The sequence below is a fragment of the Arctopsyche grandis genome, chromosome 10 (assembly GCF_051622035.1).
Source record: "Arctopsyche grandis isolate Sample6627 chromosome 10, ASM5162203v2, whole genome shotgun sequence".
Lineage (NCBI taxonomy): Eukaryota > Metazoa > Arthropoda > Insecta > Trichoptera > Hydropsychidae > Arctopsyche > Arctopsyche grandis.
This window is the reverse complement of record NC_135364.1, coordinates 11,502,876-11,632,134: the sequence shown is the minus strand read 5'-3', so window position 1 is coordinate 11,632,134 and position 129,259 is coordinate 11,502,876. Positions and strand designations below refer to the sequence as shown.

General features: G+C 33.9%; 8 protein-coding genes across 22 annotated transcripts; 4 read left to right on the top strand and 4 right to left on the bottom strand.

Moving 5' to 3' along the window:
• Window positions 1–13,050: 13,050 nt before the first annotated feature.
• LOC143918044 (mitochondrial 2-oxodicarboxylate carrier) lies at window positions 13,051–19,576 on the bottom strand. The gene is made up of 5 exons (XM_077439708.1): window positions 19,422–19,576; window positions 15,160–15,512; window positions 14,805–15,077; window positions 14,547–14,728; window positions 13,051–14,362 (listed from the first exon to the last, which is right to left on the bottom strand). The coding sequence occupies exons 2-5, from the start codon at window positions 15,496–15,498 to the stop codon at window positions 14,245–14,247; spliced, it is 912 nt and encodes a 303-aa protein (XP_077295834.1). The 5' UTR covers window positions 15,499–15,512; window positions 19,422–19,576; the 3' UTR covers window positions 13,051–14,244.
• Window positions 19,577–23,434: 3,858 nt separating this feature from the next.
• Window positions 23,435–39,839, top strand: pcx (pecanex). The gene is made up of 24 exons (XM_077440240.1): window positions 23,435–23,969; window positions 27,204–27,382; window positions 27,468–27,586; window positions 27,660–32,659; window positions 32,737–32,901; window positions 33,448–33,592; window positions 33,687–33,847; window positions 33,924–34,080; window positions 34,156–34,281; window positions 34,363–34,479; window positions 34,557–34,709; window positions 34,779–34,972; window positions 35,057–35,226; window positions 35,307–35,489; window positions 35,583–35,730; window positions 35,814–35,965; window positions 36,121–36,304; window positions 36,385–36,554; window positions 36,634–36,767; window positions 36,854–37,030; window positions 37,353–37,507; window positions 37,588–37,863; window positions 37,941–38,603; window positions 38,677–39,839. The coding sequence occupies exons 1-24, from the start codon at window positions 23,817–23,819 to the stop codon at window positions 38,815–38,817; spliced, it is 9,222 nt and encodes a 3,073-aa protein (XP_077296366.1). The 5' UTR covers window positions 23,435–23,816; the 3' UTR covers window positions 38,818–39,839.
• Window positions 39,840–41,625: 1,786 nt separating this feature from the next.
• LOC143918366 (thioredoxin, mitochondrial) lies at window positions 41,626–47,104 on the bottom strand. 2 transcript variants are annotated; one of them, XM_077440239.1, is made up of 4 exons: window positions 46,928–47,078; window positions 45,587–45,959; window positions 45,279–45,423; window positions 41,626–44,221 (listed from the first exon to the last, which is right to left on the bottom strand). In XM_077440239.1, exons 3-4 carry the CDS (start codon window positions 45,417–45,419, stop codon window positions 43,904–43,906), a joined length of 459 nt encoding a protein of 152 aa, XP_077296365.1. In that variant the 5' UTR covers window positions 45,420–45,423; window positions 45,587–45,959; window positions 46,928–47,078; the 3' UTR covers window positions 41,626–43,903. The 2 variants fall into 2 exon arrangements, with proteins under 2 accessions (XP_077296365.1, XP_077296364.1); XM_077440238.1 differs by lacking the exon at window positions 45,587–45,959 and having other exon boundaries at window positions 46,928–47,104.
• A 1,363-nt stretch (window positions 47,105–48,467) lies between these two features.
• Window positions 48,468–95,695, top strand: Klc (kinesin light chain). Of its 8 annotated transcripts, none has more exons than XR_013261120.1 (13): window positions 48,468–48,858; window positions 80,742–80,967; window positions 82,323–82,525; window positions 82,600–82,730; window positions 82,808–83,036; window positions 83,115–83,248; window positions 83,324–83,448; window positions 83,526–83,651; window positions 83,728–83,806; window positions 85,909–86,138; window positions 89,007–89,099; window positions 89,630–90,249; window positions 90,670–91,445. XR_013261120.1 is itself a non-coding variant. In XM_077440425.1 (13 exons), the coding sequence occupies exons 2-13, from the start codon at window positions 80,767–80,769 to the stop codon at window positions 89,717–89,719; spliced, it is 1,653 nt and encodes a 550-aa protein (XP_077296551.1). In that variant the 5' UTR covers window positions 48,468–48,858; window positions 80,742–80,766; the 3' UTR covers window positions 89,720–89,864. The 8 variants fall into 8 exon arrangements, 6 of the variants coding, with proteins under 6 accessions (XP_077296551.1, XP_077296554.1, XP_077296552.1 ...); XR_013261121.1 differs by having other exon boundaries at window positions 89,630–90,159; window positions 90,670–91,444; XM_077440425.1 differs by lacking the exon at window positions 90,670–91,445 and adding an exon at window positions 88,694–88,705 and having other exon boundaries at window positions 89,630–89,864.
• Window positions 95,696–106,593: 10,898 nt separating this feature from the next.
• Window positions 106,594–110,126, top strand: btn (buttonless). Its single transcript, XM_077439365.1, has 3 exons — window positions 106,594–107,216; window positions 109,525–109,667; window positions 109,856–110,126. Exons 1-3 carry the CDS (start codon window positions 106,637–106,639, stop codon window positions 109,985–109,987), a joined length of 855 nt encoding a protein of 284 aa, XP_077295491.1. The 5' UTR covers window positions 106,594–106,636; the 3' UTR covers window positions 109,988–110,126.
• On the bottom strand, window positions 110,048–112,238 carry LOC143917781 (uncharacterized). The gene is made up of 8 exons (XM_077439364.1): window positions 112,054–112,238; window positions 111,830–111,937; window positions 111,430–111,607; window positions 111,244–111,350; window positions 110,963–111,024; window positions 110,735–110,857; window positions 110,542–110,653; window positions 110,048–110,453 (listed from the first exon to the last, which is right to left on the bottom strand). Exons 1-8 carry the CDS (start codon window positions 112,135–112,137, stop codon window positions 110,169–110,171), a joined length of 1,059 nt encoding a protein of 352 aa, XP_077295490.1. The 5' UTR covers window positions 112,138–112,238; the 3' UTR covers window positions 110,048–110,168.
• A 1,823-nt stretch (window positions 112,239–114,061) lies between these two features.
• Window positions 114,062–124,809, bottom strand: east (enhanced adult sensory threshold). Of its 7 annotated transcripts, none has more exons than XM_077440256.1 (8): window positions 124,595–124,809; window positions 120,188–123,064; window positions 120,003–120,102; window positions 119,222–119,500; window positions 118,772–118,998; window positions 118,549–118,686; window positions 118,222–118,388; window positions 114,062–118,105 (listed from the first exon to the last, which is right to left on the bottom strand). In XM_077440256.1, the coding sequence occupies exons 2-8, from the start codon at window positions 123,035–123,037 to the stop codon at window positions 115,123–115,125; spliced, it is 6,744 nt and encodes a 2,247-aa protein (XP_077296382.1). In that variant the 5' UTR covers window positions 123,038–123,064; window positions 124,595–124,809; the 3' UTR covers window positions 114,062–115,122. The 7 variants fall into 7 exon arrangements, with proteins under 7 accessions (XP_077296382.1, XP_077296384.1, XP_077296383.1 ...); XM_077440258.1 differs by having other exon boundaries at window positions 119,270–119,500; XM_077440257.1 differs by having other exon boundaries at window positions 119,222–119,497.
• Window positions 122,813–124,138, top strand: mRpL49 (mitochondrial ribosomal protein L49). Its single transcript, XM_077440264.1, has 2 exons — window positions 122,813–123,366; window positions 123,631–124,138. Exons 1-2 carry the CDS (start codon window positions 123,271–123,273, stop codon window positions 124,081–124,083), a joined length of 549 nt encoding a protein of 182 aa, XP_077296390.1. The 5' UTR covers window positions 122,813–123,270; the 3' UTR covers window positions 124,084–124,138.
• Window positions 124,810–129,259: the final 4,450 nt, after the last annotated feature.

Here is a 129,259-nt window from a genome sequence, read left to right as displayed (position 1 = left end):
TTCTTAATATTTCACTCAAAAAAATTATAATTTTCAATTTGACAACCTTCTTCTCTCCCACTTTTTTATCCCTGGATATGCAGCGCGGTTGTTAGCACATAATACATAGGAAAAAATATTCTATTGTACTTTTGTAAATAAAGTATCAGTAATAAATTTATTTTCTATAAACATTTTTTTTTATTTAACAATTCATTTCTCATACCCTTTAAGCATTTATACAAATAAATCGGCTTATTCATATTCATACTTAATATGTTTTTATTATTTACGGAAAGTATTAGGCATGTAGAAAATGTGTCTTCCATCAATTGGACGATGTTGTACATACTTCCCAATGACTCTACCTACAATCATTCGTGCATATATGTATTATATTATTTATATAATACATATGTATGAATGTACATATCATATACTGATTGCAATTTCAGCACTACATAACCCCTCATTTGAAAATTTTCCCCGATTAATTTTCGTCTTATTAATTAAATATTTCCATTCAATGATGCAGCATACTATTATTCTAATTATTTTGTTAAAACATTAACAGTGCAGTGAGTGTCACCAAAAATTTGCTAAACTTTACTTCGTTTAATTGAGATTCAGCAATTACAAGAGAATTGAGAAAATTTTGAGAGACGGTGAATCAATTCTGAGTGATGAGAATATTACCAATGATTCTCTTCCCGATCTAATGGAAATCTTTCCAGAGCCAGTAAACTCACCTCATTGACATCATCGATGTCGGAAAAATGGCTATATATTGCAAATAAAAAGAAGCAAACACAAATGACACAAAAGTTATCAGTAACCACTGTCCTACAAAATTATTTAGATTCACGGCCAGCTACAGCTATAGCTACAACAATGGACCCTGGTAACCCTTAACAATCCTTTTTTAAAGCTATGGCGAATCCGTCATAGCCTTGTCTCTACATCTGCAATTGAAGCTAAAAAACTAAATTTATGCAATAGTATCAGATGCAGATAACGATAATCTAGCAAGGAACTTGACATCATCCACAGAATAAGCTGCAGCAGCAACAAATAAAACAACACCATCTGCATCTTATGATGTAAATAAACAATTGATTTAGCCCCATAATAATACAAAACCATGACCCCGGAATATTCGAGTCCAACAATTTAGCAATTTGCCTCTCATGGTTTTCAACATAAAATCGAAAATATCCCTGATATAGAAAACTTATGACGAATCTCAACGTTCTGGAGGTAAAACCTAGGACACAAACCAGATATATCATAACCTCGAATGGCTTTGTACATATGTATGTATATCCGCAGGAAATTACTCATGATCTAGAATAATCAGTATCTAATAAATAAAAATGGGTGCTAATTTACCAATCACTTTCATAATAATTTATACTCATTACTAATATATAAAAACAAATGATTAAATTTAAGTTTTCTTCAGCGATTTCAAAAGCTGTTTTAGTTTTACCTTCAATTTTAAACTCCATAATGAAAGTGTGAATATCGTGAAAATTGGATTCAATGCTAAGACAGCCCACACTTGACCCCATTTGCTAATGTTTCCAAATGAAAATGATCCATTCACAAAATGATATTGCAGTTTTCTGCTTCGTGAGTCATTTCGTAACCAATCATCGAGTGTCCACTGTTCGGGAAACTGTTAACTTTCGTGATCTGAACGACAGAGATATTGAGCAAAACCATAAAAAAAACTTTTAATGCCACTTCACAATCTCGATAACGAGAAATTAGTGTCCTAATCTCCAGCCATGCGTTTAATTTACTCATGTACATATAAATATTATACATTATACCTTAATTTTCGCTCTTTTTTCACTTGAACTTACCTTTGAGATCAAAACGGTTGTATAAAAAAAGAATTCATGTTTTTTAAATTATTTATTACAATAATAAATATAAAAATAGCAAGCGTTTTACAGCACCAAACATTTACAAGTAGCACAAATCACAGATACTTAAAAACAAAATCAACCCGTAAATAATGTGTATTGCATCCAAATCATAATTAGACCGGATAATAATAAATTATATAATACTGTTATTCAATATGATTCCAATAAATGTTTATAATATAATTAATATTAACTATTTACACTATAAAAAGAATTATAACTATGTTTTGTTTTATAATATATATCGAAATATTTTAAGAATAGCCTGCAAAATTCTCTGAAGGCCTTCGTAATGGAAGATGTTGCCTTTGTGGAAAATGATTACGATACGATTGATCGTTATAACTTCCTGAAAATTGTTGTTGTTGTTGTTGTTGTTCAGCATATCTATGTTGCTCATTTATTTCTTCGAATGGTATATTTGAATTTGGTTGGTAGTGGTATCCTTGATTATGATCATTCTGTTCGTTAAAGTTCGTGTTGTCAGTTGGTGCAAAATTAGTTTCACTCTCTGGTGCAAACTGGGGTTGTGTTGGAAAAGGTATAGTGGCGGACGTGCTCATGGGAATCCAGGGATTTGAATCATTTCCCCCAAAATCTTGAGCGCCCACTCCATTGTCATTATTTTCATCTTGGGCCACTGGAAAAACTCCAGTTTCAGAAGTTGGTATAAACGTCGGGCCACCTACTGGAAGTTCCGGTCTTGGAAAGAATTGTGGATGTTGTCCAATTGGAAATTGACCTATTCCCAAAGGTACATTTGTTGGAGAAGGTCCTACTCCAATAGGTATATCGTTAACTGGAATGTTTCCGCCTATATTCAATGGGAAATTCCCTGTTGGCACGGTAGTTGGAGGTAGAGTACCCAATGGTATATTTCCAATATTGAAAGGATTATCTAACGGAAATTGCTCTGGATTAACAGGTACGTCAGCAGTAGGTAAAACACCAACTGGTACTCTTCCTGCATCGATATGGTTGTGTGGAAAATTATCTGGAAAGTGTCCAGCACTTATCGGAAATTGTTGATGAGTATGAAAAACGTTTTGTACATGTACAGGAACATGTCCTGCTGGCTGATGAGCAAATCCAATAGGATGGTGAGCAATTCCGACTGGTTGATGAGCAAATCCAACTGAATGATGAGCAATTCCAACCGGATGATGAGCAATTCCAACCGGATTATGAGCAATTCCGACCGGATGATGAGCAATTCCAACCGGATGATGAGCAATTCCAACCTGATTATGAGCAATTCCAACTGGATGATGAGCAATTCCAACCGGATGATGAGCAATTCCAACCGGATGATGAGCAATTCCGACCGGATGATGAGCAATTCCAACCGGATGATGAGCAATTCCAACCGGATGATGAGCAATTCCAATCGGTTGATGAGCAATTTCAATAGGCTGAGCAAAGTTTATAGGAATCGAAGGCGCTAGAGAAGGGCCGTTAACGAAAGGATGCTTAGGAAAAGTGGCGAAAAATGACGTATGCACAGAATTGCCAGGTTTTATAATTGTTTGAGGTACTGCATGTACAATAGAAGGTTGTGCAATTGCGGGTGTGTGAAATACGGGTTTCACAAGAGGCTTATTTATGAATGGAAGTGGTGGTTGTGCGAGAGGTAATACTGAAGAAAACGCTGGAGCAGGTACAGAGAAGAAAGCAGGAGGAGCAGCTGGAGCAAAGTGAACCGGATTATTCTGCACCACGGGAAGAGGCGGAGCGCTCACGACCGTCTTCGCTACAGATGGAGCAGATGGACTATTATGAGCACAATTTACTGGCCATACTGATTTCACTACATTTTCGTGAACATGACTTGGTCGCTGAAGTCCATACCCAGGATAGGGTACAGGAGCATGATGTCCCACTGGAACAGGATACTTCACGTGAGCAACCGGTGGTCTCAAGGGTATTTTAACACCCAAATTGACTGATTGCACGGGATAGTCAACGATAAATGGTTTTAAAATTGAATGCTTCACTGTTGGAAAATCGATGCCTTGTGAAAAGGTCGGTATTGACCCAAAAAGACCACGTTTCTTGTGTGATTTATCTCGATGCAATCCATGACTTTTGACAGGGTCTAAACTCGTACGAGGTCTCGAGGGTCTTTTAAAGTTTTGAAAGTCCGCTTGTACCAAAGATATAGCCAGTGCTATGGTTATCTGAAAATAAGTTTAATTTAATTTACAGACAACAATATATTTTCAATAACACATATTTTAATTAAAACACAATTTTAACACCATCTATTCCGAAAAACGACACTCACAAATATTATATGCCACTTCATTTTCATATTTCACAGAAACAAAATCCGGCTCGCAGCCGAACTGTAAAACGACTAGGACTTTCAGCGTATGTGACACTCTCTAATGTTCGAGCTTTTATTTATAACAATGCAGGGCACAATTAAATTCGCAAATTTCTCCTTGGTGAAGAAGTTCCCCCCTCTACCAAAAGACGATGACTCCTGTCGCTGGACCTGATTGATATTCAATGCGTTTACGAACAAATCGAACATTCAATCGACGTGTACCAACTATGGCAATGCGTAACAAGGTGAAAGAAAGAGAAATGTACAACATTACGACTTGAGTACTAATAATAGCAATATTGCAAGACCACTTAATAATGATGGCCCTTTAATTTATTTTTTTCTCCAATTACCAAAAGAAAGTGTTTTATTGTGAATATTAAGGTTTTATGATTTACATTTGTTTCAAATAAATATTAACTATTCCAATACAATTTTTAGATTTTCTCCGTTAACATAAGTCAATTTGAATTTGATATACCAATTACAGAAGAAATTTATTTATGTGGTCATAATTAATTAAATATAGGCTAATAAAAGTGAACGTGTTTCCTTATGTAATTTTCCACATCGATTGACGTTTTAAGATTTTTTTATTCAGCGGGTGTCTTAGAAGCTTAAATTCGATGTATAACATATACAGATTACTCCAGAATGCTTAGAATGTAGATTTGTCCATTTTTATTTCGTTAATTCCGTATAAATTCTTTTGTTTATATATATATATATATATATATATATATATATATATATATATATATATATATATATATATATATATATATATATATATATATATATATATATACATAAAAAAAACAATTGATATTATTTTATTTAAATTATTAATTGTCTCAACAATATCTACATATGTATGTATGTAATAAACGATATAAAATTCATTATGGAATACAGAAATTATAATAATAATTAATATTAAAAAGTCATAAAGTTACTGCATACATCTTCATATGCATAATTCCAAAATCATAAGTCACGAGACACTATAGGTATGTTCTCAAAGATATGTATAATGTGTGTATAAATATGCAAACACGAACTATGCATAGCATCAGTTTAAAAAAATAAAAAAAACTGACCAATTTCCTATCATTTTAACCTAAAATACTTACAAACATATATGTATATAGTAAAGCCCTCTTGGTCTAACCCATGGCTATTACTACTTATTTGACTTTACAATAAGTGAATTTACTTCAGAACTGATCATCAATTGTTTTCATCGCATCCAGGAATGCTCGTTCGTGACAGTTGGCATGTTAATGAATCGTTTAACACTTGAACGTGACCACTACTGAATCACTTTCATTTCACCGGTTGACACAACGACTTGAATAATATGAAATTTATCACTTAAAAATACTGAATGAGGGCTATAAAAATTTAAGTATACAGGTGCCAAAGTAAAGAATACTAAAATATTTAATTACCTGCAACTTGTCACATAAACTACATAATAACCGTATCTTAGTTAATTAATCCCTACTTAAACACTTATTTTTATAGGTACATAAATATGTATCTTTGTAAGGTTTAATGTATGTATTTATGTATGTAAGGTTTGGGTGATAGAATCCGTAACGTTATCGATATCGATTTTGATTCCGTTTTCGATTTCGATTTCTGTTTCAGTTCCGGATCCCGATTCCTTTTTCAGCTCCGGATACGGATTCATTTTTCAATTCCTGTTCCCGATTGCTGGTTCCGTTCCGAGTCTCGATTCCTTTTTCAGTTCCGGGTCCGGATTTCTGTTTCAGTTCCGGATCCCGATTCCTTTTTCAGTTCCGGGTCCGGATTCCTGTTTCAGTTCCGATTCCCGGTTTCAATTTCAATTCCGATTATTTTATATACAAAAAACCATTCGTTTCTGATTGGCTGTCATTGAATATATTTTTTTTTTATTCAAATAAATTTAATAAAAAAACAAATGAATGTATACTATTACATAGATTAGCCATGTTTAAACAGTTTATATTACAAATACCGAGCGAAGCCGAGTAAAACCACTATTATTTAATAAAGTTCGTTTCCCATTATATAACGTTCGTTCATTGGGTAAATTTTTTTGTATTTGGATTAACTGGGAAATTTGTTTTCCGTATATATAATATCCGTTCGGGCAAATCGAAAGTGTGCCATTTCCAATGTATCAAGAGTTTTTTTTTATCATTCCGTATTAATTTTAATATATTATTTTATGTTTAATTTTTTATTATTGAAATTTAAAGTTCGCCTATAAAAGTTGTCTACTTTCTTCTAATCGATTTAACATTCTTTTTATGTCACACGCCAAAAACTTGCCACCTATACGTTGCGCAACGATCAATTTCACTTGACCACTTCCATCAACCAGAGTGACATATTGGAATTCGAAAAGTGACATCGAGAAAACAGAAAGCCTTCTTAAACGAAATGTTATTCATTCTCAGGTATAAGGGATATTATAATACATAATCCTACGCAAGTTGATATGACGTTTGTAAAAAAAAACTATCACGTCAAAATTTTAATACATACACATTTAGTAATTCTATTGAATTTCGTTTCAAATTTTTCGAAAAAAAATGCAATTTTGTTTTTTGTTTGCAAAATTTGATTATTGCATTTTTCAATCTATTGGGTGTATATTTTATGTGGTGATTTTTTTTTTCAATTTGATTTCAAATGCGAATGTTAATAAAAATGGACAATTTCGTCACGGTCATATGAAATTGGTCAATCCACGCAGAATAACCCAATTTGCTGAATAATTCATGCTACAAAGACGCAAATGTGTTTGAGCAATTCTGGTGTAACGACGCATTACGTATTAATCAACTTTCGCGTTATCTGTGCACAGTAGCAACATTAAACAAACAATACCCTTAATGACAACTTATTTTACTAATTTTAAAGAAACAACGATAACGGAACTGATAAGCGAAAAATTAAATTAAATAGTAAATATTTCATATTTTTAAATGTGTAGAAACATTTTTCACAGATATGAAGCGTCGAACGTCATAAGCCGATAGCTACATATGTACATACATATACGCTGTAAATTCTATATCTATAATATTTATTACGTCTTCCATTATTTTTACTTTATCTATGTACATACGTAGTAACAATTAATAGATGAAGTTTTTTTTTTGAGTCCACATATTGGTTTATGGAATCAGATGTATCTTCTCTAAGGAATAGATTTAAATTAAAAACTAAATAAAAATGACGATTCAACTTCACATATGTATGTATGTATATGTACATACATACATACATACATACATATGTATATTGTGACAAAAATATATGGAATCCTCATTTTAAAAGAGATGGTATACATATGTATTGAAAGGGTACAAAGGAAAATTACTAAAAATACCTTCCGAACTTAAATCACTATCTTATAACGACTGCAGGGCTCGAAAAAGACGAAAAAAAAATTCATTACAAATTACCGAAAATAATATGCCAATTTTTCCAATATTAATTGACTATGTAAAAGGCTATAAAAAAATTAATTATGTGTTTATGACTCTTTTATAATTTATAACTTGTGAATCACAATTGTTGACTGCAAGTAAAACGCCTTGCATTTCAATTCCGCCAAAAGCATCTATCTCTGGCTGAAAACTATTTAAACTATAATTGTGTTTTTAACAAGTTCGGTGCTGCAATAATGTTACTTGAAAATAAAGGATTCTAAATTCTATTCAATTTGAGGATTCATTTATTTAACTAAATTACTAAGGAACCGAAAACGAAAAAATTCAAGTATAATTCTTGTATTAATGTGATGAAAATAAACCAGAAGTGGGATTTTTTCCTCTTAGAAGGGTCAAAAATGTTGTGCCCACTACTCTGTCCACACCCCTGAACGTATCAAGCTGAAAATTTATATTTGTATTCTTTATGTACTAACTTAGAGCTAATTAGTTTTTGGTCAGAATTCGTAAGCCTTAAGTAGTATTTTTTTTTAAAACAATATTTCATTAATTTATTTTGACCTTTTAAATTATTTTATTTTCTTCATATTTAATGTGTATAATACTGATAGTAATTTTAAGTAATAAAAAAAAAATTGAAGAAAATCCGACAATCGGAAGTAGAACTGTTGGCTTGTGCAAGTTTCCATACATTTGCGCTCAATTTGTATCGAAAATGCTGTCATAGTTATTAGTATTTCATAATCTGTCTGTATGGTCAATATCAATATAAAATTTTGTTTTGTGACTTTCTTATATTCCTCAAATACATAGATAAAGTCAGGGGTTGGTCATATCCATTAGTGGCTCGTGAAAATTCATAGTGGTGGGGCTGCAGAGATAAATCAGGCTGTAGTAGCTCATTAACCAAACCGGTGATCGAATGAAAACAAAAATAGCATGCTATACTATACTGGGAGGGCTGCAGCCCGCAGCCTATGTAAACGACAAAAATAGCATGCATTTGTACTGTACTGGGGGGGGGGGCTGCAGCCCCGCAGCCCATATGGCCGAGCCGCCACTGGTCATATCCGAATTTATTAAATTCAACCATATCGAATCGTCGTCAAACTTTGATTTGTTTTTCGATTACCAACAAACCTTACATACATATGTACATACAAAGTCTCTTTCGAAATTAAACCCATATTTTACATATTATAATATAATATTTTAAAAGTACAAATCATTTATAATCCCCTATTAAATTAAGAAAAAGTCCTCCCTTAAGTATTATTGGTGTGATATCTCATTTTTCAAAATTACATAGGGGGCACAAATTTTTCCTTTTGCCCTACGTGACAAATGTGTAGTCTCGGCTTTTTTATGTATATTATAATGTATTATAATATAATAAAATAAATCAAAATCATGTTATTGAAAATTATCGAGCGCTCCCATTCGTGAAAATTTCCATTTCTAGCCCTGAATGAGAGGTTAAAAATAATGTATCTCAACACACTGTAGACGAGAAAAATAAGAGACGACTTAATCGAAGTCTAAAAATAAAATATTGAATAATCATTGCAATTGTCCTATGTCCAACATTTTTATGTTCAATGACATCACTCATCTTAGAGGTCACTCACTCAGACTTCTAAAAGAAAAAAATCAAATATATTAAAGTTTGGAATAGTCTTCCCAACAATGTAATAATTTCTGAAAACCTTAATATTTTTAAAAACAGACAAATGTCTTTCTCAACGGGTTTTTATAATTCTTTAAACTTAACGGGTTTTTATAATTCTTCTTTTCCCATATCCTCATTTCTTTCTATATTTTCGTTTTCTTTTAGTTATCATTTTACTATTTTATTTATTTATCTCTTTGTATTTTCTTTTAATCTTTTTCTTGTTTACTTTTTACTCTCTTATTTTTATTTTTATGTTAGTGTGTATAAGTCAAACCCCTTGGGTGTATTGGCTTTGCTGCCTCCCCCAAGAATATTAAATAAATAAATGTCATCTTAGGGTAATTCCGGTCGTGAGAGGAATTCTGAGCCCTGGGAAAAATAATTCCGGGCCCTATAAACAAATTTCAAAAAATATCTTATAGATGTATTTTTAATATGCGAAAAATCTATCAAAACTATTAGAAAAATACCTATTTTTTTTAATAATTTAATAAGAAAGGTAACGATTAACAGGTATGCTTTCCGACACGGGACCCCTAGAGTAGCTCGGAACTTTACCCCGGTTTCCCCCCCCCCCCTCTCGGCAGCCCTGGTGGCACATGATGTACATAATAAAATGATGTATATACATGATGTACATATGTACCAAAAATTAAATCTCGTCGTCGAGTTTTTACGTATACAAAACACATATAATATGTACATAGGTGCGATTTTCTGATGTGTTATATAATATGTACTCGTATGCCATATTAGATTGTTCAAGTCACGCTAAACAGTTGCATACGCTTTAATTTAATACATGCATACATACGTACATAAAATTCTAATAGTATTGAAATTGTGTCAAAGCGCTAAAAAAGTGCTTTGAGCTTTTCACCTTGTTATAAAAGACAACTATGATCAATGTCATAACTTTCAGCCTGTTTCAATTGACAATCACCGCGCCTACATATATAGATCAAAATCGACTGCCAATTTATAAAAATCGAATAAATTTATTATTATATACGGTGCAGTTTGTTATCGCGAATCAAGTGCGTTGCAAATTGCATTTAGCGTTCATTGACAGAGCGACTTCACAATATACCATTTATTTTTGTGGTTGCAATCGAATTTGTGGCGTGCGCTCAGATCTATAGCGAACAATATCTCTAGCCAATCTGGATTCAATCAAGCGAGAACCTTTCAGCCCAGAAACGGCAGTTTTTATATGCGAAATTATGGCATCGACTTATGCAACTACGTCTAGTTTCACGTACATTTCTTCACGCCAAATTATTTGCGAGTAAAACTCTAAAGACTTTATAGAAATTGTGTTATTTCGTTGCGAACTGTTAAGCCGTGAACATATTGCCGTTTCGAACCTGGGCAGACCAAGTCGCATACCGAATTATGTGTAGTCAATAAAGTGAAACATGAAGTTGATAATCGTTACAGTTTTTGTGATCGCCTACTTTTGTGGGCTCGCGGTCGCCCAGGAAGAAGTTAATGGGGGTGAAGTTGAATACGACGATGGGGGTGAAGTTCCCGTTGTTAGACAGAAGCGGACGTTCGGAGATCTTATTTTCAAAGGCTTGGCGGATTCGTTAGGATATCAGGTGGTGAGGAAGCCTGCAGTAGTTTTGCAATTGACTGCCACGGCTCCTGCTCCGCCACCTACTGCTCCAGTTGCTCCTGTTGCACCAGCAGCTCCTCAACCAGCAATTGCAGTAATGCCAGCACCTGCTACAATTCCGATGCTACCCCAACAACCTATGAATGGGAAAGCACCAGCGATGCCGCCTGCACCTGCTCCTGCACAGCAGCCAATACCAGCTGCACCACCTACCCTTCCTAGGGAAACTGTAGTGACAAACTTTTCGTTGAATTTCAACTGGAACAAAAACATTCCATCATCGGCAGCTCCAGCTCCAGCTCTAGCTCCAGCTCCAGCTCCAGCTCAAGCTCCAGCTCCAGCTCCAGCTCCAGCTCCTGCTCCAGCTCCTGCAAGACCTGCACCCCCAAATAAAGCACCCCCACCACCACCGCCTCCACCTCCACCACCCCCACCACCCCCACCTCCTCCACCACCCCCACCACCACCACCACCTCCTCCACCCCCGGGTAAAAATCCGTTACCAGGGAGTCGCGTATCAGCTAAAGCTCGACAGCCAAAAATCTACATAGATGCATTCTACGATCACGGTGCAGGTGTAACGCAAAGAATAGCAGCCGTAGATGCTGATGAATATTATACACCTGTAGCATCTCAACCAGATTACGATTATCAGGAAAACGGTAGAAATCGTGACGGCTACCAAAATCACCGGCCACAGCCCAGCGAACAAAATGACTATGAAGAATACGAGGAAGAAAAACCGAGAAGGCAACCGGATTACGTAAATTACGAAGACGACGAACAACCAATTGTTAGACAGAAGCATTCGTACGATTCGAAACCGGACCGTAGTAAAAACGTTGTTCTTAACGCTGAATTTGGCGATGCAATCAATAAGTTTTGGGATAACAATAAGAACCATTACAATCAAGCGCAATACACGAATTTTGTTTCGCATCCAACAGCATATGTAAACAACGGGCGAAATCCAGGCGCTCCATCGCATTTAATAGCAACCCTGAGTCCTAATCAATACTTGGAACGTTTGAATTATGCCAAACAGTCGAATATTCCATTTTCTTATTCAGAAAAAAATGATCAAAGTATACCATTACGAACATCATCCTTCCAAACTAATAAAATACCGAATACAGACAGGAGAAGATATAATGAAGCTGAAAGATTTGATTTCAATATAAGTGAATTGGGTAACCAAAAGCCGTCTGCAGAAAAAACGACCACAACTGAAGATCCAAATAAATCATTAGTTCCGAGAATCCTACCTCCAACGGAAAATAACCCGGGAAATATAGATACAATCACAGTGAGAGTTCCGCCCATTTACAGGGTAGAGAAACCTAAGAGAATACATCAAAGTTTTGAAAGTCAAAAGCAATTGAAAGCTTGGCCAGAACCGTTTGATTACGTTTACGATGAAAGCGAACGAGATGTAAAAGTTATTCCTAAGCCATACAGAGATGTTTCGTATGCAACAAAAGAACAAAACAAAAACAAACATAAAAATACTGCCAATTCGAAACCAAAACCGAGAAAAACTTACGACTACGAATTCGGTATTGCTGACGGAGACGATACTTATGACTATTTCGGCAAGAAAAATGCGAAATCTAATGAAGAAAAAGACATTTTAAGAATGACAGCACCACCACCCACTCCATATGGAGATATAGCTCGTCTTGAAAGCCCAGATGAATGGTATGATGATGATGAGATTGAAAACAGTAAAATTGCTAAGATTGTAACAAAAGAATATAAAAACAACTTTGCTACTGTACGGAGTACACAAGTCGAGGATCCTAATTATGACGGCAACAAATCAAATCAGAATTATAAGAGAAGAGTCAAATAAAATTTAAATGTGACAATTAATTTACATCAATTATTTGTATATATAACCATTTTTTTCTGTAATATTTCTAAATGAAGGATCCAGTGAAATCAATATAAATTGTTCCATGACGCCAATGTAAAATAATATTTGTTAAGTTTGTTTTTCGTGATATAATTTATTATATTTGTGTAAACTTTTTTGAATAAAATAACAATGCAAATTATTTATTTTTGAACTATACATCTTTAATAAAAAATAAAATACAGCATTTTCGTCAAAAGTCACTTCTTTGAAGTGATTTAACACTTTAACATAACAAATAAAAACATACATTAAAATTCCAGATACATATTTACATACATTTGGGTAGAAAAAAAATCTTATTTTCTTGTAATTAAATATACAAGAGTATTTTAAAATGCAAATTCGCATATTTCGATTTTCAATATATTGTATTACAATATAATATCGTTTGATACAACAAAATATCAAAATTAATGGAAAAGAAACAATTAAAAAATAAAGGTTTTATTGAAATCCTTAAAAATAAGTTATTGTCAGTAAAAACATTAAAAAATATGACAAATTTATAATTGGTCCAGTAGTAATAAAGCTGTCGCATTACTAGTTTCTTGTAAGTAAACGCTTATGATATTATTATTTAAAGATTTTATTGCGAATTTATTTTTGAAGCAAATCCTGATAAACGCAACTATTTTCGCAATCATACATATGATTAAATGATTAAACAATTTTTTTATTATTTATCATTAATTAATTTGATTGAATTTAATATTCAACATTTTAAAATATAAATTTAAAACACATATTTATTATATAATTAATACTTAAAATAGTGTTGGCTGAATCTTAAGCTTAACATACTTTAGATAGAAAAATTTCAAAACGCACTTTAAAAAAATATAAATTCATTTTCTTAATTAGCTATAAAAATATATAAAAAATATAAAATTCGAAATATGTTTTTGTTTTTTGTAAATATTTCACCAACGTATATAATTTAATGGATGTTTGACATCAAGGAATGTTCACATTTAATGGAATCGAATTTTTTGTACGTGGTTGATATGTAAAAACGTCTTATCGTTACATTTGTATCAGGCATATATGTAGTATGTATTAATTTGAAGAATTAAAGCATTTTATGACACACTGACTAAATAGCCCAAAGTGTTTGACCAGATAGAGATGCACATGTTGTACAGATTTAAAAATTGCATTTATACATTCTTACAATATCCACTCAGTATGTCACGCAAAATTTTATTATATTTATATGTAATACATATACATACATATTATTGCATTTTTATTTTTACCTCTCTTACATATTTTTCAAAATATAAATACATGTAATAAATCTTCAATCTGCTACATGCTTCGATTAGTCTGTATATCTACTCTGTTAATTAAATTTCATTACTAAAAAATTATATGCATATTCATAAACGACTAGCATAATTGCTCCACCGGGTCCCAATCTTAAGACTTTAGGTAAAAGTCCTTTATATAAAGCAGCGAATCTGTAAAAAAAAAATCATATTAGTGAAAACTTGCAAACGAGTTTCAAAAATTAAAAATAGTATACATATGTATATTTATATAATATAATATATTATTTTTGTATTGATCTAAATAAAGAATTGTATAATTATTAAGATTTTCTTCGAGAAACCAAATAATGACAATTTTAATTTAATTACTCACCCTTCTTCTTTGTATACAATGCCAATAGTTTTGAAAGTGCCACGATATTTAATTTGACCAGCCACTGGTTGAGGTCCTTGAATACGACTCTTCGCTACATCAAATGGTATATTGAAGCATGAAGCTAAAGTTCCCGATACAAATCCAATAGAAAGCTTTCGTAGAAATTCCTTAAGGCTATCCTGAACATTAAAAATACACAAATATTAGTTATATCGAATTAAATACGCAATAAAAAATAATAGAGTATAAATATACCTCATATTCAGGTAAATATCCCTTCACACTATGATAAAATCCAAAATAAATCATATTGAATGAACCATTTCTATAAATTGTTGCAGTGACTCCTTTATTCAATCCCGAAAACCCAATGCCATCCTTTCGAACTATTTCTTTTGTCACTGCCCATGTACTTGGCATTTGAGCAGCCAATGTTTTATTAGATTGAAGGGTTACTTTAACCACTTCAAAAGGATTAACCAAGATGGCTTCAGTGACACCTGCACCAAGACCAGCTAATGAAAACGTCTAAGTGTTCAATAGAAAAAGGTAAATAAAAACAGAATACATATAATATTTGTCATGACTGAATTGTATATTTGTCACATACCAATGGAGTGGGAGTAGGTGATCCAAACAAAAATATTTTTTTATATTGCTCAAAGCAGAAAAATTTCACTGCACGTTTCGGTGTTTCAGCTAAAATCGGAGGCAAAATACCTTTCCAATAAGAAAACATTCCTTCATGTTTATACATCTTTTTGAAACAATCTACTATGCCATTGTAGTAGTGAGGATCTGAGTGATTTGATACTTTATTGGTTTGTAATTGCAATCTAGTCTTGATCAAATCCAATGGATGCATGATACACACTTCTACGAATCCAGCACTTCCACCGGCTCCTATCTGCATCGCAGCCTGCTTCAATATCGACTGTGAATCGCTCATATTGATTTCGTATACTGTAATATTAAAAATTAAAATCATAAATAATAAAATGCATAAAAAAAACATAATAAGTAATAAAATGAATATGTATATTTTAAATTCTCAACTTAAATCAATTGTAATGTGTATAGAAACATACATAGTTGAAATAATATTTGGATGTGTTTTAAATCACATAATTAAGAGCTTCAGACACTTACAGAAGCACTTACAGCAAAAATATGCTTTTAAAAATTGCATATTTTAATGTCAAATATTTTTATAATAACATAAATTAAAAAAAAAAATTTTTCATTGAATAGAATTCTAGATTGCTTAAAAGTTATGAAATTTAATAAATGTGCATTTCCATCTTGTATATCTCGCTTATCTATAGGAGAGATGTGTTTACAATATTGCTATCGCAATTGACGAAAAGTTAAAATATATCAAGATAATAAAAATACGCTTGCTATCGCTGAGTAAAAACGGGCAATATTAAAAAGCAAAACTTTATTCAATGTTATTTTTTTTTATTATTATTTAGATACACAAGTTATTTAGATACACAAATATTCTTGCATTACTTACATATGTACTTAGGTTAATAGTTTCTTACAACTTATGTACATATGTAGGTATACAACAGGCTAAAAATATATTTTTTTTATATTTTCTAAAGAGACAGGTAGTATAAGTTCACTGATAATGGGGATGAGGCCTTTTCAAGGCAGAGCACACCTGGTATTCTTTTTCAAAATCTCATTCAGTCACAAAATTTCAAATCTTAATCTCAAAATTATATTATTTTTTTAAAAACTAAAGGAAAACATCGTGAACTTTAATACATAACTGTTCACATTTTGCCACAAAAAACGTTAATGTAAAAATATGTCATTTGGATCCCCCCCCCCCCCCCCCTTTTAACGGCTATGAGGATACAGTCACTTCTAATGGTGACATAATCTGGAGAAACGACATTTTTCAATTTACATAGTTTCGGGAAGGTTTGAAAATTAAGGTCAATCAAATTAAATGACTACTTTTAACTTTAGGTACTTTTAGTTATTATAACCATAATCAGCACAATAGTGCTGCTAATGGAAAAAAGTAAGAACACTCCATACATAAATTTAACTTGATACCTTCAGTTATTTCGAGAAAAATCGTGTGGAACAATATGACTTACAATATTTGACTTTTCTAAAAGGAAAAAGTTTGTATCAAAATTTAATTTCTGTTAATTAAGTTCAAAATTATGATGTACTTATGTATGTAAATTTGTGAAAACCGTAAACATTAATGCTTTAATTTAAAAATTAGGTTTAATTTGAAACTTATATTGTACATATATACATATAATTTCGATAAACGGGTTACATCCCAAATGTGAATCCCTAACAGGATAACCGCCGCTACGAAAATCGCTCGCGCGGATCTCCTGTCGCATCAAAATTCGTCGCACAGGAAAATTGCCGTACAGAATACTGCCCAAATATTGGTCAGCAAATGCTGTTTTTTACGAGATTTGGCCAATTTTGAACAGTTTTCTATACGGCAATTTTCCTATGCGACAGAAGACTCGCGCAAGCGATTTTCGTAGCGGCGATTATCCTGGTAGCGATTCACATTTGGGTTGCAATCACCGAACCGTAATCTCAGTTTGATACACCAAACGTTTTCAAAGAAAAACGTATTATTATACTAATTCCGAAACTCATTATACCCAGGGCCTCAGTGAAAATGCGAGGCTTAGGGCAACCGATATTTTTTATCCTCCCCCCCCCCCCCTTGAAAATTCAAAAAACAGGGAAGAAAAAACTTTTTAAATAATATACACAAAAATAAAAATAAAAAAGTTTTTATATTTTATTTATTATTTATTTTGTTAGAAAAATTATTTAACAGAAGTTTTTCGTGCTTTCTATTTATATATATATTTATGTATATGTATGTTACAGGTACAAGTTATGTATTTTTTCTAAGAATCTAAAAATTGAGGCCCTCAAAATTGTGAGGTCCATAGCAGCTGCCACTTCAGCCCCACCTCTGATATGGCCTGACTATACCTATTATGTATAAAGATTCAGCTCAATACATTTAGGGATTTGGGAGAAAAAAAATAAACGAATGAAGACCTACAAGAGGATGTACCACACCGATCCACCACTTAAAAATTGCGTAATGGTGCTTACGGACCAAACCAACGACGATTTTGGGCCAACTTTTTAACCAGCAGTAGCGTACAAAATATCGAAATAAAAATTAAATTTTAAAATTGAAATTAAATATCAAAATCAAGCTAAAGAGCGAGATTGAGCTAAAATTAGATCATCGTTGATGTTTTGAATTACAACAATATTTTGAATTACGACGATACGCATTTAAAACCAGAGAAATATTATAATTTCTCTGCGTACGAGCGAAAAAAAATATTGTTAAAGTCGTCACGAGATGTTACTGTATTTCCACTTGGATGATCGATAAAAAAAAAACAATTCATAAAAAAACGCGGTGTCGGATGTCGGTGATTTGTCAAAGGGTTTTTTTTCTTTCGTCGAAATAAAATTAATAATCACACATTATCCGATAAATTTTACCTCTGAAATGATTTAATTACTTGATTTATTTCGACGAGAAACAATTGAAGAATAAAAAAATCCGTTTGATGTGACCGACAACACCCCGGGTTAGCAAAAATCGTTGGATCACCCATACTAATACATGATATATTCTCAGTAACTGCGCATTGCGGGGAAGTAAAAATAATAATTCTTTGATTTTTTTTCGATCTTAGTGCGTATCTTCGTAAGTCAAAACATCTTCGACAAACAAAAGTCGAGGATTACCTGTATGTGATTGTTGATGATCTAATTTTAGGTCAATCTCGAAAATTTATTTAAATTGTGCATGTTCTGTTTTAACTTTCAATATTTAATTTTAATTTTAATATAATGATTATAATTTTATTTTGATACTTGAATTTAATTTTAATATAATAATAATAGTTTTAATTTCAATTTTAAAATTTAATTTTTATTTCGATATTTTGTACGCTACTGGTTTTTAAAGTTGGCCTGTGGGCCGTTCGTTGGCTTGGTGCGTACGCACCATAAAGCGAATGCATATCTGAATTCAAGAAACAACTCGGAAGTTTAATTTCAACTGTGCATATCTCACACACACCTATGTATGTAGATATGCGAGGTTATTTTTAAAAAATATTTTTTCAGTTTCGTGATAAAATAAAGATAAATTTTCCATCACAACGCTTTTAAATTGCGAATCTAAATAGTTCAGATATAAATGCACTCTTTCAAATTACGTTAGAATAAAAATGATAAAGATCAAATTTTCACTTTTTTCGGTTTTCTCAGATTTTTCCCGCCATGTGAAAATTTGTACATCTCTACTCAAACCAGACCATTTTTTAATTTTACCAATTGTTGAAAATCAGTTATATTGAATTTAACTTTACTTTAAAATTAATATATGTATAGGTAGATACCTAGTATGTTAAATTGAAACCCGAGTCAACACAGCAGCTTAACTGGCCTAGCCTTGACTTTCACGAATAATTGAACTTAGTTTCATCGCAAGAGACAAATGTTTGCAATTTAAAACTGACAATAACTCAATACGCATACAAAGAAACGCACGTTTCGTACACGAGGATGTTTTTCGAGAGAGCTGCTGTCAAAGGAGTAAAAGCCTCACGATTACGTAATATTTTTATTGACTACTGATTAGATATTATTTTATTCGTGCAAAATGAGTATAAAATAAAAATTGCGGGCAAGGTGTGTGTGTGTGTGTATAATGGCAATTAGAACGAGTTGAGTTGAATAGTAAATGTAGTTTTGCAACGGAAACTAGGCAAGAACGGTGTCTCGATAGTCGGTTAGTAGACGAGTGCGATAAAGAGAACAAGTTTGTTATTGTACCGGCGAGATATAGCGAGAGAGACGAGTGCGAGCGAGACAGGAAACGCGCGAACTGAAGTACATATGGCACTAGCGGTTTCCGAGCACTGAGCACTGAGTATTGGACGGGGATAGTGATAGTGCCTTTGCCCAGTACTAGTCACTAGTCACTAGTCACCAGTGCGCCGCGTCAGCTGGGCAAAACGAATCGGGAGGGGGGTGGCAGGGCAGAGGGACGTTGCGGGATGAGGGATGCGTATGTTCGTTTTCCAGCTTAATTCTGAACGAGGATGATATTCATGCTTGGCGCAGTGGCGTAGCTAGAAATTTTGGGCCCTGATGCAAATATTACGCAAGGGCCTTGATATTTTTTTTAAATACGAAATATTTTACATAATAAATATTCATATAATAGAGAAAATAATAAAATATTTTAGAAATAATCTCACCAATTTTAATTTTTCTTTCATGCTTTCATAATCACTAATTTAATTTGTAACTTCTAATTTTGCCGCTTATTTATGTTCAATGGCCAAAAATGCAAGATTATTTTATATTGATTGACCGATTTATCACTGTTGAATCTGTAAGCGGATGCTTACTCATCAGAATGACGTTTAATGATATTTTGACATTTGTTTTCAAAATCATCATTAGAGCCCCACTTCCTGCTTCTGATTTTATTTCTTCGTATTGATAATACGTAATTTACTAACATTCTCATACATATATACGATTTGACACCAAAGTGGCTTCGTCTAAAGTAAGATATCGTTTCTGCAATATTTTCGAGCTCTAGCGGCTACACGCCTCATTTGTAATTGACCATATAACTAAATGTGTCATACGCAGCTTAGCTTATATATGGCATCAAATATGATCCATATTTACTTGGCTTTTGTTGGAATACGTGGGAAAGTATTTTGTCATTTTCTGTTCTGTTCTGTTACAATATTCAATATATTTAGATAGACAATAATATTTTTTTCATATTAAGTGTTAAAAAATTTGGGCCCTTGTCGATCATGGGCCCTGATGCTTTGCATCACTCCGCGCATTGGTAGCTACGCCACTGGCTTGGCGTGGTTATTCAATTCTAGTGTGCTTTCATCGGTACTGTTATACGATACAAGATGAAGTTGAGTGTATGCAACCTATGTACATCTTGACAAATGTCATACATAAATCCTAATTCGCCATTTCTTTTCATTATTGCATAGCCAGGTAATAATGAACTAACGGAGTGAAGCTAATAAAAAGCTTGTAAAAAAAGAGAGGTTTGCCAGAATAAATAGCAATGCCTGTTGGATGGAATTGTGTATCATTGGCTACGTCCACACTACCGATATCTACACCCGATATTTTCGAATTTTCAATATCCAGTTCCCATATTGCAACCTGTGGTTGCTATTTAGGAACTGGTTATGGAAAAAATCGTAAATATCGGGTGTAGATATCGGTAGTGTGGACGTAGTCAATATAATATTGTTACGTATACTAAAATAAGAGGTTAGTAAAGAGCCGCCGGTTAAGGGCGTCTGCACACTTGCCGGATCGGCCGGTGTGGACCGGCCGCAGCGGTTAGCCTCAATACAAATGAGCGGTAGCCGCAAGTCCGTCAGTGTGGCGGCTATCACTCATTTATATGAAATCAGACGTACTGGCATACGCAACGGGCTAGCCGCAACGAACGGTCCGGCAAGTGTGCAGACGCCCTAAGTGCAATCGGACTTAGGGCGTCTAAAGCCGAGGCGCATCCCTGACACTGTGCGACTGTTATGATTGGTTTCGAGGATTATCTGCAAACTAAGTGCAAGTAAGCTAAACAATGGCGTAGTAGCGGCATTCGGTCGCATTCCCATGGAGTTCTCAGAAGTGACCGATACCTTGGTATCGTGGGAACGAATGTCGTGGGAATACATATCCGAGTACGTGACCATAACAATAGGTAAACAAATTAGACGTCGAAGATGTCCTGAGAGGCCTGTCCCTTATAAGGCGGTACTTAGGCGATATCAAGACATTCTGGACGGAGCGCTGCCAGTGCGTGTATCTCCTTAATCACCAATAAATGCTGTGAAACGACTTTGGCCTTTTACTTGGATCCTCCACCCACCTCTACGCAACAGTATCAACCTTGTAGTTATACCAACCAAAAAAGTAATACTGGCCATTCGTCAAAATAAAACTTACCATTTAACATTAATTCTCAACATTAACGTTTAAATACTGACCTTTTATTATTTATACTGACCACTTATACACTGAAAGATGGATATTGGCTGTTTAATATAAATATTGTGCCATTTCATTTAAATAATGACCTTGCATATTTAAATACTGACAAAAATGGACTTGAATAAAAGCCTAATAAAAAGAGGTTACTAAAAATTAGTCGGAGTCGGTTGATTTTTTACGACTCCAACTCCGTCTCCACAGCTTTGCTTAAAACTACCCATTGAAATATCAACGGGCACAATACTAGTAAAAAATAAAACCTATAAAATAATACAGTTTTCCTCTCGATTATCCGGGTGTGGATTATCCGGTTTGCGGATTATCCGTGCTTGAAAAATATTAATTATTTTTTTAAATTAATTCAATTTTGTAATTTGTAAACATGCGCATTTATGTGTGACATCATTTGCAAACAAATGATGTCACACATAAATTTTTTCGTTCCCTTTTTAAATGTATTTATTAACTATTGCGTCAATTCTTTCAGTCGCTTTTGATCATCGAAAAATAGACGGTCCGATGTACATATGTACATATATACCGCACGATACCGCGTATATGACATATTTTTTTGTATGTTTAAAACTATCTAAAAAATATATCCACGTACAGCATACCGCATCCCTCGCTGTGTGATCGCGCCCTTATTTATTCGTAAGGGCCCCTCTATTCTTATTACTAAAGCCCGGATCCAGAGGGTGCCGCGTAATGTTCAAATGTTGTAAATGCATTGTTAAAGGTTTGTCGAACCTTTTTTACAAAAGATTTACAACAATGGAACAGTGAGCGGCACTTTGACTATCCTACCTCTACTTATTACATCTCACTGGTTAAGCCTTCCTGGTATATTTGTGGTAAACGGACTACTAGTCACATGTGAACCAGTCACAGGACAACCGGTCGCTCTAGATCGGTCACACGTGATCACCTGTCACACTAAAACTGGTCACGAGAAAACTGGTCACACCCTAAAACTGGTCACACCTGAAAATTAGTCACAAAAAACTGGTCACACCCAAAAATTCGACCAATTTTTAATTTTTGGGTGTGACCAGTTTTTTCGTGACCAATTTTCGGGTGTGACCAGTTTTCTCGTGACGGGTGATCACGTGTGACCGATCTAGAGCAACCGGTTGTCCTGTGACCGGTTCACATTTGACTAGTAATCACTAGAGGTAGGACCGGAAGCGTGCCGTTTATTGTTCAATTGTTGTAAATCCTTTGTAAAAAAGGTTCGGCAAACCTTTAACAATGCATTTACAACATTTGAACAATATACAGCCCCTTCAGGGTCCGGGCTTTAGTAATCACTGAACCATATTTGTATATATGCGTGTAAAAATAAAATAAATATACATAGTACCCGGTGGCGTGCGCTGATATTCTCTCTCTGTTGGCTGACTGTTCCTCTTGTATCCTGTTCGTACACATTAAGTAAGGCTGTACGACAAAAAGAGAGAGAATTTCAGCGCACGCCACTGGTATGTATGTTAGCCAGCAGCATGGCTTGATGGTTGCGTTTATGCTAAGCACCGAGAAGTTTCTGGGTTCGATCCAGTGGTGGATCGTGAGAATTCATAGGGGGGGGGGGGGGCTGCAGAGATGTATCAGGCTGTAGTAGCTCGTTGACCATACCGGTGATCAAATGCAAACAAAAATAGCATGCATATCTAATATACTGGGAGGTCTGCAGCCCTACTTTCTTTCGATCTTTCGACTTATGATCTTTCGATTTTCAATCTTTGCCTTCCGATATTTGCTTTTTCGAACATTTGACTTTCGGCGCCGTGAGGTAGACCTGGACAATCCACTTGTGGGGAATAGTCCGTTCACCGTTGCGTCGGTTGTGTTGGTTCGCGTTTCATGTAGAGAACGCAATTAATGTGGGCGAATGCGCGCGCACGTCGGGCCATCGTCCAGTCGCAGTCAGCGCTGTCGAGATCGCGGTCGGACTCCAGTCAGGACAGGCGACAGGAGCGGGGAGAGCGGGGAGCGGGGAGAGCTCGGGGCGGGAACGGGGACGGGGGGAGGGTGACTTGCGGAAGTACACTGGAAGTGCGATGGTGCACTGCGAGGAGGCCAGCGGCGGACTGCGAGGACTGAGGCGAAGGTGGCTGGAGACGAAGACGAGCGCGACCGAAGCGAGTGGCGGACGCGGACGCGGACGGGGATGGTGATATGGGATCGCAGGCTCTGGAGATCCTGCGGCAGGGAGTGTGGGCGTCTGCGACCGGTGGCTGGTTCTACGACCCTCACCAGACGGCCGCCTGCAACACCGCTCACCTCTACCTCTGGCTGCTGCTTCTCTGTCTCCCCTTCACCGTCTATCTGGTAATGTCTACCCCCAACGCTCACCCCATCACTCCCCATCCCCACCCCCACCCCACCCCACCTCACTTATGTCACCTCGTTGACAGGTCTACGAATCACCTGCCGAATGGCCCATTTTCCGATTCGCTTTGTGTCTGCTGTCAAAATCAGACGACTGCTTTTGACGTCGAATCGCCCCATTCAAACACTACATAACCAAACTAGTCTAAAATCTAACGTGGACTCATTCGAATTGACAATTTATGTATATATTTATATTTTTTTGCACACTTATTTTTTAATGTAATTAATCCATGTGCTTTTTTTTTTTGACGTATGCAAATTTATGAATATTTAAAGGCAAATAACCGCAGTAAAATCTGCTGCTGTTTACTATCACAACATTTTTTTATGTTGTATAAGAATAAGACGGCTGGGGCTTTTTTCACAGGGGTGTCCTCATGTATAATGCCCTCCCTGAGTGCATCAGGCCTGCTAAAAACATGGATGCATTCCTGCAAGGTGCGAAGAGACACCTCTGTGAGGGACAGTACATATAAGTTAATTATAAATTTTAAGTATAATAATTAAGATGTATTTTTAAATTAGCTTGATAGCTAAAATATATATAAATAAAATCGTTACTTTCCCAGTATCAGGAGGTATTTAAAAAAAAAAAAAAACATAAAAAGTAGCTTATTCGCTCTACCATCTACCGAAGAAGACATACTTACAAAAGAGAGGAATCTTGGCTGCACGGATGTTGTGTCTAAAGCAGTGGCTCTTAACCTGGGTTCGATCGAACCGTAGGGGTTCGGTGAGTCAATCTCAGGGGTTCGGCGGAAATTCAGCAGAGCCAGGTTCAACAGCAACTCTTCAGAACAACAACGCTCTCAACGTTTTGGTGTCAACAAATTGTAACGTACCCTGTTATTGCTAAGAAAGCTCTGGAGATTTTCATACCGTTTGTTACAACATACTTTTCGAGGATGCTGGACATAAAAACAAGGAAAAGGAATAGACTTTGTTGCGAAAATAACATGAGAGTGGCACTTGTCAAGGTAAAGCCGCGCATTTCTGAACTGATCTCTGAAAGGCATCAGCAGAAGTCACACTGATTTGCAGTAAATATTCATTATTATGTTTTTGTGTGAAAATCATATTTTAATGGTTTTGTTCTTTGAACACAATGATGTTGATGCACGGTTCATTTTTTGCACCAGTAAAATATATACCTATGTTTTGAATTTGAAAAAAATCATATTTTATTCTTCCAATTAAGAAGGATTTGGTGAATGCGCATATGAAACTGGTGAGATTCAGTACTTCCAACAAGGTTAAGAACCACTGGTCTAAAGAAACAGCTCTATTGTCTATGAAGCTCTAATTATCGTGCCGAAGTGTCAAAAGAAAGTCAACATCCAATGTGCAAATTGGTTCGGGAACAGTCGCCTACCATTTGTGATGGCCGTTCGTTTTTTATATTTGGCCAGAAAATTGACATCGATCAAATCGTACGAGGAGGAATTAGGTACAACCAACATGAGAGAAATCTGCGTCGAAAATCTAAAAAAAAATGACCCAAACAGAAGGTATGAGGCAAATGATGAATCATCAACAGCTTCTTTACAAAGAGAGAATAAGTAAAAAATAGTACTTCCTCTACTATAGATTTTTAGGGAAGTGTGTCGAGAGTTTTACCAATGTTTTTAGTTGAAATAACTGAATAAAAACTGGATTTGACCATTGCGAAGTCAATCATCACTACAACTTGGTTGATCTGCACCCTGGTGTCCATACTCAAAGCGTTGAGCGCCAGTACGGTGATGTAATACACAATTCCAAGGAACAATCCATCATCATTCAGAGTCACTCTTGGATGCAATAAAAAATTTACATTTTGTTTTAATTTAAAACTACTCACATGAGTTCATTCAATTATTGAGACAACGGGTTAGGTTAGGTTTTGTTTTTAATTAAAAAATATATTATGTATTATGTTTGGAAAAATGCCTTCAAATAGTGGAAAACTACACAAAAATTATAAGTATATAAAATGTAAAAAAATTGCACTTGGTTATTTCAGAAGTTGATGTCAAAATTTGATCTTTCATAGAACAAGTTGTTGTTTATAATGTTAGGGTTTTGCTTCTTCCTATATCCTATACTTCCTTTTCATTCTACTGATTTTTAGCCGCTCGATGATGCTGATTTTGATTCATATATTGTTTTGAGATGTTTTTAGTTTCTCATTGTCCATTCCGAGTGTGTCGTATTCTATCTGCTACCAGGCAGCAGATTCCATTGAACAAATAACGCAGCAGACGGAATATGATACACTCGTAATGAAGGATTAAAAGTTAAAAACATACTCGGAATGAACGACTAGAAGCTAAGAAAATCTCAAAACAATATATGCATCAAATCAGCATCATCGAGGAGCTAAAATTCAAATTTGTTAAATTTTTAAATGCATAAAGACCAATGAAATAAATATCGATTGTCATTGTGCTACTTAGAATGCATATTTTTTGTAATTTGAAAATTTTCCGCTAGTTATCTTTTTTTTAAGTGAATGAAATATTCATTCCCGTTATTTAACAGCATGAATTTATATCACATCCTATAATTGTTTTCGATATCTTGTATTAACGTTTCCTTTTGAATTTCCTTAAACTTAATCATAATTTATACATTATAACATGAGGAAAAATTTTTAAGTTTATATACGGAAAAAATTTACTTATATTGAAATCGTATATTTCAAAATAAGGTTATGTCTAATGTCACCACCTCGGAAATGACTCAGCTGTTCTATCTAAAATTTAAAACGCGCAAAACCACGTGCTGCATACAATCTAGCCATTGATTACCATAAAAAATATTGACTTTTCGTTGAATATTCGTTCAATTAAAACAAACCGGCACGTCTCATTTGAAAAGAAATTATGAAAATAATGTACATAATGATCGAAACTACATAATATTCTAATGTATGTATGTATAATCTAAAGGTAGAATCTATAAAGTTACCATATCTATTTATAAAAGCTATTAATCATCAATTTATTTACTTAATTTCCCAAAGAATCTATATATCTATCTATCAGAGTATAAAAGGCGTCCGCGCTTGTTGAGTCTTTGTATACTTTTGAAATTCTCAGTGCAAACAAGTTTCTCGCACGCGAAATACGTATATGTAAACAATGTTAACAAAATGAATCAGTATTTATAAAAACCTCTGTTTCTTTTCAGTATTTTCCTCCTTCTATCAGTGGTTGGTGTGTGTACATCGTTCTCATCGCGATATTGTTCGCTGTGATAAAGGGACTCAATTTTACCTTGCATCATATGTATGATACGTCAGAATGTATCATCGTACCTTCAGACAACACTGCCCCTCCAGAAAAACGTAGAATGCAAAAGAAAAATAGGTAATGTATCGTTTTCAATATAAAACGATTAGTCCATAAATAACCTTCTGCATATAAACATACTATTATTCTTTTATTTGTTCAGGCAAGATGAAGACATTGAATTGCAAATGTTGCGCAGTCAGCATTTATCTACCAGATCTCAAAGTGATAATGAATCTGTCGTTTCACTCGAATGTCACAAGCCAAACAGCAGCACCATAGGTATCTTATATTTAAATTGAAACTGTTGCATTATTTATTAGCACATTATTCATTGGAGTTTTTCTTGTTACAGATTTAAAAGTTGATGTACACCGTAAAAACAGTTCGGAATCGAGCGCTGAAGGGGCATCTCTGAGGGCTGTTGTAGGGGCAGTAGCAGTTCAACATGCTGAACGTACCCAAATGTCGGATAATATTATGGTTATATCTGAGGCGTCGACGAGTGGCGGACATCGGCCGAGATCTCGTCCTGTACGGAAACGTTGGACCAAACAGCAGAACCGAGACAATCCTAATTCAAATGTTAAAATAGAAGAATTGAGCTCTGAAGAAGGCCTCCGAATGGAATTCTGTTCTAAAACAGAAGACGCAGTCGCTGTGAACATTGACGATGATGCTTTGGAAGATTCGTCTAAATGTATTCCATCTCTATTCAACGATTCGTACGATCAACTTTTAACCAACACAAAGCAGTATCTGTCGAAATTCGCAAGGCAATTGAGTTCAGATTCAAGGGATAATTCAGAACTGAGTATTAATGGTTTTCAAGTATCGCCCGTCAAGAAAAAAGGAAATAATTCGCAACAATGTTATTTTAATGTTTATCCAGTTGAAAGTTGTACAAAATCTGCAATTGCACTCACTCAACCTTCTCAAACGCCACAGTCTTCTGCTATGCGAAGAAATTCCAACTCTACCATGTCCACTATTCAGTTGCCTATAGTGAGTTCTGCACACATGGTGACGAGAATCAGACGTCATTCCAACGTCACCAATGCTAGTCTAGGATTTTTACCGACCGGAAGTGTTGAGCTTGGTGCTTATATGCTAGAAAAAACAAACAACGAAGGAGCCAGTAGTAAAAAGAAAACTAACACCGAAACGCGAATGCCAGGTGTCAGAAGAATAAAAAGCGCTGCTCTTGAAATCGGCTGTCCTCCACCGAGTGTGTCAAATTTATCACCGCATCCCAATAGCGTAGAAACGATTGGCGGGCAAGTTTTGAAAAATCCTAAGAGTGCTATTATACCACCTCCGAGTAAAAGTTTAATTAGAAACCCGCATTTAAATCTTTGGCCAAAAAATATAACAAATTCTGTAGAAGGAAATAGTTTACCGTATATGAATTATGGTTCTGAAATTGTGTATCCTATAGCTGAAATTTCTGATGAGATGCAAACGTCTCAATGTCAGGAGAGCGATTTGGAGTCGCTCAGTAGTCGGTGTGGATCTGATTATGAAGACGACAAGGGTATTATTATGAAGCCTCAGCTTCGAGGCTTCGATTCTGATTTCAACCAACCACTTGAAGCGAATTCTTCAGATACAGAGTATGAAAATAATGGATCTCGATCGCCTTTACTTGACCGCAACGAATGTATCCACGATATCAAAATAGTGAAATGCAAATCGGAAAAATGTGATGTAGATTCCAAAAAACAATCTAATTTAAATAGTAAGGGACTTCTTAAAAATAATTCATTTTGTGCGGACTCTAAAAGTGCTGATAAACTAAAATATGATAGAAATAAAAAACTGTTGAAAAATAATTCATTCAACACAACTATGACTGTGAGTGAAGAGAATTCAAACAATGTTCAAGTTGTGAGTGGTGATATTGGAACTCAACAACGTAGTGAGATAGTTGATAATAGTGAAATAATAAATAATGTTAAAAACTCTAAACAAAAATCCACAAAATCAAAACCTTTTGAAAATACTGATTTCTTCGATAAAACAAGTGCTAGTTCTAAAGATCTACTCTTGGAAAAATCTAGTGTTGATTCAAATGAGTGTTTAATGGAAAATTTTGAAAAACACAAAGAAAAAATGGACCACGAAAAGGAAGTTAAAAGGTTGACTGATTTAGAAATATCAAATTCAAGTGACAGTCTAGAGATGCAAGATGCTAGACAAGAAGTCGGTACTGAAACTAGTGATATTAGTGATCAAAAAACTTTATCAGATACACATTCTAAAGATGCTTCTCCACCTTTGCTTAGAGAAGATTCAGAACATAAATTACAAAGTGATGAAAATAGTATTTATGGCATGATATGGTTATTCGATGAATCAAATCATCAAAATACGGAACCAGTTGAGGAAGATAATAAAGAAGTCAGTACAGACAATTACGATATAGACAAACCATCGTGTTCGCATTCTGAGTCAACCTCAAACAACCAAAGAAATTTAGGTGCTATTCCCAAACAGTTGAAAAATATTACTAGAACACGTGCATCTTCTTTGAAAGAAAATAAAAAATTAGAGAAGTCTAAAGACAGAGAAAAAAGCTTCGAAGGTCCCACACAGGAAGAGTTGGAAACGGCTGAAGCTCACAGTGCTCTCGTTCAAGGCTTGGAATGTTTATTCGCTGCATCCAAAACAAATACAGTTGTAATGCCACCACTCAACAGAGATGATAGACCTCGATGTTATCGCCATCAACTAGAACATCGTAGAGACAATCATAAGCCTAGAAAAAAGTCTATAGAGGAAATGGCTCAAACCTCCACCAATACGATTCTTCCCACATCAATGCCACTTTTAGCTGCCTTTTTAAATTCTAGAGTCGAATACCCACACGTTCCTATATATTTGCCGGGTGAAGCAGACCCTGGTCCTTCGTGTTCCGATACCAGAACAGTCCCTGAAGGAACATACTACGAACTGCAACGTGCTAGACCTTTGGTCGATAGAAATCATCGATTTAGACAAAGAAAAGTGAAAAGGAACACTAGAAATCGTGGCAACGAGCAATATCAACCGGCTGAGAAGATTCCAAAGGAAACCAATAAAAGTTTAAGTAACAACACGCTCGGAGCTTCATCAAGTAATGTTCACTTTGCGACATCTTTCGAAGATACGTCAGATGGTGCTATTCATTGTTTTATGGATGAATGTGGAAAGTGGATGTCATACACGTTCGACAAAAATAGTTCTGGTCATGCGAAAGAAACTGATAAAACTAATCAATTGAAATCTAACGAAAATAACGAGTGTCAAGCTGAATCGCCAGGTTTGGCTGGAAGTTGTGTTTCTATAGATTCTCGCGATTTGGAAATTTCAAATAAATCAAAAAATAGCGACAGTCTCGATCACACTGGAACCAATGAGAGTAATTGTAACTCGCCATCCAATGAAGGCAGCAACAATCCACTACTTTCCAGTAATAACAATTCAACGTCAACAATACCTTCCATTCCAATCAAGAGCAATTCGAAAAATCCCACAATGCCAACTGTTATCAATAAGGGTAGCTTGAGAGGTAAAGCAAATGATAATAGTATATTACTTTCCAATTGCAGTTTGGTATTGACGGCACCTACTGTTACGCAAAAATGCAATTTGCGAATTAGTTCAAACGATGCTGGCTGTAGTTCATTAATTGTCACTAATGATCTAACTTCCAACGTACCACCTCTTCCACCCAAGAGTAATTCAAGAAATAAATCATTGTATGTAGTGGCACCAGATGTACCATCGAGGCTAAATAGACCTCCCCTATATAGTGATTCACTCCTAGTAGATAGGGTAGAGCTACACCAAATGGTCTCGACTAATGTCCAAATAAATTTTTTGAATCCAAATCCTGCCGCTTGTTTAGTAAACGATGCAAACAATTCAACAATGTTGCACTTATCCAACGCAATACCCATCTCCAGCTCTATTGCCGACAGTTTAGATCTAAGCCAAGGAAGGAACAAATCGAGATTACCGGACTCTTTAGAAAACACAAATGAAAATCAGCCCATGACGTATTATAAATTTAAAATACTCAACTGTTGGCAAATTAAAGTCACGATGGACAGACTTAAACTCATGGCGCTGTTTGATAGGAATCTCACATTGAAGGAAACCTACTTATCAATCACATTGGGAACGTTGGTTTCAGTTCTAGGTGCTCTAGTGTTGCATATGGGATTTTACAAAGATATATGGGCATTTTGGTTCTGCTTCGTAATTGCTGGTAGTCAGTATTCGCTTTTGAAAAGCGTTCAACCAGATTCAGCATCACCGATTCACGGATTCAACAGAATGGTTGCATTTTCAAGACCTGTTTACTTCTGTTTGTACAGCGCGCTGCTATGTACTATTCATCATAATTTGGGGCATCAGCATACGAATGGATCTTTAGACAGCACTTCAGTTCTAAGCAATGACGATTTTTTCTTTTATGGAATGAAAGTAAAATTCATGGAAGTATTAACGATTATGGAAAATGTGATTTCGGTGTTTTTGCTATTTTTCCCACTGGCATTCAGCTTCGGCTTGTTTCCTCAAGTTAATACATTTGCCATGTATTTATTTGAGCAAATTGATATTCACATCTTTGGAGGAAATGCAACGGCTAGTCTGAGTGCTTCCATATATTGCTTGTCCCGATCGACTTTGGCTATTGCTGTTCTTTACGGCTTTGCATATGGAGGTCTCACTGAGTCGAAAGGTTCACAGCACATACTCTTTTCAATGTTCTGTGGACTCATCGTACCTATATCGTATCATTTGAGTAGGTGTGCCAGCGATTATACGATGATTTGGAATCTACTAAAGAGTCATCTCATTCCTTCCGACTTGTACGCAGTTCAAAATGGAAGCAACAATTCTAATTTAGAACTCGAAAAGCGAAGTATGGATGTCCAGAGTGATAAAAACTCCAAAATGAAAACTAATTCCGAAGGCAATATTTCAAAGCAACCGTCAATCGGTAGTTCTACGTCGAAGATGAATTTGAGTTCTGATACTAATATTTCGAAAGCTCAAAAGAGGTCACAGACTAGTGTAAATTCGAGTGTGAATTCTCTGAGAATGGATTCAAAAACTGGTGTCAATTTGCACTCGAGCAGTTCCATTAAATTGGACACACCGGCAGATGAGAAAACCGAGAGTAAAGTCAAAACGCCAAATGATGATAACGAAGATGAGATGGAAGATCCTCTACCCAAAAAGTTGCAAGAAACTGTCAATTCTAGATTCAAAAATGACATCATTATATGCAGTTTCATGGCTTTGTTCATATTTGGAATACATTGTACAACTGTGTTTTCGACATTACAGCCAGAGCTCAATCCAGTATGATATGATATCAATTTTGCATATAATGCATCTTCAATGTGATATTCAATAATCCTGTGATTTTTATTTTTTAGATTATACGATCCATTTCTGGGTTTTGGGGTTGGACATTGCATTATTTAATTCCCCAATTTCGTAAACAACTTCCATGGTTGTGGCTTTCAGCGCCTGCACTCAAAGCCCACGAACACGCCGAATTTGAAGTTAGAGAACCTGCTAAAATCATGTGGTTTGAAAAGGTATAAAGTTTCAATATATTTATATTATTACAAATGATCGGTTCTTACTGGTTATACGGGAGCATCGAGTATACACACTTCCATTAACACGTAGAAATACACGGCAGTTACATGAATGGCCTCTAGGTGTCGCAAACAGTTCTAGTAAAGTGACAGTACTCAACCAGTGATTGACGTTACACCAAACAATATCGATAAAAATCGGAAACGCATTTCCCAATTAATCTTATACATATATACCTGTATATTATATGTCTATGAATTTCACATATGTCCTGGTGGAGATCAGTATTGTCTTATTGCAGAGAGAATCTCTTCAAATGGATCTTGTAGGTATGTATAGTAAAATTATTTTCGATATTGTTCGATGTAACGTCAATCACTGATTGTGTATTATCAGTTTACTTCAACTGTTTTCGACACCTAGAGGCCATTCATGTAACCGTAAATAAGTGTGTATACTCGATCGTATAACCAATAAGTACCCAATGATCATTCTACTTTAAGTAAATTAAAGAAAAAATACAACGAAATTGACATTTTCAGGTATACGTATTTTTATGCTTCATAGAAAAGAATATTTTATACCCAGTGGTATTCATTTCTGCTGTGACTCAAGATTCACCTCAAATAATTGTGAAATTTGGACCAGGCGTTGGTGCATTGATTATATGCGTTTGTGCAGTAAAATGTAAGACACATTCATTTTTTTTTTATTATATTTGATGCATACATATGTTTGTATGTATGTTGGTATAGATTAAAAATTTTATTATATTCTTCAGGTTTAAGAAACTCATACTCGGATCCGGATAATCAATACCTAATATTGCTATTTGCTGAATTGCTCTTCAAATATGATTATTGGTTCGCCACTGAAACTTTTCTGATTGATTACTTTTTAATGGGAATAATCTTCAATAAAACCTACGAGTTTCTTCTTAAAGTATGTAAAATTTAAATGTGTTCGTTTTTTGTGTGTTTTATGCTATTTTATTTAATTTTTTTATAATTATTTTTAGATACAATTTGTAGTGACATATATTGCACCTTGGCAAATCACTTGGGGTAGTGCATTTCATGCTTTCGCTCAACCATTCAGCGTGCCTCATTCAGCCATGTTGTTCTTACAAGCTGGTATTTCTGCCATCTTATCGACACCGCTCAATCCCATTTTAGGTAAATTTGAAGAATTAAGTATGACATACATGTTTACGGACATCCTTAAATAAAATGTTTGATGTTTCATTTTAGGTAGTGCAATTTTCATTAGTTCGTATGTGAGACCTGTAAAATTTTGGGAACGAGACTATAATACCAAAAGAGTTGATCAAAGCAACACCAGATTATCTTCTCAATTAGAACGAAATCTAGGATCAGGTATTCATCAAATAAAAAGCGTCAATATCTGCTTGCATATTACTTAATCTGCAGAAATTACAATGATTGAAATGATTTCAGATGATAACAATTTAAATTCTATATTTTACGAACATCTGACGAGGTCTCTTCAGCATTATCTATGTGGTGATTTGATGCTTGGCAGGTGGGGGCAAGTACAGCAAGGAGATTGTTTTGGTTAGTATATTATTTTGTAATTAGTCTTTGTATATCCATTTTATAAAAATAAATATAATTTTTGTAATTTTTACCAGTTTTAACATCCGATTCCTTGAATTGCTTGGTCCACATCGTGGAAATGGGTAATGGATTAGTATCATTTCAATTAAGAGGTCTAGAGTTTCGAGGAACTTATTGTCAGCAACGAGAAGTTGAGGCTATAACCGAAGGGCCTGAAGAGAATGACGGTATTTATTGCTCTTTTTATTATTTTACATTAATGTTCCTAATAAAATGTAATATATTCTTGTGCTTAGGCTGTTGTTGCTGTGCTGTTGGGCATCTTCCCGGTATGCTGTCGGTAAATGCCATGTTTTCTTTACGATGGTTAGCATGGCAACTCACCACTGCTCGATACGTCCTCGAAGGGTATTCAATATCCGACAATAGTGCAGTCTCTATGCTGCAAGTATATGATTTTAGAAAAGTTTTGATAACCTATTACGTAAAGGTATAATTTGTTAAATTGTTTAAAGCAGTCGTTTGTGATAATGATAATAAATAGTATATTTTATCAACTTTATTATAATTACAGAGCATAATATTTTACACTATACAATCGCCAAAGTTAGAGGAGTGGCTATCTTCTCCGAGCATTCTCGAAGCTTTAAAGCCTACACTAGATCGCAATTTTATAGATCTCGATCCGATATTCACTTTAAATCTGGATGAAGACTATGATTATCGAGCATCGGGAATCACTCGGTACAATTTTCGATTCATTTAAAATTTTAGCATTAGCTTAATTTATTGATTACGTAATTTTTTGTATTTTTATTTTATAGAGCCTCCTTCTGTTCCATTTATCATTCTTGGGTTTCTCACTGTGGATTGAAAAGGGATGATTTGTACAAGCAAAAAGGAGATAAACTCTTTGCCCGTGATTCAGCACTTGTCTCCTTGTGTTTCGGGTTGAGTCTTGTTGGCAGACGTACATTAGGAACAGCTAGTCATAATTCTGTTTCTAAGTACGAATAATTTATTATTATATAAATAGTACTTTTAATTTATTTTTAAATTACATATGTATATGTTGACTAATTTTTTCTATTTTATTTTAGTGTTGAATTTTTTCTATTTGGTCTCCATGCTTTGTTTAAAGGCGATTTTAGAATTACTTGCGTACGTGACGAATGGGTGTTTTCAGATATGTCACTTTTACATTCTGTACTAGCTCCTGCTGTCAAAATGGCTCTAAAACTTCACCAAGTATATATGGCTTTTATTTAATTTTTAATTCAGGTAATATTATATATGAATATTACAATTATAAATGTTTATTTCTTTTATAGGATCACTTCATGTCGCCTGAGGAATACTGCAGTAGTCAAGCACTGTATGCCGCCATCAACTGTCATACTGAATGTCTTGTAATATGTCACGAAGCATCACCCACGTGGCGAAATAACGTTCTTAGAGGAGCACCTCATTTATTAGCTTTACGGTATAAATACTTGCCAAATTTATTCATTTAATTCAATAGGAATTTTAGTTAATTTAAAGTTATATAATTTTATTTGCACAAAGAACTCATTTTGATGTTTGATAATTCACTTTGCTTGAATGTATTAAATATGTATATAAATGACAATCTTTCAGACATGTAATGGATGACGGTACGGATGAATATAAGATAATAATGCTCAACAAGCGGTATTTGAGTTTTCGTGTCATCAAATTGAATAGAGAATGTGTTCGCGGTCTGTGGGCAGGTCAACAACAAGAGCTTATATATTTAAGAAATAGAAATCCAGAAAGAGGAAGCATACAAAATGCAAAACAAGTATGTCGAGTAAAAAATGATAATGATTGCATCGTGAATTTTATCATTTGCAGTGAATAAAAATTTGATTTAAATTTTAGGCTTTACGTAATATTATAAATTCATCATGTGATCAACCTATTGGTTACCCGATTTATGTGTCTCCACTAACTACATCATATGCCGAGACAAACCCACAGTTAACCACCCTGATTGGGGGCTCTTTGACTCTTGGCATAATAAAACGGCACGCTATTGACTTCTGGACAAAGTATGCTTTTTTTAATATTTTCATTTGTTAAAAGTTTTTTAGTACGATATCCTAATGCATGTTTATATCTATCATTCAGAGTGCGGAGACGTTGCGGAGAAGGTTGTTCAAGTGGAAGCGCTAGTAACACCATAGAAAGTGGTAATAATCCTAACACTGCACAATTAAGTCAAATTACTCATCGCGCTTTAGACGTATCAAGAACATCTTTAGGTATAATCGAATAACTTTTTTTTTAATTAGAAATTGTGCATTTTATTTATTATATAATATACATGTAATGTTAAAATTTCTTTTAGTGGGTACTCGTGGTAGTTTGGCCAGTGTGGGGAAACCTGGTAGCTCTACTCTCGCTTCTTTAGCCGGACTATTAGGATCACGTGAACAACCTCTGGCGCCTACGAATTTCCAAGTTCCGTCAGATCTGCAATTATGTGGACAGCGTCTCCTTTTTGATCGACAGGATCCCGATTCAGGTATTTTTAACTAAAAATTAACGTTGCTTTTTCACGGGCCTTACACTTAACGACTTACACTCACTCACGCGACAAATCGCTCACGGAAATTACACCCACAGATAAATCGCAGTTTTGGAATAATTCTTGTGTAAAAAAAATATCGTTTTTGTGCGTCATTTTAATAATTCCGGAAGCGTAATGTTGCGTGAGTGATTTGTCCTGTGAGCGATTTATCTGTTATTATAATGTCCGTGAGTGATTTATCTGTGCGCGATTTGTGGTGGAACCTTGCTTTTCTACTAGAATATGAGAACTCTGTTTGAGTTTTGTATTTTTTCAGTGTACACAACAATAAGAGAAAGTACGGATAAAGTGATCAGCAACAATGAAAGGGAACCATCACAGCATGATAGTTTAAGAAATTCCAATCCCAATAACAGAGGATCTTGGAGACACTCGTCGAATGCTTCTCATTACTCGCGAGATTCACGACAGGTTTGGTGTTGAAAATCTTCTTTTTTTTTTTATAAATATAAATTATTTAAATTAATTTTGAATTTACATATTATTTCTAGAATATTTCCACCCGTGATAGAGCATGGGACATTGCAAGACGTTCTAAAGAAAGACGGGATAGAGAGAGAATAAGACCTTCAAGTTTTCGTTTCGTAAATACTCCTGTAAGAGAAGGTGCTATTAAATCTTCACATCTCACTAATGAAGGTTATGAAATGAATTCATTAAAGTCTGACAAAAATAAAGAAAAAGCTGGTCATTCTCGAGAAAGAGATGGAAAAGTATCAGGATCTAAAGAAGGGAGAAAAGATCAGAAGAGCGGTGGCCCAAAATCAGTAAGATTATTATCATTTTATATTGATTACATTATGAATTTTAATTTTAATTGTATGTTTTTATTATTTTGTTTTAGATCGCGTCAGGTACTAGTTTTCCAAGTCCTGAAAGCTCAATGGAAGATCTTTCCTGTAATGTGGGAGGTGACAATTGTCAAATTATATTTAATCGCAATGCTAACTCTAAACATTCCAATTCATTTGATCAACCGAAAGAATCTCATATACGGAGAAGTAGTGATTTTGCCTGTTCGAGCGGTCGAGAATTCTCAACAAAACACCACAATTCTGAAAAAAACATTGATAACATAGCCTCCAAAGACTTGCCGCTAAAAAACATGGAGTCTTGTTCTGAACACAGTGTTTTTAAACGATCAGGCGAAAGCCCGAGAGAACTCACCAAAACAACGAAAGATCTCCGACTCGACAGAGAAAACTATAAAGAATTGGCCGGCAAGTACAGCGAGCTCTCCATAAAAGAAACTAATCTAAAAATTGCTAGTGATACCAAAGATACCGGAAGAAAACCTATAGTGCGGAGGTCCGAATCTCTGAAATCAGAGTTGAAAAATCATATTAGTGTCGGTTGTAAAGTTGTCATAGTGGATCCTTCCGGGGTGTACGATTGTATAAATTTGGGTAGAAGGATTGATGTTAAATGGCCATCGCCTTTTCAGCGGCAAAGAGGTGGAAGGAATCACTGGGGAACTTGGGTTCCCCAACAGGGAATGGACGGTCAGGTAAATACAACTCGAATATTTATTGTGAAGTAGTAATTAGAGAGAAGTATTTATAGAAATATGGATTTTACAGGTCGTACATAGATGGACACCCAATCACAGAGATCCCGATCTCCGGTCACACGTCGACAAAACCATATTACTTGTTCAAATAGACGATAAATTTGTACCGATTGCGGAAAATTGCGTTCAAGATTTGGGTGACGAAGTTTGAAATATATGTATTTGTAATCCACTGTCGAGTGAATCGTTAGATGTCTTTTTTTTTTTTATTATTTTACTATAAAATTTTCCTTTCTGTTTCAATTGTAAATATACCATTAGGCTATACTTGTATGCCTAATATCTTTTCACCTAATATTTTAATTGTGTATTGAAAATATATTTATTATAAAGTGTTTTTAATGATATTTGCAATTCACAGGATATGCCAAAAATATCCTTTGGCTATAATCTTCACCTTTAATGATATTTTAGTGAATGTTTCAATTTGTAACAAAGCTATCCAAAATCGCTGTAGGCTATTACAATTTGTAAATATATATATATAGGAAAATTACGTTGAATTTCAATTGATATACTCCAAACTTTCAACAAAATAGTTTGTAAGCATGGTATTGTTATAAAGTGAAATGACTGTAAGTTACTGATATTATTACATATATTGCTCGTTGATCAGTTTGATGATCCCAAATAATTACATATATTTAAATATCTGATACTTTTCATTTACTTATATTCGAATCATTGTGTATTCTATAGTTTGTAAAAAAATATTGCACAAACATACTTCTCGAGTAGTCGATTTTTTTTCAATTCAATTCATTTACCTTTGCCTGTAAATATGTTCAACATTCCTATTTTTTCATATTCAGTCATACGATATAATTTTAAATATACATTGGAAATTTCGAAATGCGTATATAATTTGGACAATTACACAGTAAATGTTTCTCGTTGTAATAAATTACTAAAATAAGAGCAACTATTTGGTTAATTCGATTGTGTTAACTTTTTTTCTATCTGTATAATAGGGTATGCCTTGCCATTTTATTTATTCAACCGTGCTGCTGTTTTTCTTTTTTTTTTGTATATTAAGTTGTGGTCCATGTGATTTAATATAGTATTTTAATGATAATTAAATATTTAATGTTAAGTGGGTACAAAGTGAAACAAAAAAAATAGTCAAAAAAAACAAATTATACTGAAATTATGGTTTTTAAAACCGCTGTTGACAAAATGAACTTAGTTGTATAATTTTTATTTTTATGGTTTTATAATTTGGTGACAATTCGCTAAATGTATATTTTTCGAGTCTTAGAAAGTGTTTTATATTTTTCTATTTAATCTTTTAGTCTGGGTTAATTAATAAATAATTATTAGTTAATTTCATATTTTTACAATATATCGCATACGGTTTAATATTTTCAGTTTTCTTTTTTTATTTCAATTGTATTGAAAATGTGTATTAAGGCCCTATAATAATATTGATAACAAGACACGTAATTGACTTCAATAAGCTGGAATATTATTATGAACTAATATGTGTTTATAGATCAGCAAAGGTTTTTAAACGAAGTAATTTCTTTCTAACACCCTCTTATTACAAATGGATTTGGTGAACTTTATTATATTAATTTATCGACACATTTTAAGATGAAATTTTCGAATTGTACAATTGAGTGGTCATTTTATTCAATTTGGCTTAAAAATTACACTATGCATATACTCGATTATCCCACAGCCTAAATATATTTACATATATGCACGTGTATAGCTACTTCATGTTTAATTTATATATTACCATTCAACCTTATGAACGAACTCTCCATCTTTGACTCCCTAAATGCTCTTGATCTCATTGACTCATTACTAGTACTGTCCGGAGCAACGGTTGAAGATTTTCCTCGTCCAGCAATCATCCTATAATTGTGCTCTTGAATAATTACTCATTAGATGCAATAAACGTTATTATTAAACTGTAATAATATTCATACAAATTTGTAGTACGTGTAAATAGGCTGTTCAGGAGGTGGAGATAAACTTGTGCCAAATGATCACAATTGTATTATATCACAACTCATTTTCATTGACTACATATGTATATTTTTTTCGATTTCTTTTATTATTATTAATTTCTCGCGTTGAAAATTGCCTTTTAGACTTGCTACATGGCTTCGTCAAGTTTTGATGTATAGTTGTAATAATATATATATATATATATATATATATATATATATATATATATATATATATATATATATATATATATATATATATATATATATATATATATATAAATAGTTAATCTTCTGTATCATTTCGGCAAAAATATACCGATCCGCCGAACACAACATATGTAAAATCTCAATATTGAGTTTTAAAAACATAATTATGCTCTCAAGTTGCCTTAATACAAATTAGACTGATTTTATATTGTAATAAATCATTTAATATATATTAAAAAATATATTAAGACAGTTATTGTAATTATTAAATCTTGAAATCCAAAGAAATTGTACTTATATTCTTAATGCACTTCTCATTTGCCATTTTATCTTGTCGATGAATTCAAGCTTCGGTGTTTGCCCGCAGCAATACCACGTATAATGGTGTACATTTGCATGATCTGATATGTTTGTAAAATATGTATATATCCTTCGATTTTACATTCAATTTTTTGTTTTAAAATCTCCGTCCACGGGACACGAATCAACGTGTGCGTGTCCGAGTGCACGCGTATTTGTAAAAACACACACAACATGCAAACTCAAGATAAAATGGCACCAAAATAATTTTAAGCGAAGTCCTAATTTATATATTTGGCATCTTATCTTAGATTTATCGTTGCATCATTATAAAAATGAGATACATATTAAAATGAACAATACAATAAACATTGTTTTTATACGTGGAGTGTTTCATTTAAAACCCATTTTTGTTTGGAAATTTCTAATATGCATGTTGAAATAAGAAGATGTAGTATATGTGTATTATATTATATTCATTTTTCTTTTTTTTTACAGACAAAAATGTGAAGGGACGGTTTCCAAACAGACATTATATTTTAATACACTGAAAAAATTCAATCTACACAGAAATTTAGTTGTGGAAATGTTACAAACAGCAATTTTCAATTAAGAATTAGTTGACTAATCTGAGGTTATTTTCACTAACCATTACATTATACTTTATAAGCATTAAGGCGTAGGCGTGTGCATGAAATACACTTCTCTAAAAGTATCGAAAGGTATTTTTTCACCTGTGTGATTGTGAGTTTGTGTTATTTATAATACAAAACGTATTCAATAACAATAGCAGATTGGTAATAAATTCAATAATATCAAATTACATATATATATATACGGGATTTTTTTCCATCAACTGCTATATACAAGATTTGAAATAGACAAGTGTGAAAAGAAAATACAATTCTACATATTATGTACTAAAACTGTAGTGATAAACGATCAGGATTTTATTACTGGTTTATTTTTATTGCATGCATAAAATGATATTTTTAGCTATATGGCGTGTGAGTTTTAATTTAATACAATAACAGCTGTTAACCCTGTTAAAATTTCTATTATAACTATCATAAATCATTAAACATACGTAACACTATGCAGCTCACTTTCTATTCAAATTTGAAATCGATATGGAATTTATAAAATTAAAATAGAAAAAACGAACAAAACCTAAAACAAGAAAACCATTTTATCATACATAATTTATTACATACAAATACAATTATCTACTCTTTGGACCCTAAAAAGGAAGTGAAATATTTTCAATAAAATTTTTGATTTTTTTTTAGTCATATTCCTATATAAGGCTCAAGATGAGATAAATCAGGAACGGGACTTTTCAAATCGTCCAATTTTTACTGCAAATATTTGGAAATGAAACGTTACTCTCTAGCAATTTTAAGAATTAGGTGTCGGTATTTCAAAAATCGAACACACAAATAACAATATAATTAATAGTGTTAAATTATAAGTTGAAACTAATCACAATTAGCACATGACTAAATGGCCAGTTGGATTAATGGCAACCAGTATGTCTCAACAGTTGTTTTTCAATACTAATCAATATAAATTTAGTTTCAACTTAAATGTTAGTGACCAATTACTACTGTACACTTTCATTTAAAACATTCAAATCATTACATGTTATTTCCTACTTCCCGTCCCTGATATGAATAAAAAAAAAGTTAAAAAGAAACAAACCTTACTATATACCATGAAAATACAAACTTCAATTGAAAGTGATTTATCGTTAATAAAAATATTTTCGATTTTGAATATACATTATTATACAGTAATACACATACGAATTAATTATTAATAACAATAAAAAACAAGAAAGTTATTAATAAGCAATGAATATCTGATTAACATTTTATTACACAATTTACATAGGCCTACCGTCTTTCTCCGAAAATAAGCCCTACCATTATTATTAAGGATTTTATGAGAAATCGGTGCATGTACCTAAAGTTAAGAAGGTACACCCGAAAACAAGCCCTAGTGCAGTTTTCGAGTGTAAAATTAATATAAGACCCGGTCTTATTTTCGGAGAAAGACGGTATTTTGCAAGGAACAAATAGCTCGGAAATATTTTGTGACAAATCTTGTCAAAGACCAATTTCACCAATTATTTCTAACCTTCAAACTGAGCCATACACCAGATTTGTACTATTAGAGGGGAGTAACTATAAATAGCACATATGAATTGAAATAACCCGTCTAATGTGCTGTAAAACCACTCCTCAAATTGTTACCTTGAAAGTAATATTCAATCTCACTAATTATAATATTTACAAATTACAATAGTTTATTAATTGCATAGAAAAAAAGTGTTAATATGATTTTGTGTTAAATATTTAATATGACTGTATATCACAAACAACCACAACATTGACTATGCAGGCACATAATCTCTATCCTTTTCCAAAATTTTACATGTAATGGAATCATTTACGTATGTAGTAACTTTTGCGTGATGAAAATAAATAAATAATAACTTGACAGTGATTTATTAAAATTGGCGAATATAACAGGGTTGGGCGTGTAATACGCATTTATAAAACATGGAAATTTACAATAAAACTATTAAATAAATTGCGAAAGTAAGGCACCGATAAAATATAAAAAATAAATAAATTTCATAAGAATTCTTAGGACTAAAAAAAAAACACCATGAATGTAAATTTAGGTACATATTTACATTAAAATATGTTCAAAAATGGCCTGACTGACATCTTATACATATATACATACATAATAATAATATATATCTTATGAAGCCGTTTCCTTTTCCTTTTCTTTGTTCGGTTTGTTTCCTGACAATTTTTTGATTAAATTCTCTATCATTGTCGCGTCTACTAAGCCGATGAACTTATCAACTACGAGACCGTCTCTGATCGCTATAACGGCAGGCACCGCCTTGACTTCGAATGTGTGAACAAGCTCCGCATGATCTTCAACATCGACCACCGCAAGATCCAAGTTATCTAATGGTTCTATCAGTTCCCTTAACTTCGGTGTTAATATTTTACATGGATCACACCATTCAGCGTGGAAATTAACTATGACTGGCCGATCACTGTTCATCACCTGATAAAAACAAAACATGGAACGTTAATATGACTTAAATTAAACGTAGTAATCAAATTTGGCTTCCAAAAATTAGTTTTCTCTGCATCTGAAGTGTGATCAAAACATGTTATGATTAATGTAATTATTTACACATCACAAAATCAGAAGCTGATAATTTATTTATTTATTTAACGTTTTTTTTTTGACCATTATGGCATTACAGGAAGAACCTAATGCGCCACAATGGCCTACATAATAAAATAAAATAAGAGAGGGAGAAAAGAAAAGATAAAATAAAAAATTAATAGATACAATAAAAACCAAAAGCAAAAAATTAAAAAAAAGAAAAGTAAAAAAAAATAATACAGCATTTAACACAATCATAAAAAACTTTATAGTAATTAAAATTTAAAATAAGAAAAATACAAATAAGGGAATGTCTTGCACCTGCAGCCTGTTCCGATAAATAAGAACAAGCTACAAATAAAACATCCCTGCGAGGCCAAAATGGAAGAGAGTAGATTAAGATTCCACTCATACATCACATTCAAATTAAGAAAGTAATGATGAGCGCAGGTTACCAGACAAATATGTTAAAATAATATCCGATAATATAGAATAGATGAGATGGCTGAGGATGTAGAAACACAAACTTATTGAAAAGTTGATTAAAAGAAAACTCTCAATACAGATGGATGAATCAACTGTGAGACAGTGAGGCTGTATTGATGACTTATGACCTTAATTTATTTTTATAATTTTGTGAGCTATTTAATTATGATAGGGGGATTTTTGAGAATTTTGAGACACTTTTCTGAGGTCATTAAGATTGTTATCTTGATAGATATCCCGGATCAGGTCGCATTCAAGGAATCAATACCATGTTTAAATACATTTTTAAGTTACATATGACACCAAACATTAATATTTTTGTCCCAACTTTAGTTCAGTTGTAATTAAAATTTTCCAAATTACAGAACCAATATTATAAATGGCACGTATATATACATAACATATGCTCATTGAAATATTTTTCATCAAACCTGTAAGAAATTAAATTAAATTGTAAATATACCTTATCAACGAAATCATCGTTATTCTTAACCACAATTGTATCATTGTGTATTAAAGACGTAGAAATTTCTCTCGACTGTTGGCTTATGTTCAAAATTCGCCGGATTGGAGACCTTAAACCACGCGCCAATGAAGCAGACATGATGCTGTAAAATAATAATACACAAACTGAATGGAAGTGGTAAATATAAAATCATATTCAGTCTAGTTGCAATACTTAATAATTTCAAGGTTCAATTAATCATTAGTTAAATTTACAACAATTACTTGCAACCATACTGATCAATAAACTAATGAAATATATCATACCTATAAATACGTAATTAAGTTTTTTTATTGAAAGAAATGTTTCAGCTTTTTCGTTTGCACAGGTGACAAACAATGATATACAAAAAAATATCCAAATCCGCCCAAAAAACTAATCACCATAAACGCCAACGTGCAGTATCTCAATATGAACAGTCTATCATACACCTTCTCCGATTCGAACACATCAGCCGTGTCAGAAACACGAGGGATCAGTATTAATAGCAATGTTATTAGGGATGAGATGATGAAAGCGATGGCACCGAACAACTGACCGGTGCGGACAGAAATGATGCAAAACAGTAGCGTAATCAACCACACGGTTGACAATATGTACACTCCCAAACCGATGGCTTGACTGTCCGAAGACATAATCCTAAAAGTTAAATATGATAAACATAAGTGTTAAACACACGTTTTGCAGTAATCAGTAAATCAAACAGATAAGATATTTGGATACTTAAGTGCGGCGATATTACTGCAGAGATTCATCGCAGATTTGAATCTACGTAAAACAAACAGAACCAATGGCTGGCAAAATTTGCTTTCATAGTTATTACTTATTACATATATAAGTATATATATGTATGTACATACAGTTGAACTTGATCATGATGAAAGATGTAAATATGTTTTAAAAATCAACACGCTTGAATGGTAATTGATATGGTATGAAAATATTTATATTAATAAGCTTCGTTCATTTTTATTAAAATCTGTTAATTGAGATAGTAAATAAGACGAGGACAAAAATATACAAACAAATAATTTTTATTTGATTTTAAATGTAAAAAAATTATATGTTTTCATATTATAGTCAAGTTAATACAGAATATATGTATATGCTTCAATTTGAGTTGATTTTCTTTTGCAACTATGAATGATTAAAATCCTTGTTTTAGCTTTGATCTAAAAATTCAACAATAATTAATACCTGTTTGGTTTGAAACTCTGGTTAAAACCAATACGTAAATTAAAATTTTGAAATACATTGTTAATGAAAAATAAATAAATTAAAGGAATTGATTTCATATGAAGTAAGCTTTCAATATAAAAAAAGTTAAATATATTTTATTTAACTTTTAGTTTAATAAAAGTAGTAAAAAATATACCACATATTTAATGTATTTTTATGGGAATACATAAAAATATAAGGTTATAATTGGATTTGTGTATAGATGTGAACTTTTGGGAAATTAGTGTGTAATATTACCGCCAAATATACTGTCATTTAAATGTGAAGGATGAACGAGATGAAACGTCTAGAATGCAAGGTCAAGAATGGGATGAGATGAAATGGAAGCGGAAGCGGGACGAGGGGAATCGTTCGCAGGAAGTACTCACCTTCAACCGGATGTGGTGAACGATGACGAGTCACGCGACCAGTGCGCAGTACATCGACGATGACACGACCCTACTTCACGCCGCTCAGCTGCGACTGTCCTCGAGGCCAGTGTCGACACTCGACAGGCGACAGAACAGACGTACGTGCACTGCTGACAACTGTATCGTGCTATTTCTACGCCACTGCTACCAGTCACTCATTGCGCTAATCGGCTAATGGATTACAATTTTATTTTTAATCCTGCTAAATTCCTACTTATTATTGATTTTCATATCTTGTATTGGTTTTATAAAAATATTTATCGAATACATGTATCGGTAAACGGGTTACATCCCAAATGTGAGTCGCTACTAAAATCGCTCACGCGGTCTCCTGTTGCACGAAAATTCGTCGCACAGGAAAATTGCCGTACATAAAACTGCCCAAATATTAATCAACAAATGCTTTTTTATACGAGATTTGGGCAGTTTTTCGCGACGATTACGATCCGTGCGTGCGATTTTCGTAGCGGCGGTGGTTATCCTGGTAGCGATTCACATTTGGGATGTAATCACCTAACCAAATGTATCGTATGAATTCGACAAATTGACTGACTCCATCCGTAGTTCATTTGAGTGACATTTTAAATATGCACATAATTAATTATTGTTGTATTTGTATAAAGTTTTTGTAATTCATTGGAGTTCGGGGTAACGGGGGTGTTGTTATAATAGAGCGTGCTTGGAGCGTGTGTTGTTTATAAGATTTCTTACGGAAAATCGACTTAACCAAATATAGAATCCTAAAATTATCTACGAAAAACTGATTATCATGATACTAGACACTACTGATTATCACGATACCAACCCATTACACTATCAATACGGATCACGATAGGCGTTGATCATCCATTGGCGCCGTCCACACACACGATATCTACTACCGATATTTGCAATATTTTCCATATCCAGTTCCTAAATAGCAACCACAGGTTGCAATATGGGAATTGGATATGGAAATATCGTATGTAGATATCGTGTGTGTGGACGGCGCCATTTGAACTAAAACGATACATTAAGGCAGTGGCGTAGCGAAGGGGGGGGGGGGGGTCCGGGGGGTCTGGACCCCCCCTTGGCGGAGCGCAGTCGGCGGCAAAATATCCCACTTCTGTTGCAATTGATCGGTTGATTGCGTCATACACTTCAGTTATCAGTTAGCTTTACTTTATGTTTATATGTTGTGATTTTATATTAATTAAATATAAATTATATAAATTATCTTGCATTTTTTCCTGTCAAAACCCCCCCTTGACAAAATCCTGGCTACGCCACTGCATTGAGGGTACAAAAGGTTCTCAATAAAGCAAAGCGATCAACATTGCACACCAGCCAACGACTAAGCTATAGCGTATTCTTATTGTGGATTAACAACCTATATCGACTAATAACTATTTATCATCGATCAAAGTTTGCATACAATAAATATTGCAATCTCTTTCCGAATGATAAATTCGGAATTGTGCAGAGATACTTACTTATCTACAATATTTACAAAAGCGACATTCGAGATTGATCCGATTTCGCGTCAAAGATCGAATAACGATCTGAAAACGGCACACGGCGACGAAAAAAATGTGTCGGTAAAAGTGCGCATTGTTATTCTTTGGCCGCGTTCACGGCAGCGGAACGCGAGCGGCCACCGCTTTTCGTACGGCGAGCGAACAACTGAGCGGGGAGCATAGAAACGGTGATCAGTGGACATCGAACAACGAACACTCACCGCTCAGTGCTCAGCTTCCACGACGCGTTTGTCGTCAGTCGCACTTTTGACAATCGGTCGCGATCATATGCGAATGCGAGCCTGCGTCGCGCATTCTGACGCTTGACGGGATCGGGACGACGCCCGGCTAAGCCCGGCACTGGGACTGGCATTGACCGGAACCGGAATTCAGGTGAGGAGCACCGACCGCCCCGCCCCGCCCTGCCCCGCACCGCGCCGCACCTCACCACCCCCCGCACCACACATGGCCCAGCGGCCCCCGTAAGTTCGCATGCACCGCCCCCGCCCCCGCACCTGCCCTCGCCCCCCCTCCCCCGCCCCCGCATCCACCCCGCCCTTGTTTGACGTTTGACGTTTGCCCTCTGGCGACCTCCTGTCAAACTAGCGACACACCCCTCTCCCCCACCCCGATTGGTCATTTGGCCAAAACATATGGATTTGTTTCGACATAACCTTCAAAAATGCATCTCATCCTCACTTTCATTGCACGCTTCGATGACTGCCTCCAGTTAATGCGACATCAAATATGCTACGTTTTTACTTTTAGATTTGCTTCGGCATTCCCAACTCAATATATTTTGAATGAATCCAGTATGAATGTTTCTTATTTTGACCAGTGAAACAGGTCTATGTGAATGATTACAAGGTTTATTTTTTTCTTTATCTACGTATATACATGTATCTTAGGTAATCATTTTTTTCAAATGCAAAACCAGGACTTTTAGATTTGCTTCGGTATTCCCAACTCAATATATTTTGAATACATCCATTATGAATTATTATGTTTCTTATTTTGACCAGTGGTACAGGTCTATGTGAATGATTACAAGGTTTATTTTTTTCTTTATCTACAAATACATATGTATCTTAGGTGATCATTTTGTTCAAATGCAAAACCAGGACTTTTAGATTTGCTTCGGTATTCCCAACTCAATATATTTTGAATAAATCCAGTATGAATGATAATGTTTCTTATTTTGACCAGTGGAACAGGTTTATGTGAATGATTACAAGGTTTATTTTTTTAATTTGTCTACACATACTTATGTACATATCTAAGGTGATCATTTTGTTCAAATGCAAAACCAGGACTTTTAGATTTGCTTCAGTATTCCCAACTCAATATATTTTAAATAAATCCAGTATGAATGATAATGTTTCTTATTTTGACCAGTGGAACAGGTTTATGTGAATGATTACAAGGTTTATTTTTTTAATTTGTCTACACATACTTATGTACATATCTAAGGTGATCATTTTGTTCAAATGCAAAACCAGGACTTTTAGATTTGCTTCAGTATTCCCAACTCAATATATTTTAAATAAATCCAGTATGAATGATAATGTTTCTTATTTTGACCAGTGGAACAGGTTTATGTGAATGATTACAAGGTTTATTTTTTTACTTTGTCTACACATACTTATGTACATATCTAAGGTGATCATTTTGTTCAAATGCAAAACCAGGACTTTTAGATTTGCTTCGGTATTCCCAACTCAATATATTTTGAATTAATCCATTATGAATGATAATGTTTCTTATTTTGACCAAAGGTACAGGTCTATGTGAATGATAGCAAGGTTTATTTTTTACTTTGTCTACATACATACGTACATATGTAAGGTGACCATTTTGTTCAAATTCAAAACCAGGACAGTTTTTGTAAAAAAAAACATCTATTACTAAAAACGTTAACGAGTATTAGAGAATCGTGGATGCATATTTATGAAAATAAAAAACGATTTCAATGTTTATAAACAGGCCCATTTCAAAGATGTCGTTGTCTGCCCACTTGCAAACCAGTCTATTGCTTACCCCCCTAACATTTTTTTTATTATTTAATTTCAAGGAAATTCTTTAATAAAATTCTACACAATTTAATACTTCGTGATTAAAATATTCGATTGCGTTTTATCACTGGACCAAATATTGTTCATCAAAGAAAATAAAAAAGTCCTTCAGCAGGTGCATTTATTTGTTCCTGATAAACAAAGACAATATTCAACTAATTTGCCAATATTTTTATCGGAAACATCATTTTCGCTAAAGGCTTTGAATATTTCAATCCTTCTCTTTTTAATCATTTGTGACTTTCCTGTCTTCTGACTTCCATAATGCAGCCCATCGCGGCTCTTCAGCCCTCTCAACACCCTGCAGCTCGCAATGACTCAACTACCGTTGTTAGGGATCTTTCTCTTCCTTTGCTTCCCAGAACGACCAATTTAAAAAAAATTTCTTTATGCAATTTGCTTAAAGAACTGGAAGATACGCTTCGGACAGTCCCCAATCCTTCTATTAAGATACTATTTTTATCTCACGACTTTCCGAGACAGATACCCAAAATACTAGTAAAAATGGTCACCTTATCTATATATGATACATATGTACAATGTATCAACAGATAAAGTTTTGTGATCATGAGAAAATTCGTCCTTGCATTTATGATTGAATTGAACTCGGTATCGGATCACTGATATGTGTGTGTGTTTAGTATGTATGTGTATTTTTACAACATTTATAAATTTTGTATAAAAGTAAACTCATAAAATTCAATGATAGTAAACAGCAGTATAATATAATACATATATTATATATCATAGCTGTAGTGTATACATTTTATAGGTCTGTTTTTTTTTATATTGCACAATAAGAAATATATGTTATACAGATTGAAAAATTATTTATGTGTATTGTTAGTTCTATTAGGTAAAATTATGTGTATGTCAGTTTTTGTTTACTAAATAACGTGTAATGGAGAAACTTGCAATACATCAAGGTGTGTGAAAAATTAGACCGTACAAATGCACTCATAAATGTTGGTATAGCTCTCACTATGTTTTTTTTTTTAATATTGCAATGAATACAAGTGTTGTGTTATTAGTTATATATAATCTTAATAAATATAACTTAATTTTAGATATATAAAAATAATCTCATTAAATAAAGACCATTTTGTATGTATATATGTATACATACATATATATGGTGTAATTTTTCCAAACACTATTGTATTGTACACGTTTCTCCATTTTTATGTTGTCCGTGCGTGTGTATTTACAATAAATACTAAATATAGATAAAAAAAGTGATTTCCACAACTTCAATGACTTTCCAACATTGAAACGCATATTAATTTTTTTTTTGCAAGCACTAGTTGAACTTGTTAACCAATTCTATTGCCTTATAATTGTAAATTTCTCAGTATTTATTCCTCTCAGGACATTAGTAATCATTCATGATATTCAACTTATTCGAGTTGCCTTTATTTGTCATGACCCCTGCAACCATTTATCTCTCGCTATGCTTTTATTTGCAGCATGTTATATTATTCGTTTCGAGAGTCACAACATTTCTACATATAACATGTTACCATACTGTTCAAAAAAATGCTGTAAGCATTACAAAACTTGTATAAGTTCTGAATCGAAAATAGAAACGGAGCTCTCTGCTTCATTAGATTTTCCCGCAAAAATGTGCTCTGTCTTCATGCTTGATTCTGATTACTTTAAAATCTGTCTCACTTCTCCATACTAGGCTGTTATATCAATTCCAAACTGTCCACAGTAGTGTGATGTGTTTTAGTTCTTATGCAAAGCTTATACGAGACGGTCGTTGGAAATGTGACCTAAATAAATTGTATGTAGAAGTTTGTTTTGTAATTTTAGAAATTTTTCCCTTTCTTTATGTTATGTTTATTTTCATTATCTGATATCATGTGTGTATGGTAATTGTCTGAGTGGGATGAGATTTGAAATAGTATGATAATATTGTACAACTCTAATTAGAACTATTGCATATAAAGTTGCACGCACCAGACCGACCATTTCAAGCATTTTTAACGCTTCTCCGCAGTCTGCTTCATACATATGTTATGTACAAGTGACCTCACATTTTCACTTTCCCTCATGATGTGCATGCGTTCATCCATTTAAACTACCGCTTTGAACTTATTTAAACCCAAACTTTATATGTAAACCGAAAAAGAATATTATTTATATTGGTATTTGCATGTTAATTTACATATTCAACTACTTTATTACCATAGGTATGTGTTTGGCTACCTGAAATATTATAGTTGGGCCAATAAACTATTTAATGACATAGGAAGTTTTAATTGGACACGCCCAATGTGAAGCGGCCAGCAAAAAGTGACCTATCCTTCAATTAAAATTCTTATGTATATTATGTTGTAAAATTATTTTATATTTGGTTCTTAGTTTGCATATGCGGAATAGTGCTTTTGTAGTTGGATCAATATAGTTGATATTGCTTATATGTAGACACTATCGATATCTCAATTGTGGCTAATGTAACCACACCATATGTGACGGGATTCAATTTCCCATTTAGTCTTAATGGAACAGTTTTTATTTACACAACGATTTAGGACACTCATTTATGTATCTGTTTTATATGAGTTTGAATTTCATATTGAGAAATAATTTTCATGAAAATTTAAATAATTATTGTTTCGTAATCATGTGAATTTCATAATACACTAAGGTCTCTTTTTATGCGGTTTATATTTAGTCAAAATTCTCAAAAAACATACATACGAAATCTGGTGTTTTGTCGCAAAGCGACGTTGTTATGTGTCTGTGTTGAGAAAGGTGGAAGGTAAGCCCAACCGGCCTTGTTTTGTGCAAACTCTTGAGATTGGGCGTTCCTGAGCGATATCCTCTCTCCCCTTCCCCCCCTTTCCAAACTTTAATGACCAGGACATTGGAACGCATCCTTACTTTTTCTTAAATTATAGAATGCATTCCTACTTTTTCTACGTAAGCCAAGATTTTTTTATTTGATATCTTGTGGAACGTATTTATCGCATAAAAAGAGACCCGACAGTGCTTTTATTCCACAACGGCGTATATTATCTCGATATTTGTACTTCTAAAAGGTGCGTATTTTCTTCCCTGAAGAGATGTCATCAATGTATTCAATATATGTATGTATATAGGGTCTTAGCGTATGTTGGGGGGGGGGGGGGGGCGCAGATGACATCGGGTGCAAGATTAAGGGAATACCAAAACTCGGTTGGCAATATCGGTGAATTTTTAATACTATTGTAACGTAGAGATTAGGTGGGTGGCGCTCGTGGACCGATGGCTTACGAGCGCTAATCACCTGATCTCTCGTTCGCGCCAAAATGTCCTCGCCGAATGAATAAGCTGTATGTAACAGCCAATGGGATCGCCCCACTCATCGACCAATAGTTTACATGTGTATGTATGTATGTGTGTTGTGCCCAACGGGTATAAATATGTGGCGCTCTCGGTCTGGAAACTATTCCGATCTGGGGTGCCGACGAGAGCAGACCAATAAACCGCTACTACAACATTCCTGCATCTTTTTCTCCGATTCTGGAAGCCCCCCACTTCACGTCCACGCAACACTATTTTTAAAATGTTGATTATCATCTGAAATTTTACAATTAATGCTTATTTAAAATGCAGACGGGCGCTACGAGTGGCGCCATTCGCCTTGTCTAGGATGTTTACGAAAATGTGAATTTTCTCCTTTTAATTGAATTTATTATTTTAAATTTCAATTTATTTGTTGCTCGTACTAAATGCTATTTTAGTTAATTAACGTATTCGAAAAATGTTAATAAAAAATAGATAAATACAGATTTGTATCGAATTTTTAGTTTGTAGATGCTGGAATAATTCCGGTTTTTCGTTTCAAGATAATTATATATACCACATAAATTACCTTGGAAAAAAAAACTGGAATTATTCCAGCATCTGCACACTTAAAATTTGATATAAATTTAAAAATGGACATACAATATCTGTGCACTAAGCCATCGATATGCATAGTTGATAGTATTCTATAACGGTGAACCCTATATTTGAAGAAATTTGTCGAAATAATAAGATTAACAATAACAAGAAGATTCGCCCATCACAGTTGGAAACCAGAGGCACGTCCCGTACCGTACTTTTCATTGTGTTCTTACCATTAGCAAGGTTTTTATTAGTTTCACTTCGCCAATTGGTCTGACAAACTTTCTACATTCTTCCGATCGCCTCGAAACTTTGCCATTTTGCGAGGTTTGGCCGCCGATAGAGATTCAATTCAAGTCGATGGTGAAATATAATCGTATAAAACACGTTTAAGAATTCAAAAGTTTTGGAGAAGGTGACAGTTCACTCACTGCCAATAGCCAGTAGCCTTGTTACAATTTTTGATCATCAATTTAGTCTCATTGTATAGAATTTTTTTCCTTGTACGTTTTAAACCCGCCTAGTATTTGTAAAGTATTCCTTCATGAGTAAAAAAAGCACTACTTGCGTATTATTTCTTCAAGCATACGTTTGTAAATTGAAATACATAAGTAATCTTGTATTTTATTTTGAACGTATTTCAAAATTAATATGAACAAGTACATTTGATTATTTATGTCAGTGCAGTTCTGTGCGAGTAATATGTATCATCAACATCCTCACTTGTTAAATCGTTTCGCCAGCGAATAACGATCCCTAATGCGTTTCCGTTCCCATTGATACAGTAGCTTTGACTTTAGCATCATACATATATATAATGCTTACATTGTTGTGTATGTTACTATTTTTTATGTAACAGTTATCTGTACGTATGATACTGTACAATTCCGTAACGATTTATTATTTTGGTCTAATTAAAATTATCTCCAATTATCGATCGCAATTCTCTACGCCATCGTAATCAAATAAATTACTTTTGCGTCAGTCATGCTCATCCCGAATCGATGAATTTGCGTACGCACAGTGCACATGTATATGTACGAAATGTGTTATCTCATAGTAAATTGACATTTTAGACACGTTCGAATTGGCTATCCGAACTGAACTTTTCAAATCCTGATTTATGTTTGACGTGATGTACATTTCAGAACTATTTTCTCTAGAGATGTGTCCTAAATTCGCCGTAATATGACACATATAATTCACTGAAGACACACATATGACACATACAAGTAACTGAATTACGAGACACTGAAATCTCGAAATTAACGAGACATTTTTTTTTGTAGATTAATCATACTCAGTAGATAGAATGCAAACAGACGCTGGTGATTTAACGTTGGATGGAGAGGTGTTAGAAAGAGTCAAAAGATTCAAATACCTGGGTACCTGGTTAAACGAAGAAATGGGACCCAGATGAAGATTTAAGAATCCGCATCGAGATGGCTAGAACAGCGTTTATCAAAATGAAGGCGGCGCTTACAAACTAGCATCTCAATCTTCGTATGCGTTTGAGATTCGCGAAGAGCTACGTCTGGACAGTGTTACTACATGGATGTGAAGCCTGGACTCTGAAGGCCAGGATAATCAGCCGCATCGAAGCTTTTGAGATGTGGGTCTACAGGCGTATGTTGAAGATCCCATGGGCCAAAAAAATATCAAATGAAGCTGTCCTCTGCATGGTAGGGTGAGGCAGGGAACTTGTTTCTGTCATCAAGCGGAGAAAGATGGAGTACCTCGGACACATGATACTGGGTCCAAAATACGAATTTCTCCATTTGATAACTATGGGAAAAATAGAAGGTAGAAAATGGGTTGGCAGGAAGAAGTTGTCTTGGCTTCAAAACATGCGCATATGGACCGATATGAGCGCCGAAGACTGTTCCGAGCCGCTGAAGACCGATGCGGATATCTTCAAATAATCGACGAGGTGGTCGCCATCGTCTTGATGCGGACAGAGCATTGAGAGGAATAAGAAGAATCATACTTAAATAGTGGTGACAGTACATAGGTAGGAAGGTTTTTAGCCAATTCAATCGAGGAACCGTTTTAACAATGAAATCAGAAAAATTGGCAAACTCTGGTAGGAAACGATCGACCTGGAGTCGCAAATATCCAAGTCTGACCAGCAGCATTACAGATATACTCGGAATAAATTATTTTCAATCGAGGTAAATTCATGGGATCGAACCCGGCGACCTCTCGGCGCTGTTTTATGGCAGCCATGCTGCTGGCTTAAAATTGTATATAAAATAATAAACATTCCATACTAAATATAATTACAAAATATACGTATGTCCGTAGTAGTATTATTTTGGTACGAATGCTGATTCATACGTGTACAACTTTCACTATCGTTTATGATTTTTTACTATCATTTGCGAATCACATATTCATCTTGTAGTCGTATATACATAATTGAATGTAACTAACTACTGTTCGAGTGAATACCGATTAGAAATTCAGCTATAAGTAGAATACGTGTTGTATTTTATGCGACATGATTGATTTCCGAAAATGCATTAATCATATAATCCAATTTACATACATACATATTAAATAGCAAACGTCCTTCATGCTATGAGTCACGTACCGTTGAACAACGGAATAATTGAACAGTTAAAATAACCGAGTGCAAGACGATATTGCAGAAGTATTTTACGGAACCGTTCCGAGCTTCAGACGAATGAGTCAACGCAATGGAAGAAGATTCCGTGCAAAATTCCAAGATGACCAGTCGGTCTAATTTAGTTGGTACATATGTACAATCTTCCTGCTCCAAATTTTATCCCATTTCTAAATTTTTTTTAGCAAAATTAGTTTTTAGTATTGACAAATGAAATCTATACTTTATTTTTGGATACAATCCAATTGATGAAATTTTTGATGGATGGAGTTTGAACGCTGCCATACACGATTACCTCTATTTTTTATTTATTTATATTTTACCATGGTGCCATTGCAGTTGCCCTAAGCGACACTTGTGTTTATAGCCCTTTGAACGCCGATCGTCGTTTTGCCAACAAGCCCATCAGCCTGAAATACGCCGATAGGTGTTGTTTTTTGAGTGTGTAAAAAATAAGCAACACTTTTTACCCACTAAACCTTTCCAGGTAGCATTAAAAATGGATCGTGTAATCCATGTCAATGTTTATAAAGACTGGTTTACACCGGGATTTCTGAATTTATAACCATGGCAGAATTTCCCGTTGAAAATCCCTAACTGCTGAGTATCTTAAATTGTGGCTTAGCATTAAGATTGTGAGCATTACATTTTAACAAAAACTAAGTAGATGGAACTCGTTTTGGAAAAATACATTCATTAATAGAATTCTTTTGTTTATTTTATATTGTTGCAAGATATATTAAAAAGTCTAAACACACCTTTACAAAACTCGAAATCCTCGGCGGTAGTTATCTAGGGTTTGTTTGGATTAGCTACAATTTTTATACCTACTTTCTATTGGATTTCTATATAATTCTAGTTGGAAAAGTTGGCGAAATTTACAGCGTGGCAGGCTTTTAACAGAAAAGACGTCAGCACTTAAAGGGTTAAACTTGTATATATAAAATTAGAGATTATAAATTTTTGAAATCATATTCATATGTGGTGACTTAGTGGGAAGGATAGCTTGGCCAATTTGATGAGAAACAACGAAATGAAATCTGATAAATTGGCAAATTCTGATTGGAAACGATCGACCTGGAGTCACAAATATCCAATCAGAAATAATTCCGAATAAATTCTTTTCAATCGAGGTCAACTCAGGGCTTGTACCCGGGAACCTTTCGGTGGCTAGCATTAATTCCGGTTTCACGACAATTGGTGCAAGTACAAAAGGTTCAACGACAAAATGCTACGCACAGACCAATGCACTCTGAATATAGAGCGCTGTATGCTCGGAACAACGAGGAGAAATCGAAAAAGAAATGTGGTGAGAAGTATGACTAGGGTTAGTGGATATAGTGTAGTGAGTGAAGAGATTGAAATGGCAATAAGCGGATCATTTAGCTAGAAGAATGGACGAAAGTTGGGCAGTAGAAGTGCTAGAATGGTATCCGGGAGAATGTAAAAAGGTAAAAGGAAGATGGGTGGACGAAATTAGAATGAAAGTGGGGGAAAATAGAGACAAATGGAAGCGTGTTTGAAGAGTCCTTCATCCAGTAGTGGATGGTGAATGGCTGTAAATGAGGATGATTATTTGAAAATAAATACGATCCCATGATTTAAAACGTTTATCGACACTTAATGTGCGTAATTTTTAAGGTCACCATTTTTGTATTTATCTTATCTATTTGTCTAAATAAATATTTGAACGTAAAATGTTAGCTCATCCATTATGAGTGTAATCCTCGAATATTTTTAACACGATTATCGCCCGGCTTATTTTATTGACCGCCCGGCCAAATTTTAATCCATTTGCAGACAATTTTATTACCCATCCTAGGGGTTGCCAAGCATTCCTGTTTGAGTGAGATCGACCCGAAAAATGTTTTTAAAATTAATTTTTGTTACATTGTTTTTCAACGCTTTTCTGATTCCCTGAAAGCTTGGTCACTTCAGTATACGCTGAACATATGGTTTTACAAGGCAATTAAACCAAGAAAATATCGCATTAATTAAATACCGCAACGTAGCACATTTAATGATAGGGCACTAAACTGGCTTTTAGATTTCGGTATGGTGTAACCGTAAAATAATTTAATTTATGTCGGTAAAACTTTCGCCATCCCCAGATAGAATTTACCAATTTAAACTAATCGAGGAACTTCTACTTTACGGCGTTTCGTGATAGAAGGTTTTGATATATATTAAATGTTATTTTTTACATACATATATATACAATATACTAAGAAGGTCTAACAGGTAAACCCTAATGTGCCTTCCTGGCCAATTCCAAACAATGCAGCATTTTTATTACACGAGTCACTGAATTACGAGTCACTGAAAAACTCGAAATTAACGAGATATCTATGAATTTTGTACATATGTAATTCATACTCAAATAGTGGTGACATAGTGGGTAGGATGGGTTTTTAGCCAATTAAATGGAGGGACCGTTCCAACAATGAAATCAGCAAAATTGGCTTGGATAGGAAACGATCGACTTGAAGTCACAAATATCCAAGTCTGACCAGCACCATTACAGATAATATACTCGGAATAAATTCTTTTCAATCGAGGTCAATTCATGGGATCGAACCCGGTGACCTCTCGGCTCTAGGCAAAAGCCCAACGATCGAGCCATGCTGCTGGCTTATTATTTATATTTAATATGTGTTTATTATTAATGTAATTAACACTATATTTATATTAATTATGTGCGAAAATTATAATAAATTTACATACATATTTGTGTGTACATATGTACGTAATTGTATATGTATGTATGTAATAAAAAAAAATTGAAAATAGTATTTTTCTTTAATAATAATTCTAAATGGTTTATTAAGTAACATATGATCATTTTTACGCGGACGTCCAGGCGAGCATACGGGGATGGAGTGATGGGGAAATTGCAGGGGGTGGGTGAGAGGAAGATGTGACTTGGCCGCAATGGCTATGCATACTGAAACCGCTAGCGACAATAGCCTCGGGTGTGGTTCATGTATCCTTTTGAAACCACCCGTTGAAATTTCAACCAGCACAACGCTTGTTTATAATAATTCTTAATTTATTTTTAATTTATACCAGGAAGGCCTAACAGGTAACCCCAATGCGCCTTCCTGGCCAGAAACATTGTTCATTTCATACACGTATTATTTGTATTATACAAGTAAATACATATACATCAACATCCACAGAGACATTTATGGTCAAATCTGTAAATTTGCAGCATTTTATATAATACAGCGAAATTCGAGATTGCTGAAAACTCGAGATTTTGAGAAAATGGGTAAGGTTGCCAATTTTTTGGAACCGTTTCAATGAAAATCTATAAATTGGCAAACTCTGATAGGAACGATCGACCTGAAGTCACAAATTCAAGGTCTGGCCAGCAGAAACCAGTGGCATTTAAACCCGTGTTCAAAGCATTATATGCTAACCACTAGTCTATTATGCTGGTTATAATAATATGAATGGCTTAGCAATGCCAGTTCATCGCTTAGAATATTTGAAGTATCCTTGACACGTTGGGTCTTGTGTTGTGCCAGTTTGGATTTTTGCAATTATATTAGCTCTTTCGTTGCTTCGTCGACTGAAAAGCCATTTAGTCGAGTTATACTAACTTATTGAATTTATCTTTCGTATAGTAGATAACTATGTAGATTCAATTAAATTGCGAGCGATGCTTTAGGCTTATATCTTTCCCTATAGTCACTATAGTATAGTGTAAAGCAGGGGGTCGCCAAACTTTATAGTACGAGAGCTAAATAGGTATAATAGAAAGACCGAACTGGAGGAAATTTTGATTTTTTTCGTACATTTTAAAAATTAATGTTTTCCGTTGACATTTGCTCACAGCCCACACGAAAAAAGACCACTTTCTGGCTCGTAGGCCATAGTTTGGGGATGGACCTCTTGTATAAAGCAATCATGTAAAATATTCCAAGGCGTCATTCATTACATACATTTTATTTTATTCATTACATTTATTTTGTTTCTTTTCTGTTATATTTTTGACCATTGTGGCGCATTAGAAATTTCTGTAATGCCACAATGGTCCAAACTTTAAATAAATAAATACATACCAGGAAGGTCTTACAGGTAACTCCCCAATACGCCTTCCTGGCCAATTACAAATAATGCACCTTCCTGGCCTATTGAGGTTTACAAACATCGATTAACAATTTATAGAGTAATTTTCACAGACATCTACTATTTTTACAATTATAAATTGGCGAATTTCGAGATGCTGATGTTAATTTGATGCGAGAAATAGGTCAAGGTTGCCAATTTTTTAGAACTGTTTCAATGAAAATCAGATCATTGGCAAACTCTAATAGGAAATGATCGACCTGGAGTCACATATCCAAGGTCTGGCCAGCAGCACCGGACAGGGATTGAACCAGTAACCACTTGGTTTGAAAGCATTACATGCTAACTACTAATCTATACTGACCTTGTCCTCTCTTTTGTGTCTTCTTTTAATGGAAAAGCTCTCTACTAACAGGAAGTCATTCCCAATGGGCCACCATATAAAACGATCAAAATTCCTATAATTTTTTTGCAGACTGAAACTTAGAACTTGGATTCAAAATGGATCCGATTCGTTTGCGAAAACACCCTCCCAAGGAAACTTTATTTCATGCTAGACTAGACAAAGCTTCACGTCTATACCTACATATATTATATGGACTTTCTCGACTTTCATATATAAAGACATTATGTCTTCGCTAATAGTTACTACCATTTTTGTTGACCTACATAGTGTGTTGGCCAGATTCTAACTTTTCACAAGTAAAATTTTTATTTTATCACACCGACTTTTGCGGTCTGCTCCAATCTATCTTTTCGGATTTATTCTCGGATCCTTCAAAGATCTGTCAATCCTCAAACTTGGGTCGTGATTACCATCATAGTATATTCAGAGTTTGTTAGGCATCGCCTGGTGTGTTGCGGTTAAAACGACCTTTGTCGCGTGCCTTGCGTCAGGGGGTGGCCGCGTCCTGGGTGCTCCACCACCCCCCCACAACCCACATCCTCCCAACCCCTACCACGAGCTGCGAAGCGAGAGGGGTTGGTGGAGTCGAGGGGTGACGCAGTCGCGCCGCCTCAGTGAGTGTGTGCTTTTCGCCGTAGACCGACGTCGGATTGTGCAACCCTTCGCGTTTCGCCACCCCTCTTTCGACACCATCAACCCTCCACCCCTAAATCGATCTCGGTTGCCGTCGCGCCGTTGCACATTTGTTGCGTCGATAGTCGGTACTGCTCTCGCTAAAAAGTCTAACCGAGGAGGTTAATTTTGTGTTCTTTCATAAAATCCACCCCCTCCTCCTCCCGGTCTTTCGTCGAGGTGATCAATTATATCGCTCGTACTAGATAGCGTACGCGTCAACACGAAAGAAACAAACACGTGGCAGCAAACAAGATTCTGAATCATACAGTATAAATCGGTTTTTCGTTCGCCATTTTTGCGTGTTGCACTTTTTTTTTGTTTGTTTGAATTTGGTACGGTACGCCTACGTACTCTTTGTATTTATTTATATTTTCGATCGGACTGCATAGGCGGCGATTTAGGTTGTTCGAATGAAAATGGGATGTAAGACAACTTTTTGCGACTTTTCATTGTACATATATTTAAATAAAAGAAAGATAAAATGGAATAATTTTGAATGAAGCTAAAATGTAAAATATCGATATTGTAGAATGTACTGATAGTTCGATGACTGGTGCATTGTCCTGTTGCACTAAAGGTTCTGGGTTCGAATCCTAGCAGAAGTCGATTTTATATACATTTTATTTTTACCATAGGTGCCATAATAGGTGGCCCCAAAGTGATACCTATGGCCAAATTGTACATATAATGTAGGTATATTAAAGAATAAAAAAAAATCGGATTTGTGTCAAATTTGCGAGAAACGGAGGCGGGGGAGGATCCGTACAACAATTAAGTTAGATAAAATGGCAAACTCTGACAGGAGACGGTCGATCTGGATTTCATAACCCTCCAGGTATTTCCAGTAGCGTATATAAATCGTGTTATCACTCGATTTCGGCCGGGATTTGAACCCTCAACCTCTACTGGTACAGAGAAACTCAAATTTAAACGTGACTCAAATTTTCCATTTGTTTTTTGACTTTGTTATTATTATGCATATATAATTATATCTGTCTCCTGTCTGAATTTTTCGATTTTATATGACGGGCTGAAAACCAGACTGGTACAAGTGACATTTTTGAAAAAAGCTGGTTTAAGTTCTAAAATAATAACATTTCATATATGCTATTATTTTAGGACTTAAACCAGATTTTTTTAAAAATGTCACTTGTACCAGTCTGGTTTTCAGCCCTTCATATGACAGTTTTTAATACAATTCCGTACAATAAATCTTGTAAAAATTGACATCACTTGACCATTTCCACTTTTCATTTACATAGTCCTTTCTAGAAGGCAAAAATGGAAACCACACCAGATTTTTTTTTCTGTTTTCACAAGAATGTTATGTCAGATATTGTATAAGAATTCAGGTCACAAGTACATACATATATTGAATTTATTTAAAAAAAGTTTTCATATCGTTTTATAGAGTTAGTAAATTTTTATCCTATTTTCATTTGAACGGCCTCGTTTAGTATCTAAATTGAAAATACTCAGTATGTAAACTCAAAAATGAATTACGATATATGCAACTTTTAAGACATTATTCAAGATTTAGGCAAATTTAAACAGGTTTATATATATATTTCCCTATTCGTATGTGCTGTCGATAATTTTGCGACCAAATATTGTCTACATGTGTATTGACCGGTTTAAACGATGTAATTATTGTTTTTTAAATTTTTATATTCATATAAAATTATAAAATAAATAAAAAAATAAATTATTGCCACGATTAAATTTTTTGAAGCTTAGTTGAGCGTATTTTTTTGCGTTGTAACAGCCATAGTAAAAACTTGATTTGGTTAGTTCCTGAAGTGATATACAGAGAATGTATGGACAGCGTCGAGCGATTTCATCGTCTTCATTTTGAAAGTGTATTATAATGTCAAAAACTCTCAACGCCTATAGAATGTAAGTAATTTTCGAATTTTATTTATATTTATTTTTTTATATTCGTATGGGTGTATTGATTTAAGATTTATTAAAGGTGTATTTATTTAATTTTTAATTGACTTCTGTCGCAATTTGCGTTGAATTATAAAGGGATCAACTCTCAAAGAAAATCTGGTTTTCAGTTGAAAACAACTTGAAGTTCGGCTGAAAACTTTTATCTCGATAAAAACACATACAATTATTCCCCCAGAGGATACTCTCTAGTCTGCGTATCTCGCAGTTTTCCTAAGATGTACAAGCTATATAAATATATGTACATACATATATAATCCTCTGATAAAAGCTTTGTTCTGTTCCACGTCAAGATATTTTACCGTACTTGCGTACATATATGGTATAATATTGTTTTTGAAGCTTTGGGATATTCTAGCCTCGTCGTCCTTGTATTATAATTCGCTATAATAATAGCATACATACATACATATATGCACAATGTATCTAAATAATTTACTTTTCTCAATATTGATACTCTGTGTTTACAATTTTGGACAAGTTTTTGCGATATTTACGACTTTGTATATTTTTTATTTGGATTCTTAAAGCGAAACTGGTTTTTATTATTGATGATATTTAAAAGATATTTGATTCATTTTTTTGATATAATAACTATGTATATAAATGAAATATTCAGTTATGAATGATTAAAATTCAGAACAGAAAACCTTGTTTTTTCCTGGTTGTTTTAATGTCATTTATTTTTGTTTATGTGTAATGTATTCTTACAGGAATTTGTGTTTTAAAGGACAGAAGTCATGTGTTGAAAAAAAGTAAAAAAATACTTCTTAAAAAAGCCAAAGATGTTAATCATTATATTAAAAAGAATCTGATTAACAAATTAGTTGTTCTAATTTGTTACCAATACTGACTTAAGTATACAAACTTAAGTCAAGTTTGTTGAAGTAATACAATATTACGACAGCTATTTTTCATATATGCATTTAATATCGTTGATATTCTCATAATACATGTATGTAAGTACACATTAAACAATGTATGTACATATACTTTTATAGGCAATTAATATAAGCTGTGTTTGTAGTTGTGGATGAGATACGCCTTGGCTAGCTAGACCTATTCAAATAATATGAATACATACATGATTCATACACTCATTCATCCCGAAAGCTACGAAATCCCTTTCCGTAAGTGGATCTGGTTGGATTTCAGGGCAAACATCAAAGTTTATATCATTGTTTACCTCGCTAGCTTTGTGCGACATTGTTTCAATTTCATAGCCATGAACAGACTCGACAAGCATGTAGGGTTGACATTGAGTAACTGTGGGTCTTTTCTGGGACAAAGCTTTTCCCTTTATTTTATCGCCCCATCTGGACAATTTCATTCCGGAACAGATCGCCCCTCGTCCTAGATTGCGTCTACGATAATGGCAAGATGAATTCTCAGTCTTGTTCTGAAATTTGAGAGGCGTTTACCTTAAGGTGGCCATTCATGTAGAAGTATGTGTACAGACCAATCTCTCATAGGGTCTTTGACTTTGACATGATATTTGTGGCAACTAGAAACGCTACGACAGACATATCGATACACAAATTTGTTAACCTCCTTATTGAAAATCTTTTATATTGATAAAATAACTAACGTTACATATTATACCAACATATAGTAAAAGAAAACAGTCTGAAGAAAAAAATCTTCGACCAATGTGTCTTGTCTTGTCTTGCCAGTGATGTCATACGAATGCGAAATTTGGATATTGAACGCCATAATTCTGCACAAAGTCCAATGCACTCAAAGAAATACGGAACGCTGTTTGCTCGGCATAATGAGGAGATGTAGAAAATGGAATACGTGGGTGAGAAGTATGACAAAGGTAGTTGATATGATGATACAATGTAAAAGGGTACAAGGAAGGCCACGGGGGAGATGGGTGGATGAAATTAGAAAAATATGTGGAATGAAATGGGTGAGAGTTGCGCAAAACAGAGAAGAGTGGAAGCTTGTTGGAGAGGCCTTCATCCAGCAGTGGATGATGAATGGACGTAGATGATGATGATAAATGTACCATACTTATTATATATATATGCATAAAAATTTGCGGCTTATAGAGATAAACAATGAAATATTTGAAAAAAAAGAGGAATACACCAATAAGAGCAAGTAGAACTTTCAGTCGAATTAAAATTAAAAAAAAAAAAAAAACAGAATAGATGCTAAATTTCATTGTGATAGGTTTAACTATATTATAAGATAATTATCTCCAATGCAGACATTTTTTTTAAAACCACGAAAACGTGATCAGTAATCGATACTAGATACAAATCAGACAAAAGCTTGATTTCGAATTTTCTTACAATTTCATATATAGATAATTTAATACTTCATATATAGTTAATTTGAAAATCGTAAGGGCGAAAATGCACCAAGTGGAAAAAACATCAACCCATATTCGTGTTACACAGTCCCAAAAATCATCCCCTGCAGTATTTTCGGTGATATTTTATCCTTGCTGCACAGCGATCGATAAAGGTGAATTCCATATTTGAAGAAATGTAGGAGCAACTTGTCGGTTGCATATGGATATGCATACACGTGCGACCTCCCAAACATTTATTCTGCACGTGCACAGCGGAAAGTCCATGACGTCCCATACCACTCGGTGTGTTTTCGCCCTAATACTTGTTATATTAAAATAAAAAGCATTGTGGTAAGACGGCGATGAATACAGCTCTTAAGTGCTAGCCTCTTAGAAACAGCTAAGTCAGACAAATTGCTAAAAACATGTCGATTTTTCTGCAGACATGCCACCTTAAAGGTTGTTAATAATTTATCGTCGGGTGTTCAAATCGTATGATTAGTTCGGGGTTAACATAATCTTAAGGGTCAACGGATAGCGTCCGGCCCTTGTCTGCTTCTTTTTTCACGGTTTTTCCTTAGTCTACGTGGAAAATTCACCCCTCGTCTCTATGACGACCGAACTTTATACGTCGAACGGACCGCCCCCTTCTCACCCCACTTCTGTTCGGTAAGAAGGCCCCTGTGTCGGGAAGCAGTCGTGGGGGATGAGGCTTTACCCTCACGGGGAAGGCCCCAAATTCGTTTAGCCTTGACTCGCTCGTATATTGGCTGACGCACCATTTTTACGTGTATTGCTCGGCTGGTTCCTCGTTTTAATTTGATTGGATCCGATTTATTGTATTGGCTGTCTTTTTTTTTTCGCGTCTGTTTGTTTACGCGAATCGTATAATGTGTTATGTTATGTATGAATAGAGTGGAACTTGGGTCTTATCCGATCTTGCTTATGGGACTTTGGGGGCGCGCACGAATGGAATTGTTTCGATGTTGGCCTTTCGAAATAACAATTGAGTTGCGTGCGTCCTGTTGTGTAAACGCGATTTTATTTTTACATTAAGTAATGATTTCTAACTTGGAGGAAAGTTTAGGGGTGGAAATTCTGCAAAACTTATACCGTTATACTTTTTGATTCAATTAGTATATAATATTTAGACTTTTGTTTCAATTATGTAATATGAGCACATTTTATTTATATTTCTTACTTTGGTCTAACACATTATTTTTTTATTTTTTGAAAGCCAAAAGTTTCATGCGACACCTGGTGGCAGATTTCTAATTCGTAAGGTCGAAATAATTAATAAGTAATTTCGAAAGGAATCTAAAAAAACACGCGCCTCGTACCACTCTTTGTATCTACACCTTAAGCTCGTTCCTTATGGGGTCAATATATGAGCCGTTGTATTTGAAATTGGCGGAAGTCCACTTTTCTTCATTTCGAGAAATATCTCGCAAAACATTTATTATAATATAATGTTATGCGTTTCATAATATTTAAAATTACTGGTGGCCTGTAATACTTTTTTTTTGTTGTTCCGAAATTCAGGACATATCGAATTAAAATAATTGATAACAATTTTTTGAATGAATTCAAACAGAAATAGTGTTTTGGAACTGAAAATTTAAATATTTTGAATGACATTTTTAGTGCAGGTCTGGAGCTCGTCTAGTTTTTTTATTAATGATAGTTGGGGTCTAAGGTTTTCTCATATCAACCTGAATATTTAAACTTTTCAGCTTGTTTTAAGTCTGTATTTGTGTATGAAAATCTAAAAATTCATGAAACATGAAGCTCTTTGTACGGAAAAATCCAAGTTTTCCACGAAATTTTCCTTAATTTGAAATGTGAGCGCAAGCTGTGCGTATGTTGCATACACATATATTGTTTATTACACCCAATATACGTATGTAGATGGTTTTGCATAATTAATTGTATGAAATTGTAAATTTTGTTGGAACAGATTTTTCTTTAATGCGATCGTTAATATTCCGTGTAGAATTACGTAAACTAAATGTGTATCCCTTTATTTTAAATAGCGCCGTATATTTTCGTTCCGCTTTGTGAAAATGTACACATTTTTTCGTGCTCGGAAGTAAAAGCTACCCTGGAGCGTAATACAATTTGTCGAAACATTAACCCTTTTTACGTAATGCTTTGTTATTTCAAATTAATATCGCTTCGAATGCTTCCAAAAATATAAACAAAAACCCGCAAGTAAGGGCAAACGTTCAATTTATTCATCCTCTCCCTCTGAAGAACTCTCGGCTTGGTATAAAATTATATTTTAATTTTAATTTATTTTTAGTATTGTTATGAAGTGCGATTTAGAGACGATGAGTTGTCTCCCTCCCCCTCGGGGATAATAGATTTTTCCTCGCTTTGATCTCGCATTTCCCGGTCCTCATTTTCGTATTCCGCTCGGGTCTAAACTTCTCTCTGGTTTGGAAATTATTGAATCGATTCGACGTTGGATTAAGACAATTCCCTTGGTCCGAAAAAGCCTTCCTCACTCCTCGGAGATATTTATGGTGCGTTAATGGAAACCCGCCGAAATAATGACGTACGTCTCGCTGAATATTTAACGTTGATCTGGGTCTACCGCTGTATCATTTTACGGGGTGCTTTCAGTGACGTGAACCTCTCCGGTAGAATACTGAGCAGGACATGTATATCTACTTGTGGGTTTTCGCAAGTCATTTCTACTCTTCATTTTCTTGGCAAGAACGTTCTTAGAATTCGTATTCCATTCAATTGAAGTCGCGTCTGAAAGTGTTCACTGAAGATTTTGAAATCTACATATTTATTACAGTTAAGCTATAGTGACATTACAGATATACTCCAGGGCATCACTATAACTAGGCATATCTATATATATATATATATATATATATATATATATATATATATATATATATATATATATATATATATATATATACATATATATAAAAATCGATGTTTGTCTGTCTGTCTGTCTGTCACGTATGCGTTAATATATCATTCGACCGATTGCGATGAAACTTACATGATTTATTGTGTGCATATTGTGTTTCTGTAAAAAAAATCGCCCAAAAACGGGAACGGGACTTGCATGCGTTATTGTGGCATTGCAACGCATGCCGGGTTCAGCTAGTAAAGATTAAATATCAAAATGTGATAAGACACCGGTGATTTAACGTCGGATGGAGAGGTGTTAGAAAGAGTCAAAAGATTCAAATACCTGGGTACCTGGTTAAATGAAGAGATGGAACCAGATGAAGATCTAAGAATCCGCATCGAGATGGCTAGAACAGCGTTTATCAAAATAAAGGTGGCGCTTACAAACAAGCATCTTAATCTTAGTACGCGTTTAAGTGTTACTACATGGATGTGAGATGTGGACTCTGAAGACCAGGATGATCAGCCACATCGAAGCTTTTGAGATGTGGGTCACAGGCGTATGACAATTCGTTCGAAACAATTCCTCAACCAAATCAGCATATTTAGATTGAACAAAATCAAGTTAAAATCAAGTCAACAGAAATCTGGTTGACGCGCTTGATGCCCCGAACAACAGGCGATGAAAACATTAAATTAGTGCGTGCCTCAGGAGAAGAGAACAAACTTCGGCATCTGATGTACCTGAGTTGGCAGGGAAAATTGAAGCTCAATTCTTCCAGAATTTAAGGATTGTTCACCAAACCAACCTGTAATTTATAAAAATGTTTCCTCAAATATACTCTACGTCGTGATTCGAGGGAATTAGAACCTAGTCCTTCCAGCAGGTACGCACTAGGATAGAGCCAAGGATAGCGATCGTAAATTAAACGGAATTTAATTTTTTCTCGTTGTATAGATTAACGTTATTTGCATTTGGGTCGTTTTGACCCTTTCGATGAAAATCAATAGAGGAAATTTCACCGGTCGTAAAAGAATTGTTTGCGTTCGGTACCCATAGCAGTATTTTCACTCGCAATTTGTACTGAAGGTCTAGTATAATACGTTCTATATTGTACTACGCTTTCGAATCGATACTGTTAATTCTTTTCAGTATTGAACTGCACGGGTGAACGATCTGTCTGTCTGTGGGTTTGTATTGATTTTGAGCACGAACCGTGGATGCAGATTAGTCGTCATTGCTCACTCATTAGGCCGTAGTGATTTTGTATTCGAATTTGAAAGTGGGTCTATATATTGTATGTGTATGAAAGTAAATGTCGGTTTGAATGTACGTACATTCCACACGTTAGACTAATCTAGACCCAATTTTGCAGAGTACTCCCTACGATCCATTAGATTCCTCTTGTGGGTGGCTTTCATGCGTATTGATTTCGTGGAAATGTTATTGGTCTCAAAAGTGTTTCTGAAATTTGAGTGTGTTGTTTATTGCCTGATTGAAACCGTGCAAATTTCAAAGGCCGCGTTCTCCATGTAAGCCTTGTTAATATACATACATACATGGTATAGCTCTATCTGCATTTCAAAGTTGATGCATGGAAAATTGTTATATTAATTAAAGCGATACCATTATCGACAATGCTTACTATCCATTGGTGGATTGCGATATTTTCCATTAAAATATTTATCATAGATATGTATAATTAAATCAGCCGTGTCCCAACATGATTGGTCGGGAATTCCCACTTTTTGTTCTGTCTTTTTTAAGGTTGAAGAGTCAAAAGGAAGCTACTGTAGAAAAATATTTGCCAAGAACAATAGCATTTTCACGATGGAAATCCATACATACAGCACTTTTGGGACGTTCAGCACACGTTAAAGTAGCATCAATAGACGTCGAAACATGCCGAAACTTCTAGATTTTTCGATGTACCTATACATTTATTTCTATCCTTGCTCGTTTGTCGTGATTATGAATTACATTTTTGAAAATCTTGATAGTTTATTAAAGTTTCGCTTGTCGCAATGATCTATTCAAGTTTCACCTGTTGCAAAATTAATTTAGTGGGTCCAGGAATGTGGTTCTTCCTCTTGCCGCTTTAGACCAGTTCTTTATTGAAGTCCAAAAATTGGCATGTTGGAGAGTCGCTTTAGCAAACATGCGCAGTTTCCTAATGGTGATAACTAGAGTGCGGACCCAAAGCGCGCCGCTCATTGTTGTAAGTCAAATGATTTGTAAAAAAGGTTCGGCAAACCTTTAACAATGCATTTACAACATTTGAACAATGAACGGCGTGCTCTGGGTCCGGGCTTTAATGATAACATACTGCATCGTACGGCATGGACATGCTCGTGTTTTCCGGCTGGAATGGGCGTATCTTCATGTCATTGTTAATTCGTACGATCTTATTAGGGCGAAAATTTTTCATACCGCTGTGAAATATCTGCATAGCTTCTTTTCTTTCGACAAGTTTCTCTTCAAATATGGGAATCACCGCTATCGATCACTTTCAAACAATGCCAATATAAGGATTTAAGCCTATGTGCCATAGCATTATTCATGAATGCTAGCATTTTTTTTACATGTGCTTTTACTTTCTAACAGCATTTTATACTATCAAAAAAAATACACGCCGCGTGCCTCTCTGTGTATTTTCGCCCTTATTTCGACAAGTTTCTCCTGTATTTATTCAAACATGGGATCGAATCACTGTCAAACCTATGTCAATACAAGGATAAAATATCACCGAAAACACTCCTGAGGGTGATTTAGGCCTGGAATATATCAGACGTGCTAGCATTTTTTTGGTTGATGGACTATTGGCCGACGGACGTTTACCTAACGGACATTATGTCGACGAAAGTTTGGCCGAATTGACACTTGGTCGAACGGACATTTGGCCCAATGAAAATTTTAATTAGGTCACAGTGATTTCAGAGCGATGTATCTGTTGTTTTTTTTTCAGTGAGTTATGAGTAATTTTGATACACAATCGGGAAAATTTCCGTTCGGCCAAAAGTTTTTCGGCCTAAAGTCCGGGCACTTTTTTTTACATGTATAAAACTATCTTAAACAAAAACACGTGTCGCGTACCACTCTGTGTGTCTGCACCTTAAGTTGTTGGTTCATTTATCTTTCCAGATGATCCTCAATTTTCAAAGTAGCATTAATTATCCCAAAAACATATGTATATCAAACCAAAACGAATCTTGGCTATAGATTTTACCTTCACGTTGGATGTCAGTTATAAACCAAGTACAAACGTGCTATCATTAGGGCTTGTTATTACATGATAATTCCATATCGGATATTATATTCGATATATGAGAATAGAATATAGATAGTGCTTTGACTCGATCTTGACTTTCATTGCCGTTTGTCTCTCACCTTGCTTTGGTGTATGTAGGTCAATGTTCTGCTGCATTATTATCTCGATCGACTGGTACATTTCCTTTTTGAAATATCGATGATTTTGTAATATTCCGTCATCACTCTCGGTATTGGAAAGCGTTTACGTCTTATCTACAGGCGGTGCCATCCACCAGTGAATAATTTATTCGTTTCGGCAAATGTTCTGCGCCCCCAACACCAGTTTGTTCCTTTTTAATTTTTAACGTGAGCATTTCGGGATATTTTTTTCGAACGGTGTAGCTGTTTCAAAATCGTGTTTGCGCCCTTCTCGTTAGGGTGGTTGTTACGCTTAATTGCCGCCATTCGTTACCCTGAGAGCCTCTCATATTTAACTCTGATGTACGTAGTATTTCAATGCCAACTGGTGTGCTCGTCGTTAATCCACCGAACACTTCAAATATCGACTCTAAATGGACATAGAAAACGCGAATGTATAACATTTGACAGTATTTAGCAACATTTCCATCATTAAATTTCGTACGTTCGCTTTTGAGTGATTCTAAAAACGTTTATGAAGACGTGGCGGTTATAATATTGATCCCGTGGGTTAGATCCTTTTTGCAGAATGTGCGTGCTTGTCTGTTTTAGTCATTATTTGGCTCGAACCACTTTCACTTGACGTACATAATGCATGTATGATCAAAGTTTTTCTTTTCATATTCGACAATCAGATGTAGGCGCTCGACCTATTTAGCTGTAATTTACAATAACTCAAACGATGTCTCGTTGCGTAAGTTTTAAAATTCGTTTCTTGAGATTAGAACGATGACGTTTTTGTACATTTAAATGGCGTACTTATTTATGTTTTTTTTTTGTAAGGGCTTAAAAATTCACTCAGTTTTAATCTCGCCGTTTTGTTGCTTTTTTGTCCGCTTGAGTGAAGAACTTTCCGCGATTCCACTCCAGAAAGTTTTTCATTGCGGGTAATTGTGGTTAAATTTTATTTCATTTGGAACGCTGTGGTGCTGTGTTTTTTTAATGTACTTTCTTTTAACAAATTTAAGTCGCGCTCTGATTGTCACTTAACTTTGCAATCGCTATATGCCGTTTTAATTAACACACACTCAAATTGTATATCAACGTAATGTGAATTAAATAGAAGCCTATTTAAGGATACAATTTGTTAAGGTTCAAATTGGGAAGAGGTAAATTTAGTAGAGACGCAATTCCCAAGATTGAATATTGAAACCATTGAAAATAGTTTTTTTTTTTAATTATTGATCCATTTTCGATTGAGACCCAAAGTGAAATTCCCGTTTCCCTGGTGGCCCAATATGTTTCTATAATCAGTAGGGATTGCAATTTATCGTTAAATTTCATATACCAGTAGACGGTAAATAATTTCTGCCATTATCGTTATACCGGTTTTTACCGGTAAATGAAAAAACGCGAATTTAGTGGTTACTTTCCCTAAAAATGTAACCGTAAAAAATTAAAAATCAATTAACAAAAATTCGTTTATTTTATCGAGGTAAGCCAGTTAGCAATATAATTTGTTATTAATTCACAATAATACTCGAAATATGATTTTTAAGTGAAATTTTATCTAATTCTCATAAAAAGATAATTTAATATATTATCCCTATTAATTCAATTCAGATTCGTGTAAATACTAGTACTAGCTTTTAGTTTGCAATTTTAGCACACTTCCAATTAACCCTTTTAAATGAAAACAAAAAATAGTGTGGCCAGAACACTATCCCAATAAACATGTTTCAATAGAAAATACACAATATAAAATAGTATTAACAGTGGGAAAAAATCCCAAATGAAAATACGTATTTTTGACTTTTGATTTGAACTGGACGATTACTTAGAGAGATTTGAAAGCTGAAAAGTACTAAAAATTAAAGATAAAATACCCGACTATAGATTCCGATATTCATTTTGAACAGGAAATTGACAGATTTTGAGACATCGATCGAACAACACCAAGATATAGAAATATCTCCGAATATCGAGCCAATCAACTTTATTGCCAGATTCGTGTTCACAAGAAAAGGCATATCTCGTCTCTGAACCAAAAAAAGCCATCATTTGTCGGACAGTGTAATCATCAAACCAAAAACTTCATTCCACTCAAAATTTTGTCATTTTTGGCATTTAATACCGAATATACACGAAATCCAGACTACCACAATACGCCATTTGCATCGATTTTTAATGCAAATAATGCCTATGTATGTTCTAAATTCGCGATAAAATAATTTCCGGTAATTATGCCGGTTTACCGGTAAACCAATTATGCAATCCCTAGTCATCAACAACAACGATACAGCTTGTCGTCACTTTCAGAATTGTTGCAATAATTAAAAAAAATTGTTTCCTCATGAACGTCTGTCTGCGAATATTAAAAAGATCAGATCAAATAGCAATCTCATGTCTCATTTCGCGTTTCTTAACTCATTGTAATATACTACGTAGCATTAGTCACTGTTTTTGCCGCTATCGCTGTTGTCATTATTGGTGGCATCATTACTAGAAGTTTTTGTGCAATTTTAATGCTGACATCATCTCCGGTGGTACTTGGCAATTTCGATCAAAGCGGAAACGCAGTCCCATCTGTTGACCGGTGAGCGAAACATATAGGCAATTGCGAATTTGAAGGTGATAGCCTCGTCGAGGAAAGGTTGACTCTTTTCCTTGACTATTATTATCATCGAACTTTTTATGGACAGTGATCGTAACTTTTGCATGTAAAATTACCAACTTATTTGTTTGCCAATGGGTATCTTGTACTCTTATGTATATACAAACTTATTGATCATTTTTATCAACAAGTTGTATGTGACCCTGAAATATTCATATGTTGGACGAGCGTATTCTAAAAGGCTCGCCTCTGTTTGTTTGTCGCTTTTAACTCGGAACGTAAGGCGAAAATACCCGAGGAAATTTCGTCAATGTTTGGGGAGTGTTGTATGCAATGCTATTTAATAGGAGCCTAGCGTGCCGAAAAGGCTTTCGTGCCGTTTTCGAAATCGTGGCAATTTTCAGCAATATACCTGTAGACGAGGTGGCGCCGATTTACATTTATATAATATAATACTCAGGCTCAGAATTATTTTTCGCATAGTAGAATAAATGTTTTGTTACATTACACAAAGGCCGGTTTTACTTTGCGTATACATACATATGTCTGAAAAAGAAATAAGGAAATTGAAATTCTTATCATTTTTTTAGACGTAGCTTTTCAGACTTGGAAAGTTTCGTTTTTCCGAGGTTGAAAATTTCTTTTTCTTTTGGTTTTAACGTCACTACCATAATTCATCGAAACAGATAAAGGAAGCGTATTTTTAACGTGAAACAATATTTTTGCTTTCAGTTTAATTAATAGTCGTATAAAAATGTAGAATACGGTTTAAGAACAAGCTTAAGAGGGCTGTACACCCGAAACCTTAATTTTGTTGCCGTTCCTTTCTTCGATATATATATTAAGTGAATGTATATATTGAGTGAATGCGACAATATATATATATATATATATATATATATATATATATATATATATATATATATATATATATATATATATATATATATATATATATATATATATATATATCAATATATATATTGAATGAATGCGACAGTTGCGCTTCGACCAGATAATACGTATTTTAAATCACAAAATCGAGGTTTCGTATTCTCCAATTTTCTCCTCCGAAACTGGACCAATTTAAAAAAAAATCATCATCGGTATGAGAAAGATATTTTCTGTGCAACTATGCGCGTATTTTTAGTAAAATCAACCGTTAAATAAGCACGCCGGACTCTTTTCGTGGGTGTAAAAAAGAGGCGATTTTATAGATGTTTGGTGGCTCCTAGCTCCTATGAAAAATAACTAATCAAAAAACAAAACGATAGATGCATCCCAATAGTGGATATCCATAGCATATTAAAAAATAATTTCTCTAGTGCCATAATTGAGGAAGGGAGAAGTGTAATACGTTTGTATGGACAAGGCGCTGGTGACCAGCCCTCTTAAGGTTTGGATTATTATAAAAATTGATCAAAACGACTTATAAATTAAATATAATGTTGGATTGATTTTTCAATGGAAAGTTAAATCTGCCTATATTTATTATAATATTAATATTAAAATTAAAACAAAATTACATGGCTATACATTCAATTAGTTTTCATTGAGACGCTACAATGCAACAAAATAAATTGATGATTGAGGTGTGGAGCCGGATCAAAATTTACCGACTACGCTCCAACTTCAATGATTTCGGTAAAATGGACTTTTCTTGTGAACGTATAAAATTATTTATAGTAAAAATCGGTTCCACGACATAAGGTCCAATGCTATAAGATCCAACGACAAGGGCATCACGAAAGAAGATCCACCCGTTAGAATGCCCACCTGCTAAGTGAAAAAGCCCAGATGATAAAACGTCCAACCTGTTAAAGGTCCAGCCACAAAAAGTCCGAAAACAAAATATAAAACATAGATAAAGTAATAATGTTTAATAAAACGCTTCATATTTACATAAATCGGATATCGAGTCAATTTGACTCGTTATCCGATTGAATTCTCGGCGGGTTTAAATTTTTGTAATTAATTTCCGAATATAATAATAATGTTAGATTAAATCATTGCAGCACCTGACATCGAGTCAGGTGCTGCCAATCTATTCAGCGCAACGACAATTCAGCGCAAAATCAATTTTTTCAATAAATTTTAAATGCGTTTTCAAAAATAATTACTGTATTGAAATTGTCGGCCATATCTACATGATAATTTCATAAATGCGAATAAATTTATTTGATACTCTTTGTGCCTTGAAATATTACGCAAGCAGGGTTTCTCAACTAAGACCGCAAACATTTATTTTTAAGCAGGGTTTCTAAACCGGGCAGCAATTTTTTTTTTCAAATAGTTTTTTTTAGCAATCCAAACTTTTACGTATGCAGGGCTTCTGAACTAAGGTTCGCAAATCGTCAATACAAAGTTTCATAATGACTGGGCTTTTTATTGTCTGGATCACTTAGCAGGTGGGCATTCTAACGGGTGGATCTTATAGCTTTGGACCTTATGTCGTGACACGGTAAAAATCATAGCGATTTTCAAAATATAAAAAAGTAAAGGAATTTATTAATAAATCACTAAAAATTTACATGTAACCCAATTTATTGAATTATTGGTAATTTATTTATTTAGTTTATTACATTTTATACCAGGAAGGAAGGCTTTACAGGACAACTCCAATGCGCCTTCCTGCCCAAATACAAACAATACAGCATTTTTATTACACAAGTCGCTGAATTACGAGACACTGAAAACTCGCAAATTAACGAGACATCTATGAATTGTACATACATTTTATTGTACATTAATCATACTCAAATAGTGGTGACATAGTAGGTAGGAAGGATTTTAACCAATTTTTAATCGGGAACCGTTTCAACAATGAAAATTGGCAAACTGTGATAGGAAACGATCGACCTGGAGTCACAAATATCCGGGTCTGACCAGCAGCACTGCAGATATACTCCTTTCTTCTAATTCTTTTCAATCGAGGTCAGCTTATGGTATCGAACCCGGCGCCTCTCGGTGTTAGGCAGAAGCTTAACGATCGAGCTATGCTGATGGCTAATGAAATACGTATAAATCAAAAGTAAGTACATTCATAGTATATGAAAGTATATATAGGCGAATCATAGTATATAGGCGACAATACAGTTTCACAAATGTTCGCCAGTAATTATATACGTATTATCATATTCAGTGGCGGACTGGGACTGAAATCAGTGCATGCCAGGAGTCAAAGGGGGCCCACCCAGGGTTAAAAAAATTTGCCCCCCCCCCCCCCCCCAAACAAAATATTCTTCTTTCCATCACGCTAAAAATCAAGGGGAAAATTTGGGAATAAACAAATTTAGGTACAAGAAAGATGGCAAAAGCGAAATAGATCCATAAATTATTTTGAAAGTATGAAGTAAATTTAAATCGCTGGTTGATGATGAATCATCCCATCAAAATTGTTTTAAGCAATTCAGTTTATATTATTCACGGAAATTTATTTATTACCATTTTTATTTCAGTAGGTAGTTGTTACATAGGTATTGGTATATACATAATATTGACGTTGGAAATGGGCCCGGCAAAAGGGCCCACGCAAATGTTGAAACTTACATTTCGAGCCTAATAAAAAAAGTTAACCGATCCTTGGGCTGTTAAAGCAGGTATTAGTTGTTTTTGTATATCGTAAGAAATTTGTTTTGTTGAAATACCCAAACTTTAGGTCCCAAAATGCAATATCCTATAATTTTTTACACACGTGAAATAGATAAAAAGTTATTTAATTTTACTGAGGGCCCATATTTTCTAACAGATAGTGGGGCCCACATGCCATCGGGCATGTTCGCTTGTATGGCCAGTCCGCCACTGATCATATTACGCTTTGTTTGCTCAAATTTTTACAGAATTCTTTTTAGGATTCAACAATGCCTTAATTACTTACTATTATACCTAGGTATACTGTGAATGGGCGTGTCTTGTGTTAATTCGGACAATATTTATTATTTCGATAAGTTTCTCCTATATTTCGCATATTATGATTTCAAGTCCCACTGGAGTCCCGCTGCTGGCCAAACCTTGGTTTGTGACTCCAGGTCAATCGTTTCTTATCAGAGTTTGCCAATATTTCTGATTTTCACTGAAACGGTTCATGTAAAAATTTACATCTCCTTTCCTATCTCTCTTGGTAATCTCAAGTTATTCAGCGTCTTGAGTTTTGCCAATTTGATTATAAAATACTACTAAAATTTCTCTATAGATGTCACTGTGTATGTTTGTATTAATTCGCATGGTATAAAATGCTTATGTATATTGATTGTACATATTGTATCTGTATAAGTGCACTCGTCGCTTCGGAGCGATCTGTAAAGGCGAGTGTTCAAGTACTATTAAACAATAAAATGAGAATTACTGTTATCGAGACGTTTTCACGAAAAGCAGGACTTAGAATAAAATGCATCAAAATCAGGTCGTATTGAAATCCTAGGTTCTGTGAATAATATTAAAAAAATGGATGAAAGAATACTACGAAAAAATGTCTACGAGATGAGCACTTATCATTTCTAAATATGTATGTTTAGCCGAACATTCATTGGTGAATACTTACATATTGACTGATTCTGACCAGTCACATTGTAAATCCATTGTGTCATGAAATAACTAGGTGGGATAGATGAAATATATGATAGTCAAAATACTACTGGTAACTTATATGTATACTACATATCAATTGTATAATATAAATTTTATTACATACATTTTTATAAAATGTCAAGAAGTTTCCCAAAGTTTGAACCCAAAATACTAAAAAAAAATAATGTATTTGTCTTCTATGGAAACTTTGGGCGACAAGTCTGTAGCGCGGCTGTCTTCCATAGAATTTCTGAACTTTGCACGGGATTTTGAGGCTTATATGCGCCTATTTCAACTGTTTTAAGGTTCAAAATTGGTTGATATATTACTGAGTTGAATGCCATCTATTCAATTTGCTTAAACCAGTCAAAAATTAGTTTTTTGTGGAACCATACTGAAACCTCGTTTATGTGACGTCACTTCTTCATACAATTATGAAGAATGATTATTTGACAATTAATCCAAAACTACGAGATATATTATGTATTTTATTGTTTAAAATAATACTTTATGTGTTAATTAACATATCTGGTTACTTGGGTAAATATTAAAATCTGTATTTAAGGTCGAAAACTCGATTGCCAAATTCGCGAAGAAGGTGCCGCGTACGGGGCTTGTTCGCTATATTTATTGCCGCGGGCAAATTGTTAAGAATTCTCACTGATAAATTTATTATTTTTGATATGTATTTTTATAGTTATAAAACATGCGTAGTACAATATGTATGGCTTTTGCACATTTCATATTGTATTCCAATATTTGAAATATGTATGTATGTAGTTAATACAAATTTTTTGTCGTTGTTAAACTCTTTCTGTATTGTAATATTAATGATTTGTTATGCTTGTTGCAGCAAGAAGATCGAACATATTGGTAGAATGACCCAAATGACGCAGGAAGAGATGGTAGCCGGAGCGCGTACCGTTGCCCAAGGGTTGGAAGCTTTGCGTGCAGAGCATGCACAATTATTGCAGGGGTTGGCAGCGGCACTGGCACTTCACCAGCCCGCTGCCGAGGAAAAGGCTGGCCTTGTGCGACACTCCATGGATATGATCGAATTGGGGCTTGGAGAGGCACAGGTAATGAATTAGCACATTTTGATTTTGTCTTTTGCATTCCTTATGTAATACATATTGTAACGTACGCCGCGGATTAAGTGAATATAATCCCAGAGACCGTGTGACCGTTCAAAGATTATCTGTAACGGATATCTATTAACGGATTAACTAAATGCATACCGTGCGACTGGTATAAGTGGGTTTTAAGGATTAGCGTGACCGCTGGCTGGGAACTGTTTTATCAAAATAAAACGTGGCGTTCAACGTTTATTTATTTATATATTATCTTAGCTATAAAGCTAATTTTAAATATACATCTTAATTACTTAACTCTAAATAACTCTAAAATTTATAATTATCTTATGTACTGTCCCTCACAGAGGTCTTCGCACCTCTGTGAGGGTGTTAAACTAATTCAATGACATACGCTTAAAAAGTAATTTTTTCAATTTAAATAAGTAAACATTGGATACGGTTTAGAACCCCTGACATTTAAACTAATTCATTGACATCTGCAATACGCATAAAAACTTTTTTTTTTCAATTTAAATAAGAAAAAATTGGATACGGTTGAGAACCCCTGTCATTCATACTAATTTAATAACGCCCGCGATGTGTACGATAAAAAGTAAATTATTCATTTGAAATAAAGTAAATTTTGGAGACGGTTGAGAAGCCCTGCCATATAAACTGATGCAATGTAATCTGCAGTTCATACGCTTAGAAAGTTTTTTTTTTTCAATTTAAATACGTAAATATTGGATACGGTTGAGAACCCCTGTCATTCATACTAATTTAATAACGCCCGCGATGTGTACGATAAAAAGTAAATTATTCATTTGAAATAAAGTAAATTTTGGAGACGGTTGAGAAGCCCTGCCATATAAACTAATGCAATGTAATCTGGAGTTCATACGCTTAGAAAGTTTTTTTTTTTCAATTTAAATAAGAAAATATTGGATACGGTTGAGAACCCCTGACATTTATACTAATTCAATGACATCTTAAAATGATATTCAATGAGTCACAATGACATTCGCTTAAAATGTAATTGTTCAATTTAAATAAGAATATGTTGGTACGGTTGAGAACACCTTTAATTTATAATAATTTAATAGCATCCGCGATCTATACGATAAAAAGTACCATATACATCGATAAATATAATACAATAAAAAGTTACTTTTGCCATTAAAATAGGATAATTTAGGATTTTTGAACATTTTGTCGCTTGAACATTTTTTCCGTTTACATTTTGTCGCGGGTACATTTTGTCAGTGCACTAATTTTCGGGTACATTTTGTCGTTGAACATTTTGGACTTGCACCAATTGTCGCGTCCCCCGCAACAATATGTATATATCATTATTGTTTTAGGTTATGATGGCGCTGGCGTCTCATCTACAAACAGTCGAAGCTGAGAAACAAAAGTTACGTACTCAAGTTCGACGGCTTTGTCAAGAAAATGCTTGGCTCAGAGATGAACTTGCAGCAGCGCAACAAAGGTTACAAGCCGCAGAACAAAGAGTTGCCCAACTCGAGGAAGAAAATAATCATTTAACTTTTATGGCTTCTATAAGGTAGTTTTTATTTTATTTTATTTAACAGTTTATGTCGGTTGAATATGTGTATTGATTATTTTTTTACTTTTTAGAAAATATGATAGTGATGTAATTGAAGAAGGCAATGATAGTAACCGAGCTGCTGGAGATAAGCCAGGAAGCACTAAACAAGACGATCCAATGGTAGATTTATTCCCCGATGATGATAATGAAGAAAGAAACAGTAAACATATATATTTTCTTTTAGAACTTCACCATAATATTAGATTGTTCGTAATTTATGTAAAATTTAAATTACAGCGATGTCGCCAACGCCTCCATCTCAGTTCGCCCAACAAGTTAACGCTGGTTATGAAATCCCAGCTCGTTTAAGAACTTTACACAATCTCGTCATTCAGTATGCATCACAAGGACGGTATGAGGTGGCAGTTCCTCTCTGCAAACAGGCTCTTGAAGATCTCGAAAAAACATCTGGACGTGATCATCCCGATGTAGCAACAATGCTGAATATTCTTGCCCTAGTATACAGGTTTGTTTGTTATTACTATTGAATAATGTTTGCTTTTGAATTGGCGGTTGCAAGTTATTTAATTAAAAAATATTTCAGAGATCAGAACAAGTACAGAGAAGCCGCTAATTTGTTAAACGATGCTTTAAGTATTCGTGAGGCGACTCTTGGGGAAAATCACCCCGCTGTTGCTGCTACTCTTAATAACTTAGCTGTTCTTTATGGAAAGAGAGGTCAGACTATAAATTATTTTTAATTGTTTTATTATTTCCCTCGTGGGTATTTATTAATATAATATATTTTTACAGGTAAATACAGAGAAGCTGAACCACTTTGTAAAAGAGCGTTGTCTATTCGTGAAGCTGTTTTAGGAAAGGAACATCCTGACGTAGCCAAACAATTGAACAATCTCGCTCTTTTGTGCCAGAATCAAGTAAGTAACTTTACTGACGCTTATATTTTTTTTATAGATTAGAAATGTAAAAATTCAATTTTTATATAAAATTTTAGGGTAAATACGAAGAAGTGGAATGGTACTATAAACGCGCTTTAGAAATTTACGAAAATAAACTAGGACCTGATGATCCCAATGTCGCTAAAACGAAAAACAATTTGGCTTCTTCATATCTCAAACAGGTATGTAATATAAAATTCTATATATTTCGCTTAAAATGTAATATAAACAGTTAAAAATATTTGTTTTCTTGTTCAGGGCAAATACAAGGAAGCAGAAATTTTATACAAACAAGTTTTAACTCGAGCCCACGAGCGTGAATTTGGCACTATTGATGGTAAGGAAATAACAAATCAACCTCTTGAAAAGGATTCTAAATCTGTACTTATTAAGTGAATGGCATTTTTGTGTACATATCTGCTTATAATTTACGTATAAGTTACGTAGGACGCAAGTAACAATATTTTAGCGTTTTAATTATAAAACTGTCTTTTATTCATAGTAATTTTGTGTTTTATTGAATTCCATTTTACTATACTTAAGATTTTAAATGAGCGTGTGTACATCACAGGCGGGTGTGTACCTCTCATTCTTGTTCTTGCTTCTCCGTATAAAAATAAGACTCGAAAGTTTTATCTTCAATTATTATTGTTTTATTTGAATTGAAAAAATTGTATGTGATTTTTATATGATTGCCATCATTTTAAATTATTTTTATCCAATCTACATATCATTTTATCTATGTACATATAAAACAATTTATTTTTAGAATTCTTGTTTTTATATATTATATAAAAAAAATTTGTGACTGGAGGTTGTGTATTTTCTAGTCACATTAATGATTTAAACTGTACATATCATTTTAATTTTATGTATTTTAGATGTTACAATTTTTTTTATTATTTTGTAGTCATATTTTATCATTTCCATTTGTATAATTGTTTTTAAGTAAATTTTTATATTGTATTCAATTATTTGACTGATAGAAACCAAGACATAATTTACTAAGATATTTTTTACATTTTTCATTGTGAAAAATTCAAAATTAATTTTGCACACTTTTTTGCAAAGCCATTTTACTGGAGATCAACTTTTCAATATAAATTTCAGTATTTATAATGAGTAGGCTATTCAAAACCATTTATTATTGTACCAATATTTGAAAACATTCCAAAAAATGTTTTTGCCCGTACCCGAACCTTTTTTAAATGGATATATTTAATAAAGATATCGATTTTGAATGGCTTATTTACTTATGTGCAATTTGTATATTTTTATTTTAGGTTAGTAGTGTTTTTTTTTTAATGTATATTTGTTTTAAAAATAGTAAATTGATTATGAATAAAGTTTAGTTTCATTTTATTTTTTTTATTGTATTTTTTGTAACACTATTGCATGGATTTTAATGTTTTTAAGTATTCAAAGGAATTGTTTCAGTTACCTTTATGAATTATAATTATGTTTTGCAAAATGCTTGGTTACGTTTGTTTATAATATTATTGACATGAAAGTATATCGTGCAAATAAAATAATAAAATATAAACCTCATCAAAATAGAAAGACTTGTATTTTTATATTAATTTTTAGAAAATAATTTTCTAGTACAATTGATATTAAAAAAAAACAACAAATTACGATTCTTTCAAATCAATTGTATTAAAATATTATTTAATCCAAATGTCATTTAGTATATAATAAACTTATATTTGAAGATATTCCATATCGAAATGTTATAAACACATCAAAAAAGATTTTAAAACTCAATTTAAAAAAGATGATATGCATCCAGATGCAACTACTAATGTGTTAGGGTAAGTGTGACATTAATGGGATATAAGTGTGATACAGATAGGACATGAAATTTATTATGACATTACTTTTATATTAAAATATTTTGACATTATCTATTCCTATTAATAATATCATCAATTCATATATTAATCATAATTTACACACTTTGTCTCGACTGTGTCACACATATCCATTATTATAGTGTGTGTGTGTGCGTGTTTGTGTGTTTATATACATGTGTGTGCATGTTTTATTTATTGTATATTCATGATTTTTGGTGAAACTATAGCGTGTGTTATGCGCCCTTGAATTGTTCTACAGTGGAAAAAAAACTAGCCCTCTCCCTTATTAAAAACTTACAATAATATTTTGAATAGATAATTATAAACATTTTCAGCTAACCATGAAAATATGTAGTTTACTTTTAGTAGTCTTAGCAATGAACCACCGAGAGTATTGGTTTTAGAGTGTATTAATTTAAATCTTTGTTTCAAGTATACTAAAAATTGTACACGGGCAACATGCGCGCTATAGTAAAGTAATTTGTACAGAACAAATCCTAAAACAGCACCGGTTTATTTATCATCACCAACTGAATTATTTTTTCATTAAATAATTTTTCATTCTTGATTTTTTGTTTGTGCTTAGGTGATAATAAACCAATTTGGCAAGTTGCCGAGGAGCGTGAAGAAAACAAGCATTTGCAACGTGAAAACGCCCCTTATGGCGAATACGGTGGTTGGCATAAAGCGGCGAAGGTCGACAGTCCGACTGTGACGACTACGTTGAAGAATCTCGGAGCTCTGTACCGTCGTCAAGGGAAATACGAAGCAGCTGAGACTTTGGAAGATTGCGCTTTGAGAAGTCGCAAGGAGGTGGTCAGATGAAATTCCATTTGTTTTTATTTACCACTAATACTCACTTAGTCACAGACATCACAACATATACTAAGCTTTCGTATACAATTGAAATAAATATTTTGAACATAAAAATACTGACGTAAGTACATACGTATATATATAATATTTAAAACATGTTTTCTGTTAGAACACAGGCACGTTGGTGAGTATTAAATGCATATACGTATGTATGCAATTAATTAGCATTCTCACTATGGTTTTAAACACAATGCAAATAATATTATTACTATATACAGTACAATTGTTTTATTATTTGCATAAATAAAAATTCAACTCAAGAAAGTTGAATTGAGTCAAGTCAGTATTTACATTCTACATAGAGGCCACGATTTGGAAGCTTGATAACGTATATCTAAACAAATTACAGGGTATGGTGTAGTGTTGTAGGTAAACAAGAATTTAAATATGTATATGTAGTAATGTTGATCTTGCTTAAGTCTTGGCCTTTACAATAATCATTTGTTATAACTAATCAGCGTTGCTTGGGTTCGTATCTCATCCTAATAGTTTTCACATACATACAACACATTCGAATTACCAAGATAAGGTAAATCGAAGAGTAGATCCAAACCAAAAGAAAAAGTAGATAAATCATATACACATACATATATACAAAGATATTCAATCAGTATATTTTTTTATTATTGATTAAATGCTAGTGGTTTCGCTCGTATTTGTAATATATGTAAACCACTTAAACATGGCTAATCTTATAGTAAACATTCATTTGTTTTTTTATTTAATTTATGGTTGTGGCTATTTGCAGGTACTATATCTGTAAATTATTGGCTATTTGCAGGTAATATACATATCTGCGAATTATTGGCTATTTGCAGGTATTATATCTGCAACAGGCAAACGCAAAGCCTTATGCGCATGCGCGTGAACTGTCACTGTCAGTGTGTTTACTGTTAAAATTTTGTTTTAAACCTCTTAAAATTTAGTTCGAACTCGTTAAGTGACGTAGAGTAAAAAAATATAATCTAAATTAGTTAATATTATTAATTGTTGGAAAATTATTATCATATACAACGTATAATACCTACATACAAGTACATGCCGCGAACTAGCTAAATGATATAAATCTATTATAATAACGTGCGAAATTTATTTGCCTCATATTTAATGAACGATTGATTAAACAAGTCCAGCATACATTAAATGTAAGAAAGTTCACGCGCATGCGCAGAAGGCTTTGCGCCTGTCGCAGATGTAGTACCTGCAAATAGCCAATAATTCGTAGATATAGTACCTGCAAATAGCCACGACCTTTATTAAATGCTAGTGGTTTCGCTCGTATTTGTAATCTAAAACATGGCTAATCTAATAGTAAACTTAAACTTAAACATGGCTAATCTAATAGTAAACTTAAACTTAAACATGGCTAATCTAATAGTAAATATTCATTTGTTTTTTTATTTAATTTATTTGAAATTAAAAAATGAATATTTAACGACAGCCAAATCAGAAGCGAATTACACACAACGGTTTTTGTTTTATATATGTTATTAAGTTGAAGTGCATCTTCCAGTTGCAATATATGTTGACTAGTTTGAATATATTCCATCTAACCTGGTACCAATTTCCGTTATAGTTGAAGTGTATTTTCAGTTGTAATATATTCTGTCTAACCCACGCTAGTTGATTCATATGGTGAATTGAATTCCAACTGGTCAAAATGTATTACAACTGAAAATACAATTCAATTATAAGTTGATACCAGGTAAAATGGAGATGTTAGGTTTTCGTGAAAACGTCACTCGATTAGTAAATTGAGTTGGAAAGTCACGTTTTCGTTTTAAACACATTCTTAGAGCTATCGTAATACAGTACTTATTACCTTAATTCGTAATGCTTAGTAAATATTAACGCATTATTGAATTCTAAAGCATTCGTAAAAACATCAAGAGCTGTCAAAATTCAATTGTTATATAAAAAATTGGTATATTTGCGCTTGTAGAGATATAATTACTAGTTGAATTGTATTAGAATATGAATGACCTAAAACGCCAGTTGGACTATATTACAACTGAAAATACACTTCGACTGTAACATATATAATACGATCTGAAAGAATTGGTGGTGTATTTTGTAGTATAAATATTATATTTTCAAATTTTATGAGCCCAAGTATCGCTGAATGTTTATTACATATAATAATAAGTATTCATTCCAAACTGCACATTGTTACCACAATTTACACATTGAAATTCACATCGAACGCTACAAAATCATGGGTGTTCACACTAAACGTAAAAGATTTTGAAAATATTATAAGTAATTCGTAGTAAATTTTGTCACTAACAATTCCACATATAGAAATGAAATTAATTGTCGATTACGGTGATGAAATAAATTATTAAAATAATTTTTTAAAGATTGGCAGTTAATTTCCTTTGTTGTAATTGCACTCACTATTAGTTTCATATCTAAGAGATACTTTGTTTTTTGGATTCTATTTAACCATTATTAAAACTAACATTTGAGCTTTATTTTTTGCACGCCGCAAGCAGCACGTGCAGCAAGTAAGTAGTATTCCACACTTGCAATATTTGTCATGCAAAATTAACTGTAATGAAATTTAACATTAGCTAGAATGTTCATGCAATCTTCCAATCAAATTTCAATACTGACATGCAATAAAAATACAATAAATGTTGTATGATACTAAAAAAATATGAATTACAACAAAGAAAACTATGGGCGCTTTAGTATAATTTGCCTATTGTTTTTTATTTTATATGGAATTTTCCTTAATACAAAACATGATTTTTGAAAGTGTTAATGAAACACTATGGTTTTTCGATTGTGATTTATCTATTACAGGCTTTGGACATAGTGAAACAGGCTAAACTTCGCGGAGTTCGTAGGGGAAGCAGGGAGTCCATTGATTCGGTTCACATCGAACAACACGAGGAGGTTAGATAGAGATCCAATAGTTTAATACATTGTTGGGCTTAGACATAAATAAATAAATAAACACATTTTTAACTATCTCACAGATAAATATTTGCAATTTTCTAATTTCGTCGAATCATTTACTTCTTGTAAATAACTTAGTACCTTCATATGATTAAAAAAATATAATTAATATGGTAATAGATTGCACAAACTGCATGTGCACCTTTTTCTGCCAAATGTGTTTTAAAAATTTTATTTTCCCTATGATAATATTGCTTTGATAAATAAATGCAAGTATTTCATTCGTTCAATATTATGTATGTAGTAATAACACTTAGAAAAAAAATTATATACAATTGGGAAGAAAGTGTATTGTCTATATTTTGACCTTTCAATAATTTAATTGTAGTTTTTTTTTTTTGATGACTGCACTGTAGTTTTGATTTGCTTTGTGTTGCTTAATTTATATTGATTATTTTTCACACATTTTATTTTAATTTATTATTATTTTTATTTTATTTATTTGTTTATTTTTTGGTTAATATCAGGCTGGAAGCGGTACAAATACGGAGCCAAGATACAATCTGAAGTCGAAATTGTTTAATGCCCTCGGAATTCACACAAACACCAATCAATAACAAATAATATCCACATATTCCATTATCAAAATCATAAAAAAAAATCATCATTCATTGTTTATAGAATTAATGTGTATGGTTGATTACCAATGACTAAATCGAATTTTTTTTATTTTCTTCATATTTTAGGAAACTTAGTTTAAAGGCTGGCCTTTTTCTGTTATAGTTAAAAATACCATAATTCTAAATTAAAATTTATTTTAGCTTTCATATTATATTAGGTACGAGAATGTTAAATGAAATTTACAATATATTAATTAACCGGAATTGATCAAAGAAAGTATAAAACTTTACTTCTCATTATTTTTAATATAGCACTTTATAGGTATATACAAAACTGTATTTTAATTCAATTAGTTAAAGCATTGGTGTAAAAGTGAGAATAATACCAATAACTATGCGAATGTGCTATGATTTGAATGTGATAAAAATAGAATTAAGTGTGATGAAGCAATGGATGTTGATGTCGGTGTAGAATTATATATTTTATTTTTATTAAAGTTTGGATTTCTAACTTTAAACATATATACGCATACATATATATTATATAATACTTCAAATATTTCCTATTTGTATTTATTTTGGTTGTGGCTATTTGCAGGTACTATATCTGCAAATTATTGGCTATTTGCAGGTACTATATCTGCGATAGGCGCAAAGCTTTCTGCGCATGCGCGTGAACTGTCACTGTCAGCGTGTTTACTGTCAAAATTTTGTTTTAAACCTCTTAAAATTTAGTTCGAACTCGTAAAGTGACGTAGTATGAATGATTGATTAAACATATAAGATTAAAATAATGAACGAATGATTAAACAAGTCTAGCATACATTAAATGTAAGAAATTATAATCGGATTCTAAGTTCACGCGCATGCGCAGAAGGCTTTGCGCCTGTCGCAGATATAGTACCTGCAAATAGTCAAAAATTCGTAGATATAGTACCTGCAAATAGCCACAACCATTTATTTTTGAAACGAGTCTACATACAAGGGAATACGACAAACTATCAAAATACGTTCTTTGGACAGTTATATACGTATTATACGTTTCAATGATTTTTTGTCGTCGACATCAATGATAAATTAATTATCATTCCATTTTCAATTCTGTATTTTTATATCACATATACGTTTACTCATATTTAATTAGTGCAATACAAATACTGCTTAATGATATGTATTAAATATTGATAATATCTATTTTATATAGCCAGTTCATTTTATTTTGTTTTACTAATTTTGACTCGAAAAACGCGAATATTTTTATATGCAGATATATCTATTTCGATCTTTATTTAACAGTCTGGGAATGAATGATCTTAACCCTCGGTTTTTAATTTACTATTTCGTATATGAATTTTAAAGACGCAATTAAAATACTTCAAATCTTGACCTTATGCTAATACATTCATATTATTAATACTAAAAACTTTAAAAAGGTTTGAAAATGTATTCATATTTTTTTATTCGTATTACTTTTGACCACGATGGACGATGAATGGTGAAACTACTTTAAAATAATAGTATAAAGTTATTGATAGATGAAGTTTTTATTTTAATATTAAATTACACATCTGAATTATTTTATTAATGTATAAGAAACCACCTGCTTACTATCACTTTTTATCACGCACTCTATTTTATAGAATTTATTTTATTTGAATTCTTTTGCACGCACTTAATCTACATTTGTACAATTTTTCATGAATAAAATAATTTTATTTATTGTACTTGTGTTTTTTTTTTTTTTTGCATGACACAGCATTATTTTCATACACGTTATTTATATTATATGATACATATTTTTACAATACCAATATCACTTTATGTATTCGTTATACAAGAATATTAACTCACTATGGGCCGTAGCAAATACAATGTGTTTTTAACAAAAATTCATCAATACAACGTGTATCGATAAAACTTCATATAAAAAAAGTATTATTTAATAGATTTAGTAACAAACTTCCATTTATAGCATATCTTTAACCAAAATATCGAAAATGGTTTAAAAGCTTGACTCTTTTTTCAATGAATCTATCTAATATTCAGAAAGGATTTAAAATCCCCAGATATTGAAAGTGACTCCAGAATTGATTTTTTCTCGCGTAGTATGCATACTTCTCAAATTTAATCTTTCGTTCCAATGAATAACATAATGATCTATAAGATATATCGTTTATTCCGTGAAAATATAGTAAAATGTGTATAAATTTTATACAAAATTGAATACAGCAATCATCACGGTTTGAGAAATACTGATTTGATAGTGGAAGATAAGTGTAAAGAAGCTGTATTCCAATTATTAATTTAATTGATAGAAAGTTTTGGGAATTATGTTTAATTTACAAAACCTATAATTTTTATCCATTACTTTGCGAAAAATACGTGGACTCTCATTGAGAGTTTTCAGAAAGTTCGGACGGTCCATAATGAGTTAATTATTTAAAAGTAATAGTAATTTCGTTAATTTAACATAATCAGTCTTTACTTTTGTTTATAATTTTATTTGGAAACATGTTGAATACTTGTAATGACAAAAATTGAACATTTGTAATATTGTCAATAATTTTTGTTGTTTATTGCAATAATTTAGTTAATTTACATTAAAACACCCTGTAAAATCAAAACACCATTAAAGTCACTCTTCTACAGAATACTTATTTGTAATATGCATGTTCCACCCACTTAAGGAAACTATTACAATTTTATTTAGCAACTTATTTACATAATTCACCGAGAGAAAAATAGTTTCAAAATATTTTTTAACATCAAAAGGTATGTATGTACAAATTATGTATTATCATACGGCAAAAACGCTTTACCTGAGATTAGCTCAGATGCACTCTTAGAAAGGAACTGGGATAATGATTGCTGTTATGCAATTTAACAATCCATCATGATGTCATCGCATATTTTGTTTCTTGGTTTTGCTTAATACTCTGAACGTTTAAACAGTGATATCATTTTCCATGATTTATAAACATAGTCCAATTTGGTTTAAATTTTTTTTTACCATCAGTATACAATTTGTTTCAAGTAACCACCAAATCACAAATCACACTGGTTGGTATTATTTTGCTTATTGGCGTAGACAGAAATTTTACTTCACAATGACACACCATCAAAACACCACCAAATTATTGCAATAAAATATCAGTCTGTTTTTGATTGGAGACAATTCGAATCTGACACGATTACAAACTCTCTCGGACTCGTAGAAACTTAAGCCTGTCGAAATTCATGGAAAGCGTGATGACTTTGTATATAAAAGAAGTTGATTGTTAAATTGCATAACAGTCTGGAGAGGTGCAGCGCAGTGCTTCCTTCTCTAAGCTGAAAGCTTCTATAAGAAGATCCTCCGCCAAGCTCATCAGTCGCTTCACTAGCAACAGGCACTCAGCTACCCTTCCCTCCTCTGTTGATGTCACAGATCCGGGCAGGTGAGGAACAGTAATTATCGCGAATTAGATGATGATCACAACACATTCCAATACTCTCTGCGAATAAACGATTTAACATTTCAAATTATTTGCTTGAACATATGCCTAAAATCGGTCTCCGTGACGGGCCGGAATGTGAAATTACCGAAAACGCAAATATCGGAAGGCAAAGATCGAAAATCATCTTTGCGAAAAGTCGGAGATCTTGTCTTCACTAACTGAGGGGTGCGGGGGGTTTAACTACCGGGGATGTTGGGTTTTTTTCCCTACGACGCAGCGGTACCTACCTACCTACTAAGAGAAACTGTGCATGCGCCATGTATTTTGCATGCGCCAAAAGGGAGACAAGTATAACACGTGAGGGCGGATCTAGTATATTCTAGATCTATGGTACATACTCACTTAATTTGCGCGAACAGGATATAACAGGAACGAGAGGAACAGGCTTTTCCTCCCGTATTAATGTGTGCGCGCAGAATACGGGAGGAAAAGCCGACTTAAGATCTTTCGATTTTCGATCTTTGCCTTCCGATATTTGCGTTTTCGGTAATTTCACATTCCGGCCCGTGAAGTAGACCCGCCTAAAATATACATATATATATATATATATATATATATATATATATATATATATATATATATATATATATTTTATAATTTGGGACATTGTTATATTGTTGATAAAATGTACAGTAAGAATTTTGGACTTTTCTCAGTTCTAATTTTATTATTTCAGCATGAAGCGCGCAAACTCCCTGTCCGTGCTCAGTAATGAGGCAAAAGGATCACCACCGAGTACAAGACCTCAAACACCCGGCGATAACCAAGAGCGGTAGTTGTAACAGAAATCTAGTATACATCCATATGGAATTGTTTCTAGTATACAGTATAATAAACTACATAAAAAAATCTGAAACAAAATTGTATGCTGATTTTAGCTCTTACTATTCTTCTGAAATTCAAATTCTAAGTGTTATTGCAACTCAGATTCAGTATGATTTCTTGCTTACTATAATTTTCAAAACACATTTATACTACTGAATGCAAACATTACATTTATGACGGCATGATTAATTAGTATGTAGTAAGTACTTAGTTAAAAGTAAAGAATCATTTTAATTTACGAGCACAATTACCAGTACAATTGTTTCAAACCCTTTGCCCGCCGCAATTAATATAGCGAACAAGCCCTGTACGCGGCACCTTTTTCTCGAATTTGGCAATCGAGTTTTCGACCTTAAATACAGATTTTAATATTTACTCAAGTAACCAGATATGTTAATTAACACATAAAGTATTATTTTAAACAATAAAATACATAATATATCTCGTAGTTTTGGATTAATTGTCAAATAATCATTCTTTATAATTGTATGAAGACGTGACGTCACATAAACGAGGTTTCAGTATGGTTCCACAAAAAACTAATTTTTGACTGGTTTAAGCAAATTGAATAGATGGCATTCAACTAAGTAATATATTCAACCAATTTTGACCCTTAAAACAGTTGAAGTAGGCGCATATAAGCCTCAAAATCCCGTGCAAAGTTCAGAAATTCTATGGAAGACAGCCACGCTACAGACTAAGCTTCCACAGAAGACGGCCGCGGGCAAACGCTAAAACTATGAATTGGGTCTTTGTGTAAAGATTGTATGTGTGTATATGTATTTATCATTAAGGACTAAAGCTATTAATGAATGGAGCTATTTTATCATACTTGATTTTTGGGAAATGTTTGCATTTACTAGTGTAAATGTTCTATTACTTATATAATTAAAAACTTTTCTTTGGAAATTTACATGAAATTGTACTTCATGTATGGAAATCATAGGCATCACCTTACACTGCAAAAGAATTATATCAACAAAACAGGAAGGAAAATATTTTTACTCTGATTAAGTGTTTCCTAGCTAAACTAATTAGTGATAACATAAGCTTTTAATACTGCAATACCTAGTGAAGTCTAGTGTTATTTTATAAATGCTACAATACAAAAGTTTGCCTTGATAATTGTTTTAACAAAAAAAAAAATACTATTGCGCAATGATTGCATGAGCTAATTAATTGCAATACATATTTTTTCATAGTCTATAAGCGTATACATAACATTCCTAAATATTACTACTCAATGCTATTAAGAATGTATTATCGATATTATGGATTACACGTGTACTTTGTTTTATACATTTGATATTTGTCTTTCGTCGTTGTTACAAAAATTAGCTGTTTATAGACATTTTATGTTTTAATTGCATGGATTATTTATACTATTTAAAACTTTCCTTTCGATTAGGTAATCATCTAGTTTAGAAATTTCTCTACAATTTCAAAATATATTTATCATGATTTTAATGACTTAAATTATTTTTTTATACAACCTGTATTATTTTATAACTCACATAGAATTCACGGTGATGGAAATTTCAATTTTGTGTTGTAGTACATATGTGTATTTGATAATTTTTGATCAATATCAATTAAAATAAAACAAATCATAATTTATAATACTTGTGATGAAATAAAAACTTTTTTGTGCATATCTGTTTTTTTGTCTTCCGATTCAACACTGTTACCGACTCATTTTCCATCTGCATCTACATACATACATATACATAGGTTTGTATATAAAAGAAAAAAGCTGTTATACCTCATTTGAATTCTAAAATTAATACATTATAAATGTTTTGTTTTTGGTATTAACCCGAAGAATGAAAGAAAGGGGGACTTAAATTTGTTTAAGGAAAATGAAATATTTCGCATGCATTGTATTGTGCATCAAGAAGTGCTAGTTAGCTAAGCAGTAATTATTAAATGTATGGAAGATGTGGTATTTACAGTAAGAAAATTATTAAATGCAATTAATACCAGTAGTAAGTTGTCGAACTTGTTTAAGTCTATATCAACAAAGAAAAATATAATATAATATATTGCCAATATTAGATGGCTAAGCTTCGATAGTAGAGTTCAACTTCTTTGTGAATTAATTGATTATTTTATATCCGTTTTGGGCGTAAGTCATAAAGATTTAAGTGAAACCTTCAAAATGTCAATTTAATTCCTAAAGGATTTCTTGGCGCGTATTAGTTCGATAAATAAACTACATAAAAGTTACCTAATACGTGAATAAGAAACGTAATAAGAAACCGTGTTCATTATAGATAAATAAAAAAAACACATTGAAAAGCCTCATGTCAGAAATTGAAAATGACAATTTTCCTATTTTACCTTCTTTTAGCGATTTCTGAGGTAAAATTACGGACACAACTTCTAAATTAAAATTAAAGCTTCAAATAAAAGAGTGTCTTCAATCTCTAAATCTGGAATTTGATAAAAGATTTGAAGAATTGAATTTTTTTAAAACTCTTTCATTTCAACTTCCCCTTTTTAGATGAATAAAAATTTCATTGGACTACAAATGAGATTAACATAATTTTCAGTATTCAATTTAAATAACTGGGCTCACGTTAAATGTGTTATTGGAAATGAGTCGTGACTAAGTACTTAAACACTATTTTAATGATATTACGTAGAAAAATTTTGATCGAAGTTTTACGTTGACCAAGAATCAAGTCAATTCAGAGGATTGACAAAAATTGCTTTATTAATATTGTCGATAGTTCCTACAACTGTATACTGTGAAAGATCATTCAGTGTAATGCATTTCATAAAAAATAAATATCGAAAAAAGCTGACAGGTGTAAACTTTGAAGCAGCCATGCGGCTCGCATTGGAAGAAAGGAGTTTAGGGGAATTTCCATTTGCATTATTTTTACATACCTCTTATTAAATAAATACATAGATATGTACCAAATTTATCAAATATCTCTTATTTAATGAACTTATGTATTGATCCAATTTTTTAGTAATAAAAAAATAGCTTAATTTTTTTAATCACAACAAAAGCGAAATTTGGTGCGGCCACCAGACGTTTCCATAGAACTGCCAATGTCAACTATGCGGCCACAGTAAAATTTCACGTGAGAGCCACTGGTCTAGAGATAAAGAAAAATCCAACGCTCTAAAAGACTATGAGGAAGTCGACGATTTTATCTACCTAGGTGACTTGATCTCAAGGGAAGGAGGATGACAAATGGAAATCCGCAGAAAAGTAGGAATGGCGAAACGGCGATGGTCAGTTTGGTTATGAAACATAGAAAAGCTTTGTAAAAATATGGAAGAACCGCTCTATTATTAAAATAATGAAAATCCGTCTGGTGCATTCTCTGGTGTTCCCCATTGCCTTATATGAAGTCGAGACATGGATCCTCAAAAAGAGAGAAAAGGACATTCTGGATGCATTAAAAATGTGGTGCTGGAGATGGATGCTGTACATACCATGGACCGCAAGACGCCTGAACATCTCCATCCTCAAAGAGCTGGCAGTCTCAGAGAGACTTTCCACAATATGTAGGAAAATAGTTCTTTCATACTTTGGCCATATGGCCAGGAAGAATGTGTAGAGTCTGGAGAGGCTGGTAGTCTCCGGAACTCTGGAGGGAAAGCGAACGAGAGGACGGTCTCCCAAGAGATGGTCTGACCAAATCAAGGAACTGGCGGGATCGTCCCTTAACGCTGTTTTTAACTCGGCACAGAACTGAGAGGAGAGGAGGCGGATCGTCAATCGTATCCAAAATGACACCAATGACCACGACGATCAGCATTGAGCAAGCAAGAAAGAAGAAGTGTTCTAAATCCATCAATTTAATAGAAATAAATAAAGATTTATGGGATATGAAGCTGATGATATTTAAAACACTAAAATAGCACAATATCTCCTTTTCCAAGATTCTAATTAAAACATTTTCTGAAATTAATTTTCTTTGCTTACTTTTTTTAAGGTCTTGTTATTTATTTATTTATTTTATTCTAAACAGACCATTGTGGCATAACAGGAATTCCTAAAGCGCCACAATGGTCAAAAAACATAACACAAAAAAAACAAAATAACAATTAAACACAAATCAATACACAACGAAAATAATACACCCATCAATTATACATAAAAAAAATACATTTGAACATAAACATAAATACATCCATACATAAACATAAAAAACAGCATTTAATAATAACAGATAAAGTAAAAATATCAAATAAAAAAATATATAGCATAAGGAAATATAATAAATATAATATAATAAATATAAATATAAGGAAATATAAATTCATATTCACGTTAGTAAATGTATTATTTTTTACTATTAATGTACAATGCTGGACTTTTGGGTCTCTGTCCTGGTAAGTCGAGATAAAACTAATGCACCTTTTTATCTACATAATAGATGGTTTTAATTATTTAAGCCTTCGTCGAAAATGATGTCTCCTACAAAAATATTTGCAAATTAGTCGAATGTTGTTTCAGTTTACCAGGAACAAATGCTCCTGCCTAAGGACTTTGTATTTCATGAACATGTCGTCCAGTGATAAAACGCAATTGAATGTTGAAACTTTAAAATGTTTGCCAATCAATAAGTATATATTCAACCAATTCATATTTTCATAAATATGCGACTGTGGCTCTTTAAGAGGGCTGGACACCAGCGCCTTGTCCATACAAACGTATTAGACTTCTCCCTTCCTCAATTATGGCACTAGAGAAATTATTTTTTAATATAGTATGGATATCAACCATTGGGTTGCATCTATCCTTTTATTTTTTATTGGAGCTAGGAGCCGCCAAACATCAATAAAATCGCCTCTTTTTTACACCCACGAAAAGAGTCCAGCGTGCTTATTTCACGGTCGAATTAAAAAAAAATACGCGCATAGTTGCACAGAAAATATCTTTCTCATACCGATAGTGAATTTTTTTAAAAAATTGGTCCAGTTTCGGAGGAGAAAATAGGAGAATACGAAACCTCAATTTTGTCGCATTCACTCAATATATGTATATATCGAAAAAAGGAACGGCAAAAAAATTAAGGTTTCGGGTGTATAGCCCTCTTAATGTTCGTTTTTAATAATTAAAGTAAGTATTAAGAAATTTTTTTCAAATTATATTTTTAGTAAATACCAAATAATTTTTCTTAGTAAATATGGCAAAATTGAATGAAACATTATTTTGATTAACACTAATTTGAGACACTCGGTTTGCTGCAACCCCTGCAATAAACCATCCCTAGAGTTTTAACCACATTTAAAGCATCGACACGAACGTTGCACATGCTCGCCGAAAGCATAGTTGTTTGTATAGTTGGGGTCGCATGGGAAACATTATTCTCCGTTCATAAATCAACCGGAAAGCTTATTAAAAATCGGTGTAATCACCCGTTATTAAAACGCACTGTGCACGAATAAATTTACAAAATTAAATGTCGCTTAAAGCGTGTCTGTTTTTCTCATCAGCGTGCAGCGTCTTCTATGTATGTAGGCCTTTGGGATTTTTTTTGTCGGTTGGCCATTTTCGAACGCTGTCTATAAATCTGTTGGTTCTGCTCGATATACTTGCTTATGGATGTGGACATACCGAGAAGAAGAAGAATAAAAAAAGCACTAGCGAGCAATCGAGCGGATAATGACGACTCATCATATCGCTATTTATCTCTCTGAATCATATACAGTTCATTATAAATCAATCCTACGTACAGACACTTTGTGCAGCAATTGTATGCACACAAATATGCTTGTAAAACAAATTTTATTTTTTATTAGATTTAAATTAGTATTGTTGAGATAATTTCTATATATCTTTTTAGGTGCCCATTGTGCACATATGGATGAAGGGGAGCGTTTTATTTTCGATATTGTCGTACAAATATATCATAAACGTGTCGTTGAGCTAATTAAATCTTTCGCTAAAGAAAAACAAGGAATGCCAGTCTCGATATTTCCTCAGCTGGTATTGATTCATTCTGCTGAAACAAGAGTAATGAGCCGCGACAAAATTGTACCACACACTGGGGAGACATATTTTTATAAGGAGAATGCTAAAAATGAGACGGTAAAAAATAACATTGTTTTTCACGGTAAAAATCAAAAACAAGTCTTCGGAAGAATAATTTCTGGACTTTCAAAAGGATATGTCGGAATAATTTCTGGACTTATAAAAGGATATATAGAAAATATGTATTTTCATATAATGCATACTTCCGTTAATGTATTGTGTATTATGTCCGAATAAATGTGAAGTTATGTTAAAGATTATTAACATGATTAAAATAAATTAAATGTATGCAAGTAATGGTAGGTAAAGATTATTGATTATTGATTTATCCCTTGTTGTGTTAACTACATATTGTGTTTGATATTGCAATTGGAACAAGCTAATAAGAGGTATGTAATATATAATTTGGAAAGAGACTTTGTATGTATCCTTGGTTCGTTCGTTCGTTCGTTCGTTCGTAGATCCGTGACGTCATCGAATAAATGATTCGATTTTTTTTTCGATTCATAGGCACCGATTCGATTTTGGCGCTGATTCGATTAGGCGTTGATTCGCCTTGGTTCAGGGGGGCGCAGGGAGCGTAGCCCTAGACGGCAAATGCTCAGGGGGGTGCAGGTGGCGTAGCCCAAGACGGCAAAGGTTCAGGGGGCGCAGGAGGCGTAGCCCTAGACGGCAAATGCTCGGGGGGCGCAGGTGGCTTTGCCCTAGACGGCAAAGGTTTAGGGGGGCGTAGCCCTAGATGGAAAATGCTCAGGGGGGCGCAGGTGGCGTAGCCCTAGACGGAAAATGCTCAAGGGGGCGCAGGTGGCGTAGCTCTAGACGGCAAAGGTTCAGGGGGGCATTTTATAAAAAAAAATCTGATTTTTTTTTTAAATCTTTTTTATTTTTTTATACACCCTGGGCAAAGCCGGGTAATAAAACTAGTGTAATAATAAAAATGAAAAGTGTGATTATTGCATTATAAACCTAAACAGATTTTAATTTGATAAGATTTCTTTTGTTTTTTTTTTTATATTTAACACTACATACATATTGATGTCATTGAAACGTCACTAAATACTTTCATTTTGTGTATGAATAAAACAAAATCAGGAATAAAATGCTTTTTACATTACCAATAAAATTTATTTTTCATTTATTGCAACACTACATACATAAGTATTCAACGCATATTTCAAATATGCAAAAAAATGTTTCTATAGTATTGTTAACTACTTTTACATTCTACTATACAACCATGATATGAGCCGATCTACATATGTATTTGAAAGCGGCAAAAGTCCGTTTTTCTTCGAAATATTTCGAATAAAATTAAATATAATGTTTTACGTTTAACAATATTTAAAAATACTGGTGGCCTGTAATACGTTTATTCTGCTTTTCTGAGATGCTGGACTATCGATTTAAAAGAAGTGATAACAATTTGTGAATTAAGTCAAACAGAAATAGTATTTTTGGAACTGAACTTTTCATTCAAATATAACGGCTCATATATTATTTTATCTACGTATTTTAAAAGTCCAGTGCCGAAGATTTTATAAAAAAGATGTAATTAAACTCTGAGGCTTACCAAAAAATAATAATGACTGTTGTTATAATACAATATGCTATGTATATCATATCTACTAAATACTGCTGCTTTCCATTGTTTTTTAAAGTATCTTTTTTTTTGTTTTTTGTTTTTCACATGTCGTATGTCGTATAATTTTGTTTTATGATATATTAATTCAGTAATTATCGTCTAATTTGTCAGATCGGTCTCAAAACAAACGAGACTCTTTACATCCCTCGGGTGGAGCGGCTCGTTTGAAGGTGTAGCCAACATGTGTGTTCAGTTAACCAGCTCGGTGACATCGCAACTCTTCTCACACATAAATAAACTTTCACCTGACATGAGATCAAACACTCGAATAATATCCGGCAGCAGTGTGAATTTTATAAATAAATTATTGTATTGAATTTCGATGAGATGTTTGTCAATCGGCGACGAAATAATGTATGTACATATGGTAGCAAACATGAATGGTATAAATGGAAGTGTTGGGAAATTTCAGCGATCTAGACTCTAGCGAATAGTTTATTTAAAATAATGCATTAAAACTGCATTGCAAAGTCATAACATCCTTTTGCATGTTGAAAAGACGCCGCACATTTGTATCATACGCGACACTTATACATTTATGAAAAACAGGTGCATTAAATCTGAAAACGCATGCAATCTTATGTGGTTGAAGTTTCATTATTTTGAGATAGGAAGGAGTATACTATTATATATCAAATCGAATAAGATGTCTAGTTATTAGACATTGTATCATTTCATATTATTTTTTATTCATTTATATATAAGTTAATGATTTATTATACTTATTATAAAAATCGCAAGTTACATATATGGCATACATGATGTGTATTTACCAAGGCTGTGGAGTCGGAGTCGGAGTCGTGTAGTTGGAGCATTTAAAGCGGAGTCGGAGTCGTAGTCTAAAGGTCTGACCGCACTATGCGTCTGCGATGGTAAACGGACTACTAGTTATATGTGAACCAGTCACAGGACAACCGGTCGCTCTAGATCGGTCACACGTCATCACCCGTCACACTAAAACTGGTCACGAGAAAACTGGTTGACCGATTTTAGGGTGTGACCAGTTTTATCGTGACCAGTTTTAGGGTGTGACCAATTTTCTCATGACCAGTTTTAGTATGACGGGTGATCACGTGTGACCGATCTAGAGTGACCGGTTGTCCTGTGACCGGTTCACATTTGATTAGTAATCACCGAACCGTCTGCGACACGAACGGCAGCGTGCGGCCAAATATTGTTTGTATGAAATTGTATGAGATATAACTTATTTTAAAGGCCGGATAACCAAGGTGCCGTCTTGAAACAAACGGACCCAGAGGGTGCTGTGTATTGTTAATTGCATTATTAAAGGTTCGCCGAACGTTTTTTTTTTGGACTCTAGCTTTGTAAATAGAACTAAACCGCCCCGATTCTTAGAAAAAGCACTGTGACTATCCGGTGTCTAGATATAACACACTACATCGCGTCACGCGTAGTGTGTTATATCTCATACAATTTCATACAAACAATATTTGGCCGCACGCTGCCGTATGTGCCAACTAGAGTCTCCAATTTTATTGCAGTTAATTCACAAATAAATTGAAATTTAAAATCATGAATTTAAATTGCATTATAAATAAATCGTTGAATTGCACATATTTGATGTTTCCTCCGTCTCATGCTTTTTTTATTCCCATTTTTTTTATTAAATTGATTTGTTTGTGTATGATATTCACGGGTCTACCTGGCGACTCCGAATTAGTTCTTAGCGAATGTTAAATGCCCGAAAAAAGCGTGGTCAGGGGCGTTATCATGGGTGGAGTCAACGAATCCCCCCCTCATACCCCCCTTACACCCCCCCAGTTCGAAAATTAATTATTTAATTCGAAAAATATTTTCCATTCTCCTAGGAGTACACGTAAAGCAAAGAGATGGATACGATAACTTGAAAAATACTACGTGTAGTATTTTTCTACTACGAATACTACGCATGTCGCTAAAAATACTACGAATTCAACATTCGAAATTCGTTGTGAATGTATCCGGATCGCAGAATATACTCTTCGCACGCATGTCGCGAGCTCAAATCGGTTATTTATCTCTTCTACTATTCTGCGATCCGGATACATTCACAACGAATTTCGATTGTTGAATGCGTAGTTTAAATACTAGACGTAGTATTAAATGTATTTTGCCAGTGATGACGTATGGGTGTGAAACTTGCACATTGAATGCCAAGTTGCTACATAAAGTCCAATGCACGCAAAGAAGTATGAAACGCTGTATGCTTAACATGATGAGGAAAGACAGAAAGCGGAACACGTGGGTGATTAGTATGACATAGTGGATAGTGTAAAGAGATTGAAATGGCAATGGGTGGGCCATGTGGCTAGAAGAATGGACGAAAGGTGAACAAAAGAAGTGCTAGAATGGTACTCGAGAGAATGTAAAAGGGTAAAAGAAAGTCCGGAAGGAAGGAAAGATGGATAGATGAAATTTGGAAAATATGTGGGGTGAGATGGATGATAGTTTCGCAAAATAGAGACGAGTGGAAGCGTGTTGGAGAGGCCTTCATCCAGCAGCGAATGGTGAGCGGCTGTAAATAATGATGATGATGATGATGTATGTATGTACATTCACTATAAATGTACCTACTTTTTATTATTTATACCTATCGGTGTCAGTCAATTCTGAATCGACTCCACAGCCCTGGTATTTACATATGCACATTTAGCAGCATTGCCATGATTCACAAGAAAATTATTCCATACGTATAGCATACTACGAAATGTAGGGCTTACTGTTTACTCTCAAGATTTTGAAAAGTACCAAAGTACAAATTTGGGCTTGTTTAGATAATATATTTTATATATAAAAATCGTATTATTGAATCGACGAAATTAGAAAGGGTCAAAATTTCAAATTGATACACCTCTGTAATTCCATTGATAAGTGAGCTTTCGTTATAACCCAAACTTCTACAGTTAAGTCAACAAAAAATATCAAATGGTTTTTGGAGGCCATATAACCGCTCACGTCACTTATCACAGTAATAATTATTAGGTGAGAATGCTCCTGTTTCCTCACACGCTAACGCAATGATCGTTAGAGAAGTACATATGTATAAAGTGAGTCAAAAATATTTAATATATTTAGGTTCTGGAGAAAGTCTGAAATGGCAGTCAGTAATAAATTATTTAGGAGTAACGTTCGATAAAATAATGAGATGGGCACCTCACATTAAGGGAGCGAAATGCAAGGCGATGCGGGGTATATCCTCAATATATCCAATATTTAATCGCCATAGTTCTTTATCAACGCTAAATAAAATAAAATTATCTCGCGCGCTCATATTACCATTATTAACCTATGCTTCACCTGTATGGAATAACGCCTCGAATACTAACCTTTCCAAGCTCCAAGTAATACAAAATAAATCCCTAAAAATAATTTATAATACACCCATATATACAAACTTCAAAAAACTGCATGCCATATATAATATTCCGTTTGTTACAGACATTACTAACAAACTAACCAGTAGATTCTATGACAGAATCACTAATAACACTGAGCAACAAAAAAAAAATACCGTCTCGCTTGCACAAACGCTTCTGTTATACGCATACGGGAACTGAACGAAAATCTTTCTTATGCAAAAACCGCTCGAGTTAGTACGTTTAGATAAAAAAAATATTGAGATAGAAAACCAATTCTTATAAACGTGGTGAAATAAAAAATTTGCCAAATAAATGAAAAATAGCACGGAAAAATCCGTAAAAAAATATATATATTTTTGACTTTTAAAATTCGCTAGACAATTAATTAGAAGTATTTTAAAGCAATGAAATATAAAAATTAATAGGAAAAATATCTGACTTTTGATTCCAATACTCATTTTGAGCGTAACAATCCTAAATTTTGAGTTAAAGACCGCAAAAGCTAAAAAACTGTAAAAATCGCGGATTTTTTTAAGCGCTCATATCTCGTAAACGATCACCCACCTACAAAAATTAATATCATATTCGAATTCAGTGGGTCAAACTTAGTAAAGATTGGTTAGTTTCCACTCTGGTAACTCAAAAACGTGATTTTTTGTTGCTCAGTGTAACCATACTAACACACTTGTGAAGAGTCTCGGTGATTACTAAAGGGCGGATAGAGAGCGTGCTTTTTCCAGGAATCACGGCATTTTGGGTCTATTCACAAAGCCAGAGTGCAATAAAAAAAGGTTCGGCGAACCTTTAACAAAGGTTCATCATAAAAATGAACAATGCACAACGAACAATAAACAAAGAACGGCACGCTTCCGGTCCGACCTCTAGTGATTACTAGTCACCGGAGCCTGAGGGGGCCTTGTATTGTTCAAAGGTTGTAAATGCATTGTTAAAGGTTTGCCGAACAATGGATAGCACTATGACTATCCTACCTCTAGTGATTACAACAAAATGTCTATACCCTTCAGGTATAAACACAATCTGCTTTAGGTCATCGACTTTAGTGAGTCTTTAATTAATAACATGTATTAGATGTATTATGAGCATTTATAAGGATTGTAAATAGGTGTTTGAGCTCTTTTTCCTATTATGCTTTTTCCTATTAACATTAGAATAATATAATACTATGATTACTAACCAAATTAAATTAAATTGTAAAATAGAAAATGATCAGTAGATCAGTAGCTATTAAAATAGATATAAGATGTATTGTGAACATAATTTCGTAATAATAAAAAGCATTTAAAAATCAAAAAAAATATTTAGGACATGGCTTTGATTCGTAAAATTTGAATTGATATCATTCAGAAGTGTGGTTGACATGCCCTGATTTCCATGGGATTTGTTTACGATCCTGATTAGCCAATACGGAATGATCTTGACTATGGCTCCACCCCAATACAGAAACAGTACAAATCATTGGTTAGCGCACAGTGAAAAAAAACTGATTTACGTGCGGAACGACTTCCTGAAGTGTCCCAACTTTCATACAGTTGCATTCGACACTGTGACCTGCTGGGTCGTTTGTTCCTCACGATGATGAACGAACCTAAGCAGACTCATTCGAACGAATCGACCTCGTCTTCTCCGTGGCATATCCAAGATATGCATCAAATCCAAGACAACTATCAACTGACGAACCAAATTTACGGTCAATTAGACGCCTTTGATGGACACCTTCGTACCGAGGGTGAAACTTCCCTTCAGACGATATTCGGCTATACAAACTCCATCTACAACAAATCCACCATACTGAGATCTTATGAAGATTTGCACGTTTGCAGACAGATCGCAACGCACAGCAATGGCGACGTTAACGAATTCTATGAATATTACTCGAGATATGATCCACGATTGTTCCACTCACCTGCAATTGGTTTTGAACCTCTGCCACAACATTACGATACCTTGATTCCACACAGACCCAATGAAATTATCGAAAATCAACTCGTATCGGATAAAAATTACCTACAAGAGATGTCATCAACGCGAGAGCAGGAAGAAAATGAAGAAGATTGGTCTCACCAACAAGAAGATATTGAAGAAGCGACCGCTCAGTTGGATAGTTCTGTTAATATACTTGACGATACTTTGGAAATTTTCAACGAAGAACCAGGTAACTTTAAAACCATTTTAATAGTGTTAGTACATAATTTCATAGCACAGGGGTGACTATTTTCTAAGAAACGTAGTTTCAAGCCTCAATCCTCTACGTCAGGCAATTACGTAAAGTTAATAGTAGTGAATATTACTATTGTATTTTTAAATTATATATACATGTATATGTACATATTATTCTTCAAATTCACTACATAGGGCATCTTAGAAATTCGGATAATTTGTAATTATTTACCTTTTGGCTACTGGATTAAATAATAAGGTATTTCTACTATCGTGATCTATGCGAGAGTAAAAAGCTTGTAAAAAGAATGATTGGAATAAATCTAATGATAAAATTCAAACATCTATGTATGTACATATTTATGCGGTATTTTCTTTGAAAATAATATTAAAAGCTATTTAAAATTTAATTTATATGTAAACATCACCATAAATACTTGGGGAAGTATTTAATTTTATATCTTTCGAAGAGTAAATACTATGTAAAATTTCAAATGATTTGACAAAACTGTTATTTAACAAAAAAAAAAATATTTTCATTAAATTACTGCTTTCACAATGAAATCAAATGAATAATTTCATGATCAAGAATAAGGTCAAATACAAAAAAAATAGTAAAAGAAAGTACATATGCGAATAAAAAGTAAACTACCATTTTCAATTGACGAATTTGCTTCAATTTTTTATTATTATAATACCTTATCATTTACAGCCATTCGCCATCCACTGCTGGATAGCGAATGGCTCTAACCAACACATTTCCATTCGTTTATATTTTGAGCAACTCTCATCCATCTCATCCCACTAATTTTTCTAATTTCATCCACCCATCTTCCTTGTAACCGTTTACATTCTCTCGGGTACCATTCAAGCACTTCTTGCCTCCACCTATCGTCTGTTATTTTACTTACGTGACCCGCCCATTGTCATTTCAATCTCTTTACTCTCTCCATTATATCAACTACCCTTGTCATACATCTCACCCACGTATTTCGTTTTCTATCTCTTCTCGTTATGTCACGCATACAGCGTTCCGCGCTTTTTTTAATGAACTGGACTTTATGCAGCATTCTGGCGTTCAATACTGAAATTTCACATCCATGCGTCATCAACAGCAAGAAACACTGATCGAAGATCTTTTTCTTTAGCATTCATTCGCCCAAATACACTCCATCCTAATTTCATGCGTCTCTTTATTATCAATCATGTCAGTTATTTGACCCAGATACAAATAATTTCTAAGTACTTCAATATTTACTAAGTACACATTCAATATTTATTATATATTAATTTAGTCTCATCCACGGTAATTTTTAGTCCAACTTTCCTATTTTATCTGTCCAGCTGTGTTAGTCCGTTAAGTAAGTGATCGCGATGCAACTTAAATCTTAAACTTATAGATATAACATTTTAATACAATAAGCTGATCGGTTTCAGAGAAAAATATGAAAACTTCGAAGCCCAAAAGAAAAATTACTTCTACGGTTTAAGAAAATGTACAATATTTATTTGACTACTAGTTTTGTTTACAAATATGAAATATTTATTTGGAAAAGCAAGTTTCAAGTAATGAAATCAATCGTAAATAAAAACACGATCAATTGTGTATACCTACTATATGTACATACATACAATTATGAGTAATTAAAGTTGGCGCCATGAAGTTTATGGCTTTTATACACAAAGGCAGGTGTATTTTATAATATAAACCTACAGATGTAATAGATAATGTTTTGAACCGACTAGACTTTAATTAACTAGAATATTAATTTTTGATAAAAATATAATTAAAACAAACCACCAATTATTCTTATACTTATTTATTTTATATAAGACAGACATACATTAATTGCAATAAAAAGTTCTCTAGGTGTAAACTACTAGTATAATATAATATAATGTAATGCTAAAATGATTCAGTTTGTAACGAAGCGTCTATTTCCGTTCGTGTTCACATTTTGCAACATATCCGTTCGACCTATTTAATTTCAAGGAACACTTTATTGCGACTGTAGCAATATGTAAATGTCATAGTTATCATACTGTTGAATACATGTCCAGGCTAGACATGGTTTTTTCATGACAGAACAAACTTCTTAGATTTTTTTATTGCATAATACGGTTTTTGAAGTTTATTAGTTAGTATTCATAAAAAGTCTTACTTGAGAATATAGATAGTACATACGAAAAACATCCAATAAACCATTAGAATAAAAATATTAAGTGTGTACAGATATATAAAGTATGAAAATATAAATAATAATTTAATAAATTAAACATTATATTTTTTTCTTGTGTTGAAGATTTGAAGAGCAATCGAAAAGAGAGAACTGCTTTCACAAAGTTACAAGTGAAAAATTTAGAAACCGAATTCACACACTCAAACTATCTTACGAGATTAAGAAGATATGAAATAGCAGTTGCTTTAAATCTCACTGAAAGGCAGGTTGGAAATACAAATATAATTTCTGCTCACTCATTTTATAAATAGAATATTGTAATTGGTAATTGGTAAGATTAGTAATATATTATTCACCAATTTTAGTAATATAAGATTAGTAATATAAAAAAATACATATTAAAATGAGTACTGTGCATACATTTAACTAATGCAAAATTTATTCTGCTTTAAAGGTCAAAGTGTGGTTTCAAAATAGAAGAATGAAATGGAAAAGAACAAAATCAGGACAAAGGAACACAAAGAAAAGCAAAACTAAGAGTGTAAATGATGATGTGCGTCAGAAAGGTGAAAAGTTTATATCTTAAATATGTAATACATATCTTTATAGAACGATATTAAAAAAATAAATAAAATAGCTTTGTATTTGAAATAAATGTTATGTATTTATTTTGTCTTAAATTTCAATTACATATTATAACAATAGCAATAAAATACACATTACATAAATACACTTTGCATATGTTGCATATTTTAAATATATTGCATTCACTTTTTGGAAAAACCTTTTTTCTTTTTGGAGATTTTCGTCGCATCACTCTTGATTACTGTTTGGAGAGAATCATCTTTAGAAATTTGTATCTTTGAAAGGGGACCCTTTTTCTTCACAATATTTTTCTGAATTCCACCAAAAACTTTAGTGGCGTGCAATTTATTTTCCATTTTCTCAGGTTTTTCTAATTTATTATTTTTGCGATTAGCTTTCTTTTTACCTTGCTTTGTTTTAATGCTATTAATGCCTTCAACTATTTTAGTTTGAACCACAATATCAGCCTGAAATTGTAAATAAAATTAAAATTAACCATAATCTAGGAAAAATATATCAATGAAAAAATGACAATATATTTTAAATATTACTAACAATAGGATTTTTCGCAGACTTTTTTGATTTAGAATTTTTATTATCCTTGTTTCCAACAGACTCTCCAGTTTTCTTTGTATTGTTTTCATTAGTCACATTTTTTTGCGTGTTCCTAAAAGTATTCCTTATTTTCATTGAAGTGAACGTATTATAAAAGTATTTTGAATATATGTAAGTATAAACAGTGACTCACTTATCTTGCTGCACTTCTGGTTTAGACGAAGGATCGTAGTTTTTAAGTGATTCGGGTACATCACTTGGAGTGAAACTAAAGTCAATTCCCAATTCTTTCAGTTTTTTCTGTGTACTGTATATTCTGCAAAATAATTTATTACATAAAGAATTATAATTCAAAAGTTGAATCATAAGCTTCAATGTACAAGTTTCCATCACCTCCACGAAGCAAAAAAAAAAAGATTACCTGTTTAAATGTTGTTTGCATTCTTTAATCCAATCCTCATCTGATATATCCTTATTAAATCCCTGAAAATAAAATCACTCAATAAACTTGGATAAGATATGAAATACACACAGCTACATACATATATGCATGTGTATAAGTAATTTAAAAAAATGTACATGTAAATATTTTAAGCGCCTCATTAAAAATATCAAGAGTAGAAAAAAAATTCGAATGTCAGTTGTAATAAAAATTACTTAATACTATGATATATTTTAGAAATAAAATTTTATTGTATGTACCATTTTATTTTTCTTCCTATTATTCAAACCTGGGCAGATTTTATTTTCTACCCAATCTGTTCCTTTGAACATGTTTGCATGTTGTCTCGCAGCAGGTATACATTCAGCTATAAATAAAATTGCAAAATGAATGTTAATGAAATAAATGACCTTGCAGAACAAAAATATGAAAGTATCCAAAATTACCTTTCAATAGCCTTTTGTCCATTAAATAATTATTCATTGTTTCTGCAACAATTTCTGCAACTTCCTTGTCTTCAAATTCAACAAAAGCATAGCCTTTGGAACGTCCATTTCTTTTAGATCTAGCTACTCGAACATTTGTCACTGTTCCAAATTGTTTGAAAAATGACTGCATTTGTTTCTGTAATATTATAAACAAAAGACGTAGTAAGTATTAAGTAACTGGCACGAGGTAGATTGGGAACTTTTTATTCTTCCAAAAACAACATTCGATAGTCAAAGACATCTGTTGAGGCATAATTTTAAATATACATAAACACGAACTGTATACAACAAGCGAGAAGTGCAAAGCTTCATTTTAAAATGTTGAAAGTGGTGTGGATTAAGGTAAATATAAAATTACCTCGTAAAATCCATGAGGAATGTGAGCAATGTAGACAACGCCTTTGTTGCCGTGTTTTCCGTTAGTATCTGGCTTCAATTTTTTTTGATTTGGAGCATTTTTTCCTTTCTAAAATATGTATAAACAATTAAATCGATGAACACAATTATAGCAAATAAAATGAGAAAGTATACGCAGTATTTTATTTTGAAGTACACATAACCTATAAAATGTAAATATCTTACTTTTAGCAACTTTTTTATTCCAGAAACCTTATTTTCAAATGTCTTCTTCGAGGACGATTCAAGAGGGATGCTTTCTTCCATCATATGCTTAAATAATGTGGTATCAAAGTGAGCAAAACAGCGACACGTGCGGCACTCGCGGTGTTTGACGTTTGTTAACACGCCGGAGTTGGTCTAAATAATGTATTTACCGTCTATACGCATACTATTACAAACTTAAATATTTCAGATTTTTTAACATTTTTCTTTATCAGATGTTATATAAATGATTCATTGATTCAAATCCTAATAATATTTAAGAATAAAAAACTGAATTTTATCGTGAAATCCATTATCCGAAACTAAAAAATAAACCCCACCCCCAAATGAAATCATAAATACATATGTATATTTTGTAATTCTATTCATTATCTTATTTTTAAAAAATGTGATGGCTGAAAATGAATGGTCTCAGTGAATAATTCTAGCAATGTCATTGAATAGTATCTTATTTACCCTAATAAGGCTAAAATTAAAAATAATACATATGTATATCTATTCAACATTTCAAAGATTATTTGTTATTCATTATTAAGATTATATATTGTAAATTGCAGATTTGAATGCAAGTAAATTTGATTTGGTTGAGGATTAATTCTGATATCTACATACATACCATTTACTATCAGAAGTCTCAGAAATAAAAAAAAATAACTAAATTTATCTTTTCCACTTTCACGACCTCATACATCAGTGCGCCCGGTTCGCGTTTTCTTAACTCTCGGATTTCTAAATTTCTGCTTGATATTAGCAGTAAAAATGTTTATATAAATACAAAAATATTTTACGAGGAAAAATCAAGTATTAAAAAAAAATAGTTGGAATTAGGGCGTTATTTGGAGGAGGGGGGTTTCTCAACCACCTCCCCCCTCTCTAGATTTGAACGGGACTATCCAGGTTGTTTAATGTATAATATTATTATGAATTTGAATTAAAATACTAAACCAACAAAAATATAATATTTCAATTCTTTAGAACACTGTCAAGTATAGTCATGTCGATTTTTCCCAGAAAAAAAAATGTTAAATCCCAAATATATTTTGTTTTGTTGTTTGTCTTGCTTTGAAATATATTTGTAAAACTCGTTTATCCTACGAAACAAATTTTTCCATAGGATTGCTTTTCTATTACTGTTCTTGCTTATCTCAGAAACAGATGTGCATAGCAGATAATACACCCCCCCCTAGAAATTAGTTCCTTGCTGGTCAAAAAATTTGCCCCCCCTGGTTGGAATTGATTTTTAAAGTGTGTTAATAGTTTGAATATCTATGAATGATCACAATACATACGTTTTCAAAAAAAACCTTTTTCGTATACATATCAACTCCTGTCCAAGAGAAATAGTCGAGAAAACGAATCTCGAGAAATTGTGAGTCAGTGGAATGGAGTAGACTCTTCATACATGTTGGTACATATATGAGGAGTCTACTAAATAAGTAAAAATCTTACTTAATATGTAAACATATTTTATCCGCACTGCTCTGGTCACCAAAAGTTGCTTATCACCATGTGGTATGTATTACAATATATTTACAGTAAATGTTTATTTAGGACGGTCTTAGAGTTCACTATGGCAATATCTTTTGCGTCCGTAATGAAATAAATCTCTTGAAGTAAAAGTTGAGTTGTAAAATTTTGCATATTTATCAGTATTTCCGAACAAGACATAATTCATAGTTTATATGGCTGACCAGGATCGAATACAATAACGATTCTTATTACTTAAACATATGTAGTATACACCTATTAAATCAGGCATAGTCAGAAAAACTAGTACAATATCTTGGTTTGCGTTTGATGAATATTTATTTTCAAGATGACTATTTGAATACACGTGTATCATTCTGAATCTGGAGTGATTTCAATATAAATGTTTGAAATGGCTATCCTTCCATTATAAACTGATTCATTATTGTAAATTAAGTGTAGGAAGGCATATAAGTGTTAAATAAAAAAAATTGTGTAAAAAAAAACAAATGAAAAATCAATATTTTTCAATTTATTGTTGGACATATGAATATACTGATTATAGTAATTAATTACAGTGAAGAAACATTGGATGAAGTTGAGATCACACACTTTGTTTATGTATAAATGACTACAAATAAGCAGATACAATGTCTGGATAAAGACATTTTTAACAAAACAAAATTTCGAAAATGTATACAGTACAAAATAGTTAAAAATTATTGAAAAAAGCTCTTTAGCAACCATTTTTGGTAAAATTCCATATAAAAAATACTCGGATGATATTTAGAAATGTAAAAATTAAATGTGAAATGATCACTGATAAGATATGTTTATTGGATACATAATTGTTCTTACAATAGATCTTATAACTTATTTTATACATAAGGCATAATATTAAAATGAACAATATTGCTAATTCACTATCTTTGGAAGAATCTATGAAAAATCGGTGTAAATATCCAATTAATGGGGAGGCAAATTGATTCTCTGTTTAATTAATGATCACAAAAATATTCATACTTTATCAAACTAAGTTGTTCATTAAATTAGTAATATAAAAATATTCCGATATACACATTCTTTCTTATTCATATACTCATTTTATGTGAATGAAAATGATCTGAATGAATAACATTTTAAATTGTTTTATTACAAAATAAAAACTAATAAAACGAAATTGCATTATAAAATAAAGCAAATTCTCATAAAACATGATTTTGTAAAAATTAAACACTACATTTGCACCACTCTTTCAACAATTTCTTTTTAATTAAAGAATAAACCCTATTTTAGTCTTAACATTTCAATATATTTTTTTGTCAAATATGGTTAAAAATATATATCGAATAGCGTATACTATTTTTTTTTTACCGTATTTAAGCGTTCATTTACAGCTTCACCTTCTCATTTATTACTTTATCTCAATTTAAACAAATTGAAAAGATTGAACATTTCCTTTTGTAAATATATACACTGTTTTTCTAAATGGATTTTAGGCACACCGTAATCACTAATCAGTATTAAGTAAACAAATTATAAAAACATATATATGAGGTTGTGTTAAGGCTCAGGTGGTGAAACTGTAATAGAGGAGGAAACAGGTGTAGGAGTAGCAGGTATCGGAAGGACAGATAGTGGCGAGTTACCCTGGGTTGAAGATGATTGTGGGGATGTACTATTTGATACGTGAGTTACAGTTTGTGGAATTACAGTCAAGGATTTTGGAATTTTAGGCATTATTATTGCCTGTGAAGTAATAGGCACAACCTTTGGTACTAAAGCTGTGATAGCGTTTATGTCACTGTTTATTGTTTCAGGAGCCACAGACTCCAACGAACTCAATGAACCTATTATTTGAGGAACTTGTAATACACTTTTTACACTTGATGTCAGCAATGATTGCGGTGTATTTAAATATACAGACGACCGCGAATCACCGGTAGAAGTAGTAGTAATCGGTGCAATCGTTACATTTTTCAATACAACATTTTTAAGGAGTGAAGACGTATCGACTTCTGGCAATGTTATCTTGTCATCACTTTCATCAGATTTGCCTAGATTAGATTTAATAGGAACAGAAAGGACACTTGTTTCAGCAGATTTTGTATTAGAAGATTGGACCGTTATAAGATTTTTTTCAGCGTCTGCATTAGTAGGCGTGGGCGATGGTGACTTAGTAATTGCAGTTGAAACTGTGATTGAATCAGCGGCAGTGTCCGTAGCATTACTTGTAAACGGAGACTGGCTTTTCAACATCTCTGCCTTTTGATTTTGTTGCAATTTTTCACGACGCAAAATGCACATCCTATTATAATCTTGAATAGTTATATGATATGGTTTTCCACCTTGAGTAACTTGCACAAGACTCGGCAAGCGTCTACCATCAGCAGTTTGATGTAAAACATCTTGACAATTGCGAGATTTACTTTCATCTGTTATAGGTATTAAAGTTGGTCTCCATTGTTTTGATGTGCTTTTTCCTTTTTTAGAATGGTCTTTTGAATTTAATATATTCGATTTTGATGTTTTTGGTTGAGAATTTGTCACTGTGGAAATTGTAGCATTAGTTGCAGGTTGAACAGCTGGAACAGGAATAGCTGTAGCTGGAACGACCGGAGAGCTTTTAGATAACTGTTGAATGTTTTTTAGAACATTTTCAATCGATTTTCTCTGTAATACAGTTTGCGGATTGATTGCGATCAATTCGGGGGGTAATGAGGGTGGTTTTGGTTTTACAACTGTGGAGTCAGATTTTGGAGTGCTAGTTTTGGCTTCGATACTAAAGGGTGGAGGCAGAGATGTTCTTAAACAATCGTTAGCTGTTTTATCTGGTCTGGGTGTTGGCGGTCTGGGAATTGCAGGTACTTGTGAAGGTATTAATTGATTTCCTAATTTTTCTAAATTTGTCAAACTAACTGGCATACCTTTTGATGGCTTGGGGGCAATAGTACTTTGGTCGTTTGCTTGATTTAAAGGAGTGCTTTTCGGAACTTTTAATTGATTTGGTACTGGTGAGTTATCAGATTTATTAGCATTTCCAGTAGCTTTGTTTTTACCAGTATCCGGATTAGATATCTGATTACTTTTTAACAAGCTTTTTCCAGCTCCAATACTCATAATTGGTTTTCTAAATTCATTTGAACTATCTGCTTTTTTTGCAGATTCAACTGTTTCAGGTTGAGTATTAGGTACCTGTGTAGATTTCGCCAGTATATTTATCGCAGATGGATCACCATTATTAGTTGGGATGTTATCATATGCTCTTAGTCTATTTTGCACAGATTCACTGTAAGTTATTGCATTAAAATTTGCATTTTGAGATAATATAAGATCTCCATTCCGAAAATATTTTTCCAAGAGAATTAAGTGCCGCAAAAAGCTCGATTGATTGCCGTAAGGTTTTTGTAATTCTTGCCAAAGGTTTTTAGTGGAAGTATCATATTGGATGATGGAATTGCATTTTTCCCAGCCTTCTGGTGTCACACCCTTCAAGTTACCAAATTCAATAGAACATTGTAAATTCATTTCTTCCTCACCGGGGAAAAGTTCTCTCACAGATATTGATGGGTTTGTTTCTAGTCTTCGTACAGGATTAGAGAATTGGTGATCATTTTGGTTAACTACTCTTTTCTTACTCTGTTCATTTGAGAAATTTTTGGATAGAGCGTTCAAATTCTTTTTAACTTGTGAAAAACTTTCCGTCATTTGCCATTTATTTTTCATTGAATTAATATCTAAAGAGTTTTTAGATAGTTTAGGTGGTATGGTTTCAATAGTGCATTCGTCATTCAGGTTAATGTTGCGGAATATGTTGTGTCCAGTGATGTCTCGACTGATAATTTTGTCATCAATACTCAGTGTACAAGTAGGTTCTATTGTAAACTCTTCCCTGTTAGGTAATTTGTTGTAAGTTTCTTCAAATTCGTCCTTTTGAGTAATAACTTGTCCGAGTTTTTGAATTCTCTTAAGGTTTTTATTCATTTTTCTTTGAGACTGAGATGACTTATTAATAGCGGGAGCATTATGAACTTTTAATATGTTTTTGGGTTTTTGAGTCGAATTCGCAACAGAATTTCTATGAATGGTTGTATTTGTTGCATTACATTTTTGTAAAAGGCATTGCAACTCTGATGATTTATCCATGGCTATAAGAGGATTATCAAAATCAATCATGTGGGCGTCACCAACTTCTAACACAGGTATTCCTGATGTATCAGATTGGTTTGTTTTACCAGATCCCAAGTTAGGGACTAGAATTTTGTTGGATGATATAAGGCTTTCAATGTCTTCCATGTGAACCTTATTCGAAGCCGCATTTTGACCTGCTTTTTTATTGTGAATATTTTGATTCAATACATCATTTTCATCAGACAGTTTACTAGCATCATTGTTCTTTTTGGATTTTGATTTTCCATTTTTGCCTTTTTTCTTTTCTTTTGAAATATCATTTTGGTCTTGATTTGCATCAGATGCTAAAGAAGGTTCATCAGTATAGTCAGTATCAGATTCCTCCGAAAATTCGAGATTATGAGCTTGCATTAATCTGTAAATAAAAAAAATATAAAAATATTACTGAAGGTTAAAAAAAACTTTTCAATTAAGTTTTCTGTTAGTGCGAACTTTATGAATTAAATAGAAATATAATACAAAAAAAATTACCTTCGACGATGACTTTTAACAAATGCATGCTTATTAATTTGATGAGACTTGGGTGGTCGTAATAATAATGTACAAAAATAACGACATAATTTACAAACAATAGGTCTATCCTCAAAATAAACGGGAAAACCTTGATTTTTCAACAAAGGATTCAAAGCTTGATATTCCTGAAAAAAATAAAACAAAAAATTAATACAATGTAATTGGGGATTAACAATTTCTTATGACTGATTTTGATTGTTGTAAATAAATCCAATTTTATTAGGAAGTCATTTTTTGCATTATAAAATTTAAAACCTACGATTCAAATATAATAATGTAACATACTTGATTAATAAAATGTACATGATTCCTTGAAAGACGCCTCTTGCAAAGACCACAAATCATAAGTTGGAGAATAGCTTGATAATGAACGTCGCACAATGGTATTGTGTGGAGACCGGGATAGTCTAAATCCAATTGAACCTACAAAATTAAAATCATTCGTGAATGGATGCTGTTTATTTGAAATTATGCATCTTGAAAACAGTATGGAATAATATATCAATACCACTTTGGATGCATGGTGTCGCATTTTAACGAGCCACTTTCGTCGCAGAGTGTGAGATGCGGGATGACAACAAGATGTGGAATAGCAAATGTCGCCGGGGCCAGACATAGGAGCCGTCAGACTCATGGGAACAGGTCGCTTTCTATACGATGGACAATTCGCACGTCGATCAACATGCCGATAACAAGCATCACACAAACAGCTATCGACGGTCAGTTTCTCTTCACCTAAAATTTAACAAAGACGAAAATAAAATAAATGAAAGTTGCCGAAATCTTGTCTATTCAGAGTACAGAAATCCCTCATCCAAGTATGAAGTAAAAAATAAAAACTATGGGAAATATTTTAAGAAAAATATATGTATAGTTAATTTATCTTATCTGACATTTGATGAGGGATTACTATAATTTCATATTTTGTCTATATCTTGAAAAAAAATTGAGTTTTTGCCTTGGTTTTTAATTTTTTTGTCGTTCATAGAAATCTTGAAAAACTTACTGTCAAGAATTTTTTTCTGTCTTTCCACAGATTTAATTTGAGCGATATGACATGGTGTGTCATATATGCCGAATTTTCCACCACAGTAAAAACATTGATCTTGACATAGCCGATCTGGATGTATCGCAAACGAAGAAGCCTTTTCTGGAATTACTAAATTTGCTGCAATCTCTTTATTTGCACTCAAATCTGCAGCCGGATCGATCACAGAGTCCTGAAGTCCCGCTTCTACTAAAATTAAACAACAAAAAATACAAAATTACAATATTGCCATATACAAAGTGACAATCTGTTTACTACATATGTATATGTATGTTACACTATAAAAATTTAATGTCAGCAATAGACTATAGATTTCGACATTTCAAAGTAGCTGCAAGGGCTAATATTTTATGTTACATACATATATGATTACTATTCTATATATATATATAATAATATCAAGACGCTCGTCATATTCGTTGATATGTTTGATCAGTTATTTGCCTATATGTAAATGTTAAAATAAACCATCACCATAATTAATTTATACTAACACCGGATTCCCGATTGTATTACATAATTTTTAGTCGAGATTTTTAATTTGTTTTTACACCTGTAAGACCATACTTAAAAAATTGAGACCCATATAATATGAGTGTAACTTAAATAAATAGCAAGTTAGTCCAAGAAGGGAGAGTGAAAATCATTAATATGAGAGTTATAAGTTGACAGAAACAGTAAAGCCACACACCATGGTTGTTAAATCGATTACTGTAATGAGTTTTTCGATGCCCACCAGACGTCAGGTGATTGTCGGACGATCCTGTGCCGCTACCCGATGAAATGCCAAACTGAAAAAACAATTTTCAACAATAACATGACAAATAACACTGAAGACAAATCTCAAACGGAAAAGAATGCCACTAGATATCTCACCTCTTTGTGAATCGTGTATGTGGGGCCATCATCAGAATCGCTATCGGCGCTGTCGGATGCTAATTTATTTCCTCTACTTTTATTCTTGTGGAAGGTCATCTTAAGTGGACTTCTGGCTTTCTTCTTATCGGAATTGTTTCTGTTGAGTTTAATGACGGTCTTCAAAGTTCCGGTGTACGTATCGTTGGAGATTGGGGTTTTGTTCGATTTGATGAGCTCTTTTTGCTTTTGTTTATCTAATTTCGCTTGATTGGCAGCTTTCAAAGTGAGCAGTCCTAGAGTTCCGAGTATTTCCTCTTTTTGTTTTTGCTTCTCAGGAGATTCCACAAACGAAGAAATTGGAGGTGGTGGAGTAGACGGCTTTTCAACGGGATCGTTGATTACTGGAGGTTTTGCAGGAGGCGGAGGCGGAGGCGTAGGCGTAGGCACGACTGGTGGAGCAACAGGTTGAACAGGGCTTTCTTTGATTTCAACAGTAATAGCAGCCGGCAGATGGTGTACAATAGCTGAGTCTGCATTCCCATCAGAATTATCTGTATTTATGGGCAATATTTGCAATACAGTTGTGGGGGGTTTTGCAACCGTCGAGATCTTTTGCATTTTCGGAGGTACCGGTAGAACTTGCAAGCCGGTGGGAGGTAGTTGAGGAGACTTGGCTGGTTCGATCGTTAAAATGCCTTTGTCAATCGATTTTCTGATATCTAAAGTTATTTCTTTGCCTAGAGATTTATCGATCATCGTTACAGAATCTCCGTCTCTCGAGTTAGAGCCCGTGGAGTGTTTTCTAGACGTATTGCTGGATCTTTTGATTAAAGTAACGCTGCTGGGTAAATCGATATCGAACGATTTACGAGTCTGTTCTTTTTTGACAATAGTCACGGATGAATTTATATCAAAGCAATTGAGAATATTGTCTTTTTCCTTTACTTTTTCAATGCTAATCGAATTTGGTAAATCTTTCAGACTTTTAGTTTCCAGATTGGATTTAGGTATCAATACCACATCATTGGTTACCATCACCGGTCGTTTGTCGGCATTTCCGAGTTTGGACATTTTTTCTTGACGTTTCTTCTCATCTTGTTCTTCGAAATTTTTTAATCTATCTATTAATTTTCCAAAATCTTGCGGATAAGATTTATTGGCGTACGACGATTGAATGTTTTCTTTTAAAGAATCGTCAATTTTTTCTGTAAGATCACTTTCGGCACTAACCAATTTCGAAGTATCATCAATTTTTACGGGTACTTCTTCTGTTTTCGAATCTTCAGTTTTCGGAAGAGCCTCAATCGACAATTCGTTCTTCAAATTGGAGGATTCGGAATTAACTAATTTTTTTTCGGCAATTTTATTGCTGTTTCCCACTTTATCCAAAACTTTGGGCACTTTGGGTGGTGACGGTTGGTCTATGTCAGTTTTGATGACTCGGTTGGACGTTTTATCACTATCGCTAACGTCTATATCTTCCGTCGAAGTATTCTCACTAGTCTCTAATTTAGACAATTTCATAACAAACTTAATGTTCATATCTAAAGCGCTCTCCGCCAATATGGCTTCTTCATGTTCTTTCGCTTTGACTGTAATCTTTCTCTGTCTCGCAGATCGTCGGATAGATTTTATAGAATCTGATGCGGACGCTTCGTTGAATGTTTTCGACATGTTATCCAAAATCAAAGACTTTTCGACGATCTTTTCAGTACCCGACGCGACAGAATCGTCCAAACCTTCCGGCACAGATTCCATAGCTTCGACATTTTTACTTTTATTATTGTTCTCACTGTCCAATGAATTGGTATCGGACAATTTAGACGCCTCGTCTTTATCGTCGACTTGATTTGAGTCAACGAGATCGCCGACGGCCAACGCTGAGCTTTTTTCGTTCCCGTCTACGCCGACTTTGATTTCGTCGAAAGTATCGTCGGTCTGAGCGCTCTCAGTCATCGTGACGTCTTTCGATTCCTTTTTAATTTCGGCGTCGACGTTGTCGCAAAAGCTCAAATCGGACTCGGTCACGTCGGAGCATTTAGATATTTCGCTGCCCTCTCGAGAGAAGGATCGAAAGCGTTTGTTCTTCCGGTCTTCGTCGCAGTCGGTCGCCTCGCCTGTTTTAGCGTCGAGCGATTCCGACATCAGTCTATTTCTCTTTTTCTTCTCCAGCTCGACGGCCTCGCTGAGGAGGGTGTTTTTGAGACTGCGCTGTTTGCCGTTCCGTAGGAGTTTTTGAGTCGGCGTTTGACCGAAGGGGCTGTTGCTCCGTTCGGACCGAGTCGAGTAAGGGCTCTTCGCACCGGTGAGGGCGACGTCGCTCTGAGAGGTCATCGCGATCAGGAGATCGGAGCTGGTGCGAGGCTTGCGAGTCCGAGGGCTCGAGCATCTGGAGTCGGGCACGGAGGCGGACTCCGACTCGGGTTCTTTTTTTATTTGAAGAGCTTCGTCGACCTCGGCAGGTTTGGCTTCGGATTTTTTGGCGATTTTGGCCTCGGCCTTTTTGATGACGTCCTTGGCGAGGAGGGCTTTTTTCTTGGTGAGGGCGGCGGAGGCCATCAGTTGTTTGCGCTTGACGAGACGAGCCAGAGAGGGTTTGGTGTCGGGCGGGGGGTCGCGGGGGCGGCCGCGGCCAGGAGGGCCGGAGGCTGCGCCCCCCGTGGCGGCGGCGGTCGTGCGCTTGGCGGGCCTGCCGCGTCGTCGCGCCCCCTGCGTCGCTATCATGTTGAGTTTGAAGTTGGATTTGGTCTTGGCGTGAGGGGCGGCCGCCAGCCGGCTCTTGGGGCGCGGCTCGGACTCCGACTCCGGGGCGGCCGGAGTCGGGGGCGGCATGGTGCCGCCCTTCGGCTTCTTGTCTCTCGTGGCCATGCTGCTACCGGGCGGGCCGCATCCGACCTGCAAACATACCACCTGTCAGAAGCCGCATAGGGCGAGGGGTCGTTCGACAGCCGGAGGAGGGGTGGGCGGGGTGGGGCGGGGGAGAAGCGCGCCCGCAATTCGACTGTCATTCGACTTCGAGCGCACGGCCCTGGATATCGCGAGCGGCCATACCGCAGATCAGTCGCATTCGCATTCGCATTCGTCGCCGGCACTCGACCAAGATGGCGTCTGCGTTGCGTCGGTTGGGGGCCGCTCGGGCTTCGCTGGCGTTTAGAACGCCTCCGCCCCCGCTCTCTTTCCCCCCGAAACAACCCACGGTTAGTACTTAAAACGGCGCACGCTTTCATCCCCGTTCAACCCCATCCGTTCGAAAGCGTCCCCCCCCCCCTCCTATCCACCCCGATTACGACCCGAACTGTCAAAAAACCCCGTACGAGAAAATCCTATTGAGGGTGCGTCAAAGACGAGCTCGACGAGCGTTCGCGCAATATCCTAACCTCAAACCGGAGCGAAACCGACGACCTCGTTGCGTTCGCACCCCCATAATATACCGCTTTACATAACTGTTTGTATCGTTTCAGCGTCTCGGAAGCTACAAGAAGTCGCCCGTCGTGAAAAATCTGACCGGTTTCACCGACTTTGAGACGATCCACCGTCCGGAGGAGTGGAGTCACGTGGAAAGTCTGTTGTTCAGACGAACCGTCCCGCCGCTCATCCCCAAGGAGAAGTACCCGAGCGGTTGGTCGCCGCCAAAGTCGTCGCGAACTTCCAATCTGCCCTACTTTGTCGAGAGGTCGTGCAATCATATGATTCCGGTCTACCTCAACATCGACTTCATAGGGATGCGGAAGATCACCAAGGTCAAGCACGTAATGGGCGACATCCAACTTTTAGAGACGGAAATCCGCGAACACCTGGAGACGAAGAACCGTCGCATCGTCGCCACTTGCATCAACGAATGCGGCGGGAGCATCCGCATCAAAGGCGACTTCTTATTGGACGTCAAAAACTTCCTCGAGAAAAAAGGATTTTAGATTTACTTAGTTTATACAGTCGAATTAATAAATAAATAAACGTATATAAAGCGACTCTTTTGTTTTATTTTTTTTTTTTTTAGTACTAAAAAGCTCGTTCAAATTTTGAATTAAAAATTAAAAAGTTTTTCGTTTGATTTTAATATAAAATAGCTACAATAGATGGTGGTATAAAGTTGCAGCTATGTGGAAAATATAGAGGGGTCGGAAAATGCGCGGAAATGTAAAACAGTGGGGGGTGGAAAGAGCGCGGGCGGCGCCTGAAAGTCTGAGCGAATTCGGAAAAGTGGGGGTGGCGCGTGAAAATTTGGAAAGTGGCGGGCGGTTGTCGGTGTTGTCGGCGAGGGGTTGTTTACGGGGTGGGCCGGCGGTGGCGCTGCGGTCGCTCGTCGGCGTTTGCGGCCGACGAGAGAACGGCGTTTCCCGCAACCGCCGCTGCCGGCCGTGACGCGTGCTCTTGTTTTGACGTTTGCGGGGGCGGCGGGTGGGAGGGGAGGGGAGGGGGGCTCACCTGGAGGGGCGCAGTCGCCGGGGGCCGGGGGCGCCGGTGCGGACGCGTAGAGGCGAGCGATCGGGCCGAGCGTAAGTGGAGGCGGAGGCACAGGCAGAGCGGGCTCGGCGAGCGGAAGAGCGTAGAGTGTAGAGCAGAAGTGGAGTGGAGTGGAAGCGTGGCGCGCGGCGCGGCGCGGGGAGAGCTCGCGCTGCCGCGGCCCCGCGCTCTCTGTCGAGTGCGAACGTCGGCCGCGCGGCGCCAGCGGCTTCCGGCGCGCGGGGCGGGGCGGGGAGGCGGGGGCGGCCGCGAGGGGTGGGGCGGGGTGAGAGGGGCAGAGGCGGCCGAAGCCGAGTCCACCCGACCTGCTGGGGTTCTTCTCGTCGTGGTCACCGACACCCACTCCGACTGCGACTCCCCGACTCCCGACTCCCGAACTCCCGACTCTCGACTCCCGACTCCCGACCGACCGAACTCCCTCCGCAGGAAACATTCTTTTCCTCCCCTACCCCGCTTCGTATCTCCCGTCTCTCGCTCGCAACTTTTGCCCGACGAAAATTCGCATTCGCGTTCGCACCGATGCATTTTCGTCCGTTGCAGCTTTTGTCTACGGCGCCATTTCGATTCGAGCGTTCGCCTCCTTCTTCAACTTTTTGTTTTCAGGCTGACTTCGAAGGGGTTGAATGTTTGAACTATGTATAATTCAATAAAACCACCGTCTCCTTACATCTGAATTAAAGTTTTACGAAACGAACGTGTCTTTTTATTCATTTTACAATTTATAAGGGTAGCAATACGTATATTAACATATAAATTACATATCATAAATCAACTTTCCACTTTCTTACATGGCAAGTACATATGTAGATGCAGAACGATCCTGGCGATGCCACACTAGGAGAGCCAAATAAATGAGATAAGGCTAAGAAAAGAAGTAGATGATGAAGATTATTCCCGAATATGAAAATTCCTAAACCTGATTCGAAGAATCTTAGGGAACCTGATTAGAAGAACCTTAGACCTAAAATTCGTATGGAAAAAGTCAATTTCGTAATAGAAATTTTTTTTCCGCGTTGAATTACTACGTACATACATAGTATGAATTAATTGATTATTTTTAAAATTTTCTACGTCTCCACTCGCTTTTTACAAAATAAAAAATTTTTTCGTATCGTTTACATGTATCATAAGAATGTTTTTTTAATTTATAGTACACATACATACATATGTATATGTAAAAAATTCGTAACTTTCGATCAATTGTAAGATGAATCATCGTGTTAAATCAAATTTCTAAACGTCGTCTTTTAAATATAATAAAAATGAATCTAAATCCTTGCGATTGAGTATGAGGTCTTAAATTTCGATTTCGTTTTAATATTTCGAATATAGAATTTCTTTTTGACATTTTAAATATTTTGATATATCAAATAATTTGATATTTATAATGGCATTTCGTTTTGAAATTTTCGTAAGGAATTCTATTGTTAATTTATCGTCATTATAGACATTTTCCGACTGATTCGACCAAATAGGTAAACAGAAGGCACTCGAATTCAATTATTCTAAATGCTAAATCGATTATTTCTACTCCATAATTTTTATAACAAATTTTTATCCTCTATGATTAATTTACACGCTTAAATTATTTTTCAGAGGAAATCCCCAAGTCTTTCAATATACGCGTAGCTTTTTTTACCTTTTAATTAACATTGGACAAACATTAGATTGATTATAATTTTAATAAGCATTGGACATTTTTTATATAAATATTTTTCCAACAACTCCATCAATAATGTTTTTCTTATCGGATCTTCACTCAATTTTATACACCAATAACAAATAGCTCGTAAATATTTCAATGAGTTACGAACTTAAATTAATGAGCATGCAGGTATGTATGGCTTACATATACATATATTATATATAGAAAAATAAAATCAAATATAAAAATTTTAAGTTACATATATACATATATTGACACGTATACATATAAACACTATACATTATATCCGAGTTATATAAATCAACATACATACTGTTTTTGTTAAAATTAAATATTCATATAAATATAGTAAGCATTGTTTTGTATACTCCACAGGGTAGCTTTTGGATTTTATAAAATATTTTTAAAACTTGCATACATAAAAGTTTCTCGCGAAAAGATTTTTTCTCCTGTGCCTTCTGGAAGTACCAAGAATGATTTTGGTAGGTAGGTAGGATTTTACTGGTGCCAATTTTGTATAGTACCGTCTTAACAATTAAGTCAGATACGACCGTATAATTAAGTCAAAATATAGTTATTCAGGATTTTATAATAATCCAGGTTTTGCTAAAATATATTTCATCAACAATTCGTTCTTTTCTATATCGGTAATGGACATTTTTCTTTCGGGTAATTGGCATATATATTAAATATCAATAACATATTGAAGTATTAATTTAACGGCAGCCATTTTTATTTATCTTTTTAAAGAATGATTTCTTTAATTAATTATACAATTATTTATAACTTTAAAATCATTTATCATAAATTTTGATATGTGAGTTTAAATTCAAAACAGCTAAACACTTGACGAAAACAAATATTATATTATTCTAAGCAATTAATTTCAATATGATAAATATTATTAGTAATCAATCGACTATATGATATACATATGTACATACATACATATGAATGTATGTATATCTATTTATTTTTTATGCATTTATAAATTATTAAACGATGTTTAGATTGTGAGGTCGATTTGATGAAAATTTGCTATTTCTAAGCTCAGTAAAAATACAATTTTCATCGTATAAAAAATACGAAAATGCATCTTTGAAACTTGAAATTGTCTCATTTTGGTCTCTCAACGTGTCTGTACACTCCATTATGTTCCAAGTCGTAAAAACTCTCATCCAATAAATTTTTGATAATATTATATGCAAAATTTTTCGTTATTTTATTTCACAATACGCGTTGTTTTAAAAAACCTATTTTCCAGGATAAACGAAATTTTCTGAATATAATTTTTTATAAGAACGATAAATGACACTAATTTGTCAATCCATATACATACATATTCATCGTATTAAACAACCCATCGATTTTTCATCGAAAAATTCATTTTCGTAATTTTATTTATGTACATATATACAATTTCTTTTACGAAAGCGTTATGAAATTTTACGCCATTGGTCATGGTTATCATAGTATAAGTATATTTTATTACAATAGCCCAGAAATTGATCCCTTGTCAATTATGTATTAGCTTTGTCTGTAACGCAAATAATACAATTTCAATATCAATAATAATAGAACATAAGAGCGGTTACCAAAGAGTCGCTCTGATAGAACTTATACATTTTATTTTGGTATTATTCTTCGTTTCACACATTTCATGTACTATTATAAATTCATATATTATATTAACTGTAAATAGGTTTTTGAGCTCTTTTTCCTATTATGCTGTACATTAACATTATAATAATATAATACTATGATTACTAACAAAATTAAATTAAAATTGTAAAATAGAAAATGATCGGTAGATCAGTAGCTATTAAAATAGATACAAGATGTATTGTGAACATAATTTCGTAATAATAAAAAGCATTTCAAAATCAAAATATATTATATTTTAATTTCATATATTATAATAATATATACCAATTCCCAAACTGAAAAGCAATACAAAACATACATAAAAACAATGGTGATCTGAATTTAAGAGAAACAATTTTAAAATCATTTAATAATTAACTTATAATAACTTTACAATTTGACGGAAATGTGTAAAGCTCGCTCGTTCAATATTTTCAAAATATTCAGTTTAGCTTTTCGAGTGTTCGTTAACTAATTTATTATTTTCTTAATACTTTGGTCAAACTGTGTACTTTATAAGCATATGATCGCGATAGTGTTATGAAAAGCCACATTAACATTGTTAAATTAGACAGCGAATTGAAGTTTTTAATTGAATTGAATTTTTTATTAAATTAATGCCAATTGAAATTATCATTTGAAATTTATTCTATGAGTGCTTTTGTTTTCTATTGAAGACGCAAAAAACACCGAAAATAACTGAATTGTTTGGAATAAAAAAAAGATTCATTGAATTATATGTAATAGTCGTATTTATGAAGTGCATAGTTTATTAATTTACTAGTTCATCAAACTTATAACATGGTAAATATGGATCTATAAACGTGTAAGAATGCATGTATTTTTATTTTATTTCCAAAAATAAGACGAAAAACCGATATATTATACATATTATAGTTAACCCATTTGAACCCACGCGGTCAGTTATGAACTTACACGATGTATGCCAGCGCGGTCATTCACGGCATTTTACGATTTTGCGTCGTAAAATAAAGGGATCACTCAGGCCGGCCGTAAAACCTTTCGTTACGCTTGGTTAGATGTTGGTGATGAATTTTAAGAAAGTCACACGAAATTAAATCAGTTCCTTTTGGAGTTTTGAGGGAATAACATCGAGCGCTTTTCGACTTGCAGATATGTCGAAGAGAAAACATACGTAAGTTTTTTATTTTTACATATTTTTTATTTATCTTTATGTTTCTAATACAGTAGGACTTATTGTATAATATGCATAAGAGAAATTGCGTTTATATATCTCATATTCCTGAAAAAAAAAATCAAAAGTCGACGGAGTCGTATATGACTCCTAGGGATAA

Excerpts from the sequence above, each read along its gene's own strand:
- Klc (XM_077440423.1), top strand. Across the intron at positions 80,968-82,322 it reads TGGGGCTTGGAGAGGCACAG|GTTATGATGGCGCTGGCGTC; the intron begins GTAATGAATTAG and ends TTATTGTTTTAG. Across the intron at positions 83,449-83,525 it reads CTCTTTTGTGCCAGAATCAA|GGTAAATACGAAGAAGTGGA; the intron begins GTAAGTAACTTT and ends ATAAAATTTTAG.
- LOC143917781 (XM_077439364.1), bottom strand. The coding sequence starts at position 112,137 with ATGATGGAAGAAAGCATCCCTCTTGAATCGTCCTCGAAGAAGACATTT. Across the intron at positions 111,608-111,829 it reads TTCCTCATGGATTTTACGAG|AAACAAATGCAGTCATTTTT; the intron begins GTAATTTTATAT and ends ATAATATTACAG. Across the intron at positions 110,454-110,541 it reads AGTCTGCGAAAAATCCTATT|GCTGATATTGTGGTTCAAAC; the intron begins GTTAGTAATATT and ends TTACAATTTCAG.
- mRpL49 (XM_077440264.1), top strand. The coding sequence starts at position 123,271 with ATGGCGTCTGCGTTGCGTCGGTTGGGGGCCGCTCGGGCTTCGCTGGCG. Across the intron at positions 123,367-123,630 it reads TCCCCCCGAAACAACCCACG|CGTCTCGGAAGCTACAAGAA; the intron begins GTTAGTACTTAA and ends GTATCGTTTCAG.
- LOC143918366 (XM_077440238.1), bottom strand. The coding sequence starts at position 45,419 with ATGTCTGCTTCATTGGCGCGTGGTTTAAGGTCTCCAATCCGGCGAATT. Across the intron at positions 44,222-45,278 it reads ACGATGATTTCGTTGATAAG|GTGATGAACAGTGATCGGCC; the intron begins GTATATTTACAA and ends TGTTTTTATCAG.
- btn (XM_077439365.1), top strand. The coding sequence starts at position 106,637 with ATGATGAACGAACCTAAGCAGACTCATTCGAACGAATCGACCTCGTCT. Across the intron at positions 107,217-109,524 it reads AATTTTCAACGAAGAACCAG|ATTTGAAGAGCAATCGAAAA; the intron begins GTAACTTTAAAA and ends CTTGTGTTGAAG. Across the intron at positions 109,668-109,855 it reads TAAATCTCACTGAAAGGCAG|GTCAAAGTGTGGTTTCAAAA; the intron begins GTTGGAAATACA and ends TCTGCTTTAAAG.
- east (XM_077440256.1), bottom strand. The coding sequence starts at position 123,037 with ATGGCCACGAGAGACAAGAAGCCGAAGGGCGGCACCATGCCGCCCCCG. Across the intron at positions 118,687-118,771 it reads GACACCATGCATCCAAAGTG|GTTCAATTGGATTTAGACTA; the intron begins GTATTGATATAT and ends TTAATTTTGTAG. Across the intron at positions 118,106-118,221 it reads GTTAAAAGTCATCGTCGAAG|ATTAATGCAAGCTCATAATC; the intron begins GTAATTTTTTTT and ends TTTTATTTACAG.
- LOC143918044 (XM_077439708.1), bottom strand. The coding sequence starts at position 15,498 with ATGAGCGATTCACAGTCGATATTGAAGCAGGCTGCGATGCAGATAGGA. Across the intron at positions 14,729-14,804 it reads GATATTTACCTGAATATGAG|GATAGCCTTAAGGAATTTCT; the intron begins GTATATTTATAC and ends TTTAATGTTCAG. Across the intron at positions 14,363-14,546 it reads ATTGTATACAAAGAAGAAGG|ATTCGCTGCTTTATATAAAG; the intron begins GTGAGTAATTAA and ends TTTTTTTTACAG.
- pcx (XM_077440240.1), top strand. The coding sequence starts at position 23,817 with ATGGGATCGCAGGCTCTGGAGATCCTGCGGCAGGGAGTGTGGGCGTCT. Across the intron at positions 27,383-27,467 it reads AGAATGCAAAAGAAAAATAG|GCAAGATGAAGACATTGAAT; the intron begins GTAATGTATCGT and ends TTATTTGTTCAG. Across the intron at positions 32,902-33,447 it reads AAATCATGTGGTTTGAAAAG|GTATACGTATTTTTATGCTT; the intron begins GTATAAAGTTTC and ends TGACATTTTCAG.